Consider the following 144,179-nt stretch of genomic DNA (forward strand, 5'->3'; position numbering starts at 1 on the left):
CTGCAGGAAAGTTTCTAGGGTATGTCATAATGCAAGGAGGAATTGAAGCCAGCCCAGACCAAATAAGGGCCCTCATAATATCCAATCCCCAAGGAACGTCAAAGAAGTGCAGAAACCGACCGGACGCGTAGCCGCTCTGAATCATTTCATATCCCGGTCGTCTGAGAAGTATCACTTCTTCTATGACGTGCTACGAAAAAATAAAGGCTTCGATTGGTCGCAGCAACACGAGGACGCATTGCAAGCACTCAAGAAATACCTCGCATCACCACCGTTGTTGTCAAAGCCCCGTGACGGAGATACGTTACAACTTTATTTGGCCGTGAGTGGCGTATCCGTCAGCGCATTCTGACGCGAGAAGCAGAAAGCCAGCAGCTCCCAATTTATTACGTCAGTAAGTCTCTGCTAGACGCAGAGACCAGGTATTCCTCTTTGGAAAAACCCATCCTAGCTATAGTAGTCGTTGTTAAGAAACTTAGACATTATTTCAAAAGGCATAATGTTGTTGTTATGACTAACTACCCTGTAAAATTTGTCTTGCGACGACCTAAGTTAACAGGACGCATGAGCAAGTGGGCGATAGCACTCAGTGGATACGACATCCAGTACCTCCTCAGAACCGCCATCAAGTCACAGGCATTGACAGATTTTGTGGCAGACTTTAGCCCAGAGCTAGAGAAACTAGCGAATGATGAAGTCGCACAAATTAACCATGTAGACCATGAACCTTGGACTCTATTTGTTGACGGATCCTCTAACTTTCGTGGTGTAGGTCTAGGTATTGTGCTAAAGTCACCACAAGGGGACAAGGTGGTATGAGCCATCTGCTGTGAGTTCAGAGCGACGAACAATGAAGCTGAATACGAAGCGCTCATAGCAGGAATGACCTTAGAAAAGATATGGGAGCAAAAGCGCTAAAAGTCTACAATGATTCATTGCTGATAGTTAGCCAAATTAAAGGAGAATTAACCGCAAAAGATTCCAAAATGGCTATGTATTAGAGTTAGCTCAGCAAAAAAGTAAAGTGTTTAATCCGTTTGACATTTTGCAGATCCCAAGAGACCAGAATACCCAAGCAAATGCATTAGCCAACCTTGGATCCTCCTTGAGGGACAGTTCATTCACCTCCGTCCCCATAGTCCATCTGACAAGTCCAGAAGCACTAGTAAAATCGTCGCGACGACAGAAGAGCACACCAAAGTCGACGATGATGACGACCCTAATGCTGATGATAACAACGACGCAAACGACGATGGAGAGGTCGCAAAGACAAACGACCTCAACAATGAAGAGGTAAGTGTCAGTTGGACGAAGCCATTTTACGATTACCTCACTAACAATATACTTTTAGCAGACAAGGCAGAAGCACGCAGAATTCGATTCAAAGCGTCAAGAAACGTGATCATCTAGGGAGTGTTGTTTAAAAAGTCAGTCGCATGCCCCTACTTGCGTTGCTTAGAAAAAAAATCAATGGGGCAAAGTCTTGGAGGATCTACATGACCAAGCTGAGTCTAGCAACAAGAGCGTTGTGTATGGGTTAATACTGGCCCACGATGAAAAAGGATGCAATAAGGTATGTCACCAACTGTGATAGCTGTCAACAACACGCAGGTATGACACATAAACCCTGTGAAATTTCACATCCTGCTTTAACACCATGGCCTTTCATGAAATGGGGCATGGATATAGTCGGTAAACTACCTCCAACCCCAGGTCAGAAGGTCTTTATGTTGGCACTAACCGATTATTTTTCTAAATGGATAGAAGTAGACTCTTTTCAGCATATATGCGACAAAGAAGTTATTTCTTTTATATATACTAACATAATTTGCTGGTTTGATGTCCCATCTGAAATAATATGCGACAATGGGTCGCAGTTTATTAGCGACAAGACGAAACACTTCTGCGATGAATGGAATATTACGTTGTTAACGTCAACGCCAAGGAATCCACAAGCTAATGGCCAAGCTGAGTCTAGCAACAAGACCGTCATTGATACTTTGAAGAAGCGACTCACCGCCAAGAAAGGCAAGTGGGCAGAGGCATTACCATCTATCATGTGGGCCAACGTACGATACCACGCACCGCGACAGGGCAAAAACCGTTGTGACTAGTCTATGGGTATGAAGCTATTTTGCCCTCTGAAGTGAACGTCTCAACCGCTAGATATGGCTTAATGACGGAGCAGCAGAACCGCAACGAGCTCTTTAACAATTTTGATACCATCGAGGAATTACGAGACGCAGCATTAATGCGTATGGCGGATCAAAAACAAGTAGTCGCAAGAAGCTTCAACAAGAACATTCAGGAAAAGTCATTCGTCGAAGGCGATTGGGTTCTAAGGAAAGTGTTTGAGAACACACAAGAGATCAAGGTTGGTAAGTTAGGCCCTAAATGGGAAGGACCATACCAGATTAACAAATTAGTAGGTAATGGGGCCTACTGAGTGACCCGACGTGACGGAAGCCTCGTGCCACGTAGTTGGAACGCTACACATCTTAAACAATACTTCTTCTAGCTAAGTAATTTATCATGTCAATGTCGCTGACTGTCAGCGACCTTAGTGTTGTCTCACTATGTGTTGTTTTCTTTCAGGAGATCTATTTGCATTTGTTTCAATAATGTCGCAACGTTCTAACGACGCGACGAGTAATCATTTATTTCATTGCGCAATAAGAGTAGACTGAAGTTGTCACCTTATACGATCTTCCAGTTTTCCTTACTTCAATAAATACATTATGAAGAATATCTTACAATTATATGCGATGGTTATCTACGATGTACTATATGCTCCCTCCAGTCAACATACATAAGTATTTATGTATTTTTTTCGAATGTTTTAAGATTTTCATAGTACTAAGTCCAAACATCGAGTTTGAACGACTAAGGTAGGCTAACTAAGCGCTTGATCATGCCCATAGGACGTCAGAATAACGACGGACAATGAAATGCATGCATGTCACACAAAAAAGTTGTCTGAATGACCAAAAAGCATAAAAAACGTCAAAGTTATGGTCACTCTCCTGAGTGACCCAAAAGTACAATGATAAAAGTCACTCTCTTGAGTGACTCAAAACATAGTTTGATAAAAATTTAAAGTTCAACAGAAATAGACATAACGTAGAGAAGAAAGACTATGCGTCTGAGCTTTTGTCAACCTATCTCTCGGTTGACGCAGCGGATGATGGAACGACGGCTGGCACTTTTTTTTCCAGTCTCCGGCTCAGGGGGCACGTCTGACACAATGAAACCAGCACAAGATGCTGTCTTTTCATCAGCTTTAGGCGGAGAGTCTGCCGTCGCTGCCAACTTATCTTCATCCATTAGATCTTTCATTCCTCCTAGGCATTCGAGGAAAAGACCTATGTCCTTTTGTGGCGTGTAGGACGCTGTCTTCTTCATCATGAATTGATACATGAGTTTAGCTCTAATCCTTGTAGTCACCTCAGCCTTGAGCAAATCTAACTCGCTCTTTTGAGCGTCGACCTTAGCTTGCAGCGCACTGATCTCCAGATGTGACAACTCCTCTAGCGTGATGGCCTTCTCTCTTATTTGCTTCATCTCTTCCCCATTCTTCTTCAGAGTCTCCCCCATCTTCACCATGTTCAACTGGCAGGTCTTTAACTCGGTCTCTTTAGACTTTGCGTCGAGTTCAGCCTTCTCAGCCTTCAGCTTCATTTTCTGGTGACCCTTCAGCAACGTCGACATCTCCTTTTTAGCCATAAGAAAATGTTGCGACGCCTACATAAAAACGAAGTATTTTCAGGTTAGTAACTACAGTTTATACTTAAGTGTCAATAAGGTAAAAGCTGGGTTAAGCAACCAAACCTGGAAAAGGAGCTTTAAACCGTCCGACATCATGCGTGGAAGGGTGTGCTCCTTTATTATCTCTTCAGCGCTGGGGAAGAGAAACCTCTCAGCTTCAGGCCAAATAGACCTATCTAACGACATGAAGTCGTTAGGAACCAAAATAGTGTACGATGGCCCTCCCTTGTTTGGAGGGGCGAAGAATTCAGTCTTGCGTGTCTTTGCGCAATCTTGTGTTCATCGTCCGATTGGATGAAAAATGCAGCGTCATTTTTTGTCGACGTAGACGCAGACGCGGTACTTGTTGACGTCTCTCTGTCCCTCTTCCGCCTGCGTAGCGTTTCTGCTAATGCCTGGCTGTCCATGCTACCTCTGGGACTTGATTGTGACGATCCTGTCAAGAATCGTGCAGTCATCAGAATTATGATAACGTCAGTAGGGTTCAATGAGCGATGTAAAGATGAACTTACCAGAAGCCATAGGTGAACAACTATCTTGGTTGGCGAATAAAATCCTCCTAAATTGTCTGTCCTCCTCCCCGATGCTTTCAGAAACCTTTCGCAAAGTTGTTGGGATCTTCACGATGTGTTAGCATTTTCGGATTCAGACCTACAGAAGAAACGTTGTAAGAATAGTGTTAACGACACGACATGCAAAAAGTATGATTAAAACAAAACAAACCTTCTGTGTTCCAGCCAACAATTAAGGCTTTTCCAGCTTCTCCCAAGGATGATTTCTTCACAAAAACATATTTGTTTTCCCAACCTCTGTCATTTCAATCATGCTTTGGCGTGAAGTGCTATCCTATTCTTTGCCTTAACCCTAATTTCGTAACAGAGCATAAGGTCATGAAGGGTAAAAGCTTCTTCCCAAGACGTTGTCACCCTGTCGATGACGCTTAGAATTTGCTAGACCTGGGGCATTATCTGCCCTGGACCGATTTGATAGATCTGCATAAGATCTCTAGCTAGGGGAGTAAAGGGAAGCCTTAAACCTATCTTAAAAGGGTATTCGTAAAGAACCACCCATCTGCTGGGGCACATCTCAGGTTGTTCGGTCAGTTCTACATTCCTAATTACCGTATCAGTAGGCATGTTTCCTAATTCCAAAAATCTTATCATGTCTTCTTCAGACATGTTCGATTGCTCATCTTTGTTCTCTCCTCTCTTCTCTGCGACTTTTTCTTTCCCTTTCGATTTTTCTTGGTTTTTCACAAAAGTCCTAATACTACGCCTGCTGGGAGACATAGTTGTAATCGGAGTAGAAGTAATTGCAAAACGAAAAATTAGCGGTGTCGAAAATTTACCTGGTGCTGCAGAGTGATTTTCCGGCAAAAGAGCAGCTGAGAGTTCTAAAGGGTTTATCGTTTTGAGGAGAGAGAAATCAATTGTGCTAATGATTCAATCATGCGCGGTATTTATAGTCCCAAGGGTAATCATTATTCTAGCAAACGGATAGAAATTAACGGCTTGCTTTTTTCTTATCTTTTGGCATTATGATCCTTGAGTTAACCTTGCTGATATTTTTTTATCTGATTTATTCATGTATTCTCTCTTATCTGTTGGTTAATATTTTTGGCTAAATATTTTCGCTAACTGCAGTCATCTTATCTGGTAGAGTCCTTTGTTTAATTAACAATCGTCTCATGGACTTCGTGTCACCCCCGTTTCGACAATTGGGGGCAAACTGTTATGGCTGAATTTACAGGTTGACATTGACGTAAAGACTTAAGGACTTTGACGTTAAGACACAAGGTTAGCTGCGAAAGTGGAACGTGAAGACCAAGTCAACTGGGCATGTCACTGATGATCCGAGAAAGAAGTGCTGCAATTTGATCATGTGTATCAACAAGGCTGTGAGCGAATGTCAGTTGTTGCACGGTTCCAGGAGGCGAATATGGTCAGTTGAGCAAAGCAAGGAGAATCTCCTAGATTTAGGAAAACAACCGTTGTAAAATCTTAGCCTAGTTATATAGTATTTAAGCACAGAAAAAGCCCAAGAGAAACACGCGGCATTATTCAGAAAAAGAATATACAAGAAAAAGCTATTCATCATTCTCATTTACTTGTACTTAGATAAAAAACATAAGCCGTAACGATTGTTGTTCATCTGGAACGACGATCATCGATAGTAGATTGGTGGAACCATCTCCACCTGCAGTTTTTACCCATCTTCATTAGGGTTTTCCACGTCACCATTTCTTCGTGTCGATCCCTTGAATCCCCCTTTGCATTAATTCCTTGCATCATAAGTTCAAATATCTGGTTAAATCGTCCCTAACTTTAATTCTGTCGTAAAGGCAAATTTTAGCATAAACAAGGAGTATGTGTTATTGTTATCGATAGTGAAAATGATGGAGAAAGACTAGGTTGAGCAAATTGGCTGTCTTATCATAGATGAATTTGTTAGTTCTACGACAAATAGACTCATGGAAATGGATAACAATTTACCCAATAAGTTTGACCTCCTAAAATGTTGAAGCTCACATGAATCTTTGAGTCATACCATTGAGTTGGTCTTTAAGGCTATGATATTGTTTGTTGAGCTCTAAAAGTTGTGGGGGGAAAGATGCAATATCCATCTGATGATACCCGTAGACGCTATCCTAATGCATTTGCTGGGATTGTAACAGTGTATGTGAATATTGCCACCGTGATTTTTTGGATTCTATGATAGAGCAAAGTAAACTTCTTCAGCATGCAAGGAATTGGAAGCCATGAAATTTTTTTAGTTTATTAATATATCATAGTTGAACATTTTTGTTAAATATGGGTCTGGGCCGCACCCATCACAAGGAGAGGGAGTCCAGCTCACAACACAAAGGAGGTTCCACCTTAAAACTATATGACAATAAAGGGAGTAACCCCTTTGCATTATAAAGTGAATCCATCTCTCTTATTTAATCAATGTAGGACACTCACATGTGGTGTGCGCTATACATCATAGCTTCAACACTCCCCCTCACAAGTGAGGTCCCTTTTTCAATTGGCCCAGAATAAATTAACGGACCCTCGGTGGGCCTGACTCTGATACCATGTTAAATATGGGCCTGGGCCGCACCCATTACAAGGAGAGAGAGTCCACTTCACAACACAAAGGAGGTTCCACCTTAAAACCATATGGCAATAAGGTGAGTAACCCCTTTGCATTATAAAGTGAACCCATCTCTCTTATTTAATCAATGTGGTACACTCACATGTGGTGTGCGCTATACATCATAGCTTCAACAATTTTTTAGTTTATTAATATATCATATTGAAAATGGCTTAGTGACATTCTTACATAAACAACATATATGTGCATCATAGGTCAAAACTTAAGGACTTATCAAATATTTACTTTATTTTCAGTTCTTATAAGAAAAATAAGTTCTTATAAAGTTTAACAAGGATTAATAAAGTCTAATAAGTTTATATAATTTAATTTCAGAAATATAAGGTTTGATATACTCATGAAATAAGATATAACTAGTGTGTGGCCCGGGCTATGCCCCGGGGTTACTGTTAACATTTTTGTATGGTTTAATTCTGGTGTTTATTGTTTATGAAAATCGTGTTATTTCCTTCTTATTATTTAAATGTAATTTTTTGTATTATTGGTCATTAAAAAAAAAGTTTCCAACAACAAATTATGCATTTAAAAATGGATTCCAAGCACAATATAGTACTAATGTAAGAGTTTCATGGTGTTTATAAACTAAAGAGATTGACAAACAATACAAAACGTCGGAGTCTTTTATTCTAATATTTTAAAAAAGTGATGTGATTAATAATGTTTTATTGCTGCCGGACCTTCAATGTGCTTCTCATTCTACAAAAAGAGAAGACAAAAAATTAAAATTTTATTAATATGGCCATCAACATAGAAAATCTAATGAAAGATGAAATAGTAATTACTTAAATAAATATGCACATTCTTCTGCCCAGTCGACATAAGTTACATAGTCTACTATATAAGCCGATAGATGAAGAGGATGAAATACGAAAATATATGCATTGCGCACACGTGTAAGAAGTTCGGATCGTAGCAAAACTCTATCATGCACCTGCAATAAATAAATCAAAATAACATAATTAATCTGAAAATTACAACGTACATTATATTTCAATTTAGTCATGTTATCAATAAGAGTAAAGTTCATAAAATTATATAGTACTGCATCAAACATGTGCTTCAATTTTGCTTTAGTTGAATGGAGTATAAACTCAAGGAAAAATGGATCAGAATACCCCCAACTTTGGGCGGTCCGCTTTTAATACCCCCAACTTTGGATTATTTTTAAATACCCCCAACTTTGGGGGTGGTCCGCCGAAAATGCACCATTTACCTGTTATGACCGGATGAACTGGTAAACCAAAAATCTCACCCCCTCTGCTCATCTCTCTCTCCTCTCCTCATCCCCCCACCCCCAACCCCCCACTGCCATCTTCCCTCACCACCATTTCTCTCTCCTCCCTACCACCTTCGTCACCACCAACAACCACCTCTAATTTCTCCCTTCTTTGTCTGTTCTCGACCACCTTCAACAACCACTTCGCTCTGTCGTCTTTCACCTCTTGCTTCGGTGTCGCCTCCTTCTTGAAGGTTGTGGAGGCTCTCTCTGGATCTCGTACGGTGGCAGTGAGCAGTGGTGGGTGGGAGGGAATTCGACGGGGTGGTGTCGGTCACTGTGGGGGGGGGGGGAGGCTGCGAGGGTGGGGTTGGGGGGATGCAAGGGTTGGGCTGGGCATGGAGGGGAGGGGTTCGAAGGTGGTGGTTGGGCTGGGCGTGGAAGGGAGGGGTTCGAAGGTGATGGTTGGGCTGGGCGTGGAGGGGAGGGGTTCGAAGGTGGTGGTTGGGTGGCTTAGTGGCTGGGGTTGGGGATGAGGGATTTAAAGGTGGTCGCTCGGGTGGGGGAGATTCCGGTGGGTGGTTGGGGTGTGGGACTGGTGGGAGGTCGTTGTAGTGGTGGGCTGTGGCTAGGTGGTGGTTGTAATGGAGGAAGAAGAAGTAGAGGATGGAGTAAAAAAAAAAATTACCTTGTTAACAGGTTACAAGTCATATGGGTGCATTTTCGGCGGACCACCTCCAAAGTTGGGGTTATTTAAAAATAATCTTAAGTTGGGGGTATTAAAAGCGGACCGCCCAAAGTTGGGGGTATTCTGATCCATTTTTCCTAAACTCAATCTGTTTTGTAAAGAGCTTGACGCGCATTGTACCAGTAGAGTCGAATATAGTCATATATCCAGAAACACTTTTTTTTATTGTGGAAATATAAAAAACAAATATATAAAGTTAGTAAACAGGTTGATAAAAAGTAATTATAACTCTAACACATTTATAAAATTTATATCCAAATAGTATAAAAAAAAGAGTACCTAATAGTTGTTGGAGGCTTTTCTTTGTTACAATTACTACAAATCATATGCTCACTAACATGTTGTATATCAAGTCCACAAAATGTGCAAGCATCATACCATGTAAAATATCAACATCGATATCAATTAATCTCCCAACCATTCTGTAGTGCTTTCCCTGCGCGTTAATCAAAATAGTAATAGTTTGGATAGAGAAAGTAAAATTTTCCTAGAAAATAATTTCGACGTAAATAATTGTGTATCACATACTTTTCTTTTTTGTTTGTAGCTCGCTATAGTTGTCCGGATTGCATTTGAAGTCGACAATGCCCGATTTATTGATAGTCCATAATTATTAAACCACTTCATCTTCCTCTTGGCAAAATTATCACAGACAAACCTGATTATTAACCAAGGCAATGATTATAAATACACACACACACACACACACACACACACACACACACACACACACACACACACAACACACAACACCACAACCACACACCACACACACACACACACACACACACACACACACCACACACAACACCACACACAACACACACACACACACACACACACACACACACACACACACATATATATATATATATACGTTTCATCATTACCAATCCAATAGAGTTGATGCATCTACATTATTTGGATTGATAAATAACCTTGTGTATCTTCCCGTGATTAGAAAATAAGCTGAAATTGAACAGAAAATTTAAATTAAAACCTCATCTATAAATATTACAAAACATAATTAATATTATTACTTTTAAGAAAACCATTATTATCACTTTTAAGAAAATTGTTTTAATTTGCGTACAAATCGCACCATTCATTTTCCTAACATACACCCCACAAGCCAATAGTGTGTTATACTGCCCAGCACTTTGTTGAACCTCGTTTTCATATTCACTAACAAATTGGTTCATAAGGATCAATCTAACAGCAACGCAACTGCATCAACATTGGAAGATGGAAAAATACATTATCTCAAGTTGAAAATGAATAACTATAGTATTAAAAATAATAAATTTGAATATATCGATAATCAGGACTCAATATAAAACTAATAAAAAAGAGTAATAAATATAAGTGTGAACACCTTCTATCTAGAACAACAACCTCTTGCATACGGGTTGCGTCATCGTTACAAACAAAAGCCTTACCTGCATGTACAACAATCCCCAAAATATCTACAATATATATTTTAAGAATCAACACGTTAGAGGGAAAATAGTATGTTTAATTGATTTGTTATAAAATTTGTTGCACAATGTACCTATAAGATTGGTGTCATTGTAATTGCAGGCTTCTATTGATTGAAGGGAAACCAACTTGTACAAAGTTTCGGGATACATCCAATCAACTATATCACCCTTGTAGACCTTAGTTTCTTTGTGTATATGGAGTCGATATTGATTTGGAACAATGACACAATTCCTCACCCCCTGGCTACTATAGAATCTCTACATAATTGGAACCTCGAATTGATCTGAGCACAATGACCTTCTCATATTAAAGGACAAAAAAACAGCATGCTAGTGCATTTTTCCATAGCATATACTCAAATTTACAACACTTTCAATTAAATATTTGAATTTTACATATTATACTCAATAAATCCCATCAAAAAGCCAAAATCAGCTAAGCACAACAACCAACATTTTGTAAGCAATGTTTCTCCTAAAAACTTCTTAAACTGTGCATTCATATGTACTGTAAGCTTGGAGCATATTCGGATTGCGAAATGTAAAACAAAATGTATTGTTGAAATTTTGGCAAACTAATCTTACCCAAATAATGAAAATTCTTTTTCTCACTTCCCTATAGGCTACATCCAGATGTAAGTACAACCAAGGTATCCACCTGAAAAGGTCAAGGGTGTTTTGCGAACACTAAAAGCTTAACCTTGTTCTAGAACATTAAGGATGGAAATTCCTGTGCAAACTTCATAAATGTTCTAGATAGAGGCCTTCCATGCACAAAATACAAAGATAGGAGACAACATATCTACTGTCAGATCTACATTGTCAATAGTGGGTCAATTAGCACCACTTATAAATTAAAGTTTTGAGAATTTTTCTTCTGAATATGTGATTGAAAAATTATTTTTAGTTTTACCACTTTTATCCTAAATAAAATTGTATCAGTTTTGTCCCCCCCTCTCTTTCCAACCACTACAGAGACGCTAATTATTTTTAACAAATATGCCACATTTACATGCTCCAAGGAGGCATTCATGTAGAGATGAACATTCTATGGACACTAATCACCTTTCGGTGTTTTAAGTGAGGAAGCCCAAATACTTATAGTTTGTTATGTGATAGGGGGTACCTCTGCCTCTTAGTTCAGAGAATAATACACTCTCCTAACGTCAGTCTTGAACACAGCTCAAAGAGAAGCGTCCATTCTGTCATATTTCTTAATCAGTGCAAGAGGGAACATAATTAGTTGCAGAATATGCCTTCTGTGGTCAGAGAGCCTACTCAGGTCCCTCTAGAGCCTAATGGTTTTCCTGAATTCCTTTTTCCTTGCCAAAGGGTAAAACAGCTAAATGATCACCGACAATATTGGGGTACAATTCAAAGAATTAGATCACTTCAGATTTCCTAGATACTTCATCTCCAACCTGTTCGTAAAACTTCGCTTTACTCTAAATTCTCATAGGTTATCAATTCACAATTTAGAGAACAAACTTCAATAGCAAGCTCAACTCGAAAATGTGATTATATCTCGATCACGGTCTCCAGGGAACACAAAATACGACTCCATGGGTTACAACCTCTCATGCTCCTAATTCATGAAAAACAAATCTAACTTTAGGCAATCCCTCCCATAAGCACAATTACCATATTCTTTTCCTGGGAAGGTCCCAACTCAGATGATTTCAGATGCATAAATTTCTCACTGACGGATGGTTTTTGGAAACCTTGGAAGAAATTAAGACTATGATTTCTGTTTCCCATCAGCTTCTTTACAGAACAATGCACTATGGCCCATTTGATAGGCAGACTTAGATTGCAATGATTGTAATGAATTTATATATAAGCTTGCAAAGTTAGTCTCATGTCAATGTCTGACAATCCAACTCCGACCTTAAACATGTGGCTTTCTTCATACAGTTCTATTACCAGTACCACTTGATATTATCCTCTAGAATGGTAAAGGATGCTAAGGAAATTTAATGAAGAAAAAGATAAATTAAGAGGTGGACAAGCATTGTTATGGTCTTATGGACATCAGTATGGGACTTTCCTTGCAAATTTTCAAATAAGTTTATTCCAAATTTCCAACACTGTCATTTATAACTGCCCACTAAACTAAGTGTTCAGAAATGGAAGGCGGAAAGTTGTGAAGAAAAAAGCAGCTCATCATACGTATAAATTAATAATAGAATATGCAGATCATTTGGAAGGAGTGCAGTAGACTGAAGAAAGGCAAGATGCTAAACAAAATGATATTATTGATTTACTGTAGCCTACAGAACTACAGAAGGTCTTGACAGGAGACTACATAGATACAGCCCTATGACTCACACAAGCATTTTAGGATTCCTCAAACACTTAGAATCCCATCTGATCATCATCACCAGAAAAATTCTCCAAAATATGTGAAAATATCCAATGTCCTCTTTCAATATGCTGTTGGAAGAGGACAAAGCCCCAATCGAAATACAGGCAATAAAAGAAATAAACCCAACTAAAACACATTGCACAAAGAAACAAAGAAGAAGATGAACATAATACCTTGCAAAGTGGATTAATTACAAAAATCCTCTGCAAAAAAAAAACAAATAGGAAACCAATTAATTAAATAAACAAAAGAGAATTCAAAAATAAAGTTTCATCTACGAAAATAAAGTTCAATCTATCCCAAAAACAAATATCAAATTAGATAATACCTTTTTGAAGAGGAACAACAAAAGGCCTAAAAACATAAATTAACCCTATTCGTTATATATAGAGGGGGGGAATTTTCAGTTACAAAATTATGCAATAATTGAATGTATAATTGAACTTCAATGTTCAATGCGAATACTAAGAGAAGGATTTTGGGAGCAATTCGTGGATTATTTTTGGTTTATTTTGCAAAGATTAACAATCTCACTAACCTTTATGGTGTTGCCCTTTGAAATTTGACCTTTGAACTTCATTGTTTGATTTGTATTCTCCAATAAACAACAACAATTCGCAAGCATTAATTAGGAAGTAGAAGAAGACTTCAATGTTCATGGTCGAGTAATATTCTAGAAATGTTGTATGCTGAGGAGTAGATGAAACGTTGGACAGGGAGGGGATGAAGGGAAGCGTGGAATTTTAGAAATGTTGAAACTGACATCATTAATTAAAACCTTACCTATAAATTTATGGAAACATAAATCAATTAAAAAGGTTAGAGCAGATGGTAAATCACTTAGTAATATTTACATAAGGTCAGGGGTTCGAGCCCGCCTCCAACACAATTTTTTTTTAAAAGTAATGACACATTTGACTTAATTGGCTAATACATACGTGGCAGGCTAATAAATATGTGGCAAACTCTGGTGATAGGAGGAGGGTGCCACGTGGTGCATCGACGTTGTCATGCACGCCTTTTAATATATTAGTATAGATAAGTTCAAATTAGTTGAAATAAGGTTTAATAAGGACTAATTAATAAGTCTCTATTCTCCCCAACTTATTAAAATAAGTTTAGTTAAGTAAAAATATGTTAAGTTGAACAAAAATATGTTCAGTATTAATATGAGTTTAGTTAAGTAAAAATATGTTAAGTTGAACAAAAATTTGTTTAGTAAAAATAAGTTTAGCAATTTTTATTTTTTTTTGTAAAAATAAGTGCGGCAAAAATAAATGAAGCAAAATTTTTACTCCATGTTTCAGCAAAATTAAGTTTAGTAAAAAAGAAGTGAAGTTCAACAAAAATAAGTTTAATAAAAGTTAAGTTCAGCAAAAGATAAGTCAATAAAAATAAGTTCAACGAAAGTAGGTTAATTTCAACAAAATTAAGTTAAGTTCAGCAAAAATAAATTGAAGAAAACAAGGCATCTGGTCTAATAAGTTCATACAAGCAAATAAACCTTTATTTTCGCCGAACTTAACTAATTGAGCTTACATGAACTTATTAGACCTTATTAGTCCTAATTAGACCTTATTAGTCCTTATTATACCTTCTCCTGAACATATAAGAATGGAGTGTCCCTTATTTTGCGAATGTGTGAACTGAACTTATCTAAACATATTAGATTTTGTATGATCTTATCTAAACTTACTTTTTCTAATAAGAACTAATAACAAGATGAATAGAACAAACCTTTCAAACGTGGAAACCCTCTTGTCGCATGTCCTTTAATTGCAAGTACTAGTCCAAAAAGTCAAAAACAAATTGAATTATGTACAGATTGATACACTTAGCCAGTGGGTAGATTACAAACTTGAAATAAAAAAAACTACGATGAGTGATATTCCACTTAAGGTTTTGTTATATTTACTTCTTTTTTTTTCATTTTATAAATAAGAAAGATGCAAAAAAAAAAACAAGAAAAGTAATGAAGCTCATGAAAAAAAGAAAAGTTCATGAAAAATATAAGAAAAGTTTAGAAATAAAATAACGAGAGTTAAGAAAATTTCTAAGAAAATTAAGAAAAGTTCAGAATTAAGAAAAGTTAAGGAAAGTTGAGAAAAGTTTTAAAAAATAAGCAAGTTCATAAAAAATAAAGTTGAGAGAAATAAGAAAAATTAAGAGAGAATAAGAAAAATTAAGAGGAAATAAGAAAAAACCAGATTAATTAAGAAAAAACCAAAATTATTAGAACATGCGTTACGGTTTATTTTTAACAGAAAAATTAGGCAAATCAAAGGCTACATTCTCATAAGTCCTAACAAGCCTATCCCATCTCATTCTAACCTAACACTATTCATATATAATTTTTTTTTTCAAATTTGGGCTTTTTATTAATGGTATCTTTCAAAGAGGAAGAGAATGAAATACAAAGCATGAAACTATCCATACATATATATTTTGCACCAACTTACTCATCTTTTCGCTTGTAGAACCTTTGTTTCCTTTTAAATCTCGAACTACGACATACAATTTTAAAAAATAAACTAAATGGACTAAAGAATGTAATTATTGAATGGATTAAATTTATCAACAAATAGATTGAAGTTGTCAGTGAATATATTAAAGTAGTCACTGTATAAATACATGTGATCCGTATTCTTCTTGATATTTGTTTGGTCTGTTGCCATATTTAAGATTAAAGATAGGTAGTCTCTAATGTCGTTTATGGCTTATTACCATCTTCATACAATCATTTTAAGGAAACTATCTTGTATGGTAAAGATGATTTCAGTCTGATGATGTTAGGATGCTTTGAAACAAAGGGAGTTGATCGATAACCAATTGACATCTAAATATCAAACTCTAGCGATCGCTTGTTTGATAGGGGTAGATCAAATAGTGTTACATCTACTAGTCAAGTTGGTAATGGTGGTAAGAATAGGGGGCGTTCTAAGTCAAAGAAGCCCAATTCTAATAGGCACAAGACTTCAAATTATTGTCATATAAAGGGGAACATTAAGTCCGAATGCTACAAGTTGAAAAACAAGCAATCGGGGGGATAGTAGGCCAGGAAAAGGCAAGGAACCCATGAACTTAGCGAATGTAAGTTATGTTGATTCTGATAGCGAAAGTGATGCATTGGTTGTTACTCATGATAGGATCAAGAGCAAGAGTGAATGGATAATGGACTTGGGATGTTCTTTTCATGTGACACCCTACAAAAACATGTTCACCTCATATGAGGAGTATAATGGAGGTACGGTCGATATAGGAAACAATGCAACTTGCAAGGTGATTGACATAGGGTCCGTGGATATCACGATGTTTGATGGGTTCATTTAAACATACACATTTGTAATATTCTTAGAGTGTGGGTTGAGAGAACTCAAATCTTATATTCGAGAGTGAGAAAAGAGAAAGAGAAGACTTCTAGTGACATCGAGTGAGGAAGTCACGTGTTTAGGGGGAACAAGGTGACTGGGAATTGGTTCCTATAAAAACTGAGTGAGGATTGATTTATAATAAGTTGTAATAACTTTTATAAATAAAAGAGCAAGGAATCTTCCAAAAGAATTGAGGAAGAGAACCTTGTTAAAAGTTGATCTCTTTTTTATTCTAGAAAAAAATATTCAAAGATTAGCCATTTTTATCAATACTCCAATAATGCAAGATTTTCACCCCTATTTGCGACCCAACACAAAAATGTTTTTTTCTTTTTTTCCAAAAAATAAAATAGTAATTTAACAATTACCTACTTGATTGTTTTGATATTTTTTAATTATTAGAATCTAATCTTCGTACGAAAGTGCTGATTTTGGAGACGATGAGAGTGATGATTATGGAGTTTAGTCTGGTATATTGATTTTGGAGGTGATGAGGAAGTATGGTCTCATTTGTCACAGATGAAAAAACCATTCCACGATTTTTACCTATATGTTATTGAATAACCGATTTATTCGTGTATGACTTATTGTCTAAAATATTGAATGTGTGGATTGAAGAAAATGATTAACGCCCAAAATTATGCTATAAGAGTGAGAGGGTGGAAGATGTATGACATGTGGCAGTTGTATGAATGCAATGAGAAATTGAGAAGCTTAATGGGTTGACACGCAGGTTATAAACTTTTCTTCTTTTATTAGTATATGTGATATTTTGTTTGATGATTTTGTCAGTTTTAAAAAATTGCAACAAATTTCTTATGATCTATTTTATTGTTTTAAAGGGATAAAAAAAAGAGAGTTATATCACTTACTTGCATCTCTTCAATTTATAGTAGTAGTTTCGAACTTCCATTTTCAGTTTTAAAAATTAACATGATTAGGTATAATTACTTTTAGTATACTATAAGATATTTTTTTGTTGATAATTTCACGCATGGTATACTAAAAAAATGGGGGTTAAAACACCAAAGTGGAGGACCATCGGGCCCAAACAAAATTTAGTTCCATCATTTACAAAACAAAACGTGAACGTTCTCATAACCATGCTAAAAATTCAACATCCCTAGTTATACCCTGTTTGGCTAAGGTATCATAAAAAATGTTCAAGCTTATGCCTTTATGGAGGATGGAAACATCAAGCCAGAGTTTTCTCGCATTAAGAATGTAGTTCAGCTCAAATTTTAAATTCCAAGGTCCCTATTGTCATCATTGCACCATCTAACAACATTTGTGGTATCACACTCTATGATCAAATGATTGTTTTTTGTGATTTCGTAGCTCATGGAGATTTGAATGGCCTTGTATATCGTGAGAATTTATGTTGAATGATTTTCAATTGGCGAAACTGGGCTCGAGAAAACACACATGAAAATTCTTTGATTATTCTAGAGCACACCATCAATTACTGATATTGTTTGAATTGAATTTACCGAAGCATCAACATGCCACTTGAGGTGGAGAGGAGAGCTGGGTGGAGACCACATGGGAGATTTTCAACTAGTGCTTCATCGGATGATCCATATGACTCATGCAAAGCAAGACACAAAGGGTGTCGAATAATTTCATTAGTTGAATACGGGAAGGGCCCCCCAACCCTTTATCCACCAAATATGACGAGTGAGATGATGTCTTGAAGTTAGTTAAAGAGCAATATTTGTTATTGAAAATCCTAGATTTTCTCCTTACATATTGACCACATGAAATTTGAAAATATGGTACACCACACTTTCTTAAAAAAAGTGTTTCTACCGTAGACTATCCACTGATCAAAGGCTTCCCGGAGGCAACATGGGAATGCCAATTTTCGTCCCCATAAATTCACCCACCAATTCCGAATTTCAAGGAAGAAGTCGCAATGTAATGGCAAATGATTAGAGCTACTCGATCTAAGAGTTGAAAAACATAGTTAGCTTCTTGGGGGGTTATATTCATAAGCACAAGCTTTGCCTTCAAATTGATTTTTATCTAACAAAGCCAACCAAGTAACGGGAGAATAGGTTGGATGAATTTTAAGATTTTTCTAATTCCATCCTAATCGATTTTTAACTGAAAAGTCACCAAGATTGCTTGCAATCCACACAAAAGAATCATCATCATTATCAATCGAGAGGCAGACATTGTTGTGGAGAGATTGAAGACTTACCAATTTGGCCTCATCATGAGGCTTGAGAGCCCATTTCCATATGAAGTTCTAGCTCCAAAAGGAGTCAACCCAATATTCGAAGGATGAGATAGTGGCATTGAGGATTGTGGATAAAAGAACAAGTAAGAGTAAGCTTGTTCTAGTGCGAAAGAACCTACTCGATAGTCGTGCTAAATTAATGAAATTCTCACATTCCCCACTTTTCCGCATTATCTTTGACTTTAACATTTTACTAATAGATGGATTCTTTAGTATATGGGACCCCACTTGAGGGGATTAATAATTCATGAATCTGGAATAAAGGTGTGTCGTCATATTTTCACAAACCACGTTCCTCCAAAGAGCATTCGGCTCATTTATTATGAATCTCCAAGCCCAACTTAAAAAGTAGGCACATGTTTTGATGAAGCAGACTACCACAACTCAAATCCCCAAGCATCTTTGGGAGTTCCAAAAGTTGCCATGACACAAGAGCCAAATAAGGCTTCTCGGAGCCTCCACTCCTCAAAAACTAATGTTGTGGTTTATTGAATTTCTCCAATACACCTTTTTGGGGAAAGATTGATATATATTGTAATGGTAGGCTATAAATCGAGGCTATTACAATTATCAAAAAAAAAAATTGAGGATATTACACTATATGAATCACTTCATCCGTTTTAAGATAATTGAAACATTTCAACTTTTACATTATTCACACTTTCCCTTTCAGTGTATTTTGTTAATCCTACATAAGAAAAATATAGTCATGTGGGGTCTTGTTAGATACACCTCGACATCTAGTTTCAAAATATCAAATTTTATAATTTTTAATTATAGGAAATTAGATATATTGATACTTGAAACTATGCATCGACAAGCGTGTCCAAAAAATTATTTTAAGTAATATTAAACAAAGAAAATATATTCTATATTATACTTCATCTGTTTATAAATACTCGATCTACTTATTTAATCCAAAATTAAGTCCACTTAAGAGTTCTATGGCTCATAAATATAGCTTAATGAACCCTAGCTCTAATCCTTATTACATGCTTAATTTAAAGGTAGAAAAAGTAATAAGCACTATTGAAAAAAAACCCCATATGACACGTAAACTGATCCGGTTCTCATAAAATCAGATCAGTAAGTCCTTTTTTGCATGGAAATTTTTGGGCCACTAAACTGATCCGATTGGGAGGAGATCTAGATCAATTTTGGTTAACTGATTTGGTTCTACTCTTACCAGATCGACTTAATGGACAAAGGCCCAAAGTTTCCCTCCCCGGCATAAGCATTCCTCCTTAATTAAAATGCAGTCCACTAAAACCCTCCCTCATTATATTAAACCCTAAGTTCCCCGGAACCAAACCCTAAGTTCTCCAACTCTTTCTCACCCTCCTCCCTTCTCCCTCCTCAACCCAACCATCATTCCCCCCTCAACCCAACCACCACATCCCCACGAAAAAAAAAAGAAACAAACTAGAATCAATGAATCCTCATCATTCTCGTTTCTCGATTCCCCAACTCTCTCTTCGCCTCGCCCGTTCGATTCCTCATCATTCTCGATTTTGGTTCGAGCTAGCCATCCTCGTCGAAAGTTCTCGATTCCTCGCTGCAACCACCACATTGACAACGAACACCAACGCCACCCATATTTTCGGATGTTGAAGAAAGACAAAGCTACTCCGACGACAATGAAGAAGAAAGACGAAAGAATGAAGAAGAAAGAAGACAAAAATTTCAGAGTGCGAGAAATTAGATCTAGGGTTTGAGGTTCTTTTTTTTGTTCTTAATGATTTTCATTTCATTTGAATAATTATTGTTGGAGTTAAGGCTTGGAAAAGCCTTGGCTCATTTTGTTGTTTGTCCCACATTGCTTGTGGGAGGGAATCTCCTCTTATTTTTATATTCCCTCCCTCCTTCCATCTATTGAGTTGGTTCTAGAGATGCTTTTGTGGTTGGATGATATATTTGGTTTGGGCTCGCTATCACAGACCCGCGCGCGCCGCCCACCCGGACCGGGCCAGGGCCATGGGCCTTGGGGAATAAACTTAACTTACTAAAGTTTTGGACCCAGGAACTACGCGTGTGTGGCTGTTGGAATTCTGTAACGTTTTTGACCGTTACAATATTCATGGCAAATCCCAAATAATCCGCCCAATTGATTGCTGCCCGTTTTTAGGCTTGTTTTTTCCCTATATAAATCGGTGCCTTCTGACCAGTTAAAGACACACAAAAAAACACTCTCTTCTTCCTTCTCTTCCCTTCTCTCTTCCTGGGTTTTCGTACTTATCTCCAAAGCTCAGTTTGCTAGTGGTGGCATACTTAGCTACTGTGTTAACCTTGGGAAGAATTTCGGCCAAGTTCGATAACCACCAGTGTCGGGCCGTAATTGCTTTCAAGTCAGTGGTCTCCTACCACGGCACAGTCTTGAAAGTTTTATTTCTGCCTTTGCGAATATTTTGTTCTAACAATTATATCTAGGATTCTTATTTTTATGTTCTAATTTATATTATTATTTTTCGTAATTATAACCAGGGTTGTTTAGCTTTTTCGTAATTTTTGTCTTTTTTGTAATTTCTGTAAATTTATGTAATGTTTAATTTTTCGTTTTTTTATGTAATTTTCTTGTCTTCCTCGTTTCTGGATTAAGTTTTTTTTTAGGTGTTAATCTGAATATTATTTTGGTTCGTTTGTATAATAGTATATACTTCCTCCGTTCCATAATAAGTGAAACACTTCACCAAAAAAGCTCTCACATAAAAGAGAGAAGTGTTTCACTTATTATGGAACGGAGGAAGTATGTTTTTATTTGTGATGGTGTGATGAACTGATGATACATTGGACTTGGTGATGATAATTTGACTTTGTGGTTTTGTACTCTTATGTGGATGTTGTGGCTAGGCTGATTATTTTTTTATTGTTAATGATGATCAACTGATGCCATCATGGCAAAATATCGAATAAGTTAATCAAGTTAATATATGTGGTTTTGTGTCATGACTTGATTAATTAATTCCTACCTAATCCGGTTTCGAAGCACATTAGTTCACTCCCCTGAGCCGCTTCGACCATGTTCTCTTCGGTCAACAATCGGATCAATAAGACCCATTTTGACCATTAGATGAGGTTTTTTCCACTAGCAAAAAGATATGGCCCGAACATAACTTGGTTTCAAACACGCACACACTATTCCTTCTCTTCACGACAATCCTTATGTAGTAGCTCCAATGGGCTTTAGGCAACATCCCATGTAGCAAGTGACAAACTCAGGCTTGAGAGCAAAAGGAGAAACCAAGTGCCTCCAAAACAAGAGCAACCGGTTCATGAGTCAAAGAACTCTTAAGTGGACTTGATTTTGGATCAGCTCCTCTTGACACGTTCGCCAATACATATTCTTAAGTATTAAGATATATAATTCCTTACAAAAAAATTAGAAAAAGTAGATATTTTGAAATTAGACGTCGAGGCTAATCTAACAAGATGATTATTATATTTTTCCTTACATAATAATCACAACATACGGTCAAGTATTTTTTTAAAAAAAGGAAGTATAACTTTCTAAAACTTAAAATCGAAATCTTAAAAAAAATGAACTGATACTAAATGATCCCTGGTAGTTACAAATGAACCGATTCAAAGAAAGTATAGTATGAATGTCTAAAAGTGATAATACCTTTAATACAAATGTGAAATAACCATCAAATAATGCATAGAAAAAAATCTGCATAGTATTTATTTATAGCTTTACTTAACCAAGGTTGAATAATTTACCCTTTATCCATGTTCGTACCTATAATAAATCGAGTGACATATGAGTATATAATAAAAACTTATTTGTTGACCCGGGCGACGCCCCTAGTTTTTTTTAGGCTATGCTTAAGCAATTCCAGATATCCAATGTTATTCCATTTTAGTTCAAATAATTAGGGGTAATGAGAAGGTAAGGGAGTGAAAAACCTAAATTTTTTGGTTATAAAATCTAAAGTATTAATTTTATTCAAGATTTAGGGATAGTAAGGGCATAAATTTGGGGGTGAATTACCTCCATTTTTAGTTGAAAACCTTGGATTACATAATAAATGTTCTTCAAGAAAAGTGCAAAGATCATATGCATCCTTCGAAGACAAAACATAATCTTCATCCCCATCATTTTTTGACAATTTGAACATCTTTTTTCATCCATAACAGAAGAGTGAATGAAGCATAAGATTATAAGAACATCGAAACATCAATGATGGTGTTATACTATGTTGATCCAAGTTTAATAGGGTAGAAGATTCATACTTTTTCAAGAGATGAAACAAGGGAGAAGTTTTGGAGGAAAAAGTTGTCATGTATACTTTTGGAAGAATAAGGAAAATGCTAGGAAGAAAAACGTTTTAAGTGACGTTATTGGTGTCGAATTAGAGGTGTTCCATATGTCTAACTATTACAAGTAACGGGGAGATTTAGAAAATTCAAGGGGAAAATAGGAGATTTTTTGAGGATCGTAAAATATACAGTGCTTGTATGTGTATTTTGACTTATAAATATCAAAAAAGTTTCTTGTAAATTTAATGGTGGTGATATTATACTTTTGTTTTATTTTTCACAAACTTTTGATGAAGCGTATATATTTACAATTTGAATTTGGATTTTATTTACAAAGAAGGTGATTTATCTTGATGGTAAATACTAAAATCATGGATGAAAATCTCACGCACAACCTTTTGGGTTGATTTAAAATAAAAAGAGGAATGTCATGTGGCCCATGTCAAAGTTTACATAGCGCCATGTTTGAGTATATATCGAATGACACATGGCGGGATCTATTTTTTCTCCACAAGTTTTAATATAAATAACTTTTTTATTGAGTTCATAATTGGTCTAGTCTAGTCTAATCTAGTCCAGATTATATAAATCCTTCCCTCAAATTAGGTTAAAACCATTTTCTCATGATTGAATTTTGATAAACCGTCTATTGTTGCTACATTTGACTTTCGCATTCAAATTCTTAGGATATGACAATATTGTTTGGTTGCTTATTGGAAGTTGTACTTACATATGCCCCCTTCAGAGAAGTATTTTTCTCTTTTTGTGAGAAGTATAACTTTCAACATTTTTGCCAACTAAATTTTAGTTACTAGAAAGTTGTACTTCCTATATATTTTTATGTCAACCAAAATAATACCTAATTGCTACATATCCATATTTGAAAACCTTTTTATCTTAGTTACCCACATAGCCAATGGGACTATGCACTTAAAATACTTAATTCCACTCTTAACAATCCATTTCTCTCTCTTTATTTTAACTACTAGCCTTCATATGCACGCTATGCGTGCATTAATTTCAAAATTTGTTATTCTATTATTAGATACTCCATTCATACTTTATTTATGATTAAACTTAAATGTGGAAAATTCAACAGTTAGATGAATTTAGATATATTAATTCACTAATATAAAAAAATAAAAAGGTTGTGAGTGATTGTTAACATTAATTTTTTGTGAATGAATATTGAACAGAAAGAACAAAAATAATGAGTTGATTTAACTGAATTAAAAAGTATCAAAGGTAGTGAATGTTCAGACTTTTCACGTGCACATTATGTATGCCATCTTTTTTTATAAGGTATAAATATTTTGTCCATTTAATTTTTGATTGAAGTATTTGATGCATATACCATTTTAAACTTGTTTTAAATGGCAAGTTGGAATGAGAATTTTTAAATGATTTGCTTTTGTAATTTTTTTCATTCCATTAATTAGATCATTAAGGATATTTTAGTCACTTCAAAAGAGGACACCACACCTCCTCCCTTGGCTTATATAATAGAATTATTTATACTTTTAACATGTAATATATATATTTGAAATATATGCTGAGACATCTTATAAGATCCCATATGAGTAAATTTTAGGAAAAATTGACATAAATAATCCCAACTTTCACCAATCTTTTAAAAATAATCCCAACATTGGATTATTTTAGAATGATCCCAACTTTAGGGGGTATATTCTCAAAATAATCAGAACTATTAATTTTCTATATATTATAGACCTAAAAACGGATTAGTGTTGGCAAAAAAATTGATAGTTTGGTTCATTTTGAGATGACCCCCTCAAAAGCTAGGATTATTCTGAACTAGTTTAAAGTTGAGATTATTTATGTCAATTTTTCCTCAAAAGACGGTGCTATAAATCTAGTGCTAGATATTGGGCAGCCATAGAAGTGTTTTCCTTGATTGTGGTTGAGCCTCCAAGTAGGTTGGACTATTGCAGGCAATCAATGTCGACACTAACTCCTACCATTACCTAAACTTGTAATACTCCGTATTTTCAGTAAGTTAATATTTATATCTTTAGAAAAGTTTTGGTTGTTAAAAAGACTTTTTATAAATTTAAAAGGCTTTTAAAAGAGGTTTTTAGAAATATTTTGAGTTTTTAAAATAAAGTTTAACCCAAATGAATTTTGGGCCTAACTTTCCTAAGTTTAGGAGTTTTAAAACCCAAGTACTTTGGTAACAAAATTTTAAAGGTATTTTAAAGAAAATCTAAAAAGGTTTAGAAAAGAAAAGATTTACAAAAAAAAAGAAAAGATTTAAACAAGTTTCGAAAAAAAAAATAATAATAATTTCCGCCAAACTCACGCCAGTGAGTTACTCCATGTTTATCAAAGTTTTGTTAATTTTTCTTTTAACTTTATCTTTTAGTTATTTTACTTTCTATAACTAGGATAATTTATATCTTTTCCTAATCTTAGTTGGATAAGCGTAAATATTAGATATATCTTAACTAGATTAGTTTATCTTTTTCCCTAAATCTATCTTTTAGTTTTCTAATCCTATTCCGATTCTATCTATCCAACTAGTATAAATAGGGGTCTCCACCCATCATATTTTTCACACCAAATTTGAGAAATAAATCTCTTTTCTCAAGTTTAAACTTTCTCTCTCTTTTAGCCTACCTTTCTCTTTCTCGCTAGTACTTATTAATTTTCAAGGTGCGTGTATTTGTAGATCTTTAATAATGGTTTTGCAAGTGTAGTATCATGTTTTTAGTAAAATATTTTGGATTGAATTACATATTTTTATGAGTTTTATTATGAATTGCATCTGTTTTATATGAACATGTTTGATGTTTGAATGTTTACAAATTTTATTTATGAACTTTGAATTATGTCTTTCGTTTAATATATTTATAAAGTTTGAATTTTGAATTTATATTCAAATATTTTAGAAGGAGTTTGATCTTTTGATTTATGTTTAAATATTTAAAAAGGAGTATTTTTGAACTATTATTATTTTTCAAATGTTAACCCTTAAGCAAGTTATTTTTTTTATTCCTTTATATGGCTAAGTTTTAAGAATTATTATTCTTTTTAAAGGAGGATTATTTAAGAAGGATTTTTATTAGTTATATGATCTTTTATGATCACAATTTATTAAGAGGCCACGGCTTGTTTATTAGCAAGAACGGTAACTATTATATTATTTACCCATGTACTTTTTGTATAAGTCATGTGGACAAGGTAGTAACCCCTCGTAATAGACTCAGTAAGGAATACTAAACTTGGGGGGTGTGCACACTTTAGGCAAGGTACCTAGGCAAGGAAAAAGGATTTTTATCAAGTATCCAGAAAGATTTTTCGAAATTAAATATTTCAAAAGTTTAATTAAATAAAGTGTTTAATATTCCGCATATACATGTACTCAGTATTTTTACTGACACGCTTTTGTTTTGTTTTGTTTTATGACTTTGTCCCTGTGATGATCCTTTTGGTGAGCGGAATTTACAGGTTGATATGATGCATACTTCATATGGGGGAGTTAGTGAGGAATCATAATTAGTCAAGGAGTTGTTATTTTATTTTATTATTTCCATTGTTATATAGTTTTACAATAAAGTTATTTCAATAAAGAGAAGTTAGTTCAGTTATTCCGCTACATTAGTTAAAGTTCAGTTAGTAGTTAGTATTAAAGCCTTTAACGTTATCACGTGGCTGTAATACTCTCAAGTTTCTCAAGTGGTTTTATATTAAAATAAGTTTTCCAAAAGAGAGAAATTTGGGGGTGTTACAAAGTGGTATCAGTTTTCCAGGTTCTTTTGAAAATAAAATAAACAGTCAATGAGAGTATGGGTAGATTTAGGAAGGGCATATAAGCTAGAGTTTCGCATTCTATAAGCCAGAGTTTCGCATTCCATTTGCAATTTTGTTTTTGCCATTTTATATTATGTGAAAAAAATACTTCTTTTTTTTTTAAACAAATAGTTATATTTTCAAGTATAAATATTTTCTGATTTATATTTTGAAGAACGGAATAAGTATGTGGATTTATTTTTGTGAGGAAAGTTCTGGCTAAGGAAAGACTTGGTACTTAAGTTGGTCGTTTGTGCCGCACCTCTCTTTCCTGGGAACTCACTCGATTAATTATTCATACACTAAGCCTAGTACTCAAATAAACAACTCTTTTGGTCATTTACATATATATGTATTTTTCAAGAATATCAAACAAAGTTTTTTTCATATAGGAATTTCAAATATTTTTTCGATTCATTTGAAATTATAGTTCAAATGTTATTTTTATTTTGACTATTATTTCAACATGCAATATGTATTTATCTTATAAATCTATATATATTTATTTGGATTATAAAGCTAAAACTTTTTATAAAGTATTGATTTTTTTAATGAATTGTTTAGTGTTTATTGTTCTATTCGTATAATGATTATTTTGAACATATTTTAAGGAAGTTTGACTTATTGTCAAGTTAATGTGAAAAATCTTCGTATTTTTCATAAGCAAAAGAAAGATTTATTGTTTATTATAAGAGTTGAGTTATTATTCTGCCTTTCATGGCATGTTATTAATTAAGAAGCTAATTGCAAGTTGTGAGATTACTATCTCTTACGATATTTTTTTTTTTTGGCATGTATATTTTCTATGAGTTGAACTTGGTTTTTTTAAATGTCTTATATGACATGTATGCATGTGATTCAATTCATGCAAAGTGATTTATATACATTGTGTAAAGCATTAATTTGTTTATTTTGTTGATTTACAAGTGTTAGGATAACTTATGAGTTCAAAGTAAGCCAAGTTGACTATATTTTTTTTTTAGATTCATTAAAGATGAAGATTGTTCTAGTTTATTCCTTCAAAGAAAAGAAGTTTAGTAGTTATTTTTTAGTAGGAGTGAAGAAGGCAATACATTATGTTATTTGCTAAGAATTGTGAAAATTAGTCATTTGAAGTTTTATGTAGTTGGATGATGTTTAATGTTTGGTGACATGAGTAAGGAAGAGAAATTTCATAATTTGTGGAAACAAGTAGGAGGTCAATGATTTATACCAGCTTGGAGGAATTATCAAGATTTAGATAAGTTATATATTTTGTTTATGGATATAGTCAACACCGTTTTAGCAATTATATAGACATAACCTTTGAAAAGTGACAAAATAAGGAATATTATGAGGACCTTACAGGTATATGAGATACCATATTTGGAGCTGGATTTAATTAAGGAATTTTTTTCCTGTGCTGAATTGCAAATGTTTCAAAAGGAGTTACCCTTGTTATAGTTAAGCAAAGAAAGTACGAAGTAAGACCATATTTGAACTTTAGCAGGTTCCTTCATATCATTTTTGTTTTAAAAGGTGGAGTAAGATATATACTAGAATTCCCAATTGTATTCTAAGTGGATCTGAGGATTATTGGTGTTAAGAGAAGTACTATTTTGGAGAGTAGTCTTCAACTATTGCTTAAGCGATAGAGTATTCATAATAATTGTTGTTTTGGCAATATGAAAGATAGAGTGATTATGAGGATTAGGTACATCACTTATTGGAATAAATATTCTTTTGGGAGAAATCTGGAGCTTAATAAAAGAGAAAAAGGGACAAAACTAGTCAATCAAGATTTGATTTTGAAAAGAATAGTCGTATTTCTATATTATGGACTTAAGCATTGAGTTAGTTTATATTATGTGAAGGAGTTAATTTTAATGAATTGAAGATTGTATGAGCAAATGATTGTTTATTTACTATCTCAAGTCCTAGTTGACTGTTGTCTATTTATGAGAGAATACTAATTATGGTACTTTAAGGATTAATTGAAGATGAATTTCGAGGAGTTTTAGTTTTGAGGACCTAGGTAAGGAAGTGTATTTTTCTTCAAGTATATGTTGTGTTAGTATATATACTAACAAGTTTTGCTTGTGAATAATGATGAATTAATTTGATTTTGATTTGTATTAAAGTAGGATCAAGGGTAATTTTTTTTTATGATATTCATTGTGGGACCTTCATGAGTTATGTAAAGCTGATTAAATTTTGAGGAGAAAACAAACGTATTTTACAAGCAAAAGGAAAAAGTTGTTTGAATGTTGTATTTTCGAGTAAAGCTTACAAAAGGTTTTATAAAATTCTTTTCTTCTCACTACTATATTATAGCATTTTGATAATATATTTGTATTTGCTCAAATAGTTTTCCTACAAAACTTGACTTTCGTATCAGTATGTAATTCTTTATTATTTCAAGAATTTGGAAAATTTTCCTACTCAAGTTTATAAAAGTTTCAGTTTGTCATAGACTATACCCTTTTGTACTTATTCAAATACTTTCTATATTACGTTTATTGAAGGCATTTATTTATATTATTAATACCTTGAAATAGAGGTTATTCTTTTTAAAGTTTAAAAGTTATTTTTGAAAGTGTTATCTCTCAAGTGATTTTACTATTACATTTCCAGCAACAACTTTTATATTGTTTGTATTACAAAGTTCGTAAATAATTTTAAGTCAAGTTTTAAACCTTAGCGAGTTACGGGGGCGTAACTCCTTGTAAAGGGGGTAGAATGCGATAGAGTTTCGCACTTTTAACTTAAAATGCTATTTTTCACCTAATTTTGACTTATTTTATGAGTTATTAAATGAGCCAACTTACTTTGATACAAAATTTTGTGGTATATGTGAATTTCATGCTTTATTTCTTGATTTCTTGTTTCAAGTTTCGAGGACGAAACTTCTTTTAAGGGGGATAGTCTGTAATTCGATATGTCACCCTTACTCAAAAGGCTGTTTCCATCATTTAAATGGTCATTAAGGTACCCTTTTGAAAGAGAACTTATGTTCAAGTATTCAGAATTTTGGCTTTCAGAAACATCACAGCTCCAATCTTGTTTAAGTAAAAAAAAGGGTTACAAAAGAAGAAAATTAGAGAGGGGAGAGAATCTGGTGAGAATTCTAGGCACGACCTCATTTATGGTACGGACTGCCCCCAAGTCCGTACTTTGGGGTATTTTGGCTATAAGTCATAGTTCGGGCTGTTTGGTGCAGTCGTGCTATAATTCAGGGTGTTGAGGCCAATTTTGCCTATTTTTTAATGTATATTATGACATGGAACGAATAAACTAAAGGAATAGTGCCAAGTAGCGCATAGTGTTGCTTGAGAACGCTTTTAATTATATTTGTATAGATTGAGGGTGAAATTAAAATAAAGAAATAGTACAAAAGTATTATAGTTAAAGAAAATGAGCAATCGTCAAATACCATAATTGGATGAAATCTGTAAGGGGTTGTGATGGATGCGTGGAAGATGAGCTGCATGGTCTCATCTATTGACCCCGTGCTCAAGCTGTGTGGGAGAAGATGGAGTTGGAGGATAGTGTGTTTAGAGAACGCAAATTGAATTCATACGCAAATTGGTGGTGTAGTGTGGCTATGGTCTATAAAGGTGAAGATTTGTGTCGAATAACAATGGCGCGCTGGGGTATGTGGAAGGCAAGAAATGAGGCTATCTTTCGCAGCTCTATGATGTGTTATGGTGAGATTGTTGCAAGGGCTCTCACTCATTACGAAGCTTTTAAGAATGCAAATGAGCAGCACGAAGATGATGAGCAGGAGCTTCCCTCTTCGTGGTCATCTTCCTCGCTAGGTTTGGTTGAAATAAATTGTGATGCGGTGGTTAGGAGAGATTGTGACTTGGGGGTTGTTGTGTGGGATGAAGATTGGTATGTGTTGGCTGCAACTATCAAGCAGGAGCAAGCAAAGTGGGATGCGTCGATAGTGGAGGCGAAGGCAATGCTCTTTGTGGTGAAGGTGGCTCTCAATTATGGCCTCGATGAGCTGCTATTTGAGAGTGATTATTTAGGAATCATTAGTCATTTGCAAAGAGGTGTCTTAAACTTATCTTCGTTGTCAGTAGTGTGTAATGATATTTTAAATCTTTGTTCAAGTTTTCAGTTTGTTGCTTGGAGTCATGTTAAGCAGGATGGCAATGTAGTTACCCATCTTCTAGCTAAGTCTTCTCCTATTGAGGTGGGGGAAAATGTTGGTTAAGGAGTGGTCCGGACTTTATTGCTGATGCTGTAGCTTCGGACATTTGCGATGTGTTTGCTTAATATTATAAGTTATCTTTTCCCTTTACAAAAACAAGCAATAGATTTCAAAAGACAAGATATATATAAAAGTGCAAAATTAAGTACAAAAGAACAAGAGGGAAGTAGATTAAACAAGCAATTGGTTTCGAAGGCCCAAAAAGAAAAAGAAAACCCAAGGTCATAAGCCTCGTTCAGTTAGTTTCGGAAGAAGCCATAGGTTTCAAAAGGCAAGAAATATATAAAAGTGCAAACTTAAGTAGAAAAGAACAAGACGAAAGTAAATTAAACAACCAATTGGTTTCAAAGGCTCAAAAATAAAAAGAAAGTCCAAGGTTGTAACCCCCGTTCAGTTAGCTTCAGAAGAAGTATAAGATTTCAAAAGGCAAGAAATATATAAAAGTTCAAAATTAAGTACAAAAGAACAATGCAGAAGTAGATTAAACAAGCAATTGATTTCGAAGTCCCAAAAAGAAAAAGAAACCCAAGGTTATAAGCCTCGTTCAGTTAGTTTCAGAAGAAGCCATAGATTTCAAAAGGCAAGAAATATATAAAAGTGCAAAATTAAGTAGAAAAGAACAAGACGAAAGTAGATTGAACAAACAATTGGTTTCAAAGGCTCAAAAACAAAAAGAAAACCCAAGGTTATAAACCTTGTTCAGTTAGTTTCAGAAGAAGCCATAGATTTCAAAAGGCAAGAATATATAAAAGTGCAAAATTAAGTAGAAAAGAACAAGACGAAAGTAGATTAAACAACCAATTAGCTTCAAAGGCTCAGAAACAAAAAGAAAGTCCAAGGCTGTAACCCCGTTCAGTTAGCTTCAGAAGAAGTAAAAAATTTCAAAAGGCAAGAAATATATAACAGTTCAAAATTAATATAAAAATTCAAAATTAAGTACAAAGGAACAAGACGGAAGTAGAACAAAATTAATATAAAATTCAAAATTAAGTACAAAGGAACAAGAAGGAAGTAGAACAAGCAATTGGTTTCGAAGGTCCAGGAAGTAGAACAAAATTAATATAAAAATTCAAAATTAAGTACAAAGGAACAAGACAGAAGTAGAACAAAATTAATATAAAAATTCATAATTAAGTACAAAGGAACAAGACAGAAGTAGAACAAAACTAATACTTCCTCCGTTTTTTATTAGATGTTACACTTTTCAAATAACGGACTCCTAGGTAATTTTTGGAGAGGAGAGAGATAGAGAGAGTGGAAAACAAAAGGGCCCCATGTGAACATGTGATAGGAGAGAGATAGAGAGAAGTTATTACCCAAAATAAAAGTGTAACATCTAATGTGAAACTTCCTAAAATAGAAAGTGTAACATCTAAAAAAAACGGAGGAAGTATAAAAATTCAAAATTAAGTACAAAGGAACAAGACAGAAGTAGAACAAGCCCCGTTCAGTTAGCTTCAAAAGAAGTAAAAAATTTCAAAAGGCAAGAAATATATAACAGTTCAAAATTAATATAAAAATTCAAAATTAAGTACAAAGGAACAAGACGGAAGTAGAACAAAATTAATATAAAAATTCAAAATTAAGTACAAAGGAACAAGAAGGAAGTAGAACAAGCAATTGGTTTCGAAGGTCCAGGAAGTAGAACAAAATTAATATAAAAATTCAAAATTAAGTACAAAGGAACAAGACAGAAGTAGAACAAAATTAATATAAAAATTCATAATTAAGTACAAAGGAACAAGACAGAAGTAGAACAAAACTAATACTTCCTCCGTTTTTTATTAGATGTTACACTTTTCAAATAACGGACTCCTAGGTAATTTTTGGAGAGGAGAGAGATAGAGAGAGTGGAAAACAAAAGGGCCCATGTGAACATGTGATAGGAGAGAGATAGAGAGAAGTTATTACCCAAAATAAAAGTGTAACATCTAATGTGAAACTTCCTAAAATAGAAAGTGTAACATCTAAAAAAAACGGAGGAAGTATAAAATTCAAAATTAAGTACAAAGGAACAAGACAGAAGTAGAACAAGCCCCGTTCAGTTAGCTTCAAAAGAAGTAAAAAATTTCAAAAGGCAAGAAATATATAACAGTTCAAAATTAATATAAAAATTCAAAATTAAGTACAAAGGAACAAGACGGAAGTAGAACAAAATTAATATAAAAATTCAAAATTAAGTACAAAGGAACAAGAAGGAAGTAGAACAAGCAATTGGTTTCGAAGTCCAGAGAAGTAGAACAAAACTAATATAAAAATTCAAAATTAAGTACAAAGGAACAAGACAGAAGTAGAACAAAATAATATAAAATTCAAAATTAAAGACAAAAGAACAAGACGAAGGTAGAAACAAAACTTAATATAAAAATTCAAAATTAAGTACAAAGGAACAAGACAAAAGTAGAACAAGCAATTGGTTTCGAAGGTCCAGAAACAAAGTAGAACAAAATTAATATAAAAATTCAAAATTAAGTACAAAGGAACAAGACAAAAGTAGAACAAGCAATTGGTTTCGAAGGTCCAGAAACAAAAATAAAGTCCAAAGTTGTAAGCCCCGTTCAGTTAGCTTCAGTAGAAGCCAAGTGAATAACTGTGATTATCGGCCAATTAATACTTCCGCAGGAAATTAAGGCTCCACACATGTCTCAGCCCGTTTCCCACAAGTGAGAAACTGAATTTCCTGAGCATCAAGTACACTCGTAAATTAATATAAAAATTCAAAATTAAGTACAAAGGAACAAGACAAAAGTAGAACAATCAATTGGTTTCGAAGGTCCAGAAACAAAAATAAAGTCCAAAGTTGTAAGCCCCGTTCAGTTAGCTTCAGTAGAAGCCAAGTGAATAACTGTGATTATCGGCCAATTAATACTTCCGCAGGAAATTAAGGCTCCACACATGTCTCAGCCCGTTTCCCACAAGTGAGAAACTGAATTTCCTGAGCATCAAGTACACTCGTTGCCGAGCCCACATCTCTGTGGAAAGCGGCCCGGGGACTTTCCAGGGCCTAGACCCGCTTTAAGCAAGCCCATGGCCCATTCACTCCAACCTTGGAACGGGAATTAACATCAAATCACTCAACTTCTAAATATATACGTAGAAGTCACTATTAAAACTACTGATGTGGGAGAATTTTCTCTGAGTATCATTTCTCAAGGCTACTAAAACCTATACTTAAATAAAACCTGTAAAACCCTGAAACCCCCCAAAAACAAGATACCACCATTTTTCCTGAGCTTCTGAATTCCGCCGAAAATGGACTTCGATGAATTGGATGATCCTTTTCAAGCCCCGTCAAAAACGTCGCGTTTTGCGCCAAAATCCTCCAAGTTTCAGCCGAAGTCGAAGAATCCGGCTCCGAAATCCGAGCCGCCGGTGGTGGTTAAAAAGGAGGATGATTCCATTTCTCTCTCCTCCGCGAAAATGGATGTTAAAGAGGAGGAGGAGAGAGAAAATCCGGAGACGTCGAATGTTTGTGACGATGTTATGGAGGTTGATGTTGATGAAGATATTGTGGTTGCTGTGTATGATGTTTATTTCACTCCTTGTGATCCTTCTACTCAGGTCAGTTAACAAAGAATCACTAATTATTCGTTGAATTCAATTCAATTTTGAGAATGTGATGATTATTATGTGTTTCTTGAAGTTGTATGTCATACAATATCCGTTGAGACAGTCGTGGCGGCCTTACGGGTTGGATCAACGATGTACCGAGGTATAGACTGATGTTGTTACTCTTACTACTAATAATTGCAGGTTCTTTTTGCTTTTATGTGGATGAGAAAAAAAAAAGAAAAAGAAAAAGAAAATGATGTTAGCATCGTTTTGGTGAATAGGTGAGGATGAAACCGAAGAGTGGAGAGGTGGAAGTGGATTTGTCGCTCGATACAGAATCTGATAATTACAATCCTGCTGCTGCTAATAAGATTACGAAAGTGGTTAGTGCTTTAAGTATTGTGAAATTGTGCCATTTTGATTGGTGTTAAGATGTTAAGTAAAATGCTGTGAGTAATTGGATGCAATTGGAGGAGTTTAGTGCAAATTTTCGAATTCCTGAGCTAACATATGATCAAATATGTGAATGGACTTGGCCAGTTAAACTTAAAAATTAACGGAGATTAATCATAGTTATGTCAGGTTTTGTACTTTCGTTAGCGTTGCTTGGTTTTCTATACTTATAACACTCCAGTCTTGAGGGTGAGGTGCAAAATTCTTAGTGCTAATAGGACCAATTATTGTGCACTTAATTGGTTCTGATTTCCCTTGCAATGGCTAGCACAAGTTGACGTGGATCTAACATGGATATCTTGACCTGGAAAGAATAAGGCAACGAATCATTTTGTAAAATTAATGAGCAAGCAAATAAAAGAATGCTCATGCATATTGCTGTGAGGGTTGGGAAATGCAGATAACCATATATGCCTTACTCGAAGCAGATGTATACTAGTACTTCCTCCATTCTTTTATAATCACTACCTTTCCATTTTAATAACATATCTCTCTCACATATCTACTTTTCATGATTTTGGCTATAGGGGACCACTTGTCTCTACCTTTTTATTGCCTTAATAATAAAAGTACAGAAGTACACATTATCCTTTAAGGTCATGCACATAGATTAAGATCTTGTCTATTGACTATTGGTTATCAAACTGCTTAGTTGGCATTTCAGATTGAAGATGTTATAGAGAGAGCATGCAATAAGATTAGCAATTAGACGTTTAGTTAAGTGGATAGATGATATGCTATTCTTTGCTTTTCAGCTCCTTCAGACTGAAGATGTTATAGAGGGAGCATGCAATAAGATTAGCAATTAGAAATTTAGTTAAGTGTATATATTAGGGCAAGTTGTAATAATATCTTCTGTCTATGTCAAAGGCATTGTTGATGTGGGTGCTAATCTTCCAGAGTTTAGTTATATGTCAAAAGCCTACACTTAGTAATAAGTGGAAAAGTTTCTGATATCTTACCTCAATATCTCTGTCATTCTCCAGACTTTGTCGTCTCCGTGCAGGGTGCCTCCAGTGGCTCAATATGCTGTTGGGCTGTTGTCTGGTAAGAAGGTATGCGTGCATTCTATTCAATTCATGTTCCCATTTTCTTCAATCCCCACGACAAAAGAGTAACTGATAAATTAGCTAAAAGACTATCAATATACATTTTTGTCTACAATGTGCTCTGGCTTATGTTACTCAGACTTGGAGACTCGTACTGGATACGGGTATGTGTCCAAGTGTCCGACTCGACTATTTTATAGAAGGTTCTGTATATGTGGCCCAAAGTGAAGTGTCGAAGTGCCCATACCCTTGCCCGAGTGGCGAGGATCCCATATGGGTACTTTAGATACTATCTTTTGTCACCTTAAGAAAAAAATGATGCATGTGTCTCTGAAATTGTTGATTATGTTTACGTCGTTAAGATTTGCCAACTTCAAGCTTGAGGCTTGCATATATCGTTATTGTAGAAGATGTTTATTATCTTGTTGATTATATTGAGGATTTCTGTTTGATACAATTGATCACTTGTGAAAAATGCGGTTACAATTTATTTGAAAGTGATCCCAATGTTCCTAAAGGCTACTGATTTTTCACCTCTTGTTATGCATAGCTTTTTCTCAGTTTCAGTAGTTAAGTATCTGTTATGTAGCTGTGGACTACAACAAACTTGGCTTATATCATGCTATTTTAAGATGAAAGTATGTTCAGTCTCTGTAGCCTGCAGGCTTTGAGCCTTGGACATTGATCAAAATGCCTGTGAGATAATAGATGTGGTATAAGTATCTCAATATAGCTTAAAACATGGCGAGAATGAGTGAGCAGTTGCCAGTTAGAATACAAATGTTTGTAGCTATAGGGTCAAATGGACGGTCTATTTTTAAGTGAATAGGATGATACGAAAAGATCAATCACATTGAAGAGGATGTGGTACCACTGGTTCATATCTGGCTCATTTTCGTGTAATTGGTTGTCATCTTGTTGATTGTATATATCTGATTTAATGTTTTCTCTAGATATTACAAATTCTTTCCTCCATCCCAATCGGCTGCGTTCTGCATTTGACTTTATGTTCAGAGCTTTGTTAGTTTATCAAAACGAAATATTTGAATTTATGATGTAAACATGCTCTCGGTAGATTATCTGAACAAATCCTTTTATTATAATGTCTATGTGTTTTACATAAAAGTGGTGATCAATAATAAATTAATAATAGTAAAATTTAGGGAGCTTTGGTTATGAAAGTGCTATGAACTCAGGCAAAACAAGCAATAGATCACAGAATAAGAACTTGATAGATTGTTGTATTGATAAGCATAGGAAGTTGATCAATTACAACCCCCAGTGCTCTCGAGAGAATCGTGGAACTATCCCAAATTAGTGTTTCTCTCTCCATACTTTACTGAATACCTTATTTCTCCTTTCCTTCTTATATTTAAACTACTTAGCTAGTTTTGTTGCTGCTCCACTACTAACAAACTCTCACAGAGAATATTCAGCTAGTTTTCACCATTATTTACAATTATAACATCATAAAACTGACTCTTAGACAATTTACTTAACTACCCTTGGGACTCTTCTGGAACAATTAAACAATATAGGAGGGTTCGGATGATTCTTTGCAGACTTTGCAGAAAGCTAAATATGACTTATCATCATGAGACAAAGGGAGTTGTCTAATCGTGTAGTCATGTTGCTGTTTGAAATGGCGACTCTTAGACAATTTACTTAACTACCCTTGGACTTTGGAACAATTAAAAAATATAGGAGGGTTAGGATGATTCCTTGCAGAAAGCTAAATATGACTTATCATTATGAGACAAAGGGAGTTTCCTAATCGTGTAGTTGTGTTGCTGTTTAAAATGGTGATTGAATTTAACTGCACGCCCTTTGTCTTTTAATCTTGCAGCTATATGTCAACCCCATTCACGATGCTGTGCAGCTACGGCCTTCAATGGAATTTTTGGATTCTGGTGGGTCCAATAAGAAACTAAATCCAAATACTACTATTAAAGAAGAAGGACCCAATAATGATGCTCTTGCTGGGCCATCGAGGAAGCAGGTGCGATTATCATATCTTTAAATATCTGGTCACGTATGGCTATCATGTTCTTGAGGCCTTCTTAAGGCATACGGGTCCTGCTCTATTTTGCATTAATTGACTTCGGAACATATATATGTTTTTACATATAAATTTTATCTGGTTTTGTACTATTCCTTTCTTTGGTTGTGCAATTTCAGATAGCGAATATAGTGATATGGGGTGGTTATATCTGATTTCCTTTCATCTATATATATAGATTCGTTCATCAAAGTGTTGGATTTAATTGTAATGAAGCATCACTGATAAGTTTTATGGAGTTCGGTTGTTGAGGAAGCTAGTCCTTGGCACTGCTTTATTTTTCAACTAGGTGGTGATGAGGTTAGGCATGAGGGTATTGCTTAAGGAGGTCTTTAGAAAATACTGGTTGAAGTGAGTTAGAAAATTTTGGCCAAGTTATGGACTCTAAAGAGTTTTCTGTTAATTTTAGCGGTTTTTTCACCAAATACCTCTAATAAAAAAACTTAGGGTTAATTAGGTTGATTTAGGGCTAATTAGGTTGACTTAGGGCTAATTAGGTTGACTTAGGGCGAACTTGTAAATAAACGCTAACGGTGGACTAACGCCAGTCAACAAAAGGGTATTTTGTGTCATTTTTTTAAAAGTTAGGGGTATATGGTGAATTCGGAAAAAAGTTGGGGTATATGGTGAATTCGGAAAAAAGTTGGGGTATCTGGTGAATAAATTTTTTTGTCAGGGGTTTTAACTTGCAGCTCTAGGGCCACTCTCCTCTTTGTATTCATCTCTTGTTCCCCTCTGTGCTTCTCCTTTTTCTCTCTTCCTCTCTTTCTACGCAAAATTTGTGAAGTTTTTGAGTTGATTTGAAGTTTTCTAATAATCATGCTCTTACTGTGATATCTCTTATAGTTTTTTTTTTTTTTTTTTTTTTTTTTGTGATAGCATAGTTGTCTCAAATTTAATAATACTCCAATTCAAATGAAGAACAATTAGATAAAAGCATAAGGTACATGGATGTTATCTGAAAGCATGTGTTGAGCTCTTTTTATTCGTATAAAGATTATTATATTTTGAAGTATCTCGCAATAGTTATACTTAATTCTAATATTTTTAATATCTCAGGTTGTTTTCTAAAAACAAACTCTCATATTCGCTTATCCTAAACATTCTATATCTACCAGTCTTTTCCTCAAGTATGCTCAAAATAGTGTTAATTTTTTTGCTTATAGTTGAGTTTATAATAAAAACAGTAAAATATTAATATGAATGTTTTACATTCAAAAATAATCTCTATAAAATTTTCTTTCTAAAAATATAACAGATAGCTATACTAAAAGTAAAGGTAGTGAAATTTTTGAAACCTTTTTGTTTTCTTTAACAAACATTTCTAAAATCAATCATATCTTTACAGATTTACTAAAAATAATAAAATATTAATACGGAAGTTGTACATTCAAAAATAATCTATATAATTTATTTTCCTAATAATATAACAGATAGGTCTATAGTTGCAAGAAAGGTAGTGATATTTGTGAAACTTTTTTGTTTTCTTTAACAAATATTTCTAAAATCAATTACTACTATATCTTAAAAGATATAAGATCAATCATATATCCTTCTATCCTGAGATAATTGCCCGATATATTATTTTGGCCGGTCCTTAAAAATTATTCTGATTCATAGAGACACAAATACCTGTAGATCTGTTTTAGATGGAATTCGCTACAGTTTCTGATGCTTTTAGTGAAGAACTTGTATCATGGATTTTGTCATTTTATCCTTGATATCCATCTGCTACATAGACCTTTCTGAATCAAATCTATTATGGTTGAAATTACAGGAACTCGGAAAATTTTTGTGAATCCTTGAGTCTTGTAATATGTAGATGCAAGCTGGAAATTTACGGTGTTATTTCTTGATGACTACCATTAGCAGTTAGCATACAACTACTCTCTTTCATATGACAATTGTAGATTAAGAGTTTTGGTAGTACTGTAGTCTTTTGCTTGAAGCACTATTTTATATAAAAAATTATCTTCTTTAAAGTCAATATTGTTGAAGTAGCTGATTCGGAGACCAGTTGGAGCCCTTTGTTTGATGTCTTCTGTTGCTTTGCTGACCAATTATGCTATAAGTTATGTTTTATTGTTCATGCCATAAGCTTTTTGATTTTGTTAGCTTCTACGTGCTACTATGCCGATGTTGTGTTCGAAGAGGAGCAATGGATTCTTCCCTTTCTCATGGAATCTTCTTGTGTGTTAAAGTTCTCTTGTCTCTCTTTGCTCTCATGTCTGAAGAGGCCCAGTCTTGATCTGCATGATTGTCGTACAATTGGTTTTGCTAGTTTTCGGAGATCTTCTTGTCCTTGTCTGATGCAGAATTTACCTTTTTGTACACTTTATGAAAACAAAAATCAATTAGACATGGAAAGTGTTACATAAGATGTAAGCTTGTGTGGACTGAACTTTCAGAGAGAGTATTGGTAGATTTTACCTAAATAATCTACTTGAAGAGAGACATTGAGTACTCTTGAGGAGAGAGAGTGAGTGAGTTTTTGAGAGGAAAGAGAAACAGAATTGAATTCATACCTAGTGAATTTAACCAAAATAAGTCAAATTACCGAAAATTCGATGAACAATCTTGTTGAATTTGTGAAAAAATTAGTTTAATATGAGTTTAAAGCTTCAATGGAGTTTATTTGAGGAGAGAGATTGTGTATTCGTGAGGAGATACACACACACACACACACACACACACACACTCACTGTGATAAAGCAGATAAACTTTTAGCAATAAGGAGTGGGATCTTGGATTACTGCTATTGACCATCAAAAACTTGCAAAATTAAGCAACTAATCCAAAAGATTGAAATCTGTGCTGTAATTTGATCAGAGTAATCCATCAAATTCCCAGTGAATTATTATGCATTTGCGAAGATTTCGGTGGATGGAGTGTTTGCAGCACAATGAACAAGTAGCAGGGGCATGATTCTAGTCATAACTTTATGTATTTCGGGTTGGATTTCCAAGTCCCGTGAGCATGGGGAAGCATCGAATCATCAAACATCATATTGGAGACATTTATTGACTTTAGAAGGTTCTTAATTTTGTTACAGAGTCTGGTAGAACTTATTTTTGTCTCTTTTGGCTTGTGTATCATACATACTGCTACTATAAACTTTGAATAGTGTTCACATTTCACAATCCAAAGAAATATGTTGTCAAGCAAGTATCCGTTAATTATGTTTATATAATTGTTCTGAGTCTTATTTTTGGGGGCTGTCCTGTTGTGCAGAACAAGCAAATGGATCCAGAAGCAGTGGAGGTAAGAAAAACTATTTTGCTTTATCTTGGTTCAGATCTTCGTCTTATCCTCATCTAGAGACCAATAATTTTGACTCATATATTGATATATTAATTCATCGATTTTGTGGGACTTCTTAGCATGCTTTAATGTCTTCTGAGTGTTTGAAATTGATTGTAACTTCTAAAATATAAGAATTTTCTATGGGAGGAGAACAATTCCTTGCTGGTAGATATTGCTTGTGTCCTTTCTTAGCATTGGATCATTCATGTTCCTGTTTGTCGCTTGATATATTTATTGTCATAGCTTAACATTTGTTTTTATGCATGATAATCTGCTCATTACTTTGGGACATGGGTATTGTTCCTCTTTTCTTAAAACTTAATTCTGCCTGATTCTCCAGTCATGGATTTCCCTGAAGTATCACAGCTCAGCAACTGAACTCTCAGAAAGATATTTGAAGAAGATGTTGACAGAACAGAAAGATCCAATACCGTTTTTGATGAATCCGTATGTCTTCTGCTTCCCATCATTGGTCATAAGTGTCTAAAATGTGAGCCTAATATGGAAAAGATGAACGCAGAAAAAATGCTCCATCTTAAGATCCATAATTACAGCCAATTGCAGGATGTATATAAATGTGTGTTCTTTTGAGTTTTTGAATATGGCTCATAATTAATTTGTATCTAGGTGTGAGTACCTGGACTCTTTGTGTCCTACATCAGTAATTAACAAAACAAAGTCAACAGGACCAACCAAAAGGTATAGCTACTTAAACCTTTGCCTTCTTTTTGTATATCGGTGATTGGTGTCTTGCTGATGTATAATTCTCTGATCCTCTGTAATTTTAAATCTTCCTGTGGTCTGAGATTTCTGCCTGTTGTTTAGTGTTATCTACTCTCAATTTTATTTTATTTTTTTTGCTTTTGTGCTTTGTTATGGAGAATAATTCTAAAATCCTAGAATATACTTGTTTCTATTTTTATATTGATAATTATTTTATTTTTATTTATCTAATTGAATACAAAAAGGTGTTAGTGTAGTTCAGTGAAGTGTCTTTGCTCGTAGAATTTTGCCTGGGTAATTTGAGAATGAGCTTGTTACTGTTGGTATACATGGGTTATTGCTATAAAATAATCTCATTGACTCCTTTAATCATTCATGCCACATGGCCACATTTCTCCCAAGAATAACTATTTTTTTTTGGCCCATTTGTTGTGCAGCCTATACATAGGAGAAATGAAAAAATCAAAAGTGATTTATATTTGTCTTTGTGGTATTAATGAGGGAAATTTACGGTCGGAGGTTTGAGCCATGAGTTTGTGTAGCTTAAGTTTCCTGTGATTAAAATATAAATAGTGTGTTGTTTTTAATATGTACATATGAAAGATAAGGGGAGATTGTGAAAAAAAGGAAAACGAAATAGAAACAGAAGAAGAGAAAGTGTAGGAATCAATACACATGTCCATAGTGGTTTCTGCATTTAAGTGATAGGTGTAGCTTAATCAAACTTTCTAGTTACTATTCTCCACCAGACCAAATTATATGTATTTTCTATGTGTCTCAGTTGCTTTCTGGCCCATCTGCTGTAACTGCTGAGTGCTTCATATTTTAAGTATGTAGAGAGGGAAACAGATGGTGGATTTAAGTCACTGCAATTTTTTCTATCCTGCCTATGCTAGTTACCCTGGCATTTACATGTGTAATGCAAGCTTTGTTCTTGCTTTTTCTAATTGAATCCCTAATCCTTAGTTAAATTCCCCCTTCATCTTTTTCCGTCCCCAATTTCCCTTTTGGGATGTTTCCAAAAAGGTGCACCATACTAAAAATGGCCATGTGTCCACCCTTTTACCCTCACATTCATTCTATTTGGTCCCCCCCACCCCCCTTTTTGTCTTCATCAACTTCACCCAACCAAAAATAAAAAAAAGTAACCATCAATGGGGCAAACACGTACGGAATTTATAAGGTCATATGAACATCAACTGCCTTGGTCTATGCAACGAGTTTAGCCTATTGACTTGATATCATGCTCCCTTTGTTCGTAAATAATCTTTGGTAGTTTATGAGTTACAATACCAAACAACCCCCCCCCCCTTCCCAGAACATAGGGTTAGGGAGTGGATAAAATGTAAAAGAAAGAAAAGAAGAGAAAGGAAAAGAGAAGAAAAGAGAGAGAGACATAAGGGGGAGAAAAGGCTACTTCTTTGATGGCCTATGTTTGTGTTGGCCATTAATGCCATACTATGTGTTTGATTAATTTGCTTTATTATCTTATCTGATTCCTGCTAAGCAATTTGGTTGATGTAGGGCTTTGCTTTCCCTGCCACTGGAGGAACGAATAAAGACATCGCTTATCGAGGTTTGTTCTGAAAACATTCTTACAAAATTATGTTTCTTTAAAGAAAACTGCATGGCTAGTAAAATGAAATTCTGGATTTTTGCTCTCTGTTTGTGCGTGTCAATTCTTTTAGAAATTTCAAAGATATGACTTGAGGAGAAGAAGATTTTAATTGTTGAAGGATTGATCTGGCAAATTGTGCTATGAATTTTCCCTTGCTACTCCATTCAATTATAAATGTTTGCACACAGATTAAAGAGCTGTTTGGTAGTTTTTATTTTGGTGGTAGCTGTTCCGTAGTATTGTGATGATATTTGAAAGAGACAAGTAAGGTTGCATTGACAATTTAAATGGCGAGTAGTAGAAAATTTTATGATGTGCACATATAGTACGGAAAGGAGTAGTTTGTACTCTGTACCTTTACCTGAACAATGATGACTTCTTTTTTTGTTTTCTGGGGCAGAATGTCTGATTAGGTTGTTGTATGTTTCTATTCAATGAAATATTTTTTGGAGTGACTCTATTTCTGTTGAGCTTTGAACTTCAACAATTTCAGGGACCTTCTATTCAACGATTTAGTGCCATTAAACATATTGCACCCGATGATTCTGCTGAAGATGTTCTTGATGTCCTTCAAAAACATGCTCTCTTAATTCAAGGACTCTGGGTGCCGAAGCCTGGCATCCGACATCCACAGGCACAAGGAGCTGAATGTCTAGCAAGAGATTATGCTCTTCTTTTGTTCAGCCAGAGTCCACTCATCAAAGATTCAGAATTAGATGTTCTGGGATCTCAGAAATCTACTGGAAAAACAGTACTTCGAGAAATAGCAATTGAGAGACCATTTTGTAAAGATTGGAAGTTCAAGGAGCCCACAGATGTGTCATTTATGAAACTTTATCCAGATGTTGTTGAGCAACAAAAAATTTTATGGCAAGCTCAAGAGCAACGCTTATCACAACTTTTCTCAAAGCGTAAATCTGGACCGGGTTCAAAAGGTTCTATGAGGCCTGGACCATCTCCGCATTCGAATGAAGGTGCCATAAGAGCTAATGTAACACGGAGTAAGAGCACATCGATGTCAAAAGAAACTAAGGAAGCCCTGCCTAAGCTTTTGACAAAGCTTTTCCAAACTCACAAAGTTTGCAGGTATGAACTACTTATAATTGTGACTATATATATTCTTGTGTTTTTATGTATATAAAATTGGAAATTCTGTGCTGTAGAGCATGAAAAGTATAATCTATCGGAAGTTCAGAACTTCCAGAATAGCATTATGCCAAACCTGGATCTGCCAAGGAACTTTTCATATTTTCTGCTTTGATTGAGTTACTCAGATATTGTTTGAAATTCTTTGTGCAAGTTCAAGCATCGTACTTTGGCTAGCATTTTCTGACCTATAGGATCATTTTTCATCCCTTTGTGGAGCAGCTGTAGTAAAAATCCCACATTCATTGATTCCTTAATCCTTTATCTTGTGAACTGATATCATCTCGTTTTATCGTATGGGCCCACATGGAATAACGAGCCCCATTCTTTTGTGATCTCATTAGCTGTGTCCATTCTTACTTACATCACATCACATCACATCACATCCATAGTCACTTGATACAGGAGTAGATGATGTTCAATTACTTACCCTTGGACTCAAAGTTCCTCACTTGGAGTTAGAAAGTATTCATGGCTTGTTCCTTCTTGGTTTTATACTACAAAAGTGGTAGGATGCATGGTTACTGACTTGGACAACAAGCATAAAGGGGCGTGTAATTCATGCTTTAGTTTGGGTTCAATTAGGACTCTTCATTTCCTAGTTATAGTTAGATTTGGCTTACAAGTTTTTACTATTACACTTGGAGTAGGTTTTTCTTTTAACCACTCTAGGCCTCTTCGTTTTTATCTTAATTGTTTTAGTATTTATCTGTTGTTAGTTAGACTTGGGGACTTGTCCTATGCATAATCGGAGTTTTATTTTCGAGTATTTTGTAGTATATTTTTTACATAGTGAAATATAATTGATTTTGATAATTTCGAGTACTTTTGCTCTCAACAATCTTAAACAACATTAGTCCAAGGTCGGCTAACAAATCGTCATAGGAACTCGTCACCATAACCAATGAAACAAGAAAAGGGTGGGAAGTTAAAAAGAATAAACAAGGAAGAGGGAGAAAGTGAAATTAATAAAAGTTAAAAAAGAATCAACAAGAAAGAAGGAGAAAGTGAAATTAATAAAAGTAAAAAAGAATAAACAAAGGAAGAGGGAGAAAGGGAAATTGATAAAAGTAATACAAGAAGAAAAAAATTAAATAAAAATAACATAAGGGGTAAGAAAAATAAGAAAAGTTAAAATGAAAAGTGAAAAATATAAGGATACGTAAATACAATAGATACAATTGAAATATCATATAGAAGAATGCAAGAAAAGACGGAAAGAGAAGAAACAACTTTGTAGGGAAAACAAATGAAAAGGTCAGAGATAACCTTAAGAAAGGGAATATGTAAAGAATGTTCAATGCAAAAGGCTTGCAAAACGCAAGAAATAAACTTAGAGGGTCAAAAGGAAAGATATGTAAAGTCTTGTCAAGTCATAACGTATATTCTCTCCCTCCACTGTGCCCTATCCAATGTCATATTTTCCTGAATCGCAAGTAGTCTCATATTATTCTCAATCACCTTCATCCAAGTTTTCTTAGGTCTTTCGCTACCCGTTACGACCCTATCACTTTGCCACCCTTCCAGCCTTCTAACCGGGGCATCACTTGGTCTCGGTCTTACATATCCAAACTATCTTAGACGATTCTCCATCATCTTAAACCCAATCAGTGTAACCCCTACTTTCTTCCTAAAAATCTCATTCCTCAATCGGTGCTTTCTTGTATGCCCACACATCCAACGTAACATATGCATGTCTGCCACTTTCATCTTATGCACGTGACAATGTTTCAGTGCCTAGCATTCCGTGCTGTACAACAATGTCAGTCTAATTATCGTGCTGTGCTGTAGAATTTTCCCTTCAATCTTTGGGGCACGCCTGGATCACATAGGAACCCCGTGGCACTCTTCAATCTGAAAGTGGGTGATTAAATTCTTTAAGCCTTCAAACCCTAAGTTTAAATCCTTAGTGATTAAATTCTGTATAGGACCTTAAACTAACCTTATCCTTTGACTATCCATCCATAACCACAAAATCCTTTCCATGAGTCCATCATATACTCGTGTTTTCTGCAATCTATTTGATTTTATATCATCACTTAAGCTGGCATATTGTATGATGGATAACACCTCCCTTTTTGTTGTTAAATTGCTGGAGAAAGCTTTTAAGCAAACTAGATTGATTGTTAAAAATGCAAGAGCCGATTAGGAAAATTTCTATTTGCTATCCCAATGAGAGAAAGAACCTTACTTAACAAGTGTCTATTATCTTTCAACTTTGTAAAAAGATTGTTCTATGTTTATTTTGTGCCATGAAGATTTCTATTTGGCTATCCCAACTAGAGAAAGAGCTTTGTGAGGCTTTCTCCTTAGTCTCTCTTTCTTCCCCTCATGTTTCCATCTTTCGGCCTCCTTCTACTGTTTCAATTTTTCCTCGGTCTATAATTTAAGGCATCAGTGCCTTCAGAATTTACTCCATTTCGTAATGACTGTTATAATCTGTTGATATAAGTTCTCCTATTAATTTCCTATTTAAAAGTGCTTCCTTCGTTCATCAGTGTTTTTTACACTTTACACTTTCCTCTTTCTTTTGTCTAAAAAAATCACGCTTCTTTTTTGAGTTGAAGACTGCTCTATCTCTCCACCCTAAATTATTTTCACCTCAATCTACGTCCACGTTTGTTATATTACCTCTACTACCATTCTCAATCTTTGTGCCACCCCTAGTGTGAATAAAATTAAATAGAAAAGGAGCTTTTATTTTATTACTTTGAGATTATTTGATGGTAGGATATGTAGAGTTCTTGGCTCAATTATGGTCATTCTACTAGGATAGTTGATAGGACATTGCTCTTTAAGTGTGTTTGAGGACAACTGACCTTTTATATTTCATAGTTCATTCTCTAATAACGGCTCTCTTTTCTAAAGAAAGAAGTGTGCAGTCTGTGCCGTTGAAGTTGAGTGATAGATGCAGTAATAATGCTACTTGCATTCTGATCCATTGAAGTTCTATTTATGCTATTTCTAAGGCCTAAGCCCTTATGCAGGGTTGCCTCAGCTTTGACAGGATCCCTGACTTTGATAAGCGTTGTTTGATACTCAACTTATGCAACACTTCAGGGCAATAAGATGCCTGAACCTGATATTTTAGTGGTAGAGAAAGTTTCTATGTTTATGTTCCACGCCAATGTTTTATAGTTCTCTTGTCTTGTTGGTAGTTTATCTACTCCCTCTGAGTCAAAAATAAAGTCAAGTTTTTACATGTTTAAGATTGGTTGACTTATGCCTTTTCAAGGAGTTGTGCTGCCAGTGATACCTTGCAATCTACAAATTGTTTCAATATAATTCAAACTTTTGTATCATATATTCATTTCAACCACTTTTTCTCGAAGAAGTGTAAACTGTAAAGTGAGACTGGAGTTTTCTTTTGGTTAAAGAAAAATCTATATGTGACAGTAAATAGAGAGTACAGAGAGAGGATAAACTTGTCCTCAGAAGAAACTTGTGTGTCCTGATCTGTTCTAACCAACACCACAGAGTTGCCATAAAAGCACTATGCACAATATTCTCTTTTGCCCTTCAAAGCACACAACAACCTGTGATAGCTGCAAAATGGTACGAGAGAAAACCCAAGACTTTCCATGCACAGAAAAAAGCCTCCAAAAGTCCAAATATTAATTGCCTTCTCACAACAATGAAAGACGTGCCAGCAAGACTCTCCATTGGCATGACACAGCATGCACGATTTTGTTAAAGTAATCGGCCCTACTCCCTGGTTTCCTCCCTTGGAGCTCATCATTAGTGTTAAGCGTTAATTTTACACAATGCCAAAGTCCACACAAAAGCTCTCGAATTAAGAGGAAGACCTTGCGCCTAGTCTTCCAAATAAATCTGTGAGCCAGGAAAGTGTGTACCTTGAAGGTAAAGATAAGTAAACCAGAATGGACTTGCAAGAAAAGCTTTCCAAAGAATCACCCACTCTTCTCGAATTGTCTCCCTCCAATAATTGAGGAGACAATTACTCGAAAATTAAGGTGAGCTCAGCTATCGCCCTGTCATGAAGGTGCTTCCCTAGCTGAAGATCCCAAATATTGATAGTATGGAAAGGTAATACTGTAGTTGGGTGGACCAATTACATAAATCGAGGGGAGAAGATACGATGGTTGCTAGCATCCTCCCAAAACCTAATGCATTGGCCATTCTGGACAAGGAGAAGACATAATACACTTGAGAAATTAATTTCCACGAGCAAGCATATGTGCATCCTTCCTACTCTAGGGTAACCCATATTTGTTGTGGCTGACATAATGCCACAACGACTAGGGTCCAAGAGGGAAATGAGACTACCATTTCTCCACCATATCAACATTTTTCAAAAACAACAACCAAACCTACTTCCGCTCCATGCCGGCAAACCAAGTCCACTTCACCAGATGGTCCCTTCTTTTACCACTATCCTTTCACCACAATTCATTGATAAATGAGATAATAAGAGAGGAATTAGTAGACAAACATAATAATTGCAGCGAGTTAATGCTTGCTCTTAAAGTAAAGTAGATCTATCAAAGTTGAATTTTCTTAGAATTTTCTTAGAATTATTGGTCCTTGAAGGACTCCGAATGCGAGTTGCCTCTAAGAGGCAAACCCAATTAACTACACACCATTTGTTGATCTCACACCCACTAGGACAACAAACTCTGCCACTAATTTCAAGTGGTAGATTAGTTAATATCTGGTAGGCCACATTTTAATGGTTAATCTTTAACCCTAATCAGTGTCATAGAATCTTTTGGGTACCCATGCGAATTGCAAATTGGTTCGGGCATTTCAACTCGCCTTTTGGCAATTCGTGATTCGCGTATATAGGTGGCTCCTCCCTATATTCAAAGCTCCACAAGTGAATCCCGTTCACGAATTCGTTCCGCAATCCTGAGCAATATGTGAATTATGTGACACCGACTCTAATATCATCTCAATGTTTTATGAGATTGTAAGCAGTTTCATAGAAAAATCAAGATCCAGCACTAAAAACAAAATGGGGTAATTCATTAATCCTAAGTGGGATATGTGGACTTGCTCTCTTCCCACTTTAAAACCCTTAATTATCCCTTTCGACACACCACTCTCTAACATTTGCGGAGAGCATCAAAAGAAACGGAAACATAGGATCCCGTTGCTCTGAACCTTGCGATGAATAAAACCACACACCGAATAATAAGCATGAGACTAGCAAACATAGGTTCAACGTTTCCACCATTCTCCTAACTTGTCCTCTCCAAAAAGAAATCAAACCCCAAATAACTCCATAATATGACCCATTTCCCTTTGTCATAAGGCTTTTTAAAATACAATTTGAAATCCACTCTTGTACATCTCTTCAATTAGCCTTACTTCACCACCTAGTTAGCCAAAAGAGCTGTATCCAAAACTTGTCTTCCTTACAGAAGCAAAGTCGAATTGGGACATGTTGTAAAAGGCTAAAAGGCACATTCTCTAATCCTTGATTAGCTAACGCCTTTGCATGAATTCTGTAGGCACAAAAGGAAGATTTGGCGAATTAGAGGAGGTGGACTCGCTATCTAGAAAGAGAGCATACTTCTAATACTATATGTAATGTCATTTCGCATACTGAGACCCGCAAGTTTCTTTTGTTATTTGGTAAAACATTTTCGGTACCTTATCCATAGAATGCTTAGCTAGGCCCCAAAAGCAACAGTAATTGTGCTGGGAGTAGTTTACTACTTATGATTACTATTACAATTTGCTCCCGGGAAAAAAGGGTGAATGTTTATATTGAGATGGTTGTATGGCTGAAGTTAATTGTAAATTGAAAGCACTGCATCATATTCTGATGGTATCCCTCCTGTGCATAGTTGTACTCCCTATTTAAAAGAAAATTTATTGGATGCTGTGTCACCATATCCTATGAATTGCTATCATCAAAATAGATACATAAGAGATCTATATTATATTGACAGCTTTCAAACAATTTGCCAAGGCCTAAGGGACATGGCTGTTTCTATGTCTGCCCTCCCAAAGGCAGATCCCAGAGCTGCTGCTGCTGCTGTGTCTGCAGCCAGGGGCGTTGATGCCCCTCAGGAAGAGCTTCAGGCTGCTATATGTGAAGTCGCAGTTAATGTCCATGGTGTCTATGTATTGAAGTCGTCTTCAGAGCATCCAGAATATGATCCATTAAGGTTTTTTTCCCCTTATCTTCTCACTGGTTATATTTTCAATATAAAGTAACGAATCATAATTATAACGTGCTCTTATGACACAAAATTTCAATCATGAGATGTTAAATCTATATCATCGGTGATATTCTATGTTCACTGAACTTGTAGGCATATCTTTCATATTCCTTGGAGAAAAGGAATTTGAAATGACTTGTCGCTCGATAGAATAGAAAAAAAGGAAAATTTCACAAGAAGGGGCCTAACTTTTACCCATTTTCTTTTGTAAGTCCCAACTATGGATTATTCCCTGTAGGTCCCAAGTTAATGATCTTATGATTTCCATATGTCCTGGGTTACTTATAACTGGTTTAGAAAGTAAGATTTTTGAAGTCACAATTGTTGATTAGTTTTCCTTTGGTTCCTTGCAAGAAAAGTTACACAGAGAAGGAACAATTGAAATGGAGAGAAGACGATGGATGGGAGGAGAAAAGGAGTAAGGTAAAGACTAGGGGGGAGGAATGTGGCATTTTATACTGTAGAAAGGAATATGTTTTCCACAATTTACAAACCAAAGAAAGTAAAATCACTAAACTACTTTTCCTGGATCATGTTTCCTCCGAAGACGCTCCTGTAAATTTGTCCTTTTGGTTTAGTGCTCACTGAATCCTCCTTTTTTACCAAATTGGTAATCGGATAGCATTTAGCAAGCATAAAATTGGTTGTTACCTTAAAAGGAGGCTTCGTTTCATTCTTTTCTCCGGTCTTTCTGAAACAATAAGGCATCATCTTCTTGTTTGTTTTTTTTGCTCTTTTTATCTCTGAAGGGGTTTAAACTTCTCTCAATTCCCTTGCAGAAATTTAGTAATTGAACATTTTCTTGGAAGCGGACCTAATGGAAAGCTTAAAAAAGGTGAATTCATTGAAGCTGCCAAGATTAGACTTCAAAAGGAGCCAACTAATAGTGAATTTCAAAAGGTCAGTGCAATTTCATTCTGCGCTTGAGTTCAGATTCTGTTTTTCTCTGCGTTCATGCTGCATATAGAAATTCATGATAATAATTGTTTCTTATAGGATTTTGCTCTAGTTTGGCAAAGATATCTAACGGATGAAGCGTTGTAATTAGAAAAAAAAATTGACGAATTACAATCTGCACTATAATTTGTGAACCGAAGATTTGCCCTCAGCTACATTAAACATACTTGTACTATATGCCCTCGCTGATGGCACAATATTCTAGGAAAGCTTCACTGGGAAAAAATTCAAAGTTCTTAAACAAAACAAAATTTATACAGAAAAGAAAAACTAAAAGAACCCCAAAAGCGAAGTCTTTTATTGAAGACAGAATTATCTGCTTCTGTTTTGATGAATTCCTGCAGAAGTTTCGCAGAATACTGCATCACAGGTGAGGGTTGTATGTGCAAAGTTAGGATGCCAAGTATTAACATTTTGAATTAGATCATATTTTACAGACCATAGATGATTCTTATTTCTATATGGTCATTTTCCTTGGCAATTTTTGACTTCAACACCTTAATAAAATCAAGTTTCTCAAAATAACCACCTTATATTCACTAGAAAGTACTCCCTCCGCCGCATAGTATAGTGCTTATACTCCTTTTGGGTGTCCTAAAATGTTGTGCCTAATTTATTAATATAAACATATTTGGACTAAATTATCCTCAATTTTAACCCATTAATACCCTTAACTTTCTTTCAAAATGTGTGCCCCTATTTATTGTTCACACCATTCCGAAAGATTTATATTGCTTTTTTGTTTCTTTTAAGGAAAAAGAAAATAAAGTAGTTCCAAGACTAAAGTACCAAAAGAGTTATCCGTTAAATATTTTTTATGGAGAATCCGATTACTTTCTCCATTCTCCTTAATTTTCGTGAAAAAGAAGTAAGCACTATATTATGGGGCAGATAGAAGTAAGAAGTATAACCCTTATTTAAGAACGATTTCTTGGACGAAATCTATTAATTGGTATGTATTTAAAGAGATTTAGGTCATATACGGTAGTAATTTTGAAAAATGAACTCATAAGGTGGTTATTTTGAAAATTATGATTTTGAAAGGTGGTAAAAATCAAAAAATTCCTTTTCATTATAACTAAGATCTAAATTCTAAACAATAATCTTCGAGAACCAACTATTAGACCTTACATTAGAGGTCATTTTTGTGCTCGTCTTTGTTGATATTTGCTACAACTGAAGACATTTTGATGAAGCAGATTATGATGTTGTAATCAGACGTTGATGGTCTGAAACTGATGATTGAGTTTTAGTGATTGTTTGACACATTAGAATAAAGTAGATTTGTGATGTGTTTTGTGTCTGTTATTTCATGTAGATGGCAACCCAAAACAAAATATTGACTCATGCAGTCGACCCTAGTGTTGCTTAAATAGTTTGTTGATAGCAAACATATGTAATGTATATTGGTGGTCGTAGCATCTAATGCTAGATGTTAAGTTATTGGGATAAATTTGTGATAATATATTTAGATGTTAAGCTAGGGAATATTACTACCATGATCTTTTATAGCATATGAGATTGTATGCGACATACAAGGATTCCGGCAGGTGGGACTTGACATATTACATAACTTTGTCTAGTTCCAATAATTCATATTATGCCTTGAATCTGAAATAGGAAAATCGTACTCAAACCAAAGACACTAACTTGCAGTGTTTTGTTTCTGTTAGGTCATCGCGGAATTTTGCATATCGAAAGGCGGGGCTTGGGTGCTAAAAAGTGGTGATGGAGTCCCAAAATGATCTTATTGAAGTTTACTGCTAACTGTGAAGTATGCGATACAGCTGTAAATACAAACTGCTAACCTTTTTTTGTATTTGTTCTTGAAACACGTCTAATTAGTAAGGAATGCAAAGAATTTTAACTAAATGTTATTTTGTTTTTGAATAATAAAGAGGTAAATTGGATCGATTTTTAGAGAATGATGTGTCGTATGGGGTGGTGGTTTTAAAAAATTTGAAAGGTTGACACGAGTGCGGCTATTATTTTTGATGAAGCATGTTACTATCAAAAAGGCAAGAGAAAAGGACATCAAAATATCACTTGAACACTTGACCTCAAAGCCACCTTTAATGGTTGACTCCGTCCATCACGGCAGTAAATTGTTTTAAATCCAAATGACCTGGTGCATGCCCAAGGTTGAAGGCTAAGTCCATCCTTGGACGTCACTAAGACACTTGCTATATTTAGTGGCGGAGGCAGTAAGTAATCAGGGATAGCAGTTTCAACTTCTAATTTTGAAAAAAACATACTTGTTTTTTCTAATTTTTGAAAATTTCTTAATTATTTTAAAAAATAAGTTGTAGAATTTAAATCTAAGCCTAAAAAAACTAAACTTAACTAAACAAGATATAGAAGAGTTATAAGTTCAAAACAAAACAAAGCTAAAAGAAATTCAGATGTTAGAGTCAAAATATGAATGCCATACACACATGTAAAATTCATGTATGTACACTTTATTATTTGTGGAAATTTTACCACCCCTAATATAGGTTAGTAGGTTAAATAGTAGATGAATTGTATTATAAATACCTATATACTCAATTAGCAATGGATAAGCACAATAGCAATTCAATAAATTTTTTTTTTGATAAAATCCTTTTGCTTCTATATTTTATAACACGTTATAAGCACGAGCTTGTTACAAAATAAACTAAAGGTATCTTTAAATTTTTTGCATCCATTCTATCTGAAGTTTTAATTTTTTTTCAAGCTTAATGATTTACTTTTCGACCATGGATCAACAAAGTAACATGTTCAACATTGTTTTACACAATGTCTTTTTCATAATGTACCTTTCACTACCAATCCAGCGAAGGGGGCTGTAAATCAATACCGATGCAATAACCTATAAGACAGTACAAATGCCCATAGTGGCGAAAATCCACAAATTCCTGTTTCTAGTGCCAATAATTATGCTTCAGTCCAGCCAACTAAAAACCAACCCCCCCCCCCCAAACAATAAAAGAAATAGGGATGAACAAGAATGAAGTGGTAGCAAACGTCATCATGCCACTAGTCCATATATATATTTTTGATAATAATGTGACCTTCATAGAGGCCAATGATATTTTATTTTACGTTATTTTTTTTGCTCTTATACCATATATATGGACAAGTTAAACTTTTGAACGTGTCGTCTATATGGACGACCTAGTGAATTGATAAAATTAGTATAGTTATATGTGCAATAATGTTATATATATGCATAACACAAGTATTCACAACACTATTATACAATATTGTCTCTTATCTTCTTTTTTTTACCGCATTTGTAGTTACATATATTCTACGGGTTTCTCACCAAATAACCCCGAATTTTCAGTTTATTCACGAGATACCATTGCACTTTTCAAAATACACAGGGTAATCCTAAGTTTCATAACAATACATCCAAATACCCTTAATGACTAACAACGATTAACTCTGTTAACCACTATTAATCATTAACCCTTATTTGTTATTTTCAACTCTAATTAACCACTAATTGTAACCTTAATCCTAACACCTACCCATAACCCTAACCCTAAACCCATAACCCTAGCCCTAACCACCTGTACACCACCCCTTCAACCACCCCCAACAACCCCCACCCCCCACCCCCGTCGATTTCCACAACCATCCCCCCCACCCCATCGACTTTCGCAGCCCTCCGCCCAGCCCGCCAATTTTCGCAACCCATAGTAGGTGGCTGAACCGATTTCCGCAGCCCACAGCAGGTGGTTACGTTTTAAAATAGAATCGTTTTCCGCAGCGTGAGTAGAGGAGATAGAGAAGAAAGCAGCGTCAGTCAACCGCTTAGGGTCGGGGGGAGGGGAGCGAATTCGAAGGGAATGAGGGAAATCGAGTGGGTTGCAAGGGGGTGGGGGAGGGGCTGCGGGGGTGGGGGAGGAGGGGTGGGGGTGCTAGGGTTGGGGAGCAGGGGGGCAGGGGTGGTGGGAGAATGGGTTAAGGTTAGAGTTTGGGGTTAGATGTAGGAGTTACTATGAAAGTTATGATTAGGGATTAATTAGGGTTCAAAGCAAAAAATTACGATTAGTGTCTAACGGCGGTTAACACCGTTAGTCATTAAGAGCATTTGGGTGTATTATTGTGAAAATGAGGGGTACTCCGTGTATTTTCAAAAGTGCGAGGGTACCTCGTCAATAAACCGAAAATACGGGGGTATTTGGTGAAAGAAACGTATATTATATCACCATTTAATAGTAGACCAATTTATTACCAACAAATTGCTCTAATTTACCTTTGCAAATTGAGAGTTTTTAAAATTTTATTACATTATATATTTTTAATTGTAAATGAACCGTACTGTTAGGGATGACCTTCTAATAAGAGGCTTTTAGTGTCGTTAATACACCAAAAATTACTTTTCAAGCAATATTTATAACACCTAACAAGCAATTACTAAGAATATAGTAAGACAAGACAAGGATCGATCCACAAGGAAATAGGAATTAATCAAAGTCTAGCAAGTTTAAATTATAGCTAATTGATGAGTATTTGGGGGTTTTAGAAAGATTTTGTGACATTAATGAGTAAGATCAAACAAACCTGCAAATATATATGAGATGAAAATATCAATGAGAAAACACTAGAGTTAAGGCTACTAGTATGAATCAAAATGGACAACAATCATTAATGCAGTTGTGGTTCGAAGGCGACAATTATGCAAGGTTTATTTTCCCTCTAAAATACTCAAGTCCTCTCTCGAATGGTCTTCAAGAATAATCGCTTAATCAATCAACTAAGTCCTCTCTCGAATGGTCTTTAGTCAATTGGTTAAGAGATCCAATAAGTATGAAAAACCCCTAATAAAAAGATCCCCTCAATTTCTACCCAATGTCTTGGCCTAGAAATTAAATTGATTCATGGGGATGGTAAAAGAGTTCAAAGTTCGATTAAGAATATCTGTAATCTAAATACCAAAGTATAAATGTGATCGATATCTATCCTAAGGACTCAAAACACCAAGATCGAATGCAAAATCACCATTAGATGACCACAATTACATTAACATTCAATGACAATCTTAATTCATACTTTCACCCTAATCATATATAGGAGACTACTCAGTAATCATAGAATCTAAACACAAAAATATGAAATTTATAACTAATCTAGGGCTAAACATGATTAACAGATAATGTAATAAAAATAAGCAGTTATGAAATTAAACTATATTACTCTAAGATCTATAACTATTGAGGAATAGAAAATAACAATAACAAGGATGAATAAAACTGAAAACTTGCAAATTTAGAAAATCAAAGTACCTTGTAGATGTAGAATCCAACAACTTTAATCTAAAAATAAGAAGTTCAAGACAAAACTATGAGTTTTTCTCACTAGCAGGAACCCTAAGAAACTATCTAATAATCTAGAATAAATCATAGCTCAAATAATAAAACATAACATTGTTTTAATATGCATGAAGCCTTACAAGATTTTTCGGGAAAGAAATAGTACGCGGGGAACCATAGAGAGTGATGCGGGCGCACCCACCAAACTGATCACAATTTGAAACTATCACTAGTTATTAGGCCCGGGCTATGCCCCGGGTAAGAAAATTTTCATTTATTAATATTGTACTTTGATATGATAGCACTAAATACAACTTGGTCTGATGGTTAAAACTTTAGTACATGAACTTTAGGTCACGAGTTCAAAACCTATATTATGCAATTTCTAATTTTTTTTATTGTACATGGATTACATAAACTAAAACTCCCTAGGGAGAGCGCCACGTGGCACCGTTCCTGGTTTATGCACACCTTTTGATATATTACTAGTTATTAGGCCCGGGCTACGCCCCGGGTAAGGAAAATTTTCAATTTATTAATATTGTACTTTAAGATGATAACACTAAATGTTATCTAGTCTAGTGGTTAAGACTTTAATTTGTGTTGTTGAGGTTGCGGGATCAAACCCTATACTATGCAATTTCTAACTTTTTTTATTGTTGTGAATGACATGGAGTATAACTCCCTTAGGGAGAGCGCCACATGGCACCGTTTCTGGTTTATGCACGCCTTTTAATATATTAGTATAGATTATAGATTCGAAAGGTGCAGGCGCACCTTAATTTGTGAGGGTGCGAGTGCACCTCCTTGCCCTGTGTGGGTGCGAGTGCACCTCCTTGCCCTGTGTGGGCGCACCAGAGACACTAATATTAAGGAAACCAAAACTGCCGGATGGTGCAGGAGCACCATAGGAACTGGCATGGGTGCACCACTGTCCAAAACTTCTCTTTTCTTCTCTTTTTGTGTGGGTAAGCTGATCATATGGTGCGTACGTTGAGTCAGAGAGTCCTTACCCCAAGCCATTTTCTTTCCTTTCCCATCGAGTTTATGTCACTGTAGGACTTAATCTATTATAGCCTTTCCATTTTCATTTCATTTTTTCTTTCCATTTTCATTAGCCTTCCAATCATTTTATTTATGCTTCTAATTCAATGAAGAAACTTAAATCACCTAATGAACTTGACTAATAATAATAATGAATAAATAAATAAATAAAAAGAGATCTGAAATTAAAAATAGGAAGAAAAATGAAAAAAAAGGACATACTTTGGATTAAGAGTTATTCCCCTCTTCCCTCCATCATGCATAAACCATCATCTCCATTAGCCAAATAATCCATATAAAATCAAAGCTCCATAAATAACCTTCAAACCTTGCAATACCATAAACCAATAACTTGTGCGCAAGCATTACTATATATATAAAAATAAATTCCAAGAAAAAAAAGTGAAAAGGATCAAAGTGCGAAAAAAATGAGAAAACCAAAAGCTAAAAAACGCACAAAGCAAAAAGAAAATATTCAAAAATAAAAAGCCAAAGACAAAACAAAAGTCAAGCAAGTGGGCTTGCACACAAGTTCTACCCCTCATTCATTTTCCTTCAATCTATTAAACCTTAACCATATAGTCCAAATCCATGATCCTCCATTAGCCCAACCAATTAAACCTTCATCTAAACCTCAAGCTTTAAACACTTTAACCTTTCATCAACACTAACTCCTTCTTCAAGGTATGTCCAAGTCCGCTAGGTTGAAAACCCGAAAGGGTGGCCGAGGCAAAAGTTAGGGCACAAAATAAATTAATGATAAAAAAGAACTTAGATTTAGAACTACGAATGGTCTGATTCCGCAAAGATACGCAGGAATCCTCATCTCGAGGCCCAACCACTTCAATAAAAACAAATTGCTCATGGTCTAATGATTAAACTTTCTAGAGTTCAGGTGCATATTCTTTCTAGATCCCGACATAGACTCGATTCTGAACCTAGCCTCGTTAAAGCCTTTTTTTCTCCTACATTCATTTGAATCACAAAATTTAAACCTTTTTATTTTTTAATCCAAACTCTCCTTTTCCCCGAAGGACTCTCAGACAATTCTATGGTTTATGGCGATATTTAAATTTGCCTATGTCAACTTCCCACAGACGAATCCCCAGCAATAACTTTCAATGTTCAAGACAGATCAACTATATTACAACATCAGATCAAGGACACGACCAATTCAATGCAAGCTCACCCAAAGCGGGGGCTTCCTATGTGTGGTGGTTCCTCCAATTTAAATCAAACTCCCGAAGAGATGTAATTCGCGGACCTCATTTACGCACCCCGATTATTTACCAAACACAATTTTCAAAATTCATTCTATCTATTTATGATCATTCTATCATTCTACACATCTTCTAGCCTTGCATTGCATACATTATAGTTTTCATAACCCTGATCTTGCATGACGTGTCATCCCTTAGTTTTGCACAACCTTAATCCTTGCATAGCGTCTCATGCATCCTTAGAGAGTTTATGTTTGCATTATTGCATCATTATGTGCTTTATCTAAGTTGTTTGCACCTATTGCTAACATCTTCTTCTAGCAGGTAATCAGATTGCTCGTAGTTATCGTCCTGCATACTCGTCTTTTGACACTGGAGTGGAGTTAGACACTTATTACGCTATCTCCGAGGAACACAGTGTAGACACATAATCGTGTTTTCCCATTTAAAGATTCGATGATGAAACATAGAGTTGGTCATCTGCGGGCTTGGGCGGGTTACGAGTCGTGCCTAACCTTAATTTTTTGTCCAACGGGCCTAACATATCTAGTTCAATCCCTTTATGCGAGATTAACTACTTGTCCATGATCCGTCCTAATAATTAATACTTTTATATTTCCAAATAACTCTAGTTAATTTCCTTTTATAGATTAAAGCATAATTTTGGCTAAAATAGAAAGAAATTGATAATCACAACGTAAGATAAAGAAAAAGTTAAAAATTTCATAATAAAAATGTTAGAGGACAAAAATTATTAACACATTAAGTTATGAAGGTAAGAATAAAGATAATTATATGTTACCAAAACTATATTAGTGCAAATAAACTATATATTCCAAAAAATAAATCAACACTAAATTAGTAAGATTAAAAATTAAACTTCTTACAAAATAGATATTACTATGATAAATGGGTTGGATGGGCTTGCCCACGGTATATTTGAGGTTGTCCATATCCGCCCATTAATATTAGTGGGCAAGTTTTGGCCCGCCCATTTAGAAACTTTTTTTAAAGTTTATTGTCCAAGCCCGCAACTTTAGCGGGCTGGGAGTGATTAGCGGGTCGTCCCGTCCATGAACAGCCCTAATGAAACATATGGTGGTATTAATTGGTCCGACACATGGGACGAGCAGTCTGAAAAGCCATTCAAAAATTATTTCAAAAAGTGTTAAAGTCCTATTTTAAAGCCCAATTGATTATTCATGTTAATTAGTTGTATTTTGAGCCCAATCCTTTGAAAAGCCCAATTAATTGTTTAATAATAATTAATTTTTTTATTTCAATAAATTATTTTTTTTAAAGATACTTCATAATCGGATTTTATCCCAGAAATTCAGATTTTCGTAGTTAAAAGATCTTTAAAACGTGTTTTTATCAAAAAACTGTCAAAATGTGTCAAAACAAGGCGATGTGTTGAGCGCATGCCTATGCTGAGCGCATAGACTTGCGCCGAGCTCACGTGTCTTGACACGTAGACTGCCACGTAAGCCCGAGCCTAGCGCATGGCATGCATCAGGCGCACAAAACTGCCACGTAGACTTCTATGTCATATAGAGTATTACGCCAAGCACACTTCTTTATGCGAGACTCATCTTTTTCTTCCTTATCCTTTTCAAAGCGCGTACCACGTGTACACTTTTTATTGGGCATGCTGCGTCAGGCGCGCCAATCTGCGCATGACAGGTGTGAATTGCGGGTGACACGTCAGCCTGCGCTAGGCGCAGCTTGCGCGTGAAACACAATTCCCTTTTTCCTATAAATACACTTGATTTCGGTACAGATTTAAAGAACAAATTTTACACACAACCAACGACTTTTATTTTACGAATATCGAACCTCTATACGAACTATAAAATCTCCCTACAAAACTCATACTTTCAATCACAAACAAATTCAAATCTACATAAATTGCTCGTCTGGGAGGTTGTTAATCTCGCAGATCCAAGCCACGATAAAATCTTGAGGGTCCTTGAATAAATTAATTATTTTTATATTGAAGTTAGTAACAATTTACATTGATATAAAATTGTTCTGCTATATATTATAACCCTTTCTTCTTTTCATTTATTTTTCTATGCATTATTTTTTATCACTCACATGTTATATTTGCTAAACAATACTTAAAGAACTGTTCTAACATTATTCAGATTAATTTGGACAACATGCTAGGTTTGCCTGTAAATTGATTGCTTAATAACATGTCATTAAAAAATAGTCTTTTTATGTGTTTCCTAAACCAACTTAGACCAATTTGTTTTTAAGTTGCTTAAAACATTATTTGGTTATTCTTCCACATAAACATTGACATGAATCGATAAATAGTAGAGGTCAGCAATGGGCGACATGGTTCCTGACTGTGTTGTACCGTCACCCCGAACTCCATCTTTGGCTCATTTTGACCATTTATGGGGTCTAGACGTGGAAATCTGCATTGGATAAGTCCATAATTTGTCCCTACGATTTTCCAATATCCAATTAGGTTTATGAGTCTTCTTTTAAAGACTTGTTGGCGACTTCAAAATAATTCTTAATACAAAACCTTTATATATAATGGGGTAATCAAATAAAAATACACGCTTATCCCGCGTAGGCGAAATAAGAACAGGTCTACACACAATATCTTGGATTATTCCATCAGTCAAGATCGAATGCGTCGCTCATTGATATGCTGGATACCTATCAGATCGATAAAGGGCCAAGTCACAATCCGGTTATTTGTTCACTTACGCAGGAACTGCAATATCTTGGAAATCCACAAAACAAACTTTGACAACCACATCATTAAATCATGCAGAACTAATTATACTTTATGAAGATGGAAAACAATATATATGGCTCAGGTCAATGATTAGCAATAACCAAGAAGAATGTTGAATGAATGTAGTAACAACAAACCCAACCATCATCTACGAAGACAATAATGCTTGCATTGTAACAGCCGGTAAATAAAGAAGATTTAGTATGTGATTAAGTAACCTAAATCATGGAATTTGTATGTGATCGTACGTAGATAATACGTATGACAAGTTGTGTGTGAAAATAAATTGTGCTTACGTGAATTATTACTTAGAAGAAATTATATAATATTAATAATATCACTTGTTAAATGGAAATATGAATAATGTTACCTGGGTACTAGGGTTGACATTCTATTTAAGGAAATTAAATTGTGAGAGTTGAGAATTATTAGAAGTTTTACGTATCAACTATTAAGCAAATTAATGTGTATGCTTAATAGAGTGGACTTTAGAGTTTCTTTAATATATATGGGTTTAGGTAAATCAAGGGAGTATATGTTATGGATGTTTTGGGGTAAAATAATCAACTTGGGAAAGTTAGATCACTAGCATGAAATATAATATAAAATTAGTACTTCCTCCGTTCCGTTTTAAATGAAACGTTTGCTTTTTCACGCAACCCAACGCGCTTCTTTAGTCATTAATATCTTTAGTTGTGTACACGTAAAAAATATAAAAAAGTTATAATTTGATAGTATGCATCGAGTCGAATCTAACAAGATCCCACTTGACTATGTTTTTCTTTATATAATAGCGATAAATTGGAGTTAAAATTGATCAGTGAATAGTGTCATTTCATCCAATGTTTCATTTAAAACAGAACAGAGGAAGTATTAGATTAGTACAAAAGAAGGCCAAAAAAATTTTGTAAGGGATTAGGTGTGAATAACGATTCCATTTGGCTTACTGAAGAGGAGACCATGAGAAACAAATACACCTAAATTTAGTTCACATGTATGCAAACACTTCATAAAAAATTCATCACAAAATACCAAAGAAAACCTGCTGCCCAGAACAGAGTTTTCTTCTCTCTCCCTCTCGCCAGTTCCTGCGGTACTGCAGGGGACTGATTCTCTCTTCGTTTTCTTCAATTTTTCTCTCTAAAACCTTGCATGCAAAGTCTAATTCATGTTCTCAATATAAAGGTGCATACTGGGAAGGTAAAGATTCAAGCTTTAAGGGTCGAAAAGTTCAAGAAGCAAAGCCATTTCCTTCAACCAAAGAAACAATAAGTATAGTGAATGTTTTGGTTGAATTATGGTACTTCCTTTAGGTATTTTCTTACGAAATTTTGTGTGAATGTTTCTTTGTGTTTTAGGAACAAAAAGAAGTAAGAATCATCCCTTGAGGAGAAGGAGAAGTCGAGTTATTGCTGTTGGAAGTGAAGGTACACATAAAACAACCTCCTTTGGAATACTCGTTATATATAATTTTGGGAAAATTATTGAGAACGAATTTAAGGATGATTTTCTTGGTTTTAGGTTATTAGTATCTACTGTACATTAGTATTAGATAAGAATTATTCATTGCATGTTCATAAATCTAGTGGAAATTATGTTCTCTTACTACACTAGAACTAGTTATGTGATTTTTGATATAGTTCATGAAATATTGTGTGTGGATTGGAATTTGAAATATTTTGGAATGATGTTGGTTGATGGAACAGTAGGTTAATTGATGATTAAGAGGTTGCATATATAAGTATTCTTGGTTAAAAGGACATTCTTGTTTGATAGTTGATTTTCACATTAAAAGGGTGACTAAACTACCTTGTTTTTCCATGTTTCTTATAAGATTATATTTAGCAAATGATAAGTGAAAGTTTTGAAATATTATTTCAAAGGTTCTTATCATTAAGCTACTGTATTTGAGTATTGGAACTTGTTTAAAGTGCTTTCTTACTCAATGACATACCAAAGAAAGAGAAATTACACTTAGATATCGCAGTTTCAAAATAAACGTGTGTTAGTTTTGTTTGAGAATTTTGATAAATCAATTTCTTTACAAATGATGAAGTTTCCAGTAGGATTAAGGTTTGAGAACTCCTATTATTAAGGTTAATGTTCAAATTAGGATTCAAGCTAAGTAAATCTTTGTTTTCGGAATCTAGAAATATCCTTTTTACTTACGTTAACTCAAGTTCTTTACTAGAGGAATTGTATGGTCAAATTTTGATTTTGATAAGTCATGTTGCACCTCAAATCATCATTTAACTACTGTCATAAACACCATCAATCATTCCTATTGAAGCAATAAATAGTTTTCTTTCAATCACGGAACATTTGTGAATTGTTTCCAAATTGTGATAAATGATTTTGAATTCTTTTTGCGTATAGAGGAGGGATGTGTGTATATGTGTGAGGACATGTCCTATAAAAGCTTGCAAGCGAGTAAATAGTAGGAGTTTAACTCCGAATTGTGTGGAGGTTTGCATCTTGATGCACCTCAATGTGTGATCTCTTCTTCTTGCGCATTACTAGAAAACCGTTTTAACCTTGTGTTGTATTGAGAAGTTTGCAATTAACTTGTGAACATTTGAAATGTGGAATCTTATGATGATGTGATTTCAAAAATATTGATTTGCAAAAGAAATCTTGGAGTGTGAGTACACCTTATTTTTCAGCCACCATAATTAGTTTTTGAGTTGATATGTGTACCAGCGTAAGCTAATTTTGTTCTATGAACCTGTCCTGGTGGGCGTAGACTTTTGTGCAGGAAATAGCAAGCTAAGGTAGGCTGTAGTGAAGTCATGTCTCAACAATCATAGGGGATCCAAGCTTGAACATGATCATATTTTGCAACTTCAATTCTGTCCATATGATGAATATTTGGAAGTATATTATGATATTATTTTGGGCCTGTAATAACTAACTTATATTTTGTATGATGAATGTTTCTTTTGAGATAAGCTCATAGAGTCAACCCAGCCTTATTAATGGGTTGACTCCAGCAAGTGACAGCCTCCGTATCATTTGATTATGATTTTGCTTCCGCTAATGCTATTAAGTATAGTTTTTAATTAATTTAAGGTAAACTATGACGGGGGCTGTTACAAGTGGTATCACCCAATTAAGCGAAGGGTATGTCAAAGGAGATAAAACTGAACATCTATCACCAAAACTCTTCTTCACACATGATCTCTAGAAAGAAAGGGAAGATAAGTATCCATCAAAATCAGTCCTGCGAAAATCTCGTTGTCATCTTTAAAAATTCTTTCCTTTGAAGTAATTCGAACAATTGGTGCACATAATCGGAATGTGCCACATTCACGACCTTTGTTAAATTCAGGGGGAGTATTATGTGCAATGCACTATTTTTCCCTTAGATCAAGTTTTTATCATCCCATTGGGTCTTTCCTAACAAGGTTTTTAATGAGACAATTATTTTTTAGCATATATGATGATACGTAGTATTTGTACTCTTTTTATTCTGTTCATGTTTTCATCCCACTGCTTTTACCTAATAAGATTTTAACGAGACAACTGATACAATCTATTTTTCAACATGATGTGAGTCAAAACTAGTTTTTTTTCCCGGGCGATGCCTCGGGTCAGTTACAATAAACAAATATGTTATTATTTTTTATTTCATAATTTATTTTGCTACAACGTGATAAGTAAAAAAATTTTGAAAGCTTTGAGTTTGAAAACAATACATTAAAAGGAATTGTGGTAAGAGAATATGACATCAATATTCTCTTGTAAGTTACGTAATAAAAGAGTTAAAGATGTACTCCCTCGTTTATTTTTTAAATTGCTACATTTTCCTTAAATGTTTGTTTCTTTTTAATTGCTACATTTTCCTTATTTGGGTTAATTGGCCCTAGGGATGGCAGTGGGGCGGGTCAAGTAGGAGACCCTCCCCATCCCCGCCCAAGTGGGGAGGGGATGGGTCTAGGTTTGGTGGGGATGGGGCGGGGATGGGGATTAAAATCCCACCCGCAATGGGTGGTGGAGCGGGTGTGGATTTTATGCTATCCCCGCCCCATCCCCGCCCGCCCCGCTCCACCACTTCCCGCCTCACATATATATGATTTAAATTCTACTTATATACTTATATTATTAATAATTTTATCTTGCAAAATATAAATATGTGGGTATGACGCAAGCACGAAGTGGGTGCGGATACCCATGAGGGTGGTGGGGGTGGAGATGAAGTGGGTACGATGCGGGTATGAAGCGGGTGTGGGTACCCATGCGGGTGGTGGGGTGGGGATGGGTATAAATAAATACTTGGTGGGGCGGAGATGGGTCTGGAATTTTCCCCCGCAATGGGTGGTGGGCGGGGATGGGGATTGAAATTTTATGCGGGTGGGGGTGTGGAGGTACCATCCTCCGCACCCGTCCCGCCCAATTGCCATCCCTAATTGGCCCACCATGAAGTAATACTTTTATATTTATTCTTCTTTTTTTCCACCCAAAAATACTATTTTTTCTCATTATTTTACATTAAATGGATCAAAAAGTATACTTTAAAGGCTTGAAAGTGACATTGTATAAATTGTTGTGCATACAAAAATGTAGCAATAAAAAAAGGAGTATATACTTGTTAAGTCTTTTTAGTTAACTACAACTATTACAAGACTTTATCATATTTTATTTGAAACATCAAACAACAAAGTCATAGTGTATTGATGGTTAAACTCTTACGTTTTATTTCAAAAGTTACGTGTTTAATACCTTACACTTACACTTTTTTTTTAAAAAAAGTAAGGAGTACACTTGAACACAAAGCATTTGCATTAGAAATTTGAGGAGAGTGCCACATGACACATAAACTTTATTCCGCACGCCTTTTAATATATTTGTATAGATATGAATGCCATACATGTGGAATTCATATATATGTTCATTTATTATTTGTGAAAAATTTACCATTCCTGTTATAGACTAGTAGGTTAAATAGTAAATAAATGGTATTATAAATACTATATACTCCCTCCGTCCCAGAATACTCTTGACACTTATCAGGGCACGTAGTTTTATATGATAAGTTGTTGTTTGGTTATCAATTATTATTTTATTGAAAAAGTAGATGTGATAGGTGTTAGTAGGTTGAAAAAGTAATATTATTTTATTTGGTGGAGAGAGAGTGTGGGCCAATGGTTAGAGTTGGTAGGTAATATGAGTGGTATTATTTTATTTGGAGGAGAGAGAGTGTGGGCCAATGGTTAAAAGGTAGAAGGATTAAAATAATAGTGGGTCATATCCAAAAATAGAAGTGTAAAGAGTATTCTGGAACAGATGAAAAAGGAAAGTGTAAAGAATATTATGGGACAGAGGGAGTACTCAATAAGCAATGAATACGCACAAAAGCAATGAAATAAAAATTTCTTCTATTAAAATCCTTCTACTTGTTTATTTCATAATATCATAAAATTAAAATCTAACCAAACAACCCTACATCTTATATCTTATCTTATATAAAAAGGGAATTGGGGTTTCGGATGTCCAAGGGTAGTGCACCGACCCATTTCTCAACAGAATTACCTCTGTGTCCTTATTGTCTCAATTACTTTTATTTTCGTTTTTTTAAATGGAAAACAAAAAAAATAATGGGAAGAATGCCAGTGATCCAAGTTCCAACCCGTGACTTCTCTCTCAAACTCTTGTTTCTTTTTCCTTCATCATTTTTACCAAACTAAACTTTCCTACTTTCTCTCTCTTCATCGTCACCGTCATTTTCGCCATTATTATCATCGGCATCATCTTCGTTGGCGCCGGAGCTCGAACCCGGTGGGATGCTGTTATTGATGCTGGTAAGTTCTTAAATTCGAAATTGTGAAGCTCTTTTTTTTTCCGAAACTTCATCTTTTTAATTTGTTGTAATTGTGTTTTGGTAATTTTGTTTTTTTTTGTTTTTTTTATTGGTTTATCTTATTTGAGACTTTGAGTACCTTCTATAGAGGGTCCAAGTGAATTCTATACAACCTGTATTATGCGCATAAATTGGAAGTGTAATGTTCCATTAGTGAAGTCAGGATTTCATGATACTTTGATTCCCAATTTGCATGTGTGGAATGTGGATGTATGTTCTTAATTTTGAATTTTGCGCTTTTAAATCTGAGTAAATAAGCAACTTCGTTCTGCCTTTGGGACGTTGATGATGAAGGGGATGAAAATTTCTTTGGTGTTGTTACTTGAGAAGATGAAGTTGAGGAAGGAAAAACGGCTCATTTTTTCCGGTTATTTAATTCTTTCTCATTGAAATATGAGTATTTAATTTGCACATCACTGACAACCATTATTTTATTTCTTGCTGCCCCGTCGTGGAATTTATCTTCTATAGTTCTATCCACTATTTGTTTGTTCAGGTGTTGTGTGAATGCAAAATTATTGCTCTCTTACATGTGTCTTGTTTTATAGCTTTGTTGCTTGTGTCCTCTGTTTAAAGATGCATCTCTTTGACGGATGCCTGTTCCCCTACTTCTACATGTGGTAATCTGCTTCCTGAACAATGTATGGACTTTTTCATGTGAGTTATTTAGCATAATATCCTACTTAATGGGTCTTGGAAATCTTTTCTATTGGCAACTTGGTCAACTGGAAGCAGTGGCGGATCTAGAATTTCTATATAGGATGGGCCGAACTTATTAATTAATTTCTTTGAAAACCACCTGCTTCACCATACCTATTTGCATTACTAATTTACTATCCCAGATAGGTTACTTATAATTATTTTGGATCATGGGGTGGGCCGAGGCCTGGGTAGGCCACCCCTAGATCCGTTCCTGACTGGAAGGTCTTGATATGTGTTAGAGCAAGTTATCTTGTATCAATGGTTTTATTTGAAATGTAAGGGTTGTTGTTTTGTTACATAATGTATTCACATTCAAATTAGATTTTACGTAATCAGTTATGTTCTATTAACTATGTAATATATGGTACAATATGTATTTGTCTTTTTTTTACAAGTATTAATATATCTCCATTATGTTTTTTTTAATATCATATTGTTTGATTTACTACATCCATATTATTTCATAATTATAGTTGTTTTAACAAATATTATTATATAGAAATAACAACTCAATTTCTTTATCTATACTATATTCAATATTATAGCAAATTAAAAAATCTATATATACATACATCATATGCGGATAACTATCAACATTTTACTTAAATCAGAATCATTCAACACTATGACACCTTTTTATAACTGACCAACTAGTTGACACATATAGAACAACTTTTTAGACACGTATAATAAAAGCTTACATTGAATTGACCACCTATCTTACACGTATTTTCATAGACATCTACATCAAGACACGTAGATGAAAGTAAGCTTGTACATAGTTTACCTTTCACATATCTATTTCAATTCCTTTTGTAATCTATATAAATACAAAAAAAAAAAACATCAATAAGTACAATAATTTGTTCCTTACATAGTAAGAATATACTCATATAGCTTACATATCTTAAATCTCAAAAATACCACTTGCTTATAATTGATTAATACTCTTTTTTATTTCAGCATCAATGGAAGAACCACGTCGAGTAATTGAGGTTAATATCAAAATCATATTAAATGATATATTAATGCAAATAAGTCTACCACATGCAGATTTTGGAATTCATGCGGCAATTCATGACAAAATAGAAGCATATGTCGATCATCATGGAATTCCAAACGTTCCTGGACCTTTAAGATTTATTGGATCATCATCTACACAACTAGGCTCTTTACAACAAAATGCATCAAGAAAAGCAATTAAATTTCTGGAAGAAACATATAATATTGAAGTTGCAGATTTCAATTACTATGAGTTCAAAACAGTGCAACATACAAATAGCCACCTACTTCAAGAATACAATGACTACCTCCAAGGTCAAAGATAAAAAAAACTTGATGTTGCTATCTCTTTGAAAATACAACAAAATGCATCAAAAAAAACAATTAAATTTCTGGAAGAAACATATAATATTGAAGTTGCAGATTTCAATTACTATGAGTTCAAAACACTGCAACATACAAATAGCCATCTACTTCAAGAATACAATGACTACATCCAAGGTCAAAGATAAAAAAACCTTGATGTTGCTATCTCTTTAAAAAGTATATTTTATATGTAAATATATCATACGAATGTAATATTTGTTTTTTCCTTCGATACTTATATCTTGGTCTACATGTAATTATGTCATAAATTAAGCTTTTACATATGTATCTTATAAATATGTGTATATATAAATAATATTTATATATATATAGATATTTTATTATATGCAAAATATTAATCCTAAATTGAGATTATTGTTATAATTCATGTTGGCTACCGCGTGCGTAGCACGCGGTGGTCCAACTAGTATTAAAAAATGAAAGCACAACAAGATTGAGTCTAGAGTGATGCAAGGGACGCCGATATCCTTGGACTTGGACTTTAGTAGACTCAATATTTTATATGCCAAAGTTTTTAAACTACATATTTGTTGCATAACACAATAATAAAGTAGTCCAAAGATTCAAGACACATGCAAAAAGACGCGGTTTTGGCTTGCAACAGCCAACAAGCTACACATATGACATAACACATGAAATCCCTCAAAGCTCTACACCACCGAGCACCGACCGATTGAATAGGTTTCAGATTTCAGACCTCACTCACCCGCGTCTAACATTTCAATTTGTTTGGATTCAGACAGCATAAAACGCAGGGACCCCACATAAGGGTTATTTTCGGTATTTTGACCATTTCTGGTAGAAGTAGGAAGAAAGTTTAACTCTTGCACTTAATTACCCTTCTTTAACTATCTACTTAATTATTAATTAATTCTGCAATTTGAAGAAAAAACAAAAATAATATAGCAGTATGTATTAAGGAAAGAGAAAGAAAGAGCAATTATTATTAGTTTATTGTAATTTTTGAGTAATAATAAATATTCATTTCCTTTTGCTTTCAGCAGGGTTTTTTTAACTTTTAATCTTCTTCTTTTTTCTTCTTCTTTCTCTCTCCTTTCTTTCTTTCTTCTTCTTCACAAAATCACAACCCCCTTTTTTTTTTCTCTGGGAAATTATTTTGAAATCTCAGTTTTAGCAGATTTTATTACATTTTTGGGTTTATTTTTCTGCTGAAAAGAAGAAAGAAATACAAAAAAAGATTCTTTTTCTTATTGAAGGAAAGTTGGAGTGTAAAGAATAGAGAGAAACATTGTTTAGTGGAACTGGGTTATAATTTGATTTGGGTATAATTTTAAAGTATAAGTTTAATTTGTTTTTTTTGGGATTAATTTGATAATTTGGGATTTGGGTTTTTTTTAATGAAGTGGGATTTATTGTGAAGGAGGAGAGAGATTTCCAGATCGAAAAGCAACCAGGGTACCTTGATCCGAATTAAAGCAAAATGGTATTCTTCTAATTGTTTAAATTGTTGATTATTTTATTTTTTGTTTGAAATGTTGTGCTTGTGTTAATTTTTTTTTTACTTGCATATATTTTTTGTTTGAATTTTTTTGATGATTAATTGACTGATTTGTACTGCTTATTGACTAGGCTTGACTGATCTGTTCTTCATTGAAGCATTGCGTTTACTACATTTGAAGTAGAATTAGAGCTAATGTTTTTTTTTTAAATTTTTTGTTTTTCTTGTGCTGTTGTAAAATATTATGGGACTAAGTTGATGTGTTAGGGATATGCTATTAAGCATAGTATATGCTCTTGATCTATCATTTATGGTCTATATATACATATTTGATGTATAGTGATCTTTACTACCAAGTTAAAAAAAGTGCAAAAATGTCTGCCATATGGGTCATTATGGACTAGAAAGGTAGTTCAAGCTATAGTTTATAGATAGTTGAGTACTCGAGCACTAATGAGCCTCCAGGACTGAGCTGTCGCCTGCTAGCAGTCGTTTTCCGGCACTGCTAGAGCTCACTATTTTATGTGAAATTCAGCTGCAATATGCTGGTATGACATTAAGGGCTTGTATACTGTTCCTTCTTGTCTTCATCACCCTGCAAAATTCTTGGTTCTTCAATTTCAAAGCAGACTTAAGGTTTCGGTCCACCGACCTGGCCTGTTGTTCTATGATATGAGCCAAAGATGGGGGAGTTGTTGAAATCAGAATTTAATGATATGTAGTTTATGTATGTTAGAATTTGTCTAGCATATAGAATTTAATAAGTGGATCATTCTGCATCTGTCTATTTTCCTCGGACTTTATAGGTTGCTGAATTGTATTTTCGTACAATATGTGTAGCAATTTCATCTACCATCTAAATTAGTGAAAGTTAAGATGCCTACCTTTTATCTTATATAAACTCGAGAGGTTTATTAGCTTGTAGGTCGCTATAAGCTATACTCTTATGGTCTAGTTTAGAAATACTAATAGTCACTGCAAAAATTTCAAATCTGGGGACAAATAGTTGCTTGCAAATATGTATAGGTAGAGCATCTCAAATATATTGTCTTCTAAATTCATTCCATAGTTTTCCCGTCTTCTTGGGCCAAAGTATTTTTCTATGGATGATGCCGAACTTTTAGAACAGCACTTCCATAAAAACATGGCAATGATGACTTTGCATTAGGGTTTTGATGGTTTGCTGATTGAGGCTGTTCAGTTTACATTATTTTGTTGTTATCACTTGCTCCCTCTGTACAGAATACTAGCCACATATACAATTTTGGGATGTCTGGAAAAGTTGTCACCTTTTCTTATATATTGATGTTTCATCATTAGATTTTCTGAGATGCCTTATTGAGTGATTGAAGAGTTCGGGACAGGTCTTTTAGTCAAGTGAAATTATATACTGGATCATGGGGGGTTGGGACATTTTGAGATATATTTTTGGACGGAGGGAGTATTTAAAATCAGATAAGAACAACCAGATCAAATCAGGTGATTAAATCATCCTATTTTAAAAAACTTTTAACTTCACCTCATAGAAAAAAGCAGATCAGTATAGATACCATTATGTCACTTTCAAATTTGAAGAAATTCTGCTGTTATGCCTATGCATCCTCGTGCAGGTGGCTCAAGTGCTCAACCTGCAATTGGCCCCTTTGAACCGACTCAGGAATGGCTTTCTTACTGCCTGGTCATTGACCTAAGGATTTAGGTTTCGAACCCTATATGCTAATGGGCTTGCACCTTATGCTTAGGTTATCAGTCTCTCATGCAGCATACTTTCTGTTGCTATATGTGAAAGCAATCTTATTGGTGCCCCGCAGTGTCACATCTGGTATTCTGGTCTCATGATTCTTATTTTCTTGCATCTGTCATACCAACTTATTATGTCTTGCTGTTATATACGCCCTCGGTCTCTTATTAGTTTATCCATTTCTTTGGGCACATTGTTTTAGGAGAAATAGTATGTGGGCCTTAAACAGAAAGAGAAAGTATTAATTTATTGTGGGCCAAGAGAGGGAAGGATAGTGACAAATAGAAAAATGATGCTTTATGTAGAAGATAATAATATAAAACTAAGGGTCCATTCGAAAAACAGAAAAAAAGAAGTGGGTAAACTGATCAGAGACAACCCAAAGACAATGGGCAAACTAATAAGAGATGGAGGGAGTAGTTGTGAAAACTGAAAAGGCTTGAAGATGGGTTGATCGTTGACCTAAGCCAACCCTAACCCGACTTGTTAAATGGCTTGACAACTTTACTTGTTTACTAAATGGGTCATTTACCCCATTTATCAAACACACACTATTACAATGTCTTAGTTAACCCAACAATCTTTGTACAAAAAATTAGGTGCAAATGAACCAAATACTATAAACTATTACAAGTCACACTAATGATAGTTTAGCAAGTAAATTGGCTGTGTGAAGTTCATGTTTGTTAGCTCAACCTTAAATCCAAACCATTTAATAAATGGATCTTGTCGGATTAAATTACTTTCTTAATGGGCTGAAAATGTTAGCCCAAAACCTCAATTTGGTTCGTATTGAGTTATTTTTTTTGCCACCTCTATTCCAACTTTTCTGATGTTCGACTAATATGTCAATATCTCTTACATGTAATTGACGCCTAAATTCGTATTTGTTTTTTCCATACACTTAACTGTCTAGAGGTGTTATGCTGAATAGGTCCTGAGCTGGTGCTCATGTTGAGCTGGGACTTCAAATATTTATGGATGAGTATTGTTTTTCTATTTTTCAGGCTGCATCAGTTAGTTTTGCTGTCGGATCTCTTGTTTGGATTGAGGACCCTGATGAAGCTTGGCTTGATGGTGAAGTGGTTGAGACTAATGGCGAGAATTTAAAGGTTCTTTGCACTTCTGGAAAAACGGTGAGTACTGAAATGCATTTTGTCTTGAAATATATCTTAATGTGCTGACTCCTAGTGTAGATGGCCTTGACATCCCCCTAAACAAGTCTCTCTAGCAGACGGCTATGAAGCTTCTCCATTTCAGGATCATGTCTCTGTGCTTGAGCGCATGGCTGCATATTGTCTAATTTATATTGTTGAGTGTTCCTTTTTGCTTAAGTTTTTCTCTAGCGCTGAAATCTCTTGTTCAATTTTGATAATAATTTTGCCTTGCGCTGTTTGGTGGAATTTAATGACGTAAAATGGTGATTTTCGTCTGTCAAATTCTGTAGTTCTGTTACTCTGTTCTGGGTTCATAGCATGTTACTTTTTGATATGCAGGTTTTAGTTCATGCATCAAATGTGTACCCTAAGGACCCCGAAGCCCCCCAGTGTGGGGTGGATGACATGACAAAGCTGGCTTATTTACATGAACCTGGGGTATTGCAGAACTTGAAATCTAGATACGACATCAATGAAATATATGTAAGTGTATCTATTCTGTATCCATGTATATACATATGTGTATATGTGGATGTGTGAGCTCGGGTGTGTGAGTTTCGTGCAATAAACTATTAGCCTATCATCCTTTTTTGTGGTGGAGGAAAGTCTATTTATGTGTTATTGGCTGTAATGCGATCACTTCTATGGATAGATACATCTAATACAAACTCTTGAGAATGTTCAAAAATCCTTTTTATGATGTCAGACCACATTGCTTTAAGTAAACAATATTGCATATTACTGACATATATTCAGAATACTTTGATAGCTGCAAATACGTATATGGATGTGATCTAGGCATGCTAAGAGAAAAGGAAATTTAACTTAGAATTGAAGTGAAATTTTTTCAGGGATAACCCAATAGGAGAGTGCAAAAATTAATAAGGGACGTAGGGAGTAATGAAGATAATCATAGCAATAAGTTAATTTGTTGATATATTTATTTAAGATATGTTTTTTTTTGTTAAAGTTGTTTATTAGCAAATTTTTTATGAATAATCTCATAACTAAATGACTTGATTGGAATAGTTATGCTCAGAGTAATATCGGAAAATAATTAATTCTAGAAATATAATGGTATTGTAGTATTATAATAATTATATTGATAAAATGATGGTATTACCATTATCACTATTATGTTTCTGAAATAAGGTTATATAATTTGTTTTTTAAGTCTTTTCTAATATCATCATTTCATCATTGCAACTTGATTTCATTTGCTATAACCTTTTATAAGGAATCCAGTACATGATCTTTATATGTTATCAGCTCTAATGTGATTTGATCATTCTATGCACGCATCCAATAAAATTTCTGTTCTTCTTCGATTACCTCTGATTGCATTGGTCTTGAACAATTTTGTGTCTGACTGTCTACAGACTTATACTGGAAACATTTTGATAGCTGTAAATCCTTTCAGAAGACTGCCTCATTTGTATGACATACATATGATGGAACAATATAAGGGGGCGGGTTTCGGAGAGCTTAGTCCACATCCTTTTGCAATTGCAGACGCTTCCTACCGGTACTGTACATCCCTCCTCTTGTGTAGGCTTATTGGTTTATGACTTCTTGCACCCTAAATAGAGATTAAGGGGGGAAACGGGGTCGTTTTTGTTTTTTTTCCTATTTATTTCTTTCCCTAGTGCTCTTTTTTTTTTTTTTTTTTTGATATTCATAGTAAATCATGGTATTTGAATGCTTTCGAAATTTTAAAATAAAAGCTTTTGGGTAATGTGATCTATGGCATGACTTCTACACCAGTATAATCTTTTATGAATCTGACAGTATGTTGCATCTGCTTACAGACTTATGATGAATGAAGGTATCAGTCAGTCAATTCTGGTCAGTGGGGAAAGTGGGGCAGGTAAAACAGAAAGCACGAAATTACTTATGCGTTATCTTGCTTATATGGGTGGTCGAGCAGCTTCAGAGGGAAGAAGTATTGAACAGAAAGTTCTGGAGGTAACCCCCAATTCAGTATGGCTGTTCATTGTTTAAGCAAGCTTGTGTCAGGTGTAAAAATGGAACAGGAAGTTGCATATGCATACTGACTCTATCCTTTATGAATGTTTAATGATTCAGTTCTTATCTGTATATTAATCTTTCTTGATGTGGCAGTCTAATCCTGTTCTGGAAGCTTTTGGCAATGCCAAGACTGTCAGAAATAACAACTCCAGGTAATTTTTTTTTTTTTTTTCATTTTTCGGAGTTTTATAGCTATACCTCCCATTATTTGTTTAATTTACATATTTATATATGTAGTCGCTTTGGGAAGTTTGTGGAGCTTCAATTTGACACGAAGGGAAGGATATCTGGAGCGGCAATAAGAACATATTTATTGGAAAGATCACGAGTGTGTCAATTATCTGACCCGGAGAGAAATTATCATTGTTTCTACATGCTTTGTGCCGCACCAACAGAGGTCAGTAGGTAGCAATGGCTTCCCTATTTTTGACTTAAATTTCACTTTAGGAATATGTAGAAATATACATGTAGTTATTTCTTTTATCGGTTATAAGAAAGAGATTAAGAGAAGACAACTATTATTCAGTAGTTAGTACCTAGATCGCAATAATTGGAATTATGGTATTCTAAGATTGTCAAGGAGCTCAAGTTTTGTAATACATGACAACATGGTTAAGATGATTCCTGCACAGAAACTTATGTGCATATACAGTTATACACATAGTGTAAAATTCTCTGTTTTCAGCTGCTGGGGCAAAAGGAGAATTCTGTCGAGGATACTTTATACTCTTGGACAAGGAGTTATAGAATTAGGTAAATTCTTGTTGTGGTATATGGTTTGTTCTATGGAATGAGACCATGGGAGTTATCTTCATCTGGGGCATAGCTTATTACCACTATTTCCCCTTGGCTCTGATAGTTTTGGAGGCATTTTTGCGAATTTCAGATCATGGGATTAAGGGTTGGTTTAGTTGTCGGAGAGAGAGTTGTAGCAGAAAAAAAAGCCATAGTTTATTATTATGTGCTTGTTTGATGATTATATAAACTTAACTTTACACTGGAATAACAATACTAGAACAAGACTGACATTTTGTCCATGATTTGGAATCATCTGTGATAATGTACCAATATCTAGCTGAGGAAGTTAGTATTTCTGTAAAGTTTTGTTTTTCCCCAAAACTCCTTTTTCTTTAAGAAACTTTTTGAACTCATTGGAACTTGTCTGAACTTATTTTAGCTGTAAATTGAACGAGGCTAGTCCTAATTTGAACGAATTAGAGCTTATTTGGATTTTGGACTTCTCTTTCCAAGAAGTTATATTTTAAGTGAAAAGACCAAATAACTAAAACTGCAATCCAAATTACTAGGGACTTATAACTATTTGAGAAAGAGATGCATGAAGGACAGAGTATGAACATGATGTCTGTAAAAACTTGCGGATGGAGTGGTGTTATTTGACCAAGAGTCATGATTACATACTTGATATGCAGTATGTGCTTGAACTTCAGAGCCTTTGTTAACCTGTTTTTATTTAAGATTTTCTTATGCTCATAGTTTTGTGGCTTTAATGTGCCACTCTCTTGTGTCGGTGATTAGTATTAATGGAACAACCATTTAATTCCGAATTTTCATTGTGTCTGTCCTGTCTACTCCGAAATTTCATCATAAGGAAAAGTTCGTGGAATTATTTTATCAAGGCTTTCTTTTTTTAAGAAACTAGAAATGGTTTTATGGGCCTTTTGGATTATATGCCTCTTCTATCCACTCGGACCTGCTAGGAGTAAGGTTACGTACATTTTGGGCCTCCAAAGTCCTACATAAGGTTGGAGATGGGCTGTGTTATTGTTATAGCTGTAGAGTGTGTATTTGCTCTTGATTCTGGGCCATTACTTGTTCAAAACTAGACTATTGTTATAACATGTGAGATCTATAAAAATGCTCTGTTGTTTGTCTTCCTTTTGTTTGGGAGAGGTGATCTGCCCAAATCATTGCCTCTGTGCCAAACCTTTCAACTATAGCAGAGTCAGTCCCTTGTTTTTTTAGAGCTTGATTTGAAACACATCAATTGACATGCATCTGCACAAGAAGTAAGAAGTGTTATCAGAGATCAATTACAAACTTGGTGTGTCATCTTTGGACGCTGCAATGATATTGCTAGTGACTTGAATCTTTATCGACAAACAGACTAGGAGACCTCTCTTGTGCATATTTTGTTGCTCCTGTTTGTGAATTTTATATTTAGTCTTGATGGGTTTGTTTGTGATTATAAGTTAATTAATTAATTCTTCTGTCTGATAAATGTTTCATTACCTTAGGTTGTTCAAAGATACAAGCTTGGAAATCCGAGAACTTTTCATTATCTGAATCAATCTAATTGTATTGAGTTGGAAGGGCTTGATGATGGCAAAGAGTACCTTGCAACCAGAAAGGCAATGGATGTTGTTGGAATTAGTCCTGAAGAGCAGGTACTTCTATTTCCCCTTTCCCATGGGTTAGAGCCCCCATATTGTAAGAACTATACTTGAAGTAATTGTTATATGATTTTCAGGATGCAATTTTCCGGGTTGTGGCAGCTGTTCTTCATTTAGGGAACATTGAATTTACAAAGGGGAAGGAAATGGACTCATCTCAGCCCAAAGATGAGAAATCCTGGTTTCATCTGCAAACGGCTGCTGAGCTTTTCATGTAAATCATGCCATCTGTTGATTTTGCTAGAACCTAAGCATATTTCATGAAGATATATCTTCTGCAGTGTTTTCGCCTTATAGGGATTATATAACTTTATATATTTTTCAGGTGTGATCCAAAGGCATTAGAAGATTCTCTTTGTAAACGTATAATGGTTACTCGTGATGAAACCATCACCAAATCTTTGGATCCAGAGTCTGCTACCCTAAGTAGAGATGCCTTGGCTAAAATTGTATACTCTAGGCTGTTTGACTGGTAAGAACATTAATCTGTGTTTCTGTATGTTTTTTTTTTCTATTTTCTACGGGGTTCTGTTTTGATCAATTGCTTTGTCTTTTGCCATTGTTTTTTTGATTACTCTGCAAATTTGTACTGCAGGCTTGTTGATAATATTAACACTTCAATTGGTCAAGATCCTGATTCAAAGTTCATAATTGGAGTGCTGGATATCTATGGATTTGAGAGTTTCAAGACAAACAGGTGCTTAACTGGTATGCCTTTACTTTCATGATTGATGGGGTTATCTTTTGTGGTGTGTGGGGGCAACAACAATCTGCTTATGGAGTTACAACCATTGGTGGGTGATCTGCTTGCTGGCTACTTATGCAATGACTGTCATATTCTTTCATGTGGGAGAGTTGCTTAAACTGAAGTAGGCTGATGGATGGTATAGAATTAACTTACTTTTCATTAAGTAAGGGCTGTTATGTAATGAACTTTGAACTTGCCATCCTGCGAAACGTCATAACATAATACTGCGATAATAATCATGGCCTCATCGTGCTGTCCGTTATGTGATGGTGACTTGCCGCGTTAAAATGTTCTTTTTCGCGTTATGTGTGTTCCTTGTTAAAATTGCCAAATAAACGTGAAATATACATTGCAACAAAAAGATGACATGCACACACCAAAAGAAGCGAGAAGATTTTGAAGTAGGTTAATGTATATGAGTTGTTCCTATTTTATACTAATAATATTAGGACGGGGCATTGTTTTGAGTAATTATGCATTCACCTGGTATATAACCAAATCATATGATAGGTTCGGTCATATTATGTTGTAAGAATACTTTTTAAACTAGAATAATGCAATTTTGAGGTTAAAAATCCATTAATCTGATTTATTTCAAAAAAGCTGCTTTAGCTGTAATCTGTTTCATTCATCCTTTACAACCCACTTCCGTGATAGATATTGCAAACGTGGCCACATTACTGATTTTCTTCCATGTTAGGACCTTCAACCCTGACACAACCCCTTAATATCTTGCAGAAACTTCTACATAGTGACTTACTTTTCCATTTTCAATCATTAGCCAGAGATATCTAATATCTTTCTCAACCATGCATTATCAAAAAGCTGGAGTTCTGATTTATTATTTAGGTTTCAGTGTGATTTTGCTGGTAAAGTGGTAAATTTAGTTGATGTTGACAATAGAGAATGGGTTAAAGTTGCACTGCACTAGTTTGTGTAATAATTCAATACAAAGTTAGGTCCATGTATGAGTGTAACTACTTGTTTACGACTTGACTCAGCTTAGGCTGCCTATCTGTTTCCGGAAAATTATGAACATCATTGACTGGTGATTTGTCATTGAAAAACTACTGCTTCAGAATCAGATCTAGCAACATTGTCTTTGCTGATATTCTCCTATCTTGGGGTTGTATGTTTACGTTGGGTATGTGCTGATCATCATAATGAGAAAAATATGAGCTATCTTTAAAGTTTGAACTAGTAAGATTAAGGGCTTCTAAACAAACCAATTCATAATTGAACCGCAGCTGTTATTATCTCTGATGGCCCTTTCTAGGATACTAGCTAACCTCTTAAGATATGTCTATCCGGTTCTTGTCAAATATTTTTGGTGGTGTGACTACTTTCATCGATCAATCACCGCGTAACGTAGATACTTCCTCGTTCTGTTGTAAATGAAACGTAGGACCTTGGCACAGGGGTTTAGGAGAAGAGATAGGTAGGAAGAAAAAGATGAACCCATGTGATGAGGAGAGAGATAAAGAGAAGTGAATACCAAATAAAGTAACATTTTATTTATTTTGAAACGGCCTAAAAGGACAAGTGTTTCATTTATTTTAGAACGGAGGGAGTATTTGTTTTCGTTTTGATGTTCTTTGACTTGGTGTTGGAAAACAATGGTGATTGTCACTCTGGCAGATCATGTCACTCATTTTTTTTTTTTAACCTTGATGTGTTTCTGTCTGCGAAACTTAACTGGCCTGTAGAAGAGGAGTCTTGAACTTTGCCTCGTAACATTTATCCTTCCCATGGAAGTATATGACCTGGTTGAAACAGGGAAGGAAAAGAACAGAGTTGCTCTATGAGTTTCATACTTGATTTGTTCAAATTTTCGGTGAAATCAAATAATGTGGTAAGATGACACTTGTGTCAGTCGAAATTGCTTTCAAGAGGAGTAAACCATTTTTAATGTTCAACTCCTAGTCTTTACTTTTCTATCAATGTCAAATATCCAAAATTTGATGATACATCTTTATGACTAGTTGGTTTGATGTCCTTGCAGTTTTGAGCAATTTTGCATTAATTTAACAAATGAGAAGCTTCAGCAACACTTTAACCAGGTTTATATCAACGTATTCACACATTTTCCTGCTTGAGACTTCTCGCCCCCTGCATGTATTTATGACACATCATTATTGTTATGCAGCATGTCTTCAAGATGGAACAGGAGGAGTATGAAAAAGAAGAAATTAATTGGAGCTACATTGAATTTATTGATAATCAAGATATTCTGGATCTCATTGAAAAGGTTCGTTTGTGAGATGTTTCCTGGTTATCTAAAGAGGGGGTAGCCCTCTTGGACTATTCCAAAATTAGTCTTTGGGGGTCTATCCTAAATGTGATTGTTCTTACACTGCTCTTATACTTTTGGACGATTACTAATATAAGAAATATATAGTCACCTCTGCTATTTGTTTGATAAAGAGTGCTGCTTTCAGTACATATTTTTACCTTTTTGTTGTTCCAGAATATAGCTTCATAATGTTTACATCAGAATTTTGCTCAATACTACTGTTCTCTAGACATTCTGTTACTTAATATCGTCGGAGAATGACTACTCGTGTGAAAAATGTTGTTTTTTCTCTACTCCATATATGCTGACCTTTGCTCTCGTTCATAGTACAATAGAGTTATTCATTCCTCTCCATTTTCCAACGAAGTTTGATTGCGATGTTGACCTATAGAGCATAGCATGTAGTTGTTTCTTTCGTGTCTTGCTGTTTTATGGTATTGGGTGATAAGGTGATTGGGTCTGACCTTGTGATGGTTCCTTCTACTTTTTCTGTTGTTTTGTGGTGGTAAAGCATATTATGTCTGAATTCTCATATATAAGGATTAAAGGAACCCCCCAGAAAGACAATTATTGTTTATTCATCTTCTTTGCTACCTCCCAAGTTTTGTCTCCGTTTGAAGCAACAGTCAAACAAAAATCTGCGGCAACTTGACGTCTTTACCACCTTTCATGTGATCTGTCCTGATAATATTAGATTTGGGTCCAACCATGGAATATAAAGTCGGTTAATGTGGGCAAGAACATGAGGGAGATCACAGGTGTATGTCATTTTCATTGAGGTTCTTTCTTATCTTTTGTTGTGAGTCTCACTTAATTTTGATTGGAGGATCAAGTACTCCAATTTGGACGATAATGGACTGTTTACATAGGCTTGTTCAGCTGTTTTATGGTTCTAAGTTTTAATTTTTAATTATTTTGAAGTCATAGACAGTTGTTGTGTATCAAGTCAATGGTTAACTGGAAATAGTTACTTACGAAGGCAAGGTCGCATAGCACCAACTCTCTCTTGCTTCACCCTGTGCAGGAGCTTCTCCACAGTCCTTATTCCCCCCTTGCTTAATGATACCTCGAGGGCATGAGGTTATTGTCTTTAGCCCTCCCTTTTTTGTATGGATGACACCCCCAGCCCTGGGTATCTTCTATTTTGAGAGATTGATGTATTGGACTGATTTACTGTAATTTTGTGGTCATGGATTTAGATTTTTTTGTTAAAGCTTTTTCATTGCAGTCATGTAGTGTCATCCTCATTGAATATTGGTCTTTGTTCTGTTAGATTTGTTCTGTTGTTTGCATCATAATTAACTTGGGAAGCCACTGAGGTTCATGTTTTGTAGGCAATTCATGGTATGGTGCTCACTTTTAGCTACATAAAAAGTCTGTTAGTTACTCTGTACTGCTGTGAATACTTCCTGCTTCCGTGACTGTTTTCCCTCCCTTTATTTGTGTATTTCTCTTTGTCAGAAACCTGGTGGAATCATATCTCTTCTGGATGAAGCTTGGTAAGCGGAGTGACGAACATTCTAAGAGGCATAATCCTGGGATTTAACGCTCTCTTGATTAAGATCTGTTGATTCTTATGATGATTCATAACCTTTTTCCTTTGAGCAGCATGTTCCCAAGATCAACACATGAAACATTTGCCCAAAAGCTGTACCAGACGTTTAAAAACCACAAGCGTTTCACCAAGCCTAAATTAGCTCGCAGCGATTTTACCATCTGCCACTATGCTGGTGATGTAAGTTACAGACAGTATAAGTTGGTTGTAGTCATAAGTTGTCTAGCTGAAGTGAGTTTATACATGTCTGCAGGTTACTTATCAGACTGAACTGTTTCTGGATAAGAATAAAGACTATGTTGTTGCTGAACACCAAGCGCTTTTGAGTGCTTCCAAATGTTCCTTTGTAGCAAATCTATTTCCTCCTTTGCCCGAGGATTCTTCTAAGTCATCAAAGTTTTCATCAATAGGTACTCGCTTTAAGGTATGTCAGTTATTGTGTTATATATCCTTATATGAATGGTTCATATAAGAGCTTGGCTTTGTGATGATCTTCTATCTGTTCTATGCAGCAACAATTGGTATCGCTTCTTGAAACGCTGAGTGCAACTGAACCACATTACATACGCTGTGTGAAGCCAAATAATGTTCTTAAGCCAGCTATTTTTGAGAATCAGAATGTCCTTCAACAGTTACGCTGTGGGGTGAGGATTATGGAATACTTGTCCTACTTTCCTTTTTGGGGTAAGGTCACCTGTGCACCTCTTGTTGTCCTGACTCGTTCTATTTCCTGTTTTAGGGAGTCTTGGAGGCTATTAGGATAAGTTGTGCTGGATACCCTACTAGAAAACCCTTTTTTGAGTTTCTGGATCGCTTCCGGATTCTTGCACCGGAAGTCTTAGATGGAAGGTAAACCATGTCATTCTGTGTGTATGATGCTGCCAAGAAGAGAAAGAAGCTAACTTTGATTTTTTTGGTATCAGCTCTGATGAAGTGGCAGCGTGTAAGAGGCTTCTTGAAAAAGTGGGACTTGAAGGCTATCAGGTATCATGAATCCTGTTTGGAAAATCTATTGTTATGATGCTTTTCTCTCGTAGCTGTTTTTTTTTTCTTTTAAATGGATAATACTTTTTTTATTAAGATGAAGTCCAAAAATTTTGTGCATATATTTTTTCCAGTAAGTTGTTATATTTTGCTTATTGTAGATAATATTGTGCAAAGAGAAGGAAATGGCTGAAAGTATTTCTTTAGGGTCAATCTTTGGATACAAGATCAATAATATGATTTTGTCAGCAACAATGTCCATATAAGTTGTCAATATCTGCAGTCATGTTTGTTGCGCTGTCATTCTCAGCTGCCTTATCGTTTTTGTTTCATCATTATTGTGTAAATTCCTTCAGTTTGGTCATGGTCACACTGTTTCAAGTGAAAAATGTTTGAAATCTGCTGCTGACTTGCCATCTTCTCTTGTAAATCATAGTCTTTCCATACTATTACTGGCTCTAAGATACTGATAGTCCTTATGGACTTATACAAGATGTATATTTGTATGGCGGATTGCTGTCCCTTGTTAATGTTCAGTATCCACCTAGAGCACTTGTTGGGTTTTTTTGGTCATTTCTCAGCTAAAAAGTTGTTAACTCATAACTTAGAGGATCTCCGTTTAAATGAAAGATTATTTTGAAATGTCCGGACTTTGGTTTCAGCAAATTAATAGAAAAGAGTAAGCTTTGATGGGGAACAGAAGGGCAATGGTTTAGGCCCTGACCTGATCTCTAAATTTGATATTTACTAAAACTGATTTTGTTTTTTTACTTTACTAATTAATACTTAAGTTCAGTGTTTAAAACTGATTTTACTCTTTAAAACTGATTTTTTTTACTGTTCTGATGTTTTTCTTATACGCCATTACTGAATTTTACTTGCTAAAAGTTAAAACTGATTTTGGTGGAACTTAAATTCTTCTATATTTTTGTGCAAATTTAATATCTATTGGCATGTGTTGATTGTACATGCCTCAAACATTTTCTCAAACGTTTTTAGATTAGTTAAAAAGTACAGAGAGATTAGGTGGGTGAGTGTGGGGCCCAGTGTTAAAGAAAAAGTAGGAAAATGTGTTACTATAGAGGTTGCGGCAAATAAATTGAGACAACCTAAAACAGAAACTCCGGCATATATGTTGGAAAGAGGGAGCAACTAATGACTAATAGGATACTACCTCCGTTTCTTTCTAATCTATACAGTTTGACACACGCTTGTCAATGCTGAACTTTGACCATTAATATCTCTAATTACAAACAAGTAAAAATTATAAAATTTTGATATCTGAAAAATAGATGTCGAGACGAATCTAACAATATCCTACATTACTATGTTTTCCTTGTGTATTAATTACAACCGGTGGTCAAAGTGAAGTATGTGAATAGTGCCAAAGTACAAAGTGTAGATTAGAAAGAAATGGAGTGAGTAAGTGCGGTGTATAATCTATGATCCATTTATAAATCTACCATGATTTGAGAAAGACAGCTGTACAACATTTTGACGTTTATTGTGGTAGAATACGCTGAGATACTTTCTTTTTCATTTTGTCCTTATCTCAACACGATAGATATGGCTTCCCCCTTTCCCTTTTCTTGATTTACTCTTGAAAATAAAATTTATATTGACCAAGAACTTGTAAATCTTAAAATGTACTCAAAGGCAGCCCCAGAGCTGGAGCAGGGAAGCTATTTGAATCCTTTTTGTTATCTTGAAGTCTACTGTTATGGTCTTTCTCTCTCTTTTTTCCATCATTGGTTGGTTACTTACTTTAATTTCAAAAAACTGTTCATGCAGATTGGAAAGACAAAAGTTTTTCTCAGGGCTGGTCAGATGGCTGATCTGGATGCTCGAAGAAGTGAGGTGTTAGGACGATCAGCAAGTATCATTCAGAGAAAGATACGTTCCTTTCTGGCCCGCAGAAGCTTCTTTTCTCTTCGTCGTTCAGCAATACACATACAAGCTCTATGTAGAGGTATCTATTGTCTGTATTTGTGCTTTGCGTGCTAGCTGCGCCTGATGAACTTTATGTATGCAGGACTCAGGGATATCGTATTATTTAACTTCTTTATGTAATATACAGGACAACTTACTCGTCATGTGTTTGAGGGCATGAGGCAAGAAACTGCATCTTTGAAAATCCAAACAGCTTTGCGGATGCATCTCGCAAGAAAAGTGTACAGGGATGTATGGTGCTCTTCTATATCCGTTCAAAGTGGTATGCGTGGTATGGCTGCTCGCAGTGAGATCCGTTTCAGAAGACAAACTAAAGCTGCAATAATTATTCAGGTAACGCTAGCTTTTCGTAAAATTCATGTGTAGATAATATAGACTTTATGTTGGCTTCTATCATAGCAGTGCCAGTAATTATGGCTATAGCATATTACAATTTCTTTTTAATTATTCTCTTGTAGCTCTTTGCAAAATTCATATTTGTACTGACTTAATGTCTCACTTCCAGAGCCACTGCCGCAAATTCTTAGCTCGTGTGTGGTACTTGCGATTGAAGAAGGCAGTGATAAGCACCCAATGTGCATGGAGATGTAAAGTTGCTCATAAAGAATTACGAAAACTCAAGATGGTGATGATTTTTCCTTTTGTTCGGAGTTTGGCATTTATCTTTGCTGTATTAACCTCTATGGTGCTACTTTTCCGAAAAAATAGCTTTCTTGTTGTCTGCCTTTTGCCTCATAATTTCGATGTTTTCTGAGTATTTTGGCCAATATTCTATCTACTCTCTTCGTCGTTTTTTACTCGCTACATTTTCTTTAAATGAATGTCTTTTTTGACTTGCTACATTTCTATATATGGTAACTATGACCCATTACCCACTAAAAAGAACTAATATTCTCTTTTAATTTGTCTTCTTCCTACCTATATTCCTCAAATATTTGTCATTTTCCCATAAAGTTGTGGTTTTCACCATACTTTTTATCCTCTCCCAAGTTCTTGTGCAAAAGAAAATGTAGCAAGTAATTACAGATAGAGTGAGTAAAAGAAAAAGGAATCTTGACGCGTGCTAGTCCCTCGTAGATTAAAGTTCTGTTTTTATTTTCTTGGAGTAGAACGTAGGACTACGGGAGACATTCACACACTTCAGTAATTTCTTACAGATAATACTTTCTGTATAAAAGAGGACTTTGATATTCTTTTTTGGGGATTTTGAATTCCTCTTCTGTGACCTCGTCAACTATTTTGAAATATTGAAGCACTCTTACCCTCTTTTCGGGCTTCTGGTGTGATGTATTTGGTTCAAATTGTGTACTGCTACATAAACCAACCTTTAAATTGCAGGCTGCACGGGAGACAGGTGCTCTCCAAGCTGCTAAAAATAAACTGGAAAAGCAGGTTGAGGAGCTTACTTGGCGCTTGCAACTGGAGAAACGTATGAGGGTGAGTTTTTTATCCTTTTTTTTTGCCCTTTCTCTGCTGCTTGTTTAGTCTGCTCCAATTTCATAGGTTTTCTTTCAGCATCAATTAGTCTCCAGTAAGCGACTAAGAGTTGAATTGTGATGGTACTTACAGATTGGTTTTGTATGTAGATTTTCTCTTTTTGTGGGTGGAGCTTTGTTTCTTATCATTAGCGTGCTCATATTAGGTAAAGGACTACATGTTGGAAAAAGAAGTATCATAGCCGTAACACCAATTAGGACGAGGTGTTGTCAGCAGAATAAAATTAGAATTTCCTACAGGATGAAGTCAAGGGTGTCTTTTAAGAAGCGACCAGATACTTAGATAAGCTGGATAATAATAAATTAATATTAAGAAACAAAGATTGTGGCATTGAAGGTCCATATCCTGTAGGTTGTTCTGAAAAAGTCTGGCTTTTTGCATAAGGTAGACTATTTGGAGAGGAATAGTTGCAACAAAAAGGAGATATTGATGAGATTTTCAAAAGGTTTTTTTTTTTTTTGTTTTTATAATCTGATAATCTGATTTGAAGTAAATATTTTGTTGCTGGTCTTTAAGATTTGTGCCATATGGAAGTCTTAGCGAAGAAAGAAAAGAAATATCAATACATGAAACACATTCCTTTTCGGATGTGTCCGAATACTTGCAATATTTCTTTGTTTGGTGACATTTCTAATGCAAGAAGACGCTTAGCTCCTCACGTACCCCATCCATCTACCTCCATGTGCACCACTTTATTCTTAATCCATGGGCAACAATTTCAACTTGCACTCTGTCTCTCGTCTTCCTTGGTTCATGTGCCACTTTCTTATGTTGCTCTTACGTCGAAACAGACGCAGTATAAAGCTCTCCATATTTAATCTTCCTCATTTACTCATTACTTCGTAACTGGTTTAGGGAAGGTGAAAGGGTACAGTATTCTGATGAATTAGGAGAAACGATTCATCTAACTTTTGACTTTTCGTAAATAACAGCAGTATTGGAACTATTTGCTGAAGGAAATGAAGAAATTTTGGGATTGTTTGCTTTGTTTTCCAAAATGGAGAAGAAAGTCAGAAACATATTAGACTAGAAAGATGTTATAGGCAGCTGACAATCTTATACAGTGTCACATAGTTCCCCCCCCCCCCCCCCCCCCAAACTGCTTTTTGAGTTCGCTCGTTCCGAAACGCGGTTCGTAGGTGAGCCAAATCGCTAGGGTGCCGCGATCCAATTTGGCCAAATTGGCATACCAAAATTCAAATGGTTATTTTAAGTTTGTATATAATAGGACGATTGGGAGAGAAGAGGCTTTAATTGAGGGAATTTCAGAGTCAGGGTCTGAGAATACAAACCCTAAATAAACCCTAGATCTGATAATTGAGCCATCTAATCAAGGGGAAGGAGAAAGGTGATATGTGGCTTTAGGTCGCCGTGGTGATGCGAGCTCACCGGCTTCTTTGCCGGTTGCTAAAAAAAAGAGAGACGGGAGGCTGAATGCTGATTGGGTGGGGGTGGAAAAGTCAAAGTAACTTTTTAATTAATTAATCTGAGATGGGAAGCGAAAAGGTACCCCAGATGATATATGGACAGCTGTACTGCTGTACACTACAACTCTCTTTCTACTAAACTTTTACTGCTTTTGTTGTTTTAAACAACCTAAATTCACGTGCCAGAAGGTGATTGGGTTTTTATTTTATGTTTTTATACTATCTATTCAATTCACTTGTTAAGATTTTTTACTTTTCAACTTCATGTTTATTTTTTTCTATTAACGAAAAAAGCTTCATTTTTCTTTGATTAGGAAGGAATATGACTAGAAAAATGCATGAGCGAACTGAATAATGTCCTAAAGCGAACCATGACCCCAAAAACTAAACCAAAAAAAATACCCCTGCGATCTGAAATTCTGCCAACTAGAGAATTGCGTTCCCGTACCCGTGATCCGAAGCGATCCGCGAACTATGTGACACTAGTCTTATTATCTGCTTGTATCAGGCTTAGGAGCTAATGCTCCATCTTCCTTTATCATTGTGTGTATTAATTTGTGTACTATTACCAAGAACATTTATAGTTTATGTCCTTGCTAATAATCAGCACAAGTGTAAGTCAAGGTATCTTTGAATTGATGTTCTCTCCACTAGGAGTTGATATCTATGAAATGTTTTGTGGCTTTACTTAAAATATCATCAGCGTGTGACACAGGGAGCTTAAAACACGTCTGCTTTTACTCTAGTTGCTGTGGCACTGAAGTTTTCCCTGTTCATTTCCTTGAGTGAGGTCTTTTCATTTTGCAGGCTGATCTAGAAGAAGCAAAAACACAAGAAAATGCAAAGCTAAAAGCCACATTACAGGAGATGGAGCTTCAATTTAAGGAAAGCAAGGAGTTGATTTTTAAGGAGCGTGAGGCTGCAAAGAAAGTAGTTGAACATATACCTGTGATACAAGAGGTGCCAGTTGTTGACAGTGTTGTAGTTGATAAACTTACTGCTGAAAATGAGAAACTCAAGGTTAATTACCCATGTTATGCTCTTTTGTGTTATTATTTCAGATATACCTTTGCATGAAGCTGATGTCTGGAATCCTTTTCATATATTGATTCTGTAAACTTTTCTAATTGTCAGGCCTTAGTCAGCTCGCTGGAGATGAAAATCGATGAGACAGAGAAAAAATTTGAAGAAACTAGTAAACTGAGTGAAGAACGTTTGAAGCAGGCACTGGATGCAGAATCAAGAATGATAAAACTGAAGACAGACATGCAAAGGTCATTCAAGTGCTACTTGTATCATTTCGTTTCATCTGTAATTATTTATTTTCGATCCATAGATTCACTTGATTTGGAGCTGCTTATTAAGTTCTGATCCTTTTTCACAGGCTTGAAGAGAAAATATTTGACATGGAATCAGAAAATAAGATCCTTAGGAAGCAGTCATTGTTAACGGCACCTGTTAGCTTTGCTTCAGAAATTACTCCAGTATCTGCGTCTCAGGTACTTTCACCTGTCTCCTAAATTTATGCGTTCCAATTCATTTCTCAAGTTACGTATCCTTTTTAGTCTTTTATCAACGTTTTAAAACTTCTGTTTGTTTGTGCTGTAGAAATTGCCAAATGGTCACCTAGTCACTGAAGATTCTGGAGTAAGTGGAAGGCTTGATCCTCTGATTTATTCCCCGTATTCTTTCTGCACAAGATTCAGTCTGTCATGTCTATTGCACACTGTAATTTCGGTGCTGTTATGATTTTTGTAGGAACAACAAAGTGCAACTCCAGTCAAGAAATTAGATTTTGAATCTGAAAACAGGAGTGGACGATCCCACATAGAACGTCAACATGTATAAATTTGCAAATATTGATGACTTCTTAGCAATAGATTTTCAGTGCATATCCTAAATTTGAGACTGTAAATTTTTGTGGCAGGAGAATGTTGATGCTCTTATACACTGTGTGACAAAAAATATTGGCTTTAGTCAGGGAAAGCCTGTGGCAGCATTTACAATTTACAAGTGTCTCCTCCATTGGAAATCATTTGAAGCAGAGAGGACTAGTGTGTTTGATCGCCTCATCCAGATGATTGGTTCTGCCATTGAGGTAAAAATGATGTATTGTTGTATCGAATTCATACTTAAATTAGCCTTTTTATAAATGTCCTTTCTTCCATTTGCATTTTCAACTTGTGTCGTCAATAGTACACGTCATCTGCAATTTTGTTTCGTTTGTTTAGGTGAATTGCAGTGATAGTAGGTGTTTTTGAAGTACATGTTTCATAACTCTCTAATTTGGTTTTGACAAATTATCAAATTGCTTCATTTAGTGTTTCTATCGCTGAGATGCATGCTCCTGGATTGAATGTTATCCTGGACATTGTTCGTTAACTACTGGTAATCTGTTAGCCCTTTTGCATCCGGTGTGCTGTAATTTTGCTGCAAGATTTCAGGGGAAATGTTGAAAAGTAGCCTTGTTGCACACGTGCTTTTGAAATTTTATTATGTTGCCACATCAGACTCGTATGGGGTGCCGGAATGGATTCCTTGAAGGCTTCATAATAGTATATTAGATATTAATATATAAATGCCGTTGTTTTGTATTGCTGGTTATCAATGAGTTCATTTCCCCTAAGGTGTTTTTAGCAAACTTGAGCTGCTAAAGAATCTTAGTTATATAGATGAAGTATGTAGCTAAAGATTCTTTTCCTATTCTACACATTTCTTAATACTTAGCAATGAAGAGAAGGAAGGTCCACTATCTAGTTCTAGTTCTTCAGTAAAAAGTGTAGTGGAATCAAACATTTACAAAAGAAAGAGGGGGGGGGGGGGGCGCACGGAAATTGTTTAATATAAGTAATCTGCTCGAGAATTGAAAAATTAGTTCCGCTTTCTGTCTCTCTTCCTGTCAGTTATGAGCCAACTACCTACATGATTCTCCAACGCGACCACTTATGAGCTTCAACTCGATTTGACAAATCCGTAAGCAAATTAAGCATAAAAATGAAATTGTATCACTCCCATGAACAAAAACCCTGTCATTGGGATCAATAGCTGTCTAGCATAGGCTTAACTGCAGATCTATAGTTTTCAATCTATACCCAAGATCTGAATTACTTCGATTAATCTAAGTTGTGATTTCCCGGTGTTTCGGGACGTAAATCTGGCTAACAATGGCTATACTAAAACATTCATTGTGATTATTGCCAAGTTGATGCGATACAAATGTTGAGCACAGTTAAGAGGACCTAAGATGATCTCTTATCTAGATAAGTACTATGGGCATTTTGTAAGTAACACACCACTAGATAGTAGGACTGCCATAGCAACAGTTTGGAGTATTTCTTTTGGTCAACCATCTATTTCAGTTTTCCTTGGAAAAAAATTGATCTACTCACATGAAATAGACTTCAATATAGTGTATTACAGCTCTGCAGAAACAATTATTTTCTAGTTGCCTATATCATGTGGGTAATCTACCCATCGGGTAGGTATAGGCATATAGCTTTTTTGATTTTTCTTCGATTGGATTTAATAATTGCCTCCTTTTTTGTCTAATACAATGTTTACTACTCAACTTGAACCGATCCCTCATCCGTATTTTTGGCTTGTAGAATCAAGATGATAATAATGAGCATATGGCTTATTGGCTATCAAATACATCAGCTTTGCTATTCCTTCTGCAACGAAGCCTTAAAGGGTCTGGTGCTACTGGTGGTACAACACATCGCAAACCTCCACCCCCTACATCTCTCTTTGGGAGGATGACAATGGTACATGGCTCTTTCTTGTGTTGTCCCCTGCTTTGACTAGTTGCCTGAGTGTTCTCTGCCTATTAAGCTTATGTGCAAATCTTCCAGGGTTTCCGTTCCTCTCCTTCCTCCAATAGTATTGTTGCGGCAGCAGCTCTTGATACTGTTCGCCAAGTGGAGGCCAAATACCCAGCTTTGCTTTTCAAGCAGCAGCTCACTGCTTATGTGGAGAAAATCTATGGCATTATTCGTGACAACTTGAAGAGGGAGCTCTCGTCGTTGCTTTCCTTGTGCATCCAGGTACTATTTAAAAATATATCTCAATACTTTCATATAATTGATCTCATTTAGTATCTGTAATGTCTACAGGAAAACCTTCTTAAGGACATCTGTAGCATGGGATTAAGGCTCTGACTGCTACACCCTACCTTAAAGTGGCAATATGTATCCATTTGATAGTAATTTGCCTTTATTTGAATCTCCCCTGCCATTGTTGCCTGTATTTGTAAAAAAAACACTGATTTCAAAGATTCATTGCTGTATAGATAGCCGGCCAAAAATTTTAACTACAGCGTCAGTCCACTATACAAAAGACTCCTGCCTAACGCTTTGTTTTGTTGGGGAGGGGGGGGGGGGGGGTTGGTGTTGGGTTTGGTTGGCTCTAATTTAGAGAAGAGGTTTTCTCTTGATCCTGGATATGGTGAGCAATGTAAGTGACGTTGATATTTCTAGACTTCTAGTAGTTGCAGGAGTTTTAAGTCAGCTATAAATGGTTTTTGCAATAAGAAAGGAATTCTTGAGGAGTCACACCATCATGGAATTGTATGGGTGTCCTTTTCCTTGTTGAGGGAGGAGGTGATCATGGCTTTCAATCTCAAATTTTAGTTATATGATCTTGTTGGCATCACTCGACTATATGCTTAAGGAGCTGGTTAGTGGTATGGCTTTCATGATAGTTCTATTCCCATCAATATGAGTGGGGGAACTACCTCTCTAGAAGTTTACACTTTCTAATTGTAGTCAGACAGCGACTCCAGAAACTTTGTTCTTGTTCCTTATTAGTATATAGAGATAAACTAGTTCTTGTCCCGGGCCATATGCCCCGGATGGCCCCGGAATATTTAATGACGTGCATTTGAAGTCTTAAAAAATAGAAATATATGTCTTTAAATGATTTTTTCCCCCACAAAGACCAACATGAGCATTGTGGTGTAGTTGGTTAGTGCATTAGCATATCAAATGAGAGGTCATGTGTTCGAGTCTTGAAACACACATTTTTATGGTTTAATGTCATTTGATTGTGTTGAAGAGCGGAGAGTACATGTGGCAACATGACATTTGTTTTTCTTGGGTTTTAGATATATATATTAGATCTTTAGAGTGAAATTTACAATTCAACAGAGCTAGAGAAGATGTGAGCATAGACATGTAATTGCATTTTAAAAGGCCAATGACTTGCCATTTTGAGCTTTTAGCTTATTCTGCTACAGTATCAGGTGCTTTTTAGAACAAATCTAAAATCATTATTGTAGAATGTTTAATTGTTTCAAGAGTCTTCTTTGTTGTATCACTCTTTAACTTCTTGGATTTGGAATTAACTTCTACCAAAATGGCATTTTGCAGGCACCTAGAACATCAAAGGCAGGTTCCCTAAGATCAGGTCGATCCTTTGGGAAAGAGTCTGCTATAAGTCACTGGCAGGGCATCATTGAGTGCCTCAACTCACTTCTCGAAATGTTGAAAGAAAATTTTGTAAGTATATTTTCCCCTCTTTCTATGTCCAACCTTTAAATATCTATGGTCATCAGTAATTTGAATCTGAAACTGTTGCTTGTTTCGTGTGTGTTTCCTTTTTTTTTTTTTTGGGGGGGGGGGGGGGGGTTTGAATAGGTGCCTCCAGTTCTCTGTCAGAAAATCTTTACGCAGATATTCTCGTATATCAACGTACAACTCTTCAACAGGTAGGTTCTATGCTTCTTTTCCCAGTATATGAAATTTACTGCAGCAAGTGATAGGCTTAACATACTTTTTCTTTTTCAGTCTCTTACTACGCCGTGAGTGCTGCACTTTTAGTAATGGGGAATATGTGAAAGCTGGATTAGCAGAGCTGGAACTCTGGTGTGCCCAAGCAAAGGAAGAGGTAGCTTTCTTATATCAACAGGCATCGTCACGGTTCTTCCTGCATTTTCTTGATAGTTTTATTGCATTGAGATCTCATACCAAGATTCTGTTACTTTCACAGTATGCAGGTTCATCCTGGGATGAACTTAAACACATAAGGCAAGCTGTTGGGTTCCTGGTATGTTCATTTTTACTCTCTTGAGTTTCCAATGTGTTGAGATGTTAATCTTGGTGGTTGTTTGGTATATTATGGGAATTTAATTCCCATGGGAAGTTCCATTTCCCAGGAAGTTAATTCCCTTTTGTAATTCCTAGGTAATTGACTAATGTCTTTGGTTGACATCAGAAAATTTGTAATTCCCATTAATTGATGTGGGAATTTTGAATGGCCGGGGGGGGGGGGGGGGGTAAGTGAATATCATGGGAATTTCTATTGCCTACATAATTTCCCCACTTCATGTCAAACAAACAACTACCCAATTTAGAATATCATGGGAATTTCTATTGCCTATATAATTTCTTGTATACCGAACAATCACTTGGTCTTCTTTTCCTAGAGTTGCCGCCTTTTAATGCAATTTCTAGTACTTCGATTTTTCTCCATCCCAAAAAGAGGGAAGAAGATTTGAAGCATAGAATACGTCATGGCATCTTTTAATTTGATTTATGCTTTAGCATTATTTTCATCTATTGTTTGTGGGAAATGATGTGGTTTGTCAAGCTTTAGTTTCCATTCTAATGAGGCATTGCTACCCGTCACAGGTTATACATCAAAAATACAGGATCTCTTATGATGAAATAACTAATGATCTGTGCCCTGTAAGTCTCTTTTCCTTGTTCCAATCTCAGTGTCTTTTGATGATTAGTAATGAGGGGACCATTATGCTTGAAGGATCACCTTGACAATCTGCAGTAAATGATAATATCTGCTGAATTTCCAATCCATCTTTTGTAGATGATTGTGATAGACATTGGTAGACAGGAATTTATTAGCATAGCTTTTTGGACCATGAAAAGACGGAGAAAAGAAAAACATGCTGAATGCAAGAATCTGCTTTGAGTACTGATACTTGGTTATGTTTCAGGTGTTGAGTGTCCAGCAACTGTACAGAATATGTACCCTGTATTGGGACGACAACTATAATACTCGAAGTGTATCTCCAGACGTAATGTTTCGTCCTTCATTGTATATCATCCATACTGCCAACTTATTCTAGCTCTTGGATGCTCATAAATTTGTGTTTTTTTTTGTCCTTTCCTGCAGGTTATTGGGAGCATGAGAGTCCTAATGACTGAGGACTCCAACAATGCCGATGGCAATTCCTTTTTGTTAGATGATAGTTCCAGGTAACATTTTCAGTACTCCAGAAAAAATGTTGCCGAGAAAGTTCTAATGATATAAGCTGTATATGGTATTAGGCCTGGCAAATTGCCTCGTATCAAGTTTAAGTAGTCCAAGTTCTAACAAACAACAGCGTCAAAGTCTAGCTGCAGGAGTCATGGTTTTATCTTTGGCGGTTGTCCACATGGATCCTTTGCCTCCTTTCTCTTGTGTCAAGCACTATATGCTCCTGTAAACCTATTCTTTTTATATCCTTTTGAACACCCCTTATCCTCGCCAGCCTTGGCCTCTCATGACTTCTTATCCCAACTCTCCTTTCAACCGATGTATCAGCTAGACGATTCACATGCCAATTTCCTACCCAAATCTAATATGTATCTGAAATTATACACATTAATTTGGATCCAACCCGAAATTGACACATGAAAATTTATGTTCATTGATTTATGATAATAATTTAATTAAAAGTGGACTTTTGATAAACTTTATTGGGCCTCTAATACAAGCCCTCGTCGGAGGAGAGTTTGACCACATACAAGGTGCTATGAACTGATATTTTAGGGTAAGGGTAATTTAGGTATTATCTTAATGAGTAGCTTAGGGAATAAGCTAGGTAGTTTTGTTAAGAAAATTACTCTATATATAGGGTTAATTAGTGAGAAGAAAGTAGGTTGAAAATTGTAAGGAATAATTGGGTGAGCTTTTTAAGTTCAATGGGAGAGAACAAGCCTCTCGAAAGCTTCTAAACACTATATCTATTTTACTGTTTTTCAGAAAATCATCAATCAAGTCCATTTTACTTCTTAACCTTCTTCTCTAATTTGTCCTAGTGATGTTAGTTCATCACAAACTATCATTTTATATTGCTGTAATTTCTGTTTTTCAATCACACACTCATTTTCTTCCTTAATTTCTGCCATTAAAGTGTCCAAGCTATGTTGATTCATAGCACACGGTTGGTAGGGTTTTATTCTAAAACCAATTGGTGATAGGTGTAGTAACCCACCAATCTATATGTTACTCAATCTCTTTCTAATTCTTCAATATGGGACAATTATTTCCTACCTCATATGTGGGTTAATACTTTTAACACTCCACCTCACATGTGAGCTACTTTTAATCTTGCAATCTGGATAGGTTAGAATATCCTCGCTGGGCCCTCTTTGGACTTCCAACATGAGGTCAACTGGGCTCCTTCTTAGGGCCATCACATTTCTGTTGGGCTTACTTTGTCCCAAACAGATCTTCAACACCTTTCATCTTGCATTTCATAATGTGTCAGGATCTTAGCAACTTTGAATATGACCTTGATCTATGAAATGACCTGAATAAGCCAAAATTGAAGAAAATAGAACCAAATGACTCCTTACTAGAGTAGGTCCCGAACTACGAACTTATTTTTCCTTAGTTGAACAATAGTAATATGTATGCTTTTTGGATGCAGCATTCCCTTCTCAGTCGATGACATCTCAGGGTCGCTACAATCAAAAGATTTTGTAGACGTAAGACCAGCTGAGGAGCTTCTTGAGAACCTGGACTTCCAGTTTTTACATGAGTGAGGTTCCAGTTTTTCTACATCTATTTTGGCACGTAAAGTAACGGGTGCAACCATTTTATTTATTTGTTTGGAGTCTCAGCAAGCTTGGTGTTAGATTTAATTTTATTCTTTCACACCATCATATATCTGTAAATGTGCTCATAGTGTAGAAGGGGTTAAACTCATAAATTTGTATTTTTCTCCCTTTTTAGTCTTTTTTGTCAATTCATTTCTTTGCCTCCCGATATCTATTAGTAGAGGGGGTAAGGTTGTTTTGTTATTTTGTTTATGGAAACTAGGGTCATAGCCAGGTGGTTGAAGTTTTACTCTCTAAATTTTCTTTCTTTGTACAAAGCGACGATGTGTATGATGAAAATTATGCAATTGTAATGACAAATATTAAGCAATGAATATGGTTCTATCAGTTTTGCTCTAAACTCTGCTTGCCAAATTAAATAATGTTGATATGTTGTGTAGCATATGATTATATATTCTTTGTCTGTAACACCTTTTTTTTTTGGGTTCTTTACTCACTGGTGTATAATGTATAGCATTTTTCTTTTTTCTGTTTTTACATTTGTCGTTATGTCAGATTATAAAATGACAGTATTGTTCAACCAATGAATTATAAGGCAGCGTACAACATAAATGACCATCATGTGAGAAATTGAATACTAGTTTTATTTTTTCAAATAATGGATTTCTTCTTATAGTATCATTTATACTATCAAATTTTGAGAGAAGTTGTAAGATAACACGGATCAATGGATAATCCTTTAAATGTTTGAACTTCAGGTGGCATGTTAAAGACGTGTAGAAACTACTTCTTTCGTTTCATATTACTTGCTACACTTCTCAATTCAAAGACTCATAGGTAATTTTTGAAGAAAAAAGAGGTAGAGAGTCAAAAAGAAAAGGTACTCATGTGAGAGGAGAGAAATAGAATGAGTTTATTGTTCAAAAAGGAAGTATAACAAGTAATGCGAAACTTCCCACAACGGAAAGTGTAGCAAGTATTATGAAATGGAGGAAGTATATTTGTAATTTTCCAACATGTACGAGAATTTTAGAGTTGTCCATTGACGCGAATGGATTAGAAGGCTGAAGGCATCTACAAATATAAATATTAAATTATATATATATCGTTTTATTGTTTAGTATTTGTATACCATTAGGCATCTTCTATTGAAGTGATCATACATTAAATTACCCATAAAAAGAAGGAAAAATTGATAGGAACAGTCCCGATTATGGACGTTCCGTCATTTTTAATCCCAACTAAAGATTATTTCTGAGCGGTCCCAACTATATATTATTTTTGCGGAAATTGGTCCCAGCATGTTACTGACAAGCTACAACAGGTAATACGGTTTTTTTTTCCGCCACAACTTGTTTCTTCTTCCTCCTATTTCTCTCTCCTCCTTCCCGGCCAATTCCTCCTCCTCCCCTCCCTGCCACTAAGCCCACACTAAAACTTCATTGACAAGTGCTTCACCGAAAAACCACCACCAGCGCCATTACCCTCTTCTTCATCTGTGTTTTGCGATGTATGTTGTGTTGTTCCGTAACAAATGCTTACCAGAGGGATGAGAACAACTAGAGTCATGTAAAAGATATTATTCTTATAGTGAATACCAATTTGTTTACATGGAAGAAGGAAAAAGTCAAATATGGAATCAGAGAATCAAAAGAGAAAGGTATAAAAAAAATATAAGCATGTACATAGAAGCTAGTGAAGTTCACAAAGAACCTTAAGCACACAATTACGAGGCATAAAAAATTGTGGACAATGATTTCTTATTTTCACTTTTAACAGTTGTTGCCTCTAGTATTTAACTCTCTATAGAAAGATTGATTTATCAACAAAAAACAGATTAATTACCTATCATACTTGCAGGGGGTGGGGAGTGGTAGGGGAGGGGGGATGGGATTTTGGAGGTGGCTTGGTAGGGGGGGGGAGGAGGAGGGGTAGCAGGGGAGGAAGAATATAGGAGAGAGAAAAAGGAAAAAGGAAAAAGGATTAAGGAATTTTAAAAAAATTAACCTGTTAAACAGGTAATAAGTAATATATAGTTGGGAACGCTCATAATTAATCTTTAGTTGGGACTGAAAATGGCGAAACGTTCAAAGTTGGGACTGTTCCTATTAATTTTTCCTAAAAAGAATATTAAACAAAAAGGGCTAATTAATGAGTGTTGTTGAGAGTAATTGTAAAAAACTACCTGACGTGTTTTATTATTTTGAGTTAAGAGATATCACCTAGAATTGGAGCCTCACTTATGGATGTGTTGTAGAAAATTACCCTTTTTTTATTATCGTCTCAATTTTATGAATAACTACTCACTTTATATATATATATATATATATATATATATATATATTATATATATATATATATATATATATATATATATATATAAAACCTTACTCATCCTTGACCGACATTAGTCTCTTTCATCCATGACAATTTTTTTATTTTGGAATTTAAAAAAAAAAACTATCTTATAGAATAATAATTTTTTTTTTTTTGAGAACACTAACTAATAAAAATGATGTAAAAAACCATCTTATAAAACACAAAACTTGAAAGGAAGAAAGAATTGCCATTGGTCGAATTCAGACCATTGACCATTTTTTTCAGTGTTAACCTTTCTTTTTCCATTTTTCCTCTTCATTTTCACCAAAATTTGCCAAGCAACGATATTTCATACCAATTTTTGGAGGATAGTGGAGATTTTTCGTGATAGAGAGGTAAGGAAGGGAAAAAAGCCAACACCATATAAGTAGGTCAAAGTCTGAATTCCGGCGAAACATAGAACTTTCTATGGGTTTGATGTCCTTTTATCCTCAACAAGTGGTCCGACATACAATGCGGATTGAAGTATATGGTTGCCCGGCTGGTTATATGTTGTTAATGAAAATAGTAATTTCCTACTTTAACAATAGGGTCTCGATTCTTACAATATTTTTGCTTTAAAAGTTAGTTTCTCGCAACGTTCATTTTATAGGATAATTTTTTTTTAAAAAAAAGTTTTTATGAGGTGCTTTTGGATAAGTTCTTCCTTTTTTGTTTTAGGTGATTCTTTAATAATCTGATAGCGATTAACATAATAGGATCACACGTTTCTCCTCCTAAAACAAGGTAAATAAAGCAAATGGGTCCAACTTTTCACACCAATCTCCATTTGACTTAAAGTTTGCGTGTAAAAGAAATGAGTACAATGTCTCATATATTACCATTTTACTATATATTTCATATGATAAAATGGAGAAAATTCTTCTAAGAAGATGGTCACTTATAGTAGAAATAATTATTTCTTCATTCGTGACCTCTTTATCTAAAAAAGTGACCCCTTTTATTAATGTGACCTTATAATAACTTTTTAAAAAGATAGTCCTGCATATAACTTACTAAATAAATGCGTAGTCTTTAAAGAACAATGAGAGTAATTAAAAGTTCATAGGTAGAATGACCTGTTATTAAAATAAACCCATTTGGGGTTTGGACAACAAATCTTAAATAATTTAGATAGGAGGCTTTGTATTTTTATCCATATGAACCACTAAGACAGTACAAAAAAGAAAAAGGGAGATTCGAACCTGTGACTTGTTCACAACACTAATAGGCCAAGACATCCTTAGTTGATAACAGACTTTGTGGTCACGACGCAATAATGTTTAAGGGCATACATGGTTAACATACATTTTCCATGGGTTGACCCATTGGCTCATTTCTATATTTCATGAATGTTCTATTATGAAAACTTAACAAAAATGAGAGGTTTGGGTAGTTTGTAAATTGTAATTGTTATGTCCTATTCTCTTTTTTTTTTTTAAAAGGTATTTAATTCTTATTTGCATTTGTCTTAGCGCCACTCTTGATATTTCTAACCCCTCCTTATAAACTCTTACATGTTCGGCTCTTTGCTTTTGGGCAAGTTTGTCCTGTCTAATAGGGTTGACATAGACAATGTGTCATGATTCTAGAAAAGGATTTGTTTTTTTCATTTAAGACCCATTTAACAAAAAGATAAATTGGGTTTGACTCATATCCGGCAGAAACCCGCAAAAAATCATCTCTTTTAGAGACCATAATAAAAAAGTAAATCAGTTGGAGTAATAAAATTGAGCAAATGACAAGGAAGATTTTGTTATAATCGCACATATCACCTTATCGCATTTTACATAGTTTTCAAATCATTCTTTAATTTGATGGTGAATATCTCTTACATCATTTAAGTAAATATTGTAAAAATTCTACATTACGAGTCTAAACATCGAAACAGATCTAGTAGGATTATACATGAATATATTTTTACTTATAAAAACATAAATAACCCGTCATAATTGCTAGGAAATGCACTTATATAACAAGTATATATAAATGGAGGGAGTATAGAATAAAAATTTATAGACAGACCAAGTTTGGGATTAATAAGAAAAAAAAAACTAAACATGGAAAAAAAGGGCACAAACAAACGAATGATACTAGGACCTTCAAGGAAATTGGGTCACTGACTTTGCAAAAACACTAAATGAGAAGACGAAGACATGTAGCGTTAAACTGAAAGAAAAACGTTTCATTTACTTTTCTTTTAATTTTGAGCCCAAAAAGGAATTGAGTGGCCATGAGGAATTCACATGGACTTGCCTAACGCCAACATAACGCTTAACACCTTAGAATTGTAGGGTTTGGACCAAAATTTTCCGAATTGGACCACCCTACACTTATATAATTAGCTCCATTTTATTGAACTTCAAAGCATTGCATACACAGCTGTGACCTTGACCCTATGTAGTATACATATGCCATACATGATTACATTCAACCTTCAGAATGTATTTGTACAACTTGTTCCAATCGGTTAGATTTTTGAATTGCCATGTAACTTCTCCATAGATTTGCTTACACACATCAAGTGGATAGTGTGCTAATCTAGTACTCCGTTTGTTTTTCGTCTACTCAATTATTGTAAATGCATACTTAAAGACAACTTGGACAGATAGTATAAGAAATTGGGTCTAATTTCGTTTTTTTACTTTATTGAGAGCATGAAAGATAGAGGGAGTCTGCGTTAATGATGATTAAATTATTGTATTTTTTTTTTTACTAAAAAAGGAACCTGTTAGAATATCAGAATATATGATAATATATTTTGATTTTATGTATATTTCTTTGTTAGTAAAGTATATATTTAGTGCCTAATTTTAGCTAATCAGTTACCTTAATCTTAGGCTAATTATCCTCTTGTATATTGTATTCATATATTCTAATACTCTAACAGAACAAGGCATTGTGAGTTCAAGAAAAGGACTGAAATAAAAAATGAGTGTATCTTAAAAAAAAAAAAAACACAAATTAGTTATACAAGGTAAATTATATGTGCTGCACACATCTTACCATAATGTCACTCTAGATACTTTTTTCAGCTTAAAAGAAAAGAATGTCTAAAAATTTGCAAATTTGAATTTGTTCATATATCAATAATGTTGTACACAAATTATTAGAATAGACGGTCTAATTTTAACATAAAATTAGACGAACCCAAGACTAGATTTTTCTAACAAGCTCATTCCATTTCACTCTAACCCAACACTATCCTAGTCATCCCTTCTTTTCTCCTTCCTTTTTTTCTTAATTATCGAACTACAACAAATAATTTCAAAGAAATAACTCAATAGTTTTACCAAACGGATTAAACTAGTCACTAAATGGATTAAACTAGTCACTGAATGGGTTAAAGAATATCATTACTGAATAGATTAAACTGGTCACGAAATATATTCACCTGGTCCCTGAATAGATTAAACTAGTCAATATATTAAAAAAAGGTGGCATGTTTTCCTCTTACTATTGGGCTTAGGTCGTGCCTAATTTTAAGTTAAAATTACGCGGTCTCTTACAAAACCAACTGAATATTGTATATGCACATCATAGCCATGTCATTAAGACATGAAAACACAAATTTGATTGTGTTTAGAAATGAAAAAAAAATGTGAAGATTGAAGGAGATAGAATGTCAAATCCTGAACTCAATAGTCATATTAGGTCACAAAATTAAAGCAATTCTTGTAGATCATAGGATGAGAGATCTTCCCACATGCATTAAAGCAAAAATTATTGAGCAAAAGAATGGGATGTAGGGTAAGGCAGTTGCTGTGATTGCCAGCAGCTAGGTAAGGGCTTCAGCTTTCTTTGTAAATAAGTTGCCTTAGATTTTGGGGGTACTTTTCTTCTCTAATACTTGCTAGCTATTATGTCTTCAACTTGGACAAATCATAAATATAACAAGCACGAGAAGAAAAACAATTGATGTGCTTATAATTGAGACATTGTAGTCCCTGCTTCTATAGGTTTTGGCTCAGAGTTAGTGCATTACGGATATTTTTTGTACTTATCTTGTCCTCTTGTATCAATTCCATCAAACTATCAACCTATGTTGATAACTGTTCTTTGAAAAAAAAAAATTGTTTTATGTACTTAAATCTGAAATCGATATATTTAAAGCACAATCAACAAAACAAAATTTACGAGGTCGTGATGTTTGTCATTATTTTTCAAGTCACTTCTTACACAATCTAGGATGCTAACTAAGCAAATTATGTCACCTGATATTTCGCATAAGCAAAATTAAAGAATAATATTAGAGCTTCGGTACTACATAACTACTCAAAGTTCGCGTACACATGATTTCTTCTCAATACTTGTACTCAAAAAAAATGAACACTCTATTTAGGGATTGAGGGAGTAAAATTTATCACCATTAGATTTGTTTTCTAAAACAATCTAAATCATCAAGATGCATTTATCGTATCATTTATTCAAATATTATCAATTATCAATAATTATATGATCATGGTAGGTCTATTTAATTTTTTTTAGTTTAGATAATAATCACGTTGTGGCCTAGGTAAGGCAATAAGGAAGAGGAGAAATCATCCACTTACAAGCCTAAAGGACATACCATACGGAAATCAATCATCAATTGCATAAGTAGTTCCTCTAACTTATGATGTGTTATTGTCTTTCATCTTTCTCCAATGTCGTGTACAATAGACATGGGCTTCAACATTTAGGGGCTAAGAGAATACTAAGTTACGCTCTTTCCTTTCCTGGGTGAGGTTTCAAAAAATTCATAAACATCACAATAAAACACTACCTAATACGTAAAAATAAAAGGACGACCTTACATTTTAAAGTAAATATTTCTATATTAGACTCCAAAAACCTAGCCTGATGCATTTTTTATAACTATTTTACGTCACACTAGCGGAGTTTATTTGTTGATCTTTTTTGTATCTGTTAAGACTTAAGAGTAAAGCCCACATGTGAGTTATGAATAATTGTCTCATATTGAAAATAAAGTTAGAGAGAGAACGACTAACATATAGATTAGTGGGTTATTCCACCTATAACCAATTGGTTTTAGTATGAAACCTTGCCAACCTTTATATGGTCGATCACTCTCTCCTTTAACGTGAACTCTTTATTGAACGGAAATGTAAATTTTCTTTTTATTTAAAAAAGAAGAAGCTAGAGATCGTCTAGGGTGAATTTGGTCACTTGGATCTATGACTTGGTTTAAAGAAAGTACCAAACAGTGAAAGTTTACAAAAGAAAATCTCACTTTATATAAATCTTTCACTATTTTGTACTATAAGATTGACTGATTTTTGGCTTTTTGATGTTGTCAAATAGCGAACTAAAATGTCATGTGTCTAGCAATGAACATTGAAATTGGTCAAAAATCATACAGCTATAACGAAAATAAGCTAATAATTGGACCAATTTATTGTTACTAGTTGTTTAGCATTATTTTATTGGGTGCATGTTAGCTGATCCACTCAGCTTGTTTAGTTAGTTGCTAATGTTAAATGTTTCATTTTCGGATGAAAGTATAATTAGTTGTTAACGTCCAACAAAACTATAAGGCATTTTAGTCAAATGGAGTGTATCTTATACGTCCAACAAAACTATACATTGTAAAATAATTGTATCAATTTCTTCAGAAGAAGCATCTAGTTGGTTATGTAACAAAATTATTGATGGTAGCCGAAATCATATCTTTATATAATAGAATATTAATTCAACGTTAGCTAACATAAATATATATGTGGTCCCTTGATTTCCTTGTTTAAAGTCTTCATATTCCTTTATGAATTTTAAGCTGCTTATCCAATCCATGTGGTGGTCTCATGTGTTTCATTACTAGCTATTCATTGTTTTTGACATCAACGGATCATCAGTTCATCACAAGAGCATCTATTAGTTAATAACAGGTTCTTGATGCACTATTTCCGATCAAATAGCTGAGAATTGTTCTGCTTTAATTATATAATAATATACAGTCCTTTAAATTAAGGCTTTACGGTTAATTAAGTTGCAAAGTTAGTTGGGTAAATCGTCTTAAACCTGCCAATGCAGCCGCTAGATTTAATTAGGGTTATTATATTATTTTAATGTTTTTGTTTAGATGTATACAACTTTGACCATTTATATTTTCAACTATACTCATATAATTAGAAATTATAAAAATATTTAAAAATATATAATGAGATTAAATGGACAACAATTTATTTTATGACATTTATCCTTACAAATTCCTCCATTTGTTTTTTTTATCTTTCCCACTTTTCTGTGCACATCTCTCAATGCACATATTTGAACTTAAATATCTTTTATTATATATTAGTAAAAATTATAACGATTAAAAATTAATAATGCACAAATTGAGACGAATCAAACAAGACCCCATATGATTATATTTTTCCTTATAAATTGAAAAAAATTGAGAAAATTCTCTCTAAGTATGAATAGTGTAAAGATTCTAAGTGAGAATGATAAAAATAAAACAGAGGGAGTACTTCCTCTGTCCCATAATATAGTGCCTACTTCATTTTTGGTGGGTAAAACTTTAAAATCTTTGACCAAATATTCTCATTATTATAACAAAAAGACCCACTCATGTGTGATCTTGTTAACTTCGTCTCAACGTGTACTTTCATAAATATCAACTTTTTATATTTTTTTTATCAATAAAGAATTAAATATATTGAAGTTCAAAGTAACGTCTTGAAGATCATGTAAAAAAGAAACAAGCACTATATTACGGGACGGAGGGAGTAGTAATTTAATATGGTTAAAGTTGATACTCCCTGCATTTACTTTTGATGTTCCTATTTGCAGTCGGGGAAGAAATTAAGAAGTACAAGTTAAAAGATGGACAAGATTTCACTATTTTAAAAAAATAAAATTAATTAAAAGTTAAATATTTTAGCCCTTTGAGTTAATCTATGTTAGACAATGAGATAAAAGTTTGAGTGGGTAAAAGAATAAAAAATGACTAATAAATAGTGTAAACATATTTAATGCAACTTAAAACCAAATGAGAAAGATTTTAAGTTATAAGAGGACATTATGTATGGAAAGATTCAGTCTATTTTAAATTTTAAGGCATTTTAGCTACAATTTTTTGTTATAAAATATAAGGCATTTTACACCACTAATGTAAAATTAAATGTAAATTTATACTATCAATATAATATTATAGGTTATTTTCTATAATCAATATAATATTTGATGTCAATTGCAAATGTAACTAAAACTAACTAAATTTTTAATATGCACAAAAGTGGTTTATATGTCTTGTAATATGATGCATCTATTAAAAATTGAAAAAAGTATATTGATGAAGAGTGAGATATTTTTTTTGATAAGTGAAGAGTGAGATATTTGACAATAATAATGACTATTGCATGCACCAAATTTATGTTAGTGCTGGTGTTCTAATCCAAAATTATGTAGTCATTGTCTTCGGATATTGATAGAGTGACCAAGGATTAACGTAAGGAAATTTTGCTATAAATCACCTCATTTGTTTTAAATTTCGTGAAAAGAATATATACTCCTTTTATTTTTTTTATTAATTGATATATTTCTTATATTTAAAAGTTTTCTGTTAATTGTTATATATCCAATTATGATAATATGGTATCTTTATCTATTTGTTCATCACATATGAATCCCTTTTTTATATATATCTATTTCTATCTATCTGCTATTTGTTAATATGTATGCCTCACCTACATGTAACAATCATCATATTCTAATACCAAGTGGTTGTTTGGTATACATGGGATTTTAATTTCCATGTGAAGTTTCATTTCTTAGTAAGTTATTATCTTTATACGTAATTCTTAGGAAATTGACTAATATGTTTGGTTGACATTAATAAATTTGTGTGTGAATTATGAATGATCAAAGGGGTGCTAGGTGAATAAGTTCCCATGTTTTATGGGAGTTTCAATTTCTCATGAATATTCATTACCGATTTTCTCCACTTACTGTAAGTCAAACAATTATCCAATTTAGAAAATACTGAAAATTTTTATTGTTTACATAATTTAATCTATACCAAACAATCACCAAATCCTCGGAAAGGACGAATTCATTTTGTTTTGTTTAATCTTGTACCCCTGGTTATTATATGTAATTAGTTTTTTTTGCCCGGGCGATACCTCGGGTCAGTTACAATAAACAAATATGTTATTATTTTTAAATTTCATAATTTATTTTGCTACTTTTCGTATTTTTTGTCCATTAAGAAATTGAATATTTTACGTCACGACGTGATAAGTAAAAAAATTTGAAAGGTTTTGAGTTTGAAAACAATACCTTTGAAATGAATTGTGGGAAGAGAATATTACATCAATATTCTCTTGTAAGTTATGTAATAAGAGTATTAGAGATGTATATAATTATTTAAGTCTTTTTAGTTAATTATAATCATTACAAGATTTAATCATATTTTTTTTGAAACATTAGACAACAAAGTCATAGTGTATTGATGATTAAACTCTTACTTTTCATTTCAAAAGGTCACGTATTCGATATACATTCTATTTTAAAGTGAGTAGTACACATAGACATAAAATATTTGCACTAGAATTTTGTGTATAGTGCTACGTGGCACATAAGCTTTCTGTCACACTCTTTTTAATATCGAAAATTATTAGACGAGACCGTTTAATTTTAATATAAAAGTAGACATAGTTACTAAATGGATTGAACTACTCACCGGAAGAAATTAACCTAATTACTATTGAGCTAATTCTCTTTTTAATATTGTGCTTATCATTACCTAATTTTAATTTAAAAATAGACAGTTTCTTACAAGACAAACTCTTTTAATTAGTTGTATAGATAAAGTTGACTCTAACTCCTAAGTTGGGACCCATGACTCTATGGAGAAAATATAGGTAGTTTGACTTTCAGCATTTCCTATTTAATTGATCAAATTTAGCATATATGGTCACGTTAATTTGTGATAACGCACCCGCTTCATGTGAATTGACTTCCTCTTTTAAGCAAGTGGTAAATTAGCAAAAAATTGTCACATGGAACGTATAGTTGATGAAAATATTAATTACTTAGATTAATTGCAAAGTCTAGCCAATTTAAACATAAGTGGCATGGACGATTGCCAAGCAACGGTAATAATTTATTTACGCTGACGTTATCATGAGCAACAATTGATGCTACCATGTGGACGTAATTAAGTTACTCCATTCGTTTCAAAATATAGTTTTCAATTCTATTGTTTTACGGAATTTAAATAAATATAATTTAAGAGGGATAATATTTTGGATTTTTTAACAAGAATAATACAAATTTTTGCCCGTTCTCTCGCAATAATACAAACTTTTGGTTATTTTTTAATAATACAAACTTTACATCAAAATTCCTCTAGTAGGGCAATATCGGTTGTTAACTTGTTGTAGGAGGTAACAAGCTGAGGTGGTTCAGGTGGATGGGGGGTAAGTGGGAGGAGGGAGAAAGAAGAATGATCATTTTGTAAATTTGTTGACCTGTTTTACCGATTATAAGTCAACTTGACCTACCGGAGAAATTTTGATGTAAAGTTTGTATTATTAAAAAATAATCAAAAGTTTGTATTATTGCAAGAGAACGGACAAAAGTTTGTATTATTGTAGTTAAAAAATCCTAATATTTTTTATTTATTTAATTTAAATAAATGTTGTATGGAAACATATGATTTTAAGAGAGAAAATGAAGAATAATGGTGAAATAACATTAATTGTAACAATAATTCAAGAAGCAAATAAATTATAGGGACATGAATTTTCTAGACAAATTATGAAAAAAAATGTGGAATTAAATATAGAAACAAGAACTATATTTTGGGACACCCAGAATGGAAATGAGAACTATATTTTGGAATGGATGGAGTAATATATACGCTCCTAACTTCATTTTCTAATAAAGTAAACAAAATTAATCATTGCTATTTTTTTTTTGATTTAATTATTTCAAATTATTACTATTAACAAGAGAACTGTCAATAATAACGGCAATAAAACTTGGCAGTACTTCCAAAATTCAAACGTTTTGGTTGACAAAATGGCGAAAATAATTTAAACAAGTGAAGTGAGTTTTGAGAAACCATGCATAAATTGCTACAACTCCATTATTTTTTGCACTGCGAGTCATGCATGGTAGACCTGGCATGGGTCAAGCCTGTTCACGGGTCAGCCCACGGGCTTGGGAAAATGATGGGTCGGGCTCGAGCACATGAGCGGCGGACTAGGCCGTATCGGGTTTGAAATTTCCAGATTTTTTCCGCGGTTTGGCCTAGGCCCACGGCCCACGGGCCGGGCTCGTGCCTCCTGCGGGCCTGGCCCGTGTCTTATGTTGTTTTTTTTTGGACTGTTTTAGGTTAAAAAAAAAGGAAAGAGTTGTTCGGCGCGTGGGCCATTTAGGCAAGCTCGTGCTGGTGCGGGATTGAAATAAAATTTCTTGACCGTGACAGGCCCACGATCTACATAGCGGACTACGGGCCGGGCCATGGGTATATGAAATTGACTATTTTTCTTGCACCGTGAGTCATGTGTGGTAGTGCTGTCAGTTTGTTTGAAAATCGATGGTTAAACTGCAAACTAATGACCAACGAAATTAAATAAATTGAACTAAATTGACCCATAATTGAAAAGTTTAAAACGATAAGTCAATCAGATTAAAGTAAACTGCAGTCAACTGAACTGAAACTGAACTGAAACTAAACCAAAAACAAAGAAAACTGAAATTAACTGCACGAAAAATCGATTTAAACTGAACTAGACTGAAAATAAACTGAATTTAGCTGAAAACTGTTTCAAACTGTTTTTAACTGAATTAAATCAAAATGAATATAATTGTTTTTAACTGAACTGAATGAAGCTGTTTTTAACTGAATTGTATGAAATTGGATATAATTGTTTTAAACCGAAACGAGCCAAACTGAATTAAAATGTACTGAATAAAACTGTCTCAAACTGAATTGTTTCAAAATGTAACAACTAATTTCGTAAATTTTCTGATTTACCTAAATTATTGGCGTAGAATGACATGACACCTTAATAAATTATAACTACGCAAAGATAAAAACACATGATTTCAATTTTCAACTATTGTTTGTATTCCCTATTGGCGTACACATGATTTCAATTATTGGCAAAACCCGAGTTTTAACTTAGTTTATTTCTTCTTTTCTTTCCTTTTTATTTTTTTTTCATGATTTTTGGTGTGTTGTTGGTTCTTGTGATTGTAGGTGGAAATTGAAAAGAATATTAAAGAAAACACAAAAAAAAACAAGAAAAAAAAAAAAAAAAACATGGAGCATCATCGACGACAGTGACGTCACCATCCCCGACCACCACTGCCAGACCACCGGCCTTTCTCCTATCCGCGTATCTCCACCACAGCCCCACGCTCCCACTCTCGCCGGAATCCCGCGACACAGGCCGCACCACCACTCGCGCCGGATCTTTTCGCCGGCGCCCCTGCCACCGGAATGTTCACCTCCACCCAGCATCTTCTCCCTTTACCGCACCACTCACCGACAACCACCAAGAACTAGCGTACACCATCATCACCTCTGTCACCAACGCCGCGTACTGCTTTCTTAGTTGCATTAACATATTTCATCTCATATTAGATTTCATCTCATTTTAGTTGCATCTATGGGACTACTGCTAAGACTTTTTGAGAACTCTGTTGATATTTTACTACATTTGTTGAGTGGCACTCATCTTGTTCATGATACTTCATAGCACGATTGTTTCGCAACTGATTGTTTGTGGTAAGATTGATTGATCTCTCTCTGGCTCGATTTAACATTACTATGCAGACACCTTAACCTAAGTGAGCTTTTGTGCCTATAAACTGACGTATCTGTGTCAGTTCTGTTCTTTCATGTGTGATTAGTTCCTCGTTGTTGCATTGATCTTGACTTTGACTTGGTACTCCTTGATATTTGATAGTGCATATATTTTGATATGATTGAGGCGTTTCATTTGATGATCTTAGCTCCAGAGTTATTCTTGTTTTCATATTATCCTTCCTTTAACCCCGCTGAGCCTTTTCTGACTTTGTGTGATTGATACCTACATTACAAGCCATTGACCTCATTTGATTCTTGTCCCAAGCCTAGCTTGGGGGAGCGAGTATTAGTTTTGGTTTAGTTTGTATTGAATTAAAGTGCTCTATTTGTGGTTTAGAAGGATGGAAAAGTATGTTTGGTGAGCTTGGAAATTGAAATGAAAGTTTGAAAAAAAAAAAAAAAAAAAAGGTGAAAATGAAATGAAAAAGAAGTGAAAAAAAGTTGTGAATAAAGTGAAATAAAAAGGGTTATGATTGAGTTTCTTAAGTGAAAGGTTGTTGATTAGATTTGGAGATCGTTGGTTGTTGCATGGAGTTGTTATGACCTTTTATGGTCATGTTTTCAGTTATATGATGCTCCCCCTTCTTGGTTTTTCCACCACAATTCCCAAATTATTCTCCATACCTTTAACCGCAGCCCCATTACAACCCTTAAAAGTCCTCTTGATCATTGTGTATTGTATTGTTAAGTATTAAGTGAGTCAAAAAGTCAAAGTTAAAGAGTATTTGCTTCATCTGAGTCCTTGATTTAGGTTGAGAGTCATTATTTATTCCTTAAACACATGAGAGATTTGAGTGCACATAACTATAATGAGGTCTGTCAGGTTTGGTTAAATCTAGCTTGGGAGAGATGGTTTGTGGTTTGATTGGAGAGTCGATTGCGATACATGACATGCTATGCGGCTTTGTTCGAGCTTGTTTCGATGCTTGGCTTATGTAGTGATTATATCTCTTGTGTTTTCAATTGAGTGTTTAGCCCTGTTGTAGTCCTTATTGTAGGTTGTCTAACTTTTCCGATGTCTATGTCTTATTGCTTGAGGACAAGCAATGGTTTAGCTTGGGGGAGTTTGATAAGTCATATTTATATATAGTTTTTAGGTCATTTAGGTTGCATTTTAGAGCATTTAGTTTCATATTTAGGTTCATTGTGCATTATATTCTTAAGTTATGCTTTTCTATTCCTATTCGGTATGTTTTCTTGTTTTTGATGAATTTCAGGCATTGAAGACTTATTTGGAGTATGATTAGCTAAGCTTAGGATTAGGAGCACTTGGAAAGGAGTTAAATGCATAAGGATCGTATGGATATTGTCATAGTACGAGTTTGAGAAAAACGAAGCGGAAAATCATTAGAAGAAATGTGAAAAAGTCACGTCTACTCTTCTGATCATAACTTTTATGTGCTATTAGAATCGAGTAATTCCAGCATATTTGGAAATTAGACTTGAAGATCTTTCCAACGATAGGTGGCACGCCCCGAGGACACTTCTAGTCAAGGAGTTATGCCTTTCGGAAGATTGCACTGTTTCTGCTGGAATTTGCCACGCGTACGCGCGGATGACTAATCCGCTATTAATGATTTATTTAAGATTTCCTTATCTTGTAAATTACTTTCCAATCATATTAGGTTATTGAATATTTATTTAGATAGGTTTTCATTCTTTCTCTCTCCTCATCCCTCTCACGTTATTTTCTTTAGGTTTTAGGTTTTAGGTTTTAGTTTTCTCTCTTCTTCTCTTTCTCTCTAGTTTTTAGTGTAAACCCTAGTTTTCATTCTTTTTCATTAATTTATGAGTTTCATTAGTTTCTTTCATTGATTCTTTAATTATGTTTTCTTTATAGTTTTAGATTTCATTATTTATTTCATATAGAGTAGTTTCTTTTATTATGGTTAAGTTGAACCCTAGTATGATTTAATTCATGATTTTTCTTTAAATTCTCATATTAATTGTTATTGTTCTTGCTTAATTGATTGTGCATATTCCAATACTAGATTAGGGATAACTAGTATTGTTATGATTCCATTGTCTTGATCACAAGGGAGTTGGATTTTGACGGATTTGAGTATTTCAATTAAGGCATGAAGTTCTCCACGGGAGTAGGTAGAATGGATTGTTAGGAAGTTAAAGTGCCGTGTTTAATGTCTTTAATTTGCATGATTCCACGGGAGTAGGCTTGAATGCATATTAGAGAAGCCATAGATACTCGGGAGAGGTTTATGGTATTTTATAGGGTGTACTTTTCCTTGTGAACATTTAATTGATTAGTTTGGGGTAGAAATTATTTTGTATTATTTCGTGCTAGTGGAGATACTTAACTGTAGAGTCTTTTATTTATATATTGATTAGTATAGTTAATTCGACGATCATTGATATTAACCTCCTTTAGTCTTACCATTATTTAAGGACTAATTATAGAACAACTTTCTCTCTGTGGGATTCGACTCTGACTTACCCTACTACATAGTTAGGAGGATTAGTTAGGTTATTTATTTTTGTTAGGTGCGCGACACGCCTATCAATGATCGATAAATGACAATTGCATTATTGCTCATGAAATGCTAAACACTGTTAAAAAGAGGAAGAAAAGTGGCATTTATTCTATGATCCTAAATCTTGATTTGAACAAAGCCTATGATAGAATAAAGTGGAGCTTTGTTAAGGAAGTGCTCAAAATTGTGGGATTGCCTAATCTTTGGATTCATTTGATTATGGAATGCATCACCTCAGTCTCTTACTCGGTGCTTGTCAATGGAGAACCGGTTGGTATAATCAAACCAAAAGTGAGACTAAGGCAAGGGGATCCGTTGTCACCTTACATCTTCAATCTCTGCATGGAAGTTCTCTCAAGGAAAATAATACATCAGCAAAATCAGGGACTATTGCAGGGACTGAAAATCAATAGAAAGGCTCTAGTAGTTTCGCACCTTTTTTTTGCGGATGATGCCCTCTTCTTCATAAAAGGAACGATGGATAATGTGGGACCTCTAAGGAAAACACTGGATAAATTTTGTGAATTGTCAGGGGAAATGATCAACATTCAGAAATCATACACGGTCTTCAATGGGAACACTCCAAGGAAGTTTGTGAGGCTATTGAGTAAAAGATTCAAAGTTACAAACAAGGAAAAGCTAGGGAAATATCTTGGGTGTCCAATGGATGTTACAGGGAACTCTCTGAACATTTTTAAAGATATACCGGAAAAATATCAAGAACAATCTCTTCATGGCAATCCACACATTTGAATCAAGCAGGGAAGGTGATACTTATTAATAGTATCCTTGCTGCTTTTGCCTCTCACATTATGGCCATTTATACGATTCCCAAAAAGATCCTCCCCTTAACAACCTCAGTGTGTTTGAAGTTTTGGTGGGCCTCAGATTTAATAGAAAAACCTATTTATTGGAAAAAGAGGAGTCTTCTTGAGGAACATAAACACAAGGGCGGGTTGGGGCTGAGAAATCTGATGGCAGTCAATTCTGCGAATCTTTTCAAACAAGCATGGAGAATCCAGAACAATCAAAGTCTTCTTGTAAGTAAAGTGTTCAGAGCCAAATACACAGACACATGGTTTGAAAAAAGTAGCAGAGGGAAGGTTCCCCATGTTAGTTCTTGGGGAGGAAGGAGTACTATGAAAAGCGTGAGACAAATGGCAAGTGGAATAGGAAAAACAATAGGAAACGGAAAGTCGACAACCATCCTCAATACATTATGGGCAGAGGAAGGTACCTGTATTTTAAATAGGAGGCCCAAGTTCAAGAAGGGACAAGGCCAGTAATGGTTAGTGACTTAATTCTAGATAACCACACGTGGGATACAGAGCTACTAAAAAAGCTGTTTGGGGAGGAGGAAGTTAAAACCATTAAAACAGTTCACCTTGTTTCAAGTAGTAAGGAAGATGAGTTCAGTTGGGAAAAATCGAGTCATGGAGATTACCTTACCAAATAAGGATACTGGTTAATCAAGGGAGAAGAGAGTGAGAAAGTTGAGATATCAAAATTCTGGAAGCAAAAGTTCTAGCCAAAATGGAAGATCTTCTATTGGAAGCTAGCTAATGGTGCCCTTTCCACCGGAGTAAACCTTAGAACTAGGAAAATTCTAAGCGAGGTTCCTTGCCCTTTTTGTGGAAAGGAGGAGGAGTCGGATACTCACCTATTCAAGGATTGTGAAGTTACCAAAAGAATTTGGAAAAGCTCAAGTCTGGGGATAAATTCTGAAAACCCAGTGAATATCGACATATCCCAATGGACAAGAAATTGGCTTTGGTTTCTTATGTAGGAAAAGCAAAATATGGAAGGACAAGCAGTAGAATTCTTAGGAATTTTATGGAGTACTATTTGGCTACTAAGGAACAAAAGTACCTTTAACACAAGTTATTACTTCAGGCCTTTAGATACGTTTGGGATTGTTAAACACTGGCAAAGAAGATGGCAAACATGCTCAAACAACTTGCTTATGGCCGAAAGGCCACAGAAAGCCACAATGGGAGATATGCGAGAGAAGAGTTCATGGGAGAAAAATTGGTCCCCTGGTGTTCATCATAGTACATTGATTGTGGATGGTACTTGGAAGGAAAATAAGAGATTGCTTCATGATCCGGGTGATGCTGCGTATGGCTGGGTGATTAGGGAAGGAGGTGTAGAAATAGCCTCGGGAGGGAAAGGAATTGAGGCAAGTTCTTCAGTGCAAGCAGAGGCCTATGCTCTACTTTTTGGCATTAAGGAATGTAGCTTGAGAAACATAAAGAAGCTGGAAGTTTGGTCGGATGCTAAAACAGTGGTGGAAGGTCTACGGGATGACGCAAGGATAATATCATTATTAAGGAAAATAATATTTGAAATACGTCTATTGTTATATGATTTTGAGTCAGTTTGTATAACAAAAGTAGTAAGAGTAAAAGCTCAAAATACCCACTTCCTGGCTAACCAAGCTAGAAAGAGGGAAGTTAGTATGTAACTGCCTATCTTTGTTATTGCCAAAAAAAAAAAACACAGTCAATTTAAAAGTAACAAATTCAGTACACATAATTCAACCCATGTAAGTTATTATTTCCTCACATCATACGTTATAAGTTTATAACAGAGAACATTATTATGCCATATTCTCAAAGAAAAATCTAATTACCCATCAAAATTTAAGAACAAAAAAATGAAAAATGGCAGCCCAAATATGCAAAAGAGCTCAAACAAATAATTGAATCCATGCTTTAATACACTTGGACTAAGTACTAATTTGTACGATCAATTTTTTTAAAGTTGCATGAGGATTAAGCCAGTGACGGTGACAATAAGGGTGGAGGGAACTCCAAATTTAAGGTGTCTCCAAAAGACGAGGTTGTATGACAAATACGGAGCCTGGCGAGCCTGTTCGCATACGATAATGTTGCCCGCTGATTCTAAGAGTTTGTAGAGTTTGCATCAAAATAGGAAAGAACAGAGGAATGAGAGCAATGACAGGGGAAGTTAAGGGGTTAGGGTGATCAAAAAACGCGAGGGATATGGGGGGATTTTTTGTGTTAGGATAATTTACTTAGGGGCAGGTAAGTAATTAGTCTTGATTGAATCATTAGCAATGTTTTAAGTGGATTAGGATCATTAAGTATAATTGCTTAAATTAGAATGTCACTTGGTATATATCTTTTTTTTGGCCTGCCACCAATTAGAAAATATAAAGTACGAGTCAGTATGCAAAATTTCCCTTTTAGTAATTATATTTGCTTGCTAGACAATAAATATGATAAGTAGGACAATATTGATTGGGCCTACAAATAAAATACATTAATTTTATGAACATTGTAGTACAAGTTGTACAAAGCAATCCAAATCCATTTATGATTGAGTTGGCCGACCATAAAGGAAAATAGGAGGGGAATCAATTTTCCTCACTTGCCTAGGATTCTTCTATCATATACTTCCTCCGTTTAGAAATAGTTGCACCATTTCTAATTTGTGCACTATTCACATCTTACACTTAGATTATCTTTAGTGATTTATATTTTAGGAAAAACATAGTCATGTGGGATCTTGTTAGATTCGTCTCGATGTAAAATTTTTGAATATAAACTTTTTATAATTTTTACTTATTGATAATTAAAGATATTAATGGTTGAAATCATACATCGGCATGCGCGAAAAGTAGAAATGGTGCAACTATTTCTAAACAGAGGAACTATGATATAATATTAGGTTTACGCATCACTTCATTCAACAACTTCTTCTCACAAAAAGAGAGTTTAAGAAACCTTATACTCCTTATAGTCAGCGCATGAAAAGTAAGAGAACTCTTCTCACGTGTTCTAGCAGATGTTGGTATTCAACTGGTGCTCATGGAATGATTAGAAATGTAACTCTTGGGATCTTGATCAGATCTTTGAAAAAGTTGTAGATCTAATGAATCCTTATTTATTCATTTATGTGTTTGATTATGTTTGCGATCCTATGATAGATGTTAGGAAATTGTCTCTCAAAATTCATCTATATTTGCATCTATATTTTCCTACATAGACCAAGTGTATGCAAGGTAGTGTTGAAAGTGTGATTAGTTTCATGTTATTTTTATAGCATGTCAATAGTACACTTAAAGATGGCATACTTAAAATTCAACTTTTTATTTATATTGGCATAAAGTCTATGTTTCTGTCTAGAAATTAAAGATGACTTATGTGTGCTGAGTACGAGTGAACCCTAAGAACATTCGCCTGAATTGATTGTCCGTATGCTGGGGATTTGAAAAACACAGTTAGATTACCCCAGGGGATTTTTCAGGATCACCCATCCAACACTCGAGTCAGTTGATGATTGAGTAAGAGAGAGAAAGTCTAGAGAGAGATGTTCTAGTTTGTTAGGTTAGAATTGAATACATATTCATTGATGAAACTGGTAATATTTATAGTGTTGGGAATTTCCAGATAGGAAATATTGATGGGACGGGCTTTCTGGAGGTCAATGGTTGTGTTGCTTTTTCCGACAATTGGCCTTTTCAAGCCCATCTATGGGCCCGCATGTGACCTAGAGCTATGTTGCCTCCCAGGTGGGACCCACTACGCCACTTGTCTGGTGACCTGGCATATGTATTGGGTGGGTCGTTTATTGATCCCAAACAATTGGCCCTACGCCAAGGATGGGAATCATTGAGGTCCGACTGGGTGATGCTCGTCCGTGATGGAACAATAGCCGGCCAAGTCACCTCCCTTAAAGGATTGTTTGACCTACCAGGTCATCTTCCTTGGAGAGTTGTTGAAGTCGACCATGTCGTCTTTGATCGAGAGCGAGAGTCTCTGGATGGCTGAGTGGGTGTCTATAGGTACTCGGTCATATTTGGCTAAGTGTGCAAGTGTCTGGGCAAGGGAAAGAGGGTCTCCCTTAGGTCGGGTGAGTCTGACGCCACTCGGATGAGGGGCTAATGACCCCATGCTGTCCGAGCGGGTGCTACTTGGTACTTAGTTATATTTGACTAAGTATAGAGACTCGGAAAAGGAGAGAGTCTCCCTTGGCCGAGTGGGTCGGACGCCACTCGGACGAGGAGCTAATGAGCCCTATGCTATCCGAGTAAGTGCCACTTGGTACTTAGCCATATTTGACTAAGTATGGGAGCGAGTTGGCAAAGGAGAGAGGGTTTCCCTTGGCCGAGTGGGTCGGACGCCAATCAGATGAGGGGCTAATGAGCCCCATGCTGTCCGAGTGGGTGTCACTTGGTACTTAGCCATTTTTTACTAAGTATGGAAGCGACTTATCAAAGGAGAGAGGGTCTCCCTTGGCCGAGTGTGCCAGATGCCACTCGGATGAGGGACCGATAAACCCCATGCTATCTGAGAGGGTGCCACTTGGTACTTAGCCATATTTGACTAATGAGGAAGCGACTCGACAAAAGAGAGAGGGTCTCTCTTAGCCGAGTGGGTCAGACGCCAATCGGATGAGGGGATAATGGACCCCATGCTTTTCGAGTGGGTGCCACTTGGTACTTAGCTATATTTGACTAAGTATAGAAGCGACTCGGCAAAGGAGATATGGTTTTCTTTGGCCGTATGGGTCGGACACCAATCAGATGAAGGGCTAATGAGCCCTATGATGTCCGAGTGGGTGCCACTTAGTATTTAGCCATATTTGACTGAGTATGGATGCAGCTCAGGCAAGGAGAGATGATCATCAATGAGCCGAGTAGAGTGGACACCACTCGGATGAGGGGCTAATGAACCCCAAGCTGTCCGAGTGGGTGACAAGGCTAGTTTTTTGTCAGATAAAGAGGCAGCTATTAGCTCGTCCGAGCGGGTATACCCGACTCAAAATACCACATGGCAACCATGGATACTTGGGATTTGAGGGTCCTTCCTGAGGGTTGGGCCAACTAGGATCTGTTAAGGACTTTTGACGTTTTACCTTCTCTGGACCAGGACTTTTAGGTTGAGTTAGTCCATTAGGGCCACCTAAGAAAGGCACATTAAGTGACGCTGGAGGTTTGTGTTGCGCGTCCCGTAAGGTGTGCCTATATATACGAGGTAGAAGAGAGAAATCTGGATAATTTGCTCCTTTTCTCAAGGCCTCTCTCTAAACAAATGTCCAACTTCTCTCTACTTTCGAGTTTAAGTTCCTCAGTCGCTTTCATCCGACTAGGTACGCTTTTGATCTTTATTTAAGTTCCTTTTCTTTTTCTTTCAATAGTCCTCGACCGACCCCCTTTGTCTATAAATAATGGGGTGTTCGTTCGAGTCGTTGACCCCCCAACTTTGCCTCCTTATAAATTTTTCGAGGAGTTGAGGGGATGGGAATAACATTGGTGTCAACTTTAATAAGTTATGCGGATCCCTCGGATGTACCCGACGCGGTCTCTCTCCCGAGCTCTCCATCACAAGTGGAAGAGGAAGCCGAGGGAATCGTTCCCTATCCTTGAGAGGTGTCCCTAGCCTATCCCTCTTCGAGGAGTTTCTTTGATCCGTACTTATCTGATGGTGTAGTTAGGGTAGCTATGCCGAGGCAGGAAGGCGAGGTGTCGACTTTAGGCCGACTAGAGTACCCTGAACTAGATCAGAGGGGAGGTCCAAGCTCAAAATTCCCCGGCCCTTCCTTGATCAAGGCACTGATGGATGATCCTCAAGGCCAAGCGACAAGGTTTCACATAAGGAACCCATATCATTTGGTCCGACTGGAGGCTTTCCACATAATTTCAACTCTTCCTCCTGGCTGCACATCCGCATACTACAAGGCCATGGAGATGGGCCTTCGGTTTCCTTTGACTCCTTTTGTCAAGAATCTCTTGAATGCCTATAATCTATCTTTAGGTCAGATATTGCCGAACTCCTTGGGAGGCATTCTCGCAGTGCAAACTATCTGCGAGATCATTAGGGTAAGGCCGATCGTGACTTTGTGGCGTCAAATGTATAAGTTGGTTGAAATGATGGCCAGTGAGTATGAACCTAGTAGGTGGCGTTTTCAGGCTAGTATAGGCTACCGATCTATGTTAGATCTCCCCAGCTCTAAGAAAGGTTTCTGAAGGGGATTCACCTTCATCTAATATGGCGATTACTAGGGGGTGCTGACTGTCCAACCGACACCTGAGCCCAATCATGATCTTAACTTTCGAGTTCCTAAGCTGGACAATAAAGAGGTTGTGGCGGCCTGATAATATGCAGCTTGAGTCCAAGATCGTAAATCGAGGGAGATATTCGTGGCTGGCAATTGGTTGCCCAGTTGTCGCATTTTCGAGAACGAACATTTCCTTGCTGCAATGGGATTGAGCCCGGCCTTTCCCAAGGGTAATTTGTCCAACGGAATCCAGTTTTCAGACACAGCTTTCTGCTGTCTTGATATTTTTCTAACCTTTTCTTTTTGTTTTGCATAGCCTTTACTCGCCTATTTGACTGAGTCTGATCCAACAATGGTCGAGCGACTAACCTCCGCAGCTCTTAAGGCTGCTCGGATTAGAGCCTAGTTGAAGCCTACTTCCCCTAAGGTAATATTTGTCGACCCGTTCCATTTAACTGTATTTTGGTCTATTGGTTGATGAATTTTCACTAACTTTTTAGAATTTCAAGATCCCGCCAAGCCGAAGCCGAAGAAGCGTAACGAACGCTCTAAGGATAAGGTGGCTCAGAGTGAGAAGGCTTTGGCTAAGGCTCGGGCTGAGAAAGAAGCGGCCAAGAAGGCAGCTTCAATAGAGGTCAATAGCCCTTGAGTCGGCTCTAAGGCTGAGGATGTTGACCTCTCCTTTCATTCTTCTAACTTTCGGGCTCGGGGGATCCTCGAGTACACTCCTTAGTCTCCTACGCGCGACCAAGCTGTTGGAGATTAGATTGCCGAGGCGGTCCTTGTCCCATTTACCGAGCTAAATTGTTCGGATAAAAATAAGAGATTGAACGACGCCATGAGGATTAACTGCACTGACACTAACCGGGAGCACATCAACCGAACTCTTGGGAAGACCAAGACGAATGAGCTTCATCGCTCATGGGTTGATGTAATTTGTTGCCCGACTCCGTTTAAATTAGATCGTTTTGCTTTAGCTCTAATCTATTTGTTTTGGCAGTTCTGAATCTGAATGTGCAATGTTGTGGAGAATCGACAAGCTTTACACGATGAGGTCAAAGAGCTGAGGCAAAAGTCCCTCAACCATTTCGACAAATTGAGCAAGGCCGAGAACGCGAAGCGCATTGTTGAGTCGAAGTTGGACGACGCTTTGAGGGCCATTAAAACTGATCAAGATAACATCGAAGCCGAATGATTTAGTGGGTGAAAGCCAAAGCGGAACTTATTATGGCCAAGGACGAGGCCTTGATTTCCAAGAGCGATGCCGAAGCCAAGTTGGTTAACGTAGAGCAGGACTTGGCCAGCGTCACCCTTCAGCTGAAGACGGCCGAAGTGAACGTTGCATTGGCCGAGAAGAATGCTAAATGGTCCGAGCAGCAATGGTTCTCCCATTAGCAGACCACCCAAGCTTACGACGCCTATAATGTTGAGGTTGACCACAAGTCTCACAAGATGGGTGAGGACGAGGCCCTTGAGCGGCTGAAGGGTGTGCTGGCCGAGTCCTGTCTCTTGGTGGAATGGAACAAAGTCTGGTCTAAGTACCAGGATGCTTATGAGGCCGAGGCGGCGGAGATCCGAGCTCGGATGGCCCTAGAAGAGAACGAGGAGGATGAGGATGATGATGATGATGATAATGATGAAGCCGAGGCCGCCGATGCTGCGTCTGACCTTCATCCTCACACTAGCTCTTAGGCTTGTCCCTTATGTACTTACCTTTTCTTTTTTCCTGTAATATTCCGCCACTCTGGTCGGCTTGCTTTTTGTAATCAATTGGTCTTTTTAATGAAATACCGTGTTTTGCTTCATTTTGGCTTGTTTGTTGTTTGTAATATTTTTTCTTTTGATTTGTCCGGCTGACTCTCTGCTTTTGCTTAATTGGTCAAGTTAATCGTTTGTTTATCGACTAACTTACGTTTCATTCTGTAACTGGTTAAGTTTTGACAAACAGAATTATTCGGACTCTCAAGTCCTTGCGACTGATTAAGTCTTTGATTAATTGAACAAACATTGAACTATTCCAACCGGTAAAGCTTTATAGTCCGACTCATTATATAACAAGCCGAATGGCTACATTTTGCTGTCAATATGTTACCCGTGCCCCTATTGCATGTAACAAACATTACACGTAGAATCTTTCTTGGTTGTTTGCGTTCCAAGGGCGGGCCAGGCCAGGCTAGGGGTACACTTTCCGAGGATTCCAGTCGGAATATGCCCAGTTTGATTACTTCCGTAACTTTGCATGGGACATCCCAGTTGGCGCCTAACTTCTCTTTCAAGTGTGAGAGTCCGGTGGCTTCGACTTTTGCAACCACCCAGTCACCGAACTGGATGGCCTGGCCTTTACTCGTTCGTTGAATTGACAGGTGGCTCTTTACTTGTATCGGATGGACCTTAGCAATGCATTGCCCCTGGTTTCTGGTAGTAAATCCAGATTAACAGGTTTTTCTTCTTTGTGTTTTCTCCAATTCATAAAAGGTCATTCGGGGTGACGTGATGTCGACCTCTACTAGTAGGACCGCTTCGCTTCCATATACTAGGATGAATGGAGAATACCCCTAACTTCTTTCGTGTTGGTGCGGGCCGACCAGAGGACCCTCAGTCGGTCATCAACCCATGCTCCTTTTCCTGCCTCTAAGGATTTTTTGATTCCTTTGAGGACTATTTTATTATATGACTTGGCTTTTCCGTTGGTCTACGACCTTGATATTGCCGAGAATTTGGTTTGTATTTCGAAGCGGGCGTAATATTCCCGAGTGGGTCTGGTGTTGAGCTGTCGCCCATTGTCGGATATCAGCATCCGCGGCACGCCAAACCTGGTGATAATGTTTCTCCATATGAAGGCTTAGACTTGCCTGTTGGTTATAGAGGAGAGTGGTTCGGCTTCTGTCCACTTGGTGTAATAGTCGATGGCGACTATTAGAAACTTACGCTGACCCGAAGCTGGGGGAAAGGTCCGAGGAGGTCCATGCCCCATTTGTCGAATGGCATGATTGCTTAAATTGTTGTCAAAGGAGTGGTTGGTGCTCTAGGAACGTCCAAATGACATCTCTTGACCAGCTATTGAGCATCCGACTAGAGGGTAGGCCAGTAGTAACCGGCTCTAAGGGCCTCTCCAGCTATGGTCTTTCCCCGCTGGTGACTTCCACAAGCTCCTTGGTGAATTTCCCTTAGGATGTAATCCTCTACCTCGGGGGTTACACATTTGAGGAGAGAGTGAGTGAAGGACTTTTTGTAGAGCTGGTCTTCGTGCCACAAGAACTATCCTGACTTGTGCTTGATTCGCTCGGCCTCCTTGTGGTCCTCAGGATGTATCCCTTCTTTCAAGTATTTGACCACCTCTTCCATCGAAGTAGATGTCTGATTCAACACCAGTTACTCTTTGGTGTTGATACTCGGCTGACGTAATACCTCCCACATAATGGTTCGAGGGGATGATCCCTCTGCTGAATTGGCCATCCGAGCCAAGGTATATGCTTATTGATTTTCCGACCTAGGTGTGTGAGTGATGCTGAACTGGGATAGCTTTATGATGATTTCTTGGCTTTTGGCGAAGTAATTCTCATGTTGTCTTTCTTGGCTTCGTACTCGCCTGATACGTGACCCACTATGAGTTGTAAGTTGGATTTGGCTTTTACTATCGTGGCTCCGCCAGTATGTATAGCTAAAGTCTGAGGATGAGAGCTTCTTACTTGACCTCGTTGTTAGATCCCAAGAATTCAAATTTAATTACGTACTCCATCTTTTCCCCAGCCGGTGGCTTGATGACTAGACCAACTCCACACCCTGTTTTGGTGGAAGAGCCGTCCACCTACGGTTCCCAACTATATTGTTCACCGACCGGGGGCTTGGTGATGCACTCAGTATTGAAATCCGCCAAGGCCTGGGCTTTGATTGCCCTCCTTGGTTCATACTCTAACCCAAAATCTGCAAGCTGATTGGCCCAATCAGTCATTCGACTGGAGTGGTTCCTATTTTCAATAAACTTCCTGAGTGGCTGACCGGTGAGAACTTTGATTTGGTGAGCTTGAAAGTACGGTTTAAGTTTCCAACTCACCATTACTAGGGTGAAGACTATCTTTTCTACCTCGCTGCACTTCACTTTTGCTCCTCGAAAAGCGTGGCTGATGAGGTAGACTAGGTGTTGCTTTTCTTCTCTCTCGGTTACCAAAACAGCGCTAAGCGAGTATTCTGAAACATGCAAGTAAATGAACAAGGTTCCCGCCAACAAGGGGGATATCAGCTTGGGAAGGGCTGATAGATGTGTTTTGAGGGAGGCGAAAGCCTGTTCGGCCTCGTCATCCCAAGTGAACTCCTTTCTCTTGAAAGCTTTAAAGAAAGATAAGCTTTTGTCTGCTGATCTGGAGAGGAAGCGTCCGAGGGTGACTAGACAGTCGGTTAGGCGTTGCACCTCTCGTACGTTCCGAGGGCATTTCATCTCCATCACTGCTTTGATCTTGTCGGGGTTGGCCTCGATCGCTCTCTTATCCACAAGGAATCCGAGGCACTTCCCCCTTTTCACTCCGAATACGCATTTCTTCGGATCCAACATCATGTGGAACCACCTCAGCGGGCCGAGGCTTTCCCTTAAGTCTGAAGGGTGGTCCCCCTAGGACTTGCTTTTGACTATCATGTCATCAACATACACTTTAATGTTTGGACCCAGTCGGTTTTTGAATATTTTGTTAACTGTTCGTTGATACGTTGCCCCTGCATTCTTAAGTCCGAATGACATCGATCATGTTGTAGTAATTACCCATTGGTTCGCGACAAAGGCGATATGGACTCGGTCATGCTCTGCTATTGGGATTTTGTGGTACCCTGCATTTGCATCCATGAAGCTTAAGAGATCATGTCGCAACAAGAATATTAGTCCTTTCCGTTTGCCAAAATCAGACGCTAAAAACGCGGGATCGGACGCTAACAGTATTAGCGTCCGTCGACGGATGCTAAAAGTCTGATGCAAAACCCCTGGTCGCTAATTCACCAAATACCGCCCACAAAGCGGACGCTAAATATTTAGCGTCTGAATTATGAAATTTAGCGTCCGAAACAAAGTTGACAGTAAATAGCGTCCGTTTTTGATAATTTCTAATCTGCCTCCTTTCCGATGCTAATTAGCGTCTGATATATACGGACGGTATTTTACGTCCGATTTACCGGATGCTAAATAGCGTCCGCTGTAGCAGACGCGAATTAGCATCCGGTGAAGCAGACGCTAACTCGTCATATTCTTGTTCTCTTTTTAAGCATAGAGCGGACGCTAAGTGTACAAGACGGACGCTAATTTTTTTTATTTTTTGGAAAATAAACCTAAGTTGTAGTATTTGAATATTTTTTAACTTGTTTCATTTTCCAACAAAATATACTCAAGCCGTCCGCTAATGCGTCGAATTCTGCTCTAATGACCTGTTTGCATTAATTAGAAATTCATACATACACTAACATAAGTTAACATAAATTCATACATACATAAACATAAGTTAACGGTCTTAACTAAATTATATGTTCTCACGTCCCGAAATATATACAAGATAGATATTGTAAGCAATCGTAGGAGCCTAAGTCGCAAACGCATCACCACCGCCGGTGGGGGTGGGTCTCGAGGCCTGGTAAAGGGGAAGGAACCACCACATTGGCTCATCATCAGGCTGTAGCTCTCCATAGTCTTCCTCATCTGCGCCAAGTACTCCTCATGCACTCTGCGCTCCTCCTCTCTCTCCATTTGCCTGGCGAGGCATTCCTCTTCTCTCTCCTTTTGCCTTGCAAGGCGCTCCTCCTCTCGTTCCCTTTGTGTGGCAAGTCGTTCCTCTTCTCTCTCCTTCTGTATCCGCTCATGTTCTCTTTGCAACTCGACTCTCTCTTCATCGAACCTCGCGGAGAACTGAGAAAACATGGAAGGAGTGCAACTGGAGGACGAACTACCGACAGTCCCAAAGAAAATCTGGTTTGGGGCCTTAGTTTCCCCTCTTTCTTGACATTGAGCAAGAGTTTTGTCATAACTTTCCTGCAAGAATGGATTTAGCAAGATTCAGACACTTAGCCAATGAAAACGATCGAAAATTTAAGACAGTTTTTGGGTTTAATATTCCTATAATCCAACCTTTATGCTTATTTCAAGTTCTAATGCCTCATGCAAGTCCTTCTAATACTCATTTAAGCTTTCTAATACTTGGTTGTATGATTCTAAGCAAGTTTAAGACACTTAGCCAATGAAAATGAGTGAAAGTAAGCCATTTCGAGCCTTTTGTTGGGTTTGATGTTCCTATAATCCCACCTCTATGCTTATTTCAAGTTCTAATGCCTCATGCAAGTCCTACAATACTCATTTAAGCTTTTATTACTTGGTTGTATAATTCTAAGCAAGTTTAAGACACTTAGCCAATGAAAATGAGTGAAAGTAAGCCATTTTGAGCCCTTTTTTGGGTTTAATGTTCCTATAATCCAACCTCTATGCCTATTTCAAGTTTTAATGCCTCATGCAAGTCTTACAATACTCATTTAAGCTTTCTATTCCTTGGTTGTATGATTCTAAGCAAGTTTAAGAGACTTAGCCAATGAAAATGAGTGAAAGTAAGCCATTTCGAGCCCTATTTTGGGTTTAATGTTCCTATAATCCAACCTCTATGCCTATTTCAAGTTTTAATGCCTCATGCAAGTCCTACAATACTCATTTAAGCTTTCTATTACTTGGTTGTATGATTCTAAGCAAGTTTAAGACACTTAGCCAATGAAAATGAGTGAAAGTAAGCCATTTCGAGCCCTTTGTTGGGTTTAATGTTCCTATAATCCAACCTGTATGGCTATTTCAAGTTCTAATGCTTCATGCAAGTACTAAAAATTATATGGTGTGAGGATAACTGGTCAGCATGAATATTGCCCTCCGAACTTACCATATGGAGAAAATTCGTCGGTGCACAGCCCGAGTCTAACATTTCGAGCCTCAGTGGCGAAGTCGGGACAAGTTCTATCAAAGTGTTTCCATGCTTCACTATCACTTGTATGTGCTAAGGTACCTTGCACTCGAGGATTGTCGGCGTGCCATGTCATTTACTGAGAGATGTTCTTAGTTGCAAACAACCTCTTCAACCTCGGTGTGATTGGAAAGTAGATTAACACTTTTGCAGGAATAAGCTTGCCCTTAGAAGTTTTCTTTTACCGATCACTACCGCATACACTACACTTATCTAAGTGAGCATCGCCCTTCCAAAACAGCATACAACCTCTAGGATATGCATGTTTCCTTTCATGAGGAAGCTCCAAACCCTTTAGAACTTTCTTTGTGTCGTAGAAAGTTCTTCCCATGTGGTTGTTCTAGGGTATTGCCTCATTCAATAAACTAGCAAACCCATCAACACACCTGTGTTGTAGGTTATACTCACACTTTAAACTTATGATTCTAGAAGCCATCAGCACGGACATCTTGCTCCCTTCATATAAGGGATTGTCGGCCGCCTTGAGAAGGTCGAAAAACTTCTTCGCTTCATCATTCGGTTCTTCTTCAACTGAGTTTGAAAGTGCAAGCATGGCATGATCTTCAGTATTCCCTAAAGCATCCACAACCATATCCATATACGGATTTGACTGAGCGAAAGATGAGGAGGACCCCGTAGCACGTTCACCATGACATTGCCAGTCAAAGTAATTCCGTTTAAAACCCTTACTGTACAAATGTAATTTGACCGTGTCCACATCCAAGTAACGCAACTTATTACGCCGGATGCATGGACATTTTATCATGTCATCGTCATTTAAATGTGAATGTTGTAAACAAAACTCAATGAACTCATCAACCCCTTTTACAAAATCAGTTCTAAGGGGACGCCCATCAAGTCTATTATACATCCAGCTACGTTCCTTCCTTTTCATAATTTAAAACTCTACACACACCTAGAAAGTATCAATTCACTATATTCACTACTTGTTAATAGAAGTGCGTACGATATGTAGTAGACAAATATTAGACAATTTATGAATAATAAGAATTACTAGCAAATCCAAAAGATTAACAACAACACTAGCTAAGTAATAAGTAAAGTAAGTATATACAAAATATATTAACAAATATATAGTGAACATATACTAAATATACACTAAATCTATTATACTAAACATACATTTAATATATACAATCAACTCAATTCAACACAACTAAAAAATACATATCTTTACAAAGCACCTAGAATAATAAGCCCTTCATAATATAAATTTGATATGTCACCATTAATTGTACTTAATTCTCTATGTGTAATAAATTAATTACTCAATTTGTCTAAAACATGTAACATTAACAACATCACTTCACAATTATCATGAATAAATTAAACAAGTTGATGAACAACACCAATACTAAACATGTTCTTTTATCAACAACACTTAACATATTCAATTATCAACAACAACAACACTTAACATATTTAATTATTAACAACAACAACACTTAACATATTCAATTATCAACAACAAATTCACTTAACAACAACAACAACAACAACAACAACAAATTCACTTAACAATAACAACAATGCAATTGAAGCAAACAACAACAATCATCACTCACAACAACGACAACTATCAACAAAAACTATGAACAACAACAATACATCAAAAATACCAAAAACCCCAATCAAGAACAAGGAATTCAAGCCAAAAATCAAGAAAACTAAGGTATAAATTCATACCTTAAGCAATTGTAGAAGAGAGAGAGAGACGGCGGCGGCTGAATTTTTAATGGAGTTTGGTGCGAGTGAAGGACTATGCTCCGTCTCAGAGGAGTACTATACGAGTCCGGCGCGAGTCTGGCTACAGTGGAGGCGCGACGGTTCACTGGCGACAATGTAAAGGTTAGGGTTTGGTGTTGAAATTTGTTGAGAGGTCGTCGAAATGTGTTTGCAAGGGTCGAGCAAGGTGTTGATATATCCGTGTCTTTAGCATCCGCCTTTCCTCATTTAGCGTCGACGCTAAATTTAATATATTTTTAAAAAATAAATGAGCTTCAATTCGCGTCCATTATGCGGATGCTGACCTCTGTAGGCCGACGGTAAATTACGTCTGTTTAGTAGACGGACGCTAAATTACAGATATCGGACAATATTTATCATCTGCAAAAAAAACGGACGGTATGTAGACTTATACCGTCTGCTTTGTATGACAGACGCTAACGTTAGACGCTAAAAAGGCGGATTCTTGTTGTGTGTCCAGCCGTTGAGTCGACCAACCTGTCGATTTTGGGCAGCTGATGGTTATCTTTTGGATAGGCCTTGTTCAGGTATGTGAAATCCACGAACGTCCTCCATGCTCCGCTCGACTTTTTGACCAACATAACATTAGCCAACCACTATGAGTACTAGCATTGTTTTATGAATCTCGCCTCAAGCAATTTTTTAACTTCCGCAATAGTTGCGGCGTTCCTCTCGGGACCTTGAAGTCTCAATTTTTGCTTGATCAGTCTGAACCCCTCTCTGATGTTTAGCTCGTGGTTCGTGATTTTGGGTTCGAGCCCTGGCATTTTTGAGGCCTCATACGCAAAGACAACTTTGTACTTGATGAGTACATGGATAATCTCTTCTCTTGTTTGAGGTTCCATAGCTTTACCTACCATCAACGTCCGACTAAGTTTCTTGTCAATGATTACTTCTTCATCATCCTCAGCTGGCTGAGGGCGTTCGTACTGCATTGGGTTCTCAGTGATGTAGACCCCGAGGGCACTTGAGGGTCGATTATCTTCTCGCTTTCTCTTTTTTGAGTCCTCTTGGACACCGACTTTGTTTTTCAAACGTTTGACGTAACATGCTCTTCCTGCTTGTTGGTCACCTTGGATCTTTCTGACCCTACCTTTGTCGGTTTCGAATTGCATGAGGAGGTGGTAGCTTTGACCTTGTTTAGAGTGAATCTCCCCATTATGATGTTGTATGGTAAAGGGATGTCCACTACCAAGAAGTTAATCAATATGCTTTTACCCTTGCCTTTTTCTCCCATCCGAGTGGGTAGTTTTATTTATTCGACTTGGTGTACCGAGTTTCACCGAAGCTTATGAGTGGCTGATTGAGGGGGGTGACATCCCGTTCACTAGATAACTTTTTGAGGCACTGCATCGTGATTATATCACCTGATGATATGCTATCCACTGACACTCTTTTGACTCTTGTGTTAGCCACCTTCAGTTCGATCACCAGGGGGTCGTCATGGGGTGTGTGTAGTTTTCGACTATATGTCTCGAAGGTCATTAGAGGGAATACTGGTTAGGGTTGTTGGACGTCAAGCACTTGGGGCTTGAGACTCTGTAGGTTGGGTTTGCGAGATCGGCCGGTTAGGCCTCCTATTGCAAAGCCACCTGCTATAACTCCAATAAATCTTTCAGTGTCCCCAATATGCGACTGACCGACCTTCCACTTGCCCTTCTCCTCGCTTGTGCACTTGAGGTAGCAGTTCAACTTGCCCTAATCCACTAGGTTATCAAGGGACTCTTAAGTTCTCTATAGTCCTTGGTGGTGTGTCCACACTCTTTGTGGTACTCACACCACTAACTTTTATCTCTCTGAGCGGAGGAAGTTCTGATGGGAGGTGGACGGGGGAGCATGGATTTGTCTTTAATGTCCAAGTAGATTTCTCTTTTTTTTTGTTCAATCGGGGGTCGTGGCCATGGTCGTACGACCGACCACCCATTTTTTGTTTTAGCTGATCCTTGGGGTTTCCTTTTTCTTTTCTCTTCTTATTTCCGTCGTCCGAGTGGCGACATATGTCTGTCGCCTGAATGAAACTTTGAGCTTTGGTCATTGCATCCGAGAAAGTTTTCACTTCACTCTCCGCCAAGGACCGTCTCAACCGACCGGGTTGGAGTCCGGACATTAGGGCGGCGAAAGCCACCACATCTTGCAAGTCTGAAACTCTTAGTGATTCTTCATTGAATCTTTTGATGTGGTCGACCAAGATTTCATTTTCTCCTGTCTGAACTCTATCATATGGAGACTCGTCTTTTTCTGCCTTTTTCCCACAACGAATTGTTGAACGAATAGGTCCTCGAGCACTGAAAAGTCGGTTATGATTCCTGTAGGCAGTCCTTGAGTGTAGTAAGGAACAAAATGGCACCAAGTGGCTTCACAGCTGGTCAGAACACTCATTTGGGCTTTGTATGTGGCCATGTCATCATCTGGGTCGGTTTGGCCCGCAAACCGTTCAATAGGGGATGTTTTGATCTTCCCTGGAGTAAGTGCCTCCAGGATTTCTTGGCTGAATGGGACCATGAGCTTAAGCTCTCCATTGTTGATCCGAGGGGGACTAGAGTGACCCGAATTGCCCTACCCTTCTCGTTGAGCGGCTTTCTTGTTTAGGATGTATCTAGCATCACCCCTAGCTGAGGTGCTTCTTTTTAATGAATTATCGGGCGTCCTCGAGTTTTCGTCCGACATCGCCTCTAGGGGATTTAGATATATGGCTCTCTTCTCCATGTCGAGCAAACCTCCCTTAGATGGATGCCGCTTGTCTTTCCCTTGTCTAGATCTCTCCCTATCATGTTAACTGGGTTCCCTAGCCTCAAATCTTTGTCGGCTAGGCTGACTATCGGCCGAGCGGGGGATTGTGTTCTTCCATTTGGTAACGTCTAGGGCCTGGTCCGTAGGTTCGGGGAGGACACGAAGGTTAGGCTGAGCATGTCCCTGTTGAATGGCGGTTAGCATATCCATTATGCTACGTTGTAAGGTTTTTTTTGAAGCAGGGCAACTATCAAAGTGATATCTACTGCGATAAGAGGTTGAGGGTCGGCTTGTTGTAACTGTTGTGAAGGGGTTGGACGATCGTCGTTGGATTGTTCATGGTTAAGACATGGCCTGGACTGTGGGAGACCGACAGGGGGATTTGAAGGTACCCGTTCGGACCTTCGATGGTGGGAGGATGAGGGTGCTCGCTCAGATCTTTAGGCATGTGCTGAAGGCTGTTTGTTGCGATTGCTCTTGGTTGGGGCCATTGCTGAGTAGCAACGAGGTAAATCTTGTTGAGTGGTGGCGAAACAACTTTTTGTAACTTCCCCCACATAAGGCGCCAAACTGTTTCACTCTAGAAATCAAGGATAATCGATGTGTGCTGAGTAGGAGTGAGCCCCAAGAGTGTTTTTGCCTGAATTGATTGTTCGTACGCCGAGAACCTGAAAAACACGGTTAGACAACCTGGGGGTTGTTTCGGGATCGCCCCTCCAACGTTCAAGTCAATTGATGATTGAGGTAGAGAGAGAAAGTCTAGATAGAGATGCTCTTGTTTGTTAGATGAGAATTGAATATCTGTTTATTGATGAAAGTGGTGATATTTATAGTGTTGGAAATTTCCAGACAGGAAATATTGATAGGATGGGCTTTCTGGAGGTCAATGGGTGTGTTGATTTTTCCGGCACGGCAATTGGCCTTTTCAAGCTCATCTGTGGGCTCGTATGTGACCTAGAGTTAGGTTGCCTCGTAGGTGGGACACATTGTGCCACATGTTTGGTGACCTGTCATATATATTGGATGGGCCGTTTATTGAAGCCAAACAGTCTCTAAATTAACTAATAAAGGTAATTCTATTCATTTTGTTTTCCGGAGTTGACGAGGCTGACCCATAGTAAATCCAACCTAAGTTAGCAAAAACTTCACAAACCGAAAATTATGGTGTACTTTTTGGTTGGAGATACCTTAAACCAGAAGAAATAATGTCAAATATCAATGCAAACCTCAATGTACCTTGTGCTTAGTGATGTTGAAGATAAGAAGTAAAATTCACTCAAAATTGCAAGCATATGCATGGTATTCTTTTTGTTACTATATTTAAAATACTAGTATGACATGGATTTTGACTTTGGTAATATCATAAAGGAAGCGAAGAACATTTCCTAATTTTTCTGCATTGGCGTAGATATCCCCACTCTTAGGGAACTAAACCCAAAAACCGTGGTAGTTAAAGTGGTGGGAGCTTCAACGAACTTAAGGGGGGCGGTACCTAGGAAACAGTGAGATTTCGATTAAACCTAAAAACATCACTAAATTAATTAAGATCTATGCCACCATGCATGCCTAAGACTGTGCCAGGTGCAATGCCTCTAATCTTATAATCTGTACCTTTATTTAATTAATTACTTCATTTTGTACTGCATATTGGTTTACATTACAAACTGTTTTTCCCGTTAAAAAAAAACAATATAAACTGTTTTACCGGCCCAATAAACAGGAAGAAATGTGGCCGTTAGAGAAGGGAAGTGGTGCAATTAAGAAGGTAAGGAGTACTTGGTAGGAGAAATTGGGATCACTCACATTCTTTCTTCATGTCAATGCCTCAATTTAATCATCTCACCTCCTACTCATTAATTGGTCCCATTATTAAATTAGTAAGTCCATTCACTTAATTAACACCTTGACTAATTAAGACAATGCATGCTAGGTTATAATAATTACTTTGTCCATCTCATAATATAGTGTCTACTTCATTTTTGGTGTGTCAAACTTTAAAATCTTTGGCCGAATATTCTCATTTGTATATATAAAAGAGCATATTCATGTGGGATCTTGTTAGATTCGTCTCGATGTGTAGTTTCATAATATCAAATTTTTTATATTTTTTATTAATATGGAATTGAAGATATTAAAGGTCAAAGTTACATCTTGAAGACCGTATAAAAATGAAACAAACACTATATTATGGGACGGAGGGAGTAGTAAGAACAAGTACTTCCTCCGTCCCATAATAAAGTGCCTACTTCATTTTTGGTGGGTCAAACTTTAAAATCTTTGACCAAATATTCTCATTTGTATATATAAAAAAACATTCATGTGGGATCTTGTTAGATTCGTCCCAATGTGTAGATTCATAATATCAACTTTTTATATTTTTTTATTAATGCGGAATTGAAGACATTAAAGGTCAAAGTTACGTTTTGGAGACCGTGTAAAAAAAAAACAAGCACTATATTATGGGACGGAGGGAGTATAATACACTAAAAATGAGTTTAATTCAGTAAAATTTAGTCCATTTCGACAAAAAAATGGTTAACCAATATAATAATAATAATAATAATAATATTAATAATAATAATAATAATAACAATAATAAATGAGTCAAATAAGTCCATTTCAATAACAATAAGTTATATTTAGTAATAATAAATTCAAGTCAGTATGATAAATCAGGCGAAATGAATAGGGCTTAATAAAAAGTCCATTTTCTTATCATATGATGAACTTAAGATCTCTTTTTGAGAGTTTTAAGCTCTATTAAATTTACCTCAAAATAGTATTCTATATTCAGTAAAGTTAAGTCTAGTTCAATTACAAAAAGTTCATTTCAGTAAAATTAAATTTAAAAAATAAAAATTAGTTTTAAATAGTACTCCTTTTGTTTTTTTAATCTTTCTCACTTTCATGTGCACATCTCTCATTGCAAATCTTTGAACTTAAATATCTTTCATTATATAATAGGTACAATTATAACGATTGAATATTAATAATGTACTAATTGTGACGAATCAAACAAGACCCCACATGATTATATTTTTTCTTATAAATTGAAAAAATTGAGAAGATTCAATCTAAGTATGAATAGTATCAAGATTCTAAGTGAGAACGATAAAAAAAACCAGAAGGAATATATATTAGTTCAATATATCATCCTATTGTTAAATAATAAAACAATAATAACAATAACAATAACAATAACAATAACAATAACAATAAAAAAACAATAACATAAGGGTCTGGTCTTATTTTCAGAAAAAATTCGTATCCTAAGATGTTTTAAACTAGCGTGTGTGGTAAGTTGTTAATTATTTGCACATGCATCATGCACATATTCAATAATACAAAGGAGAGAGAAACTTAATTTATATCTTGTCTAAAATAAAACAACGAACAACAAAATATTTATATTGTATTGGCATAAATGATCACACCAGTAATTATTATCAATCAAAAATTCAATATTTATAGGCACAAAGATTTAAAGTATCAAATCTAATATCTAGAAAATATATGTAGACGTTTAGGAGTCGGAACATTTACCCAATTAGAAAAAAAAAATGTGTTTCTATGAGTTGATACATCTACCATGGCAATAATTCATGAAAATTAAGGAGCAAAACCCATCAAAATTGTGTACATAGATTTTATGATATTTATTGAATGAAAAAAGATCAATAAGAACAATTGTTAATATGTAGACTACAACTAAAATACTGGATCGAAAATCCTAAACTTTTACCTTGTTTTCGTTTTAATTTATTTGTATGTGTTACGAAAATGGCAAATCACCCCTATACCTTATCATGTACAGATTGACCACTTAAATTTTCATTAAAGTAAATCAGCCCAAACATTTTACAAATTGTACATTTAACACACAACCCATTTTATATATATATATAATATATATATATTATATATATATATATATATATATATATATATATATATATAATATATATATATATATATATATACGCAAATAATAGATTTTGAGGCTGAATTCGCTTCAATGAAAATTTAAAGGGTCAACTTGCACAATTGCTAAAAGTGTAAGGGGTTAATATGTGGCTCTATTGATATCTTTTTTTTTTTTTGAAAATATTCTCCACATTTTTTTACAAAAAGAATCATTAAGTTATTATTGTACATTTTTAGATCCAGAATTCCTAAATGAGAATCAAAGATAAATGAAAAATAAAAAATAGCTTAACATTGCAATATAGAGAATTTCTGTTTTTAAATATAAATGGCAATATAGTGATAAAAATTATAACAATATTCAATTGAATTTTGTGTTACTCAAAATTTAAAATTAAAGTGTGAAGCTATTTTATTTTCTCAGAAAATAAACTAGATTTTGTAACAATCTGAAAGTTTTTGACTTGATGCCGGATGAGTTGAATGTTAACTATATACAAATATTTTGTCTATTTTATTTGATGAGTCACACTTTTTTTAATCTTTTACCTAAGTAATAACATACTTTCTCGTCTATTTTATTAAATTATATTATTAAACATGTTAAAATTTTGTTGTTACACTACTATGTTGTCTATACATGTTATATCATTAATTATTTATAAATCTCTACACCTAAAAAATGTCAATGGAAGGGTGGAGCTTCATCTGCATCCGTCCACTCTGCCTATCCATTTGTCATTCGCAAGAAGATCAGATGGATTGGGACATCAATAAATAAAGTTGTCTTTCACCAAATTGTTTACATTTCCCTTAACAGTTAATTGTATTCACCATTAAATATTTTAATTTTTAAAAAGAACAATAGAAATACAGAAAAAATTAAAGCTAGCCATTTCTTGCTTCTATTTTCATAATTTTTATTTCTATTTCGTAATTAAAAGACATAAATATATATTAGAGCAAGTGAATGGGTGACAAATGTGATACCACCCAAAGTCGACCCAATTTGTCATCTGCTGCATTCATCACTCGCTTTTCATCCACTTACTTCAGATTTTCATCTAAAATAGAGCTCATATGTGTTTAAAATGGTTATCTCTATCTATACCATGATTTTAAGAAAAATATTATAAAAATATAAAATTTATTCTCTTATTATTTTTTAATGTTTAAAGCAACCATTAATGAGAAGAATGCATTGAATAATATTGAAATATAATTATACATATTAAGTAAAAAAGTTAGCATACAATTTACACGGATTTAAAAGCTAGCGATACATATAAATGTGTACGGTTAAGTAGAATTTACACCTTAATATAGCTAAATTATTGCATTATTATGATATTCACCTCGTACGGACCAATCCAACTCATCAACAAGCATGGTCATTATTGGCTCGACTCAATTCTTGATTTACCCGACTCATTAGGAAATCATGTACTCCTCTGTGTATCAATTTATAGACACACACTTTTATGAATATATGTTTTGATCACAATCATCTCTTATAATATGACAAATTATAGTACACAAATTACACGTTAGGATTTTTCTTGAAAAATACTCTAATAATATTATTTTCTTATAATCTATATTATCATGAACTAGGAGTAGTTTAACGGTCAAAATTCGACCTCGAACATCGTACATGTCTTACATTTTGAAATTAAACGGACATAGTTCTAAGTACTAGAAAGCAAATCATATTTCTAGTTTTATTTAATATCCTCCATTGTTCATACTAGCTTCGTTTGTTATCAATTGTTATACTTCACGTTAAAGGATAAATAATGCAAGACACCAAAAAAGGATGACAAATGTGCACCAAAAGCTGATTTTGGTTTAAAAATTGTAAACTAAAAAAGTATTGGAGGAGAGATAAAAGTGGAGTCGGTAGAATGGTCTGCAATGTGTTAATAAAAGCGTTGATGGACCAAATAAGGTAGAAAAGTGAGTGTATGTGATGCAAGAAGTTACCATATATAGATAACGTGAAAGTGTAACAATTAGAAAAAGAAAAGGTCTAAATAAGAAAGTGTAATAATAAAATTAAATGCAAGTAGTACAAAATAAGATGACGAAGATGACCCAAACCTCATCGTTCATTTTGTAAATTAATTTGATAAGAGATATAACAAAAAAAAATTTGGTCGAGATCGTTTAATTAAGTTGATGAGACAATTTCTGTCAAATCCAGCTTATAAGTATTTGTTTTATTTTTGCATAGGGGAAATATCACATAAGAAAACCTCTTACACAATAAAGAAAAAGGACTTAGAGTCATAAGACTCATTTGTTTAGAGTCACAACAATGCTTCGTTAGAATCACAATACCTCCTAAAAAAATTATTTGTTCATTCTTTTTAAGGTTAGAGTCAAAACACTTTTTCTTTAGAGCCACATTAAAGTTATAGTCACATCACATCTTTGTTAGAGTCACATAATTTTGCACTAAAAGTTAAAGGTTGGAGTCACACCATATCTTCGTTAGAGACTTAGAGTCACATAAGTTTGCATAAAAGTCTAACAAGTTTTAAAAGGTTAGAGTCACATCACTTATTCATTAGAGTTGCAACTTTTCTCATTTCTCATATAAAAATGAATTTTCATGTGAACTTATCTCTCTCTTGCTCTTTCTCTTTCGCTTTAAAAAACTGTATACATATAAATTTTTCTCTTCAGTTACCACCCAATGAAGAAGCATATGGTTGCCCTAATAGGTCCAGACAGAAAGATGAGTAATTAAAAGCCTAATCCAAATATTATTTTTGAGTGCAAATGTGTTCAAAAGCTAATTTATAAACCCCTTTAATTACTATAAAGATTTGAATAAATTAATATCGTAAAATAAGATGTTATTGATTTAATCAGTTATTTAAAGACAATAGTAAATAAAGATAATTTAAATTGGTTATCTAAAGATAAAACGAAAAGTGTACTAAAGTTAGTTAGTTGTGGAAAAGCAAAATTTTGCACTAGGAATAAAACCATTGCTCGGCATACACCCCAAGGTAGATCCCAAAGTTAGATCCGTGCAAAATTGATTGTGCCGCGCAGTAAGCCTGCTCCGAGTGCGACCATACTTTTCTGTTGCGGAAATTTCTTCTAGTTGTAGCTCATGCGTTCGCGTATATATAAATCTTTTTATATTCTATTTTTTTTTTAACAATTTACATATAATCTCATAGACTCTACATATGCTACAACATATCAAGACTCTATATTTGAGCTAATATTTTTCAAATACATTGTAAACATAAACAAAGCTCTCTCGAATTAAGCACTCATATTCGAAGTACTTTTTCAATGCTTAAAGATTGATTCCTCCAACATCCGTTTATCAAGACATAAGCGGCAATTTTATAAAACTTGACAGGTCGTTACCAATTTGTGTTTAATTATTATTGTACTGACTTTACTACTTTTCATCATGTAGATCGTTAAATCACAATCGTGTGTATAATGTTATAATTTTTGTATAATATTCTATTCCCTTTTACATGACTTTGACTACTTTTATGCCTTTAGATGCAGTATAATTGCAATGCATGATCACCATATATTGTTTGCTAAATCATACTTGCAAATATAATTAAATCATGATTAATAAGATAATTCGGACAATTGCATTAGGTACCTATTAATCTTTAATAAAGTGATCACTAACAATGGATTAACATATTTGTCTATTTATGTAAGTAAATTGAATTATGTGCATTGTTATTCGCGATTTCAAACAATTCGTAGAATTAAGAATAATCACCCAGAACAAGAATGTATGATTTTATTTATTTATTAGTGTAGAAACCTAATAATGTCTCCCCAATTTAGTGTCCGACAATGATAAATATCGTCATCTTATTGGTCTAGTTTTAAGGAGAGCAATCTGAAAAGTTAAGCCCAAAATCGTTTTAAGAACTCAAAGTCTATTTTTTAATTAATAAGATTACAAGCCCAATTTTCAAAGCTCAATTAATAATAATACATGATAATTAGTGGTACTTTTAAGCCCATATTTAATTGACATCCTAATTATTTATTTTTGATAATTAATTGTATGCTTAAATCAATATTTTCTAAAGTAAAAGATATTATGAAAATCAGTTTTTATCTTCTAGATAAGTGATTTTCAAATTTAAATGATAATATTTAATAAAATAGAAAAATAATCTTTTAATCTCATATAACAATAAAATCCTACCATGTGATGAGTGCATGGTGATGCGTGTCGCGCATCAAGCTTGTCGTAGGCGTATTTTTATTTCACCTACACGTGATGAGCGCGTATTTGACTATCTCCTTGTAAAGGTTTTAATGAAAATATTTTTGAAATAGAGAGAAGTCGACAATAAGTTTTTAAAGGAAGATTAATAAAACTAATTGGATATTAGGAAATCAAAAGTAGAACTTAAGGACTTATCCAAAACGTATGATTCTCCGTCATGACTCCATTAATGGTCAGTAAACCATATATTAAGTTCAGGGGTGAGGCTATGCACACGGTCAAGAATCAAGTTTTCCCATTGGTAGCCTCTACTAAATATCGATTCATGTCACATCTAAGTTGGTTATTAAACACATAAAAGACTAATTTTTGGGTGACTTGTTATTATGCAATCAAATTACTAGGATCCTAATAGGTTGTTCAAATAATCTGATTAATATTTGAACTATTCTTTAGGTTAAACATAGAATCATGAATAGGCATATGAATAATAATATAATATAAAAACGAATATAAAAAGAATGGAGATTAGGGAAGAATTTACAATATAGCGGTAATCTTACTTTTGAAGATCCAATTCAATTGGAATTGACACTCGTGAATTATACCTTTATCGTCAGGGTCTTATGCAACGATCATCAGGATGAGCAATCTTGAAACTTGAAATAAAAAAATTCGAAGGTATGAATGTGTTTGAACTCGTTTGCATATTTTTAAATATGAGAGAATATGTGTAGAAGTCGTAGGACAACATCGCCTTGAAGTATTAAAGCGTAGGAAAGTATTGTGAAAATCGTTCGAAGAATGAGGTATTTATAGGCAAAAGAAACCGAAAATGAATTGAGAAGATATAAAACTGTGCGCTTGGCGCAGTGCTCTGGCGATGCGAAATTTTGGTTTTTGGCGATGAATTGGGCGTTTTTCGATGATTTATGCCTAATTCGAGGGAGAAATTCGAGCGAAAAGTATGTTGAACATAGCAACATGAAATCAATAATGTCATATAGGCAAGAATAATGTCAACATGCAAAAATCGTTTGAAGAAACGAGGTATTTATAGGCAAAGGACACCAAAACTAAATCGAGAAGATAAAATAAAGTGCACGGCTAGCTTCGCACTTGACACACATCTTTGCGCCAGACGCACACAAAATTGTGGGCCAAACGCACAACTTTTCTCCATGCATACATAAGTGCGCCAGATGTCTAGCTTTGCGCTACAGACACTTACTTTCTGGCCAGTTTTTGATTGTTTTAAGATTCTTTTTTATCCTTTCGTAAAATCTATCATTTGAAATCCAAAATCAACTAGCTTTAGGAATAAAAGTCTGATTTTCGAAATATCCTTTAAAATTAAATATCAATGAAAATTAATATTACAATTTTAAAAATACAATTAATTATCATGAATAATTTAACTGGGCTTGAATTTAATAAATACACTTTATATTTCCAAAATGCTTTTGAGCTTAGCTCGTTCAATTGCTCTTCCTTTGGACTAGACTAATTATGACGATAATGTGTTTCATTATTGGGTATTCAATGGGGAGACATGATTTTGTGTCCACATAAGCCCCCATTTTCACTAAGGTTTAGGAAACCGATAGTCAAAGTATACGGTGTCGGGACGAAGAACGATTTTAAATGCTCAGCAACTTAGAATTGATCTATATATCGCTAGTTTCTGCAAGTATGCAGGACAATCATAACTATAAGTAATTTGATTACCTGCAAGACAATATGTTAGCAGATAGGTGCAAACAATGCAGATAAGGCACATAATGATTCAAAGATACAAACTTAGATCCTCTAAGGATTCATGAAACGTATGCAAGGATCAGTGTTATGCAAAGCTAAGGAAGATGAAATGTCATGCAAGGTCGTGGTTATGCAAGGCTAGGAAAGATGAAATGTAATGCAATGTCAGGGTTTTGCAAGGTTAGGAGGTTTGGATAGGTAGAAAGATAGAATGATTAGAAATAAATAAATTGATTTTCAAAAACTGTTTTGGTTTGGGGTCCGCAAGTGATATCTACATATTACCACTTTCTGTGAGTTTGATTTGGAGGAACCACCACATATACAGAAACCCACACTTTGGGTAAGCCTATCTTAAATTAGGCATTTTGAGCCGAGATTGGAATGTACTTGATATGTAATGAGTATTCAGAGTTTTTCAATGTGGATTCTTCTTTGGGGAGTTGATATAGGCAAAGTCAAATATCGCCATAAATCATGGAATTGTCGGAGAGTCCATCTATAAAAAGGAGAGTTATAAAATTTTTAAATTGAATATAACAAGTTTAAATTTATGACTAAAATAAATGTAGGTCGGAAAGGCTTTAACGTAGCTAGGTTCAGAGTCGAGTATATGTCGGGATCTAAAAAGAGCATGCTTATGATAACTAGAAGTCAAATTATGAGACCTTGATTAAATTTTTTTAATTGAAGCAGTCGGAACTTAATACGAGGATTCTTACGTATTCTTGCGGAACCAGACCCTTCGTAGTTCTATTGTTTCTATTTTTTTTTAGAAGGTATTGTGTCAGACTCGTCTGACACAATACAACTGGTCGGACCACTTCAATTAGAAGCACTTGTGCTTCATTTAGACGCACTTGGGTTTCAGTTGGTCTTTATTTTTTTTTCAGGTAGTCTTCATTTTCTTCAGGTAGTCTTCATTTTTTTTCAGTTAGTCTTTTTTTTTTCAGTTGGTTTCAAATTTTTTTAAACACCAAATGAAACATATAAAACACCAACTAAAAGAACAACAAGAACTAACTGAAACACTAACAAAGCACCAACTGAATGAAAGGAAAAATAAGAGCAGCTGAAACATAATAAGCACCAACTGAAACACATTAAACACCAACTGAAATAACAACAAGAACTAACT

The 144,179-nt window shown here is 35.5% G+C and overlaps 3 protein-coding genes across 5 annotated transcripts; 2 read left to right on the forward strand and 1 right to left on the reverse strand.

The window, feature by feature from the left end:
- Window positions 1-9,059: 9,059 nt before the first annotated feature.
- LOC104908297 (uncharacterized) lies at window positions 9,060-13,111 on the reverse strand. Of its 2 annotated transcripts, XM_057390682.1 has the most exons (6): window positions 12,905-13,111; window positions 10,438-10,598; window positions 10,261-10,351; window positions 9,988-10,112; window positions 9,776-9,854; window positions 9,060-9,543 (listed from the first exon to the last, which is right to left on the reverse strand). In XM_057390682.1, exons 2-6 carry the CDS (start codon window positions 10,514-10,516, stop codon window positions 9,333-9,335), a joined length of 585 nt encoding a protein of 194 aa, XP_057246665.1. In that variant the 5' UTR covers window positions 10,517-10,598; window positions 12,905-13,111; the 3' UTR covers window positions 9,060-9,332. The 2 variants fall into 2 exon arrangements, with proteins under 2 accessions (XP_057246665.1, XP_057246666.1); XM_057390683.1 differs by lacking the exon at window positions 12,905-13,111 and having other exon boundaries at window positions 10,438-10,773.
- A 20,613-nt stretch (window positions 13,112-33,724) lies between these two features.
- On the forward strand, window positions 33,725-53,585 carry LOC104899334 (uncharacterized). Of its 2 annotated transcripts, XM_010686506.4 has the most exons (13): window positions 33,726-34,170; window positions 34,253-34,321; window positions 34,443-34,544; window positions 35,601-35,669; window positions 37,510-37,662; window positions 40,954-40,983; window positions 41,366-41,472; window positions 41,653-41,724; window positions 43,273-43,324; window positions 43,860-44,452; window positions 50,431-50,649; window positions 51,483-51,603; window positions 53,334-53,585. In XM_010686506.4, the coding sequence occupies exons 1-13, from the start codon at window positions 33,862-33,864 to the stop codon at window positions 53,403-53,405; spliced, it is 1,968 nt and encodes a 655-aa protein (XP_010684808.2). In that variant the 5' UTR covers window positions 33,726-33,861; the 3' UTR covers window positions 53,406-53,585. The 2 variants fall into 2 exon arrangements, with proteins under 2 accessions (XP_048503694.1, XP_010684808.2); XM_048647737.2 differs by lacking the exon at window positions 35,601-35,669 and having other exon boundaries at window positions 33,725-34,170.
- Window positions 53,586-70,962: 17,377 nt separating this feature from the next.
- Window positions 70,963-98,363, forward strand: LOC104899335 (myosin-6). Its single transcript, XM_010686507.4, has 40 exons — window positions 70,963-71,216; window positions 71,315-71,377; window positions 74,141-74,269; window positions 74,630-74,773; window positions 75,670-75,815; window positions 76,099-76,255; window positions 76,412-76,470; window positions 76,556-76,715; window positions 78,574-78,723; window positions 78,807-78,943; window positions 79,055-79,201; window positions 79,325-79,426; window positions 81,480-81,537; window positions 81,624-81,725; window positions 83,232-83,269; window positions 83,379-83,505; window positions 83,579-83,749; window positions 83,838-83,969; window positions 84,065-84,174; window positions 84,249-84,309; window positions 86,101-86,278; window positions 86,387-86,592; window positions 86,765-86,884; window positions 87,598-87,696; window positions 89,991-90,203; window positions 90,318-90,457; window positions 90,568-90,682; window positions 90,792-90,830; window positions 90,942-91,025; window positions 91,111-91,281; window positions 92,789-92,947; window positions 93,035-93,226; window positions 94,550-94,678; window positions 94,817-94,887; window positions 94,967-95,066; window positions 95,169-95,225; window positions 95,810-95,866; window positions 96,133-96,213; window positions 96,312-96,394; window positions 97,834-98,363. Exons 2-40 carry the CDS (start codon window positions 71,375-71,377, stop codon window positions 97,946-97,948), a joined length of 4,542 nt encoding a protein of 1,513 aa, XP_010684809.1. The 5' UTR covers window positions 70,963-71,216; window positions 71,315-71,374; the 3' UTR covers window positions 97,949-98,363.
- The last annotated feature ends 45,816 nt before the right edge of the window (window positions 98,364-144,179 follow it).

Source organism: Beta vulgaris, chromosome 7 (genome assembly GCF_026745355.1).
Source record: "Beta vulgaris subsp. vulgaris cultivar EL10 chromosome 7, EL10.2, whole genome shotgun sequence".
In the NCBI taxonomy this organism is placed as follows: Eukaryota; Viridiplantae; Streptophyta; class Magnoliopsida; order Caryophyllales; family Amaranthaceae; genus Beta; species Beta vulgaris.

Bases quoted from the DNA above. Each gene is read 5' to 3' on its own strand.
- LOC104908297 (XM_057390682.1), bottom strand. From the start codon at position 10,516: ATGTATCCCGAAACTTTGTACAAGTTGGTTTCCCTTCAATCAATAGAA. The intron at 10,113-10,260 runs GTGTTCACACTT...ATGTTGATGCAG, and splicing joins GTTGTTGTTCTAGATAGAAG to TTGCGTTGCTGTTAGATTGA. The intron at 9,855-9,987 runs GTGCGATTTGTA...GTTCAATTTCAG, and splicing joins GTATGTTAGGAAAATGAATG to CTTATTTTCTAATCACGGGA.
- LOC104899334 (XM_010686506.4), top strand. From the start codon at position 33,862: ATGGACTTCGATGAATTGGATGATCCTTTTCAAGCCCCGTCAAAAACG. The intron at 34,171-34,252 runs GTCAGTTAACAA...TGTTTCTTGAAG, and splicing joins CTTGTGATCCTTCTACTCAG to TTGTATGTCATACAATATCC. The intron at 43,325-43,859 runs GTTTGTTCTGAA...CAACAATTTCAG, and splicing joins TAAAGACATCGCTTATCGAG to GGACCTTCTATTCAACGATT.
- LOC104899335 (XM_010686507.4), top strand. The intron at 79,202-79,324 runs GTAAGAACATTA...TTTGTACTGCAG, and splicing joins TACTCTAGGCTGTTTGACTG to GCTTGTTGATAATATTAACA. The intron at 96,214-96,311 runs GTAATGTTTCGT...CCTTTCCTGCAG, and splicing joins CTCGAAGTGTATCTCCAGAC to GTTATTGGGAGCATGAGAGT.